The following is a 144,179-nucleotide window of genomic DNA, read 5'->3' as shown; positions in this document are numbered from 1 at the left end:
TTGGGTATTGTTATCATACTGTTAAATGACAGACAGTAGAAGTGTGCTGGCTATCCTGGAAATCAGTTGACGATGTACGGTGCACACAGGCTGCTACAGCAAACTCACAGGCCCGGAGACTAAAAAGAAACGTCTTATTACAAAAGCTACAGCTAATTCCCCTCGCAGTACGGTTTTCCTGTGTAGCATACCTGCTCTTAAATCTCCACTGACTTCTGCAGGCTGTGCTGCGGCATTATTGGGAGCGGAGGCGATAAGTCTCAAGGCATCCTGTCTGGTAGTAGATGAAAAGGCTCAGGGCCTGCTCTCCACTGTGGCCAACCTGCCCTCTTAATTAATTAGCGCTTGCAGGAAGCGCTGGCCCACGGGGGAGAGGAGGGACCTCCAGAGGACTGGACAAGGTGATAATGTCCTAAAGGGGAGACTAAGTCCCAAACGCTGGGGGAGCTCGCCGATGCTTTCCGGCTCTGAATGTACAGTAAGAATCACGGGTGATGTTTCCACTGGTGCAGGAGTCCTGCAGCTGGTTAGGCCTCAACCAATCCCAACACTCTGTGTGTGTGTGTGTGTGTGTGTGTGTGTGTAAAACGCTACCTTCAGAAAAACCCTGCATTACATTTGTAAGCGCATGGTTAAGCAACACTGTCTCCATCGACATGTCTCCCTGTGTGAGCCACAGAAACATTTTGGACTGGGTTTCCTTAGACCCACATGTGGTTAGGACAGCACTTCATGCGTGCACAAACAATACCAAAAAAAAGGTTCAACCATGTTTTAATCGCTACAAAAACAAATGAAATATGAAATCAAACTGATTTACTCACTGTCGGCATGTTGCAGCCTGACATACGCGTTAATTAACAAGTTTTCCTGATTATGTGCTAGAAAATGTAATCTGGCTGTGTTTCAAGTCCTGTCACTGTTGCAAGTATATAAATATACTCTCCAAGACACAGGGTTGGGTTAAGATAGTTGGCACATATTTCTGCACCAAACAAGACTGTTAAAACTTTACATTTGATGTATTTAAACTTAAATTTAAAATCATTAATCATATCTATCTCTTGGCTAGAAAATGCTCTGAAGGCTTGTTGAAAATCCCCTTTAATTGCCACAAAGGCAGCTGTAAAATGTGGGTTGTCTCAAACCGCCGTCTGTCGTTTGGCAGCAGTCGGATGGACGGTGTGCCCATGTCTCATTAAAAATATCTGGTTTTTGACTTGAAAATGTCCTTAAGTCTCATTTTAAAGTTTTCTGGCTTTTTTGCTGCAAAGATGGCTGCAAAAGGTCAGCTGTAGTCTCGAGCTGTGGTGTCTCACCATCGTCCCCTCCTCGTCCTAATGAGAAAGTAAGCTCATGTTCACGAATCGTGCAATGGCAGATTTTTATTCTTTTGACTCGGCTGTATAGACAAACCTGTAATTAATGCAGAACTCCTCACAGACATTAGCTCGCGTTAGCTTTGTGTCTCAGTTTACTCAGATTAGTTACTATAATTTTCATTTTAGTGTAACGTGACATCAGATTATGTTCTCGTGATTTGCATGTATGAAAGTCAAACATTCATGTTATTACTTGAAGTATTCCCACAGATCTTCACGACCCCTGTACCCTTAGCATATGTGTGGTGTTGCGATTTATCCTTGTTGTGTGTGTGTGTGTGTGTGTGTGTGTGTGTGCAAACTTCACTCTCTTTTTCTCTTTCTGTGTCTCCAATAATGAGCATGTGCACCTTTTCCGCCCGGGGCCTTCATACACAATTTAGCCAGAAAGCCATAGCTGATCATGATTTAGCTTTTGACACGGTTTGCCCCGAGGCGGGGTGGGGGGGTGGGGGGGGTGGCTAATACAGATATCTGACTCCCAGACTGCGATGGAGGGAAGGAGAGAGAGAAAGTGAGAGGCCTTTTATTGACTAAATGATAAAGAGGTTGGTAATGATAAATAACAGTCATTTTATTGTGGAATTCCCAGAAAAGACACATTCTACACAATATATAAAAAGAGAAATAATAGACGAGGAAGTTGCTCGCCGGGGCCTCGACGTGCTCGCTCCCTACAGAGCTGCCCATTGTTAAACTCCAATATTCCTCTGCTGGGGTGGAGGTCACAAATTGTGTTAGAAGGACCTGCTGCTATGAATACTACACAAGGCTGATGCAGAGTGGCAGCGTCATCCCCGTCTCTGGCACTATAGGAGGAGGGCCCAGTCTTGCCCATGGGCATCTCTCTCTCACTATCTGTGTTCTGTGATTCTCTTCTTCACTCGCTCCCTTTCTGTCTCTCAGCGTGGCCCTTGCACTGTTTTTCCCAGCACATCAGGGTGGCAGGGGAGCCTGTCTCTGCTGCTTTGGCTCTCTGCCCGCCTCCGAGTCTCCAGGCCTCAGCCATCGCTAGGACAAGATGGCTGACCCTCCGAGGACAGATAAAGTCCTCTGTGGCGCAGCGTGAATGACATTACGCACAGGACACAAGCTCGGTCAGATGGAGGAGCAATGAAAGGAGATGGCATTGCCTGCGTTAATGAAATTTATAAAGATCAATCGCTCTTTGTGTAAAATAGAGAAAAATACAGCTTGTGAAAACACATTATGTTCTTATTACCTCACACCAATGATGGATAACAGCCTGGGCTGACCGCCACCTAGAGTTAGAGATCTTACATTTTGTTTCACTTTTCACATCATCCACGCCGAACGCATAGTATCTGAAAGCGGCGATCCCGGCGTCCGCCGTCTGGATCCAGCCGTGTTGTCTGGTGGGAAGCTGCAGCTCTGTTGGTGTGAGGGACTGGTGGCAGCCAGCATGTGTGTGTGTTCGCCTCAGGATACCTCTGCAGCTCTGCAGTTCTTGAATACTGAGTGGAGAGTGGCCCAGAAATGAGCAGTCAAATCCAATTAAATTACTCAAATTAAATTGTACAATGGTTATGGAATACCTGATCGAATTACTCACATTCAGGGGATTTCGACAGCAACCAATTAGTTCAAAGTATAAAGTTCACACGCTCAAATTAACACCAGGAGAGGACAGGGCCTTTATTTGAGGGAAATGATACATCATAATTACATCACATTGGGAAAAAAAATCACAAATTATACAGCACGCATTTAATAAGAAAATAGAAATGGTTAATAGGTCTTGATAAGACAAATCTGGCCCTGTCAGCGGTGCAACATGGTTTGGTTGGCTAAATTAAAGAGGAGAAGTTATTATTGTTTCAGAGGAGCTTAAGGGATGATTGTTGCTCAGGCAAGGTGGTCTGCACCTGTCAAAAACAACAGTAAAAGTCGACATAAAAGAGAAAAGGTTGGGAAAAAAACTGTGCAGTCTGTAGTTAACTCTCCTCCTCTGGTAATTGAGATGTTGAAGAGGCTGGTCCGACAGTTAACACGATTTAATTTTGAAGTAGGTCTCTCTCGTCAGATTGGCCAAACCAGAAACTCTGTCATTCCCTCAATGGTGATGGAATTCTTCAGAAACTCCTGCATTAATTGTACAAGGGACTTCCTGACCTTTTTTACATTTTAAATTTAGCTTCTCAAGGTGCCTTTCCAAGGTGAAACACGTGAGTAATGAGATACAAAATCAGCCCGTTAATTGACTTTCAGCAAATTTAGATCTGCAAGACCAACGTATACATTTCTCTCTTTTAAAAGTGAACCATTTTAGCTAATAAAGTTATTAATCTTGCCCATACAGTAATTATCTCTGTAATTATGCTGTAATTGCACATATATCAAGGCCACCTCATATAGCCGCCTTGAGCTCACTCCTTGTGATTTCCTTCACATCATGTAACGGCATTACTCACAGCGAGTGAATGGGCAGAATTGGCGCTCGCTTTGTGAAGGGGTTTTGTTTAAAGCGGCACAGCGAAGACGCTGACATTTGGATGTTTCACGTGAGGATGAAACAACCCCAAATGTATTCCTTGAGAGGCTCTGTGGCAGCATTATCAGAGCAGACTTCAGACACACCCAGAGCTTCTTCACATTTAAATCACTTGATTTGAAGAACACACAAGCAGACGATCTCTCACTTGCATCCCTGCTTGCATGGACAGCATAGAGCCGCAGAAGAACCATAAACGGCGTTAACATGATAATGCTGCTTTAATTACCCCTTGGTCAGCCCACTTCCAAACCTATTGCCGCAGCAGTCAATATCCCCAAAGATCCATTCATGCCTCGGCTGATGGTTAACTTGGGAGCCTTTGCTGAGTGCTTTAGCCTAATTGATATCCTTATTTAGCAATGAGCCAGTGGGAGTCGGAGGGGAGTTAAATGGAGCAGTTTACCAGGCAGCGAGCATGCTAAACCAGATCCCCGACACCACCACCACCACCACCACAGTCTGCTGCAGTCTGGATAATGATTTATGCCAGCTTACTGTTTCAAATTGATTAACGCCACTTTTGTGTTGTTTTTACTAATGATTGCTCTCACCATTTGTTCTATTCTTTCTTTCTTTCTTTCTTTCTTCCTTTTTTGAATAATCCACAAGCCAGAGTGAGTTTAGCCACGTACGTACTGTTTTACAGGAAATTACACCTTCTTTATGACAGGTGACTGCTTCCAGGCCACAAACTAACACTAGGGTGAGGTCACAGGAGGGACTGACTTTAGCAACTTCCCTCAGTCACACATTCACACACGCAACAGATTACCATCCGTGATCAACAGCACCTTTCCCTTCGTATCGTCCCAAATTGTCTCTGGTTCATCTCCACATGGTGCAAAACTTGAGACATGTTTGCAAACACTGTCCTCAGCCCAGCAGGAGTTAACTCCATCCACCTTGGAGCGAAACAGCAGGTATAACCCAACCTAGAATCGGCCGCGAGAGAACAATGCACATCCAACAGGTCAAATAAAGCCATCGGGAGCAATGGGAAAATCAGATTCTTCTTTTAAACTGGGTTTGTAGGTCTCTCCCTCCTGCCTGTCTCCCCAGATATGTCTCCCTTAACAGCTCAAAGTAATTAGCAACGACCACATGCCAAAGGTAGGGTAGCTACCGTACACAGAGTAGGCAGACCTTATCTTTAATTTGAGACAATGAGATGCTCTGTGGGGGCTTGTGGAGAGCTGGGAGCTATAAGGTAGACAGGCAGGCTCCCCCCTCCCAAGGTCGCTTCAGTGAGACGAGCTAGTCTGGGGACAAAGGATACCCGCTGCATGTGAGTGCACATTATGACAGTTTAATTATCAATTTTGGAAGCAACCCGTTTCCCGGCAAAACCAAAAGCTGAGTCTGGTTTGCACGCAAAAAAAAAAAAAAAAAAAATCATATTTATTTGTTGCCAAAGTGCATCCGTAAACACAGCCCTCGTTCTCACAGTTTCAAACTTTGTTTTTGAGTGATACCTCTGGAAGTCCTCCAGGGCTTCCCATTAGTCACGATGTTGAGCACAGAGCTCAGCGACAAAATGGCCTCCAATCTTGGAAGAGCGCCGTCAGCCCATTCTTTATACTGTCAGGATGAAGAAGAGCATAAAAACTCTGAGTCAATAAAGTCATATGAAATGCTTGATATCGAAACACGGCGCGCCCCGGTGACTGATTAAATGTCTAGGTCCAGTTGCGATGCTCTCGCATCTCGAGGAGGCGGAGGAGGAGGAGGAGGAAGAAAGAGGAGGGAGAAAGGGAGAGAAACATAATACAGAAACCTATGAAAGTGTTGCACAGGATTTGCTTATGTTTCTCAGGCAGGTTGTTATTGTCTTATGTTTCGTTGTTCTATCCTGAAAGTCACTCAGCAGTGGTGTAAGGATTGTCTTTAAGCCTCACATTTTTTGGTGTGATACTTGATATTTGACTGGAACTTTATTATTTAGCTTTAGCTGGATGACAGCAATCATTGTAGTCAATCCTGGATGGTATCTTTATAATGACATCCAGTCAGAAGGCTGAAATGCATTGGGGGCAATTCCATTCGCTCTTGCCATGGTTAAAACATAACAATTACTTCAACTTTACTTCCTTTGTCTCAAAATGTCTGTCATTTGAGGGTTTTTTTCTCCGCCCATCCGTGAAGTCTGAGCAGACTCAGACAAAGACGGTGAGATGAGAAAAGGGAATGACAGAGATTAAAAATGGAAGAGAGTGCCACTTTTCTGTCCAGCCTGCAGCACCTGACTGCTCTTTTCAAACTGAGATGCAGCATTTGATCAAACTGAGACTTAAACATTCTTTATGTCACAGACAGATCACCGCAAGTTAAAAGATCCTCCAAATCATAATGCCTAAACTCGGGTAAAAGTTGGCAATGGTACTGAGAATATATTGGCTCCATGAGTACTGAAATACTCTGTTAACACTATAATTTCTGCTGGGTCCAAACCTGACAGGAATTTTACTGTTTTAATCAGTAAAATTCAATTTCCACCTCAGCTAAACCGCAACTAAAATGCATTTCAGCACTCCAATCTAATGCAATGATCTGATATCTGAGAACTTGCTATCACCTTTGCCACCCCACCCACCCCACGCAGTATTTGGACGGCATTAAGCTTCTCTGAGCATCGTCTACAAGCACACTCTGTCAGGCTGCAGCCCCGACTTGACATCAACACAGAAACATTCCTGACTTGAGTGAACCACCAACTTGACATGAATGTTTTTTTTTTTTTTGCACATGCAGGAGGAGAAAGAGGGAGGGAGGGAGAGCGGTGTGGTTTTGGACAGACCGTGTTAAGATCAGTGCTCGGGGCTAGGCAGGTTGCTATGCGCTGAAATGCTAATAAGCTTCCTGGCTCTCGGTGCAGGTCGGCTAGCCTGTGCCGACTCGTCTTGACACTTCACACACACGCTGTCTTCCACCCTTTTTAATCATTTTTGATAGGCCTCCCTGGGATGCCATCCATTTAATTTGAAAGGGTTGAGCCACCCAAACATTTGCACCATCTTTTAAACAGAGGTCTGCCTCGACATGCCTGCTGCATTGTGACCCGACAAGGTGAAAAGCAGCGGAGTAAACTGCTGTTTGGGTTTAGAAGGATAATATGAGGCCAGCGCTGGCAGTGGCTTGTAGGAGAGACGGGTGAGTGATGCTAGAGTGGGTAAATAGAAGAGACAGGGGAATTTTAACAATACACAAGCAGTCAACACAGGTGTGGATGTTTATCTCCCCACAAGAAAGAAACACAGCACGTTGTTTGAACCCTTATTTCTTTTAACACATCAGATTTTGTACAGATAGGATTTAATATCTTAATGAAATGTTAAAAACGTGAAGCAAAAACTATCAAGTCTGCCCTAAAGTGTTGCAACCCAAGAAGTCAAATATAATAAAGTCACCAGTGAAGCTTTCAGATTGGTTTGCAAAATCACTTTTGTTTTTGAGAACTCAGAGAGTGTAGTCCCTGACAGAGTTAAAGAACCACTGTCTTACTCTATATATTTTATAATTCTCGCTGAAAAATCTCAGAGCCTGCAGCCAACACGGTACGGTCAGAAATGAAGGCCGGCCACGTTGTATGATTCATAGGGAAGAAATAACATATTTTATTGGAGTCCGAGAGATTTATTTACTGGCGTTGCGGTGGATATGTAAGGGACACAATCACCAGGGATTTCACCATCCAATTTGCCAGTGTACTCTTCTATAAACATCTGTCAGAAGAAATGGGACAAATTCTACAGAAAATAATCATAAACAAACCATTACACCGCATTTTGGAAATTGTCAGGAGACGCTCTTGACGATGACTATCCGCTCAGAGTCAAAGGCAGAAAAGCCCAAAAGGCAAGTGGGGATGTCTGTGTGCTATATGATATTACCGTGACTCTCAAGATAAAGATATCAGACATTATTGGTTTAGACTGGCAATGAAAGAGAGAGGGAGAGACCAGCACAAACAGATAGCGGGGGCGAGAGACAGACACATATAGACAGAGAGGGAGAACGTTCTGATATATTGCCTCTTAGCAAAGGCACAGATAGCTCTGAGCCTCTTCTATGCGAAACAGCTGGAGCTCTCTGTGAAAAACCTCACTGAACTCCACAACAAGCCGGCTTGTTAGCTTCTAACAGCGGCTGATCCACTTTTATACCCTCTGTGCTCCACTTGCAGCCTGTGCAACGTGTACAGTAAATGATCATTTACTACAGCCTAATTTAGCTGTGTGCATTTTCATGCAGAGAGGCACGTTTGTAAGAAGAAGTGAACAGAACTGGGAGAAAGGAACACACACACACACACACACAGTGTTGCGATCATGGCCGCACACCAGCAAGTAACCAAAAGCTGAAAAGGAGGAACTGACATAATTATTAATTAGTCGATATTACTGAATGGAAAAAGTCTGTCTTTGGTTTCCTCCCTGGAGCTTAATCGAACGCAGCCAAGATGAAGCTAAGCTAAACAACACCAGGCAGTTAATCTCCACTACCATACAGTTCAGATGCTGATAATGTCCACGGGTCTTAAGTGAGCGAGCGGGCCCCATGTTTTTTAGATTTACTTGTTTGCTGTTGTTTGCCGTCTTTAAGTGGTCTTTTATTAAAGCCAGCCATCTTCCATAGAGCACTAATGCATTTCACTATTCCGATGCTAATGACAGCCCGAGAACGCATTATTCAGCATTAGTTTCATTTCCCTTTGAGCCCGAAATGGCGACAAACTGTCTTGTAACCATTAGGGTTTTAACTTGCATCAGGCACGCCACCCGCAACCCTTTTGAGAATGCGGCGTAAAACGGCATTGGAAGTATTTGGACTGACTTATCAGGAGCAGAGAACACATCAACTTTCAATGTAAAATAAAATATTTGTCCCGTTCATATTTGCAGACAGTCCAGTGAGAAAAAAACCAAACAAACAAATGAAATGAGTGAAAGTTGGAGGGAAAAGTCAGAGCGTGCAGCCTGTCGTCTTCTACCTGCTCATATTTGTGTGTTAACATGTTATCATGCAGCCGTGGGAGCTTTTGTCTGTTTGTATGTGCTTTTGTACTCGAGCGCATCCAAGTCTGTGCGAAATGTTTACGTCTGTGTGTGCATATACCTGTGTGTATATGAATATGTGTATATGACTGCTTCCCTTGTGTGTGTGTGTGTGTGTGTGTGTGTGTGTAGGCTGAGGACTCCCCACTGACCTGCTGTTTGGCTACAGACAGCCAGAGTGGAACTGGCCATATTACTGTTCTTACCCTGCCATCTGCTGGCTCACATTATTTCAGGCCCTGCATTCATCCCTCCGTCATAACTGCACCTCTCTCTCTCTCTTTCTCTCTCTCTCTCTCTCTCTCACACACACACACACACGCACGCACACACACATCTCTCCCTTGCTGTTTGTTTCTGTTTTCGTCTCTCTCTCTCTCTCTCTCTCTCTCTTACTAAGTTGGCCTTTGTCTCTTCATTTCTCCCTCATTTCATTCCTCTTTTACGCAGGAGCATCATCTGCCCTTCATGTCCCTTTTCACCCCCACCCTCCTTCTCCTCCCCCTCCTCCTCCTCCTCAGAGACAGAGAGAGAGAGAGAGAGGGAGATGGGGGAGAGAAAGCAGAGGTGGAGGGAACTAAAGGGGAGCAGCGGACGATTGTTATCGAAAAATAAGCATGGTGTTTGAAAGGGATTTTAATTGAGGCATTCGTTATATTTGAAAAGGTGAACTCCTGAGGGTATGGAGGGAGAGGAGCGGCGACCCTATTCATATCCTCAGACATTCATGAAGAATGGCATCTTTTGACTTTCCCTTTTAAAACCGTGCAACCTTAAATGGCCTAAATATAGAGGAGGGGAGGCAGACACGGTAAATCCCTGCACCTTGGGGGGCGCCACCAGAGAACGAGACGGTGGGATACAGCCGAGGACTCCAATTAACAACGAGGGAGGGTCCACACACCCAAAATAGAGGGAGAATGTCCTCTCTACAAGCCCCTGAAGGGGATGTCAATCCATCTCTTCTCTGTCTGAAAAATCCTTCTCTCTCTTTGCCTCATTTTTAGTCATTTTTCTGTTTCCTTTTATGTCCGCTCACTTCTTTCTGTCTTCTTTCCCTCTGTCTCTGTCTCTGTCTCTGTCTCGGTGCAATAATTACGCCATTAACAACGAGAGGGCCGGATTAGTGGGACACTAATACCAGTTGTCCGGTCTGTATTTCTACAGCTTAACTTGGGAGGAAGTCGACAGGGTGCTCATCTGTTGTTGTTTGGTGAAGCCCACTCTTTATGAGGCCTCCTGCCAGTGAGGCAGACGACCCCTCATGTTTTCTTTTGCTATGTTTTGACCGTCTGACCACTGAGTTAAACTTGTTGGTTTATTGTAAAGTTGTTGAGTGTGGACAACAGCTCGAGGCAACATACAGTAGGTGCGTAGGTATTTGTCTTTGCGCTGTCTCTCCAATTTCATCCTGCTTGCAGATGTGTGTCCTTTCTGAGGGAGATGTTGTCCACATGTGCAGTTCTGCATTGACAACAGGGATGACCGTTTAGCGTCAAACTTCCTCCTCCTGCCAACTGATGTCTTATGCAGTTTTGCTGTGACTAAGTGATGAAGTCTTCCCGTATTATTAGCAAAAAGTTTTATCCTCACGCTTTGGGAAATACCCGCAGGCACTGCTCGGCGTAAGTATCCTCGATGATTTATGCAATGTAACTATCACCAAGGCGGCATCCTTGATGATGAAGTTATAAAACTTCGTTGGAAGTGCCACAGAATCTATTTATCAACAGCCTTCATTTTTCATTGTCATGATATCTAGAGTATCATATGACATCTGTGAAAACTCATTAGTTAAGACGCTGAAATGCTGTAAAAGTTAGTGACAGCCACTTGTTGATAGACTCTTTAGTCTGTTCTCGATGGCTAAAACAGAGAGGAAGTGACGGCTGCTGTATGACAGAGACTGACTGCACATTAACTGTCATTAAACAGGTTTGATTTCAGCGTTTCCTGTTGGGGAGTCCAAGCTGCCACGCAGCGCATGTCGTTCACAGTGCGGGTTAACTTTTTCTGTTTATTCCCACTGCCCGTGTTGAAAGAGCTGCATGAATGGAGGAAGGTCTGATTCACGAAGCTGAAATGTTATCCTTTTTTTTAAAATACAGTTTCATTTTACTACAAGAACTTCAACAAGGTGGCAGCTGGCTGCAGGTCCGTCGCCCGGGAGATGAAGGTTTGTGGTATGGAAACACGCCGTGGCTAAAAACTACCTGCTGGCTGTTGGCTATGCTGTGAGTCATTTCCAACAAAGAGGAATCAAAATACAACAGCAGAAAACGGATTCTGTTGAAAAAGTGTAGCTGAAGGAAGATGGGCTACCTTATCGTGAGCTCCAGCTGATTACTACATGGTTTGTTCCATAATGTAGCAGAGCTGCATGTTAGCATCCGGTGCTGCAGGGTGTCAGTTAGGAGACGTTGTGAGGCTCCTCTGATCTCTGACTCCTGCCTGGGTGAAGCATATTGCTTCAATTAATAAGTGTGTCAATAATCTGCTGCCAAAACTGTTTAGCTTCTAACATGCTACCTGACATTCCACGCTGGATGGGATAAGGCCTGTTCAGCCTTGTGCCTGAGGTTTGACTGGCTAAGTGGTGCGGCCTCACAGGAGGGTGAATGAAATAATGAGAGTCAGATTACAAGACCAGCAGAGGATTCTACGAAAATGTGCTCATACAATCATACAATCACACACACACACACACACACACATATTTCTGCAGATATGCACAGACACATGTATGTGCACATGAACACGCACACACAAATATTTGCTCTGATCTCACAAAATCCTCGATAATAATCACAGCTCAGTGATAATCACTCATAAAAACCAGCATCAGTTATTCACTGAGCTCCTCGCCAAACAAAATCCATTCTTTGTTGCAATTACTTTTGACTTTTACAGTGAGTCGTAAAAACCTCCAGTCACAATCGGAGGCACGCCGGCCAAATCTGACATCCACTGGGGACGAACGGAGTGTTTGTCTTGAGCCTCGCGGGATGTGGTTTAAAACTGCATGTCTAAACAGGGTGCAGATTATTGGTTAAGATCTAAATGAATGTGATTAGAGTTTTATTAGACCACGATGTAGTTACATGTCGAGGAGGAACATTCTGCACAGTCCTGACCGACAGCCAAACGCGCTCAAGGAACAACAAACAGCCTTTTAGATGACACAGCGCACAGACATGTCATTAACATGCAGAAGCACAGATACGCAAAGATCTGACATGCAACGAGGTCAGAGGTGGAAGAAGTACTCACATCATCTACTGCAGTGAAAGCAGGAATACCACTCTGTAAAAATATGCTGACAAGTAAAAGTACTCATTATGCAGAATAATCCTAATCCAATAATGTACAAAGATTATTAGTGCATTCGTGTGTACATCACTTTAATACTGCAGCTGATAAATGCAGGAATTATATTAATTATATTTATTTACATGTATTTTAAATTTGTGTTGCTTTCCTCCTGGAGATCAATTACACTTTTACTGGTCAGAAATGATTTGCTGATCACAATTTTTATTGCATTAATCTAAATCTGGAAAGTAACTAAAGTTATCCAGTAAACATCGTTGGGTAAAAAAATATTTGCCAGTGAAGTGCAGCGGAGTGGAAATAAATTTGTCTCATAATTACACACACAGTGCAAACCTTTGACTCATTTATTTGCTGAAAGTTAAGTCGTTACACGATCTGTTGTGTGTGTGATAGCTTTAAAGCGGTTTCAGAGCGGAAACAAGCTGCCGCAGTGGATTGCACAGCCACACTCATTTGCAATAAAGGCACATTTCTAATATCAGAGAGCACGTTCTGAGCAAGTGACCAAGTTGAGGTGTGATCTGTTATTTAGACAGGTTGGATGCACTTCCTCACAGCCTGAAATTTCCCCCGGGGCTCTCCTCCATTTCTCACTGTCATGGATTTGAATCTTTTTACCACTGAACTCTTACAATTACTGAACATTCATCACCTGGCTGCCTTCTTAGCTACCCAGATACTGTATGGAGACCAGAGATATGGGCCACAGCGGTGCAGTCGGGAATACCAAGTAACACCGCTGCTAACACGGGAGGGAACATGCGCTGGGATGGCACCAGTGGTTTTTCTTGTCTTGTTTCGGTGACCTTGTGTGCATGTTGTTCCACACGTGTAAAGACTTCGAGAGGTTTGATCTCCTGTTTTTGTCTGATATTGTCACGTCAGCTGAAGATGTGAAGCATCAGTGGGCTGTTCTGACCCAATGTTAGCATTTTATTTAACTGTTTACTGTCATCTGGATGCAGCAAGCTCAAGTATTACTCAAAAATGGTCACCAATATATTGTTAGCTGCACAAAACAGACATGACATGATATTATTAACAATAAAAAACTAATGACACAGCAGTTTAAAATGAGCTACAGTGGTTATGAGTCATATTTTACTTTATTCAAATTACCAAATAGGAATATGAAACACAACAGTAACACAGGGTCAAAGCGGCTCAGGGGACAGTTAAGGGACAGTTTTGGAGACATCTCCATAGCCGACATCTCCAAAACTTTGCAACTCACACCAAAACTCTCAAATGGATTAATAGCACTACAGGTAAGGGGAAAAAAATCGGTATTTTTGATTTTCTGGTGAACTGTCCCTTTGTTGGGCTGATTCTGACCCTGTGATTCTTCAGTGTGAACACTTTGTCCATGTCCAGTCAGCAGTGACAACATGGATGTGTTTTCATGCACTGATTCATTTCCTTTCCCTGGAAAAAAAAATAAGGATCCCCTCAACTGTAAATCCTGTGAAATAACTCTGAATGATCTTTTGTATGGTGCACAGCCCACTGCAGCTACAGTGACTTATAACCCGACGCCGCTGCACACGTCTCTGCAGCTTTCCCCTCATGAATAAAAGGCCTTCTCTGTGAGGTGTGAGGATCTGCCCCCCCACGGCCCCCCCACTCGCACCCTCCAGTCCCTTGTGTTACTCACTTGTAGAAGTCCCTTAACGCTAACCCAGAAAGCATAAATATATTATAATCTCATCACCTGTCCATTTATACAGGTGTCACCCTGCCTCGCAACTTGATTTCCAGAAGGGCAGCAGTTTTTCCTGTGGCGGCGATTGAAGTCACAGCGTTATTATCAGGCAAAATGTATTCATGATAGCAGAGGTCCGAGTGCCCCGTGGGCTCTGTAATATAATACCAGACCTCTTTATCAAATTTAACAGTTTATTGGAAACAGCTTGTACACATGATTTAGGCACAGGACGGTACGGCAAGGCTCCGGGTATCCTCCCAACACACACACACACACACATTATGAAAACTCACAAACACATGCAGCACACCCGCTCGCACAGTGACACTCAAACGCACACACGCATTTAATCACACATCTCCCTCCTCCTCCTCCTCCTCCTCCTCCTCAGTGCCTCAGCTCTCCTCCTCTCACCATCACATTGAATGCAAACCTCTCATTGGATGAGGCAGCGGTTTTTCTTTTGTGCATATTGTTGTTTGTTTTCTCTGAAGAGCAGCGCGATAACAAAAGCGTGACGTGACAAATGGACTTTGTGCCCCGCAGCCAGATTTAAGTGATAGGTTACTGAATGGGAGCAACCCTCCTATCTCATTTATAAATACACACACACACACACACACAAACGGGTACACATGTGGATGAACACACTGACACTTGTACACAAGCAGGCCTGAGTGCAGACTTTCAAACATTTAACTTTTATTTAGTATTTGATTTCATCTCTCATTTTCCTCAGTATGCAATTTAAAAAAATCCTTCAGTCTTCCTTTGTAAGGAATGACTTGCACGGTCAAACAGCCAAAGAATGTGGAATTAACTTTTAGATTTAATTCTTTTATATACAAATGGGGCTAAAATCTACCAAAAAACAAATAAGAATATTGTGCCATTAAAAAAAGATGTGCTTTCTTCCTGGAATCAGGGTGTATTAAGTGCACTTTTTTAAAAGATTATTTTTATATATTTGACCCAAAAAACATAGAGATGAAAGGCAAAAGTTATTTATTATTATTATTACTAATGAAGAAGGTAGCTAATTTATCCTGTGTTTAATGTTAAAGCCAAAACATGAACTCCAGCATCGCAACATCCTCATAAGAACAAGTCTTCCTGTCCTCTCTGAGGTCTCCTATGGGGACGGCAAATAGAAACCATCAGTTGGCCGGCTAATGATTTAAAGGGACGGTCAGAGGTCGTACGCGGGCTATTAATGATCCTGTTTTAACAGAAAGCATGCGCAGGATCCGTCCAATCAGAGGGAGTCTGGAAGTCACCCGGGGCCCTGAGAAGAAGATCTGTCTGGTTAAGGTTAGACTGAGGAAGAGCAGAGGCTCAGCGATCTGCTCTCGTGTGTGTGTGTGTGTGTGTGCGTTTGCAGGCCAGTCAACTGCCTGTTAAAGTGTGTGAACGCATGCATGAACATGTACAAAGATTTTATGTTGTGCCTGTGTGAACCTCACACCGTTTTTACATTTAAATGAGCTACGTTTAGCTGTGAAAACACGGCCACACGCTTGTTTACGTTTATGTTGTTTTATCTGAATGAAAAACTAAATAAATCCTGTGCTGTGTGTTGTGGCGTCCGCAAAACTCACATGTTTTAAATCTATGAGAGAAGCCTGAAACACAATGAAAACATAGTGAAAAGGGGTGAACATTTGTTTACTTCATCTGACATTTTCAAATTTGGATAAAAAAAAAATCATCTTGAGGTTTTAAAAATAAGAGTGAAAATCAGTGGAGCTCCGGCTTTAGCCGACACTGCTGCCTCTGGATACAGCAGTTAACATTCCACCCTGCTCGCATTTGTTTGCAAAAATTTCCACATTCAAAATGCTGGCTTAAAATGTTGCTGGCGTGCCACAGCTTAACGGTGTTCAGTAGCGACTGCAGAGCTTTGAGTATAAACATTCATTAATCCTTTCAGCCATTTCTGCCCTGCACGGGAGCTTGATGTGGAATCAGCTTGAAGCACGACTGACCCGGGACCTCTGTCTGTCAAACTGAGTCTACGTCTGTGTTCTTTTGGCTTTTCTAGCTTGTCTTCAGCCATTTTCCCACCTATTCTCTTCTAATCTATTGTATTCTATTCCTGTTGCCTCTGACTAAGGCTCCCATCAGTCCTGTGGAAGTTAATTATGGGAGCCAAGCTGTTGAGGGGTTGAGGAGAAGCTTTTTTTTTTTTTTTTGGCCTAAACACTGGATATACACCAAGTCTGGCAACGCCAGCGAGCATTGTCTGCCGTGATAAAATATGGACGGAAGTGCTGCTAGGCAAATCGTTTATCAGCCAGGTTTAGCATGCACATGTTAAAATGAAAGACTGTGCTATCTGCATAGGTTGTGTGAGCTTAGTTTAGTGTAGCCAACACCGTTTGTTGTGTATAAATGGCATGCTGGCTGTCGCCCCCGTGGGACGTGATCAATCACACATTGCCTGCTTTGCTCTCTAACAGCTCTGGGCAAATCTATTCAAAATATTCAAACTAACATTTCAGTCCCACCTTAACTGCAAGCTTTGTACCTTCTGTGCTTTTGTTTAGGCAAGAATTTTAAAAACCTGATTTGCCTCTTGTTACATATTTCAAATTTTTAAAGCAATCAACTCGCCTCTAAACTCTTTTGGCACACTATGCAAGACCTCGGCACCACAGCACTAACAGTCTATTATGATAATTAAATTTAACATATTTCTTCAACCCCGGACAAGGCATTATATGGAGCATGAGCCGGCATGTTTGCTCTGTCACAAAGCAGGCCTCTAAAATAACTCTGCATGCTCAGTTGAGTCTCCTGTTGCCAATTTGCCTTAATGAGCCGGTTGAAGCTGTCAGCCACAGAGAGAAAGGAGCTCTGATGACTGTCAGTCTGTGGCGAGTAGACGGCAACGAACGGATAGATGGAAGGAGGGGAGGAACTGCGAGAGGTTTAAGGAGGTGGAGAAAGGTCAGGCACAGATTACACTGGCAGTCAGCAGAGCTTCAGGCAGAAAAGGAGGGAAAGGATGGGAACGAAGAGGAGAAATCCTGCTGGTGTTCACAAGGAAATCCGACCACCTCCGAAGATATCTTTTTAATAACATGAGAAAATGCACAGACACTCGAGATACAAACACTTCCAGACCTAAATACCCGAGAAAGACAAAGCCGCCAACCTGCAACAAATCTACATATCACTTTAATTTCACCTTAACATATCTTAATGGCTTGATCATTGACCGAAACGATGTCATTCTCATAAAAAGCCAAATTCCCAGTGTTTTTGTCAATGGGGGGGGGGCTTTACCACATGGCTATTAACAAGTAATCACAAGAGGTGCAATAATGAAGAATGCCCTTCATTTCAGCAGAGGGCAAGGTAGACATCGGTGTCCAGCCCTCGTCTTCAGAGGGAAATATGGAGGGAACTTAGGTGTTTGATGATGCGTTTAATTCACACAGGAATACATTAATATGATAGTCAGTGGAGCGGCAAAGCCCTCAAGTAAGGTTCTCTCATTAGTATGTTTCTCTATTTCTTTTTTTAATTATTCAACAAAAAAAAAGAAAGAAAAAACGAGGAGCCGCATGACAGATGTACTGGCTGTGTCAAGAAGGAATGATTTGAATTGTGCATAAAATCGTGCAATTATGAGGTCTCATTTGTGTGTGTGAACAAAATATTTGCCCCTAATGAGTGTTGACTCTGAGGCAGGAGTGTATTTTGATGATTCTCTTTTAAAGGATTGCTGCCGTGTGCTTGTGTGAATGTCATGAATATAAAATGTCCACCACTCAGTGTAAAGAAATGACAGCAGTGTGAGCATAAACAGCACAACACGGTGAGGTGGACCAGACGACGTCTGCCACGCCCTTCAGTTTGTCTGACTTCAAAAGCATACCATTTAGAGTGTGCAATGCCCCATGCAAGCTCGGTGCCTGTGCGAGTCATTCTCAGATCGTCTCAGTGGGCCATTATCTCACTTTGCCATTGTCACAACTGGGTGGCGAGGCTTTCATCACACTCACAAAGTAAACACCTGATGTGCAGACACTGAGCTATTGTCTTCTGGGCTCTGAAGGAGAAGAATTATTGATGACACTGCTGCTAAGAAGTTTGTGTATGAAAATATCAACAGCTTGTCTGCACTGCATTTAAGTGTTTGACAAGCTTGTCTGCAAAAGGTTTCATTAGGAAGTTATGAAAACAGTGCGTGGGTTCAAGAATGCAAAGCCAAGACGGTCGTTCATGTGTTTGTAACATGTTGTGCTGTGAAACTCTGACAAATATTAAAGTTTGTAGGAGCAGGAGGTTGTATTTAACATGTTCTTAAATACATCTGACCGCCTCCGTTGGAGGGGAAAAATGTGCATTTTTCTCCAGTAGTTTTTAGTTCTCATATTATTTTAAAAACAGGGTTTTTATCTGATTCTCATTACTGTCTCTTGTCAACTGTCCTTGACACAGTTAACCACACTGGGGCTGTGCTGCTTTGACTTGAGGTTAGCATCAACCTCCTGCAAAAGGTTAGGCAGGTAATTCACTGCTTGATTAGGCTCACCCTCCAATTAATCACGCTTAAATGCGTACCCTCGCAGAGTGATCATTTAGGAATGGTGATAAATGAAAGCGTCAAATATCTCTCACTCTCCACTTCTTGTCGGGCTGCTGTAATGTGGGTCACGGCTGTCGGGGTGTAGAAACCCTTCGGCCGCTACAGCCATCGAGCTTACACGCCCTGAAACGGAGGGAGAGGCTCTTCTGAAATACTTCCGTCTCTTTTCTTGCTCTTGTGTCTGCGCTCCTCTTTGAAAAGCCAGCTGCAGCGCAGCGGATGTGATTTCTGGGCACCTGCACACATCAAAATGCAGGTGCAAGGTCGAGAGGACGAGCGGCGGACCTCGTGGGCATGCGGGACGGCGTGTGAGATAGTTGTGTGCCAGTGATTGTTGAGTCAATTAATTATTGAACTTGGCAAGAGATCAATCGTTCCAGTAAGGTGATCCCATTTCCAACTGGCAGCATATTGAGACAGTAACCTATGACAATATTAATCACTAGCACAACAGCAGGCTAATTCCCACATGTAATTAGTCTACATTTTAATTCATTGAAAACTAGCACTTTTCTAAACTCCCTTAATTATGTACTTACACTTAATTATAGCCCCCCCCTCCCAGTCCCCCTTCCCGGTTTGTTTTCAGCACCACAGATGGAAAAACATATTTATTTTGGGGAAGAGGAGATAAAATAAAGACTCCACCTGGGAAAGGAGCGGCAGGTCTCTGCTGAGTTGCGCTGCGTCTGGTAGGAATTTACTGGATTAGCTCAGTCACAAAATGTGAGATGAACCACATTGTCAATCACCCTCAGGGCAGAGCAAGAGAGGAAGAGCTGTCAATCAAAGCGGGTCTTCAATCGTCCCATTCACATCGCCTCCTGGAATCAGTCTCTCCCGCTGACTGCTCTTTGACATTTAACGCACTGGGGCCACGAGGATGGAGAGGGGAAAAACATCCTCAGATCCTCCCTTTCTTTCTCTGTCTGTCCTCAGTGTCTGCTTCAGCAGAGGCAGATATGTATGTTTAAAGTAATGACACTGTTCATTTAGCGTGAGACTGTGCAATAGCTGTGAGAAATAACTGTAAAGCAGACGAAAAGTTGCGGTAACTCTTGACACGCGGCAACAACAGGCAGTGCTGCAGAGCCTGCAATAAAAACCGAATGGATTGGATATGTTATATTATGTACTCTTTTCATTCTGATAAATCGGGAATAACAGTCGGCTGCAAGGTTGAAAACATATGACGTCCCTGAACGGTATCTCTTTTGGGCTTCTACTTTTCTTGAGATGCATTGTGAACTTTGCTCCGAGCTCATCAATAAAACGCACTGCATTTGCTAAAGCTCAAACAATAAATGCACCCAATCCAGGAGATAGAAACAGCCGACATTTGAAAATGTGCTAATCTGCTGAACAGATAACACCTTCCTCCTCTGAAAGATGCTGGGGGATGAAAAATCCAACTGCAGTTTGTTGTCGTTTTTATGTGTTTTCTCCCTCCTTGTTTGTATTCCGGGGCGGCCGCCTGCTCCGGCTGAGGTATACAGAGTCATTGCTCTTTTGGCTCCAGCCCTGACACCTTGTGCCCCCGAGTGCGGACTCCTTAGCCGCGATCTGATCAGCATCTTTATAGTTTATCAGCCTTGGGGTTCAATTTTGGCTTGGATGCTTTTACAAATGAACGCAATCACTGGTGAGCCTTCGCATCCTGATTGCATTGAGAGAAGCGGGAGGAGGAAAGTTTAGTGGATTACCGTGCCACTTGAGGATGGAGCACAAACACAAGGAGGCAGCCGCAGAGGGGGCTGCCTCGGCTATTGGCACTCGCTGCTTGTACTCTGTCTTATTTGACTAAAATAATATAATTGTCTCCCATCTTATTGCTTGTAAAGCCATCTTCTGTCTGCAGGCGATGTGCGTGATCAATGCACTATCTAACAGAATCAATTCTTCCAGGAATACCTTGTGTTTGTGAAATGATTCCAGGCAGCTGCAGTGAAACGCGGGGCTGGAAGTGGGATCCTGTGGAACTAGGATTAGTTTAGCGACTTGGACCCTCCAGTTCCTGCTGAATAGCGTGGCTTTTTGCCCATTTCTCATGTTGTGCACTCGGTGTGTTTGTGCAAAACAGGCTTCCCCGGGAATTCACGTTCATATTGCCAGTTATGTGCATCATCCCTCGAACATCTTCTAAGCAGTTTATTCCACTTGTAACTGCTACAGTATTGGTCCCCTTGAGATGTTTTCAACTGCGCTGAAAATGGTAATAAATGTCATCAGTTTGGCAATGTAAAGCAGATTTTCTGAATTTTACTGGAGAGAAAGAATTTGTTCTTGTCATTCTGTCATTGCCGCATGAAAGAGCACATATATTCGAACTGAAAATTTAAAGTAACACTTTACACAACAAGGAAATAAGGAAGTAATAACAGTTTCATGTACTGGCAGCCAAATATTCTATGCAATCAATACAATATCAAGTAATGATATAATTTACCAGTACAGCAATTGCAGCCTCCCTCCATCCAAAACATGGCTGCAGTGAAGGGCCTGATCACACTAGAATGAATGAATTCATGTCTGCCTGCCAATCCCGACTGCCTGATCCCAGTGTGCACCCCTCCTCCATTTCTACAGCTAAACAATGATATCAAAAGTGAATTATGGGAGAACCTCTGGGGTGGATCGACCAGAGTAATATGCCAAAAAACTATTATGGAGGGAAACTATGGGAATAGACCCCCTCTGGAGGGGCAAAGGAAAAAAAGCAGTGAGAGAAGACAGAATTGAAGAGCAGGATGAAGCCAAAGGGAACCAGTTTCCATTTTGGCAGGTCAGGTTGTAATTGATTGTGGCAGTGCCAACAACTCCGTCCCAACGTATCTTCTGCTCATTTTATTTCGGACGCAGAAATAAAAAAACGTCCCGCAGAAGAGCTGAGAACCAGACTACGCTTGACGTCGTGAGCACGTTGTTGTAATACGGTGTAAACTACTGGCTTGGAGAGCCTTTAGCGAAAGCAGTATCTGGCTTAATAAGCGAGGAGAATTTCTTAGGAAGTACCGTGGCATATTGAGTTACTTCGACGTGCTGAGGGAGAAAAAAAGGGACACTTTATGCAAATTCAGGTATGCCTTAGCAATTGTCATTCAGTTGTTTAGTCCAGTGGTTTAATTCGATTTAGGGGAAAACAGCAATGCCAAATTGTGTCTTTCGATAAAATCGCTGCAATGATTGAGTTATGCGTTATTGCATTTGTGACTCGAGTTTGGTCTGCTGCTCTGCAGTTTCAGGCTTCACCTGAGAAAGGCTCAGGCAGCGAGAGAAGTCAGCTCCAAAATCCTTTCATTTCCTTTGTAAACCACATGTCATGTTGTATATTAGCTGGATAAAGGACGTATGTGCCTTCATGTCTGTGCACCTTAGATCTGGCCAGAGATTCCACCTCCCCCTTTTTTTTTGCTCTTATTTTTCTTCTCCTTCCTCTGCTCTGTTTACGTTCTTGCAGTCTCATCCTCATGTGTTTTCTCTCCCTCTCTCTCCCCCTCTTTTCTCTCCCCCTCCGTCTCCCTCCGTCCTGCCGGAGCTCTGCAGCGCCGGCCTCAGTCCATTCTTTGGGTAGCACAGGAAGTGAAACTGTAACACAGAGTTCACTTGTAATTGGCCACGGTCACGCTAACCAAACAGGAAGGAATCTGCAACTGATTAGAATTCTTCCTCCTGCAATAATAGTGCCCCGCCACCCCCTGAACCCCCCGCCCCCACAAAATTAATTACATTCTGGGGTCTATTCCCACTATTGGTTTTCCTGTTTTGAAGCTGCATTATAAAGGGGGGGGGGGTTGAGAAAAAAAATCCCAAGACAACACAGCCGAGCTAGTTTTTCAATTACAGAGAGACAAGGCAAGCCATAAAAGACGGAGGAACATCCATCTCTCCATCTGTTCATCCGGACGGGGGAGCTACTGGCTGCTCAGATCGGTTAGCAAAGTCACAAACTGCTGAATAATCTCATCGTGACTCACACACAATCACACACACACACACAGACATCATTATCTCCATAGATGCTCTTCAAAATAAACTTTCCAGACAATTTTAGCCCCAAACTTTAACACTAACTGTGTTTTCTGTTTGGTGATTTTTACCAAAATGTGAAAGCTTGAGACATACAACTAGATGTCAAGACTGGATCACTCTAAAAAGTGAACGTGGGAAGGCCGCGTTCACAGTCTTTTTAATGAAATGACTTTCAAAGTAAAGCTACGCTGTCCTAGTTTTTAAAGAGCTGCACTGCTAGCAGAAAATACTTGTAATTGTTCATAAGTGAGCACATACGGGCTGATGCATGAGCTTACACGTATGCATGTGAGTAAACAGATGTGTGTGTAAACGTGTGTAAATGTGTGTGTGCATATTGTATTCTTTTTCCTGTGCTGTCGCAGGATCCTCCCTGTTAAATTAAAGGATAAATTTAAAAAAAAATGTCAGTCCTGTGGCTTTTATATTTGTGGAATTTGTTTTCTTTTTCCCCTCAGATGATGAAAATTTAAAATTATGTATGTAAATTCTAAACATCACAGTTGCAGTTTTCTCCGATTTTACTCTGAAAGGTAAATTTGCAGTCAAAATATTTCCTGTTCTGTCTGCGGCGATTTATTAGCCTGAATATAAAAACATGCAAACATGAAACAAAACCTGTAATCTGAGTGATAACAGAAGCAAAAGCAAATTCTGCTTTCCTCCTGCACACCAAACTCCAAAAGCATGTCAGCTTGTCAACACACGTGTGCGACTACTTCCTGAACGTGCGGCGTCAGCTGGCGTCAATGCAGCAGGAGCCACAAGTCCACCGATTTATTTTCGTTTCTGTTCAAAGGTTCAAAAACGTCCAGCTTGTGTGAACGCTGCCCACCTGAAGTCGGCCTGATGCTGCGTTTTGAACAAGCGTGTTGCTCGATGCGACGCATTCACTTCACAAACGAGGTCAACACGCAAGGACAGCAGGAGGTCGAGACGCGCGCGCGAAATGCTGAAAATACTGCAGCATTCAGCACCTTTCAAAATAAAAATGAAAATAAAATGGAAGAGACGCATTTTCATCTTCACAGAGAAAGACACAGAAAGCCGAGGCAGCTTCAAAAATAAATGAATGCCTAACAATGTTTTTGATGTCCTATATTTAAATTTGTACGGTTACTTACATTACTCCTACTTCCCTGGTCTTGGAACTAATCCGATTGATATGGAAATGGGCTGCTCTGTTTCATGACAGAGTTGGGGAGAGAGAGAGAAAGTCCCAGGTTCACTCCTGCTCAAAATGTGTGGAAAACAGATTTTCACAATCCTTTGGCTTCGTGGTGTTGCTTATAGGGGATAAGACAAACCACCTAAAGCTCCGCGGTGAGCTGCGCCCTCATGCTGGACACATCCTCCACACTCGAGAGGTTAATCAGGAACAAATACTGTGATTGTGATGGGCGCCATCAATACACAGAGGGTTACAGATCATCTTTATATGGTTTTATAGAGTTTTAATTTACTACATTTATGGTAGAGACAAGTTGTTCTGTTTTTTTGACAGAAGATGTGGACTTTTTAATGCAGTTTAATGTCATAGATGGAAAATTAAGACCAAACTGTGGCAGCAATCAAAATTATATCTGCAACATTTAGTAAAACAAATGCTGTAATTTGACTTGGAAAAGTGAAGTAACTCCTGCTTGGCTTGCAGTCTCGTCTGAACTCTCGTCGTGTCCCATCGCTGACATTATGAGTCAGTTCGGCTGCTCCAGACAACAAAATCCTCTGCTTTATGATGTTTTTCACACTTTACAAAGTTGGGATTTATGTTCACAAAGCAAGAACATCTGATCATATCAATTTTGTTTTTGAGAAAGGTCAAAATCATTTTTTTTTATTTTACTTTATTTTATTTTATTGTTGCACAAACACTTTTATTTTTAAAGAAAGTGAATTTTGATAAAACTCATTAACTTTTCATTGAGTAAGAAAATTTATAAATACAAAATGAGATTTTTGTTAAACGTCAACAAAAAGAACAATCAAGAAGGAGGAAATAATTGTATTATATTTTGTATTAAAGCAACTAAACTTGCCCTGAGATAAAAACATCAGACTACGGCAGCGTTTCCTAAAACTCAGAAACAAACCTCCCGTTTGTGGAATGCAGCCGCTGCAGCAGCAGAGTCAAAGCAGCTTCCTGCTCACTACCCGGCGAGTCCTTATCTGCTGCAAACTCCTCTATTTTTATCTTAAACGGCATTTAAAATCATCACTTACCAATTCCCATCTTTAGCTGAACAGCCATTCAAGCGTGTGTTGTCTGTCATTGGGGTTGAAAATTGGGGAATGGGCTGGAAATTGGAACCACCGAGGATGCCGTCCTGGAAAAAGAGGAAATCAAAGTTAAATGAGATCATGCATGCCAAGAGAATGTTTAACCAAAGGGCAAAAAGGAAGCTGGAGATAACAGAGAAGAGAAAACCGCTTAATGTTGTGTTACTGCAGTCTGTTAGGAGTCGTGCAGGCTTGGTGTGTGTATGTGTGTGTGTGCGTGTGTGAGTGTGTGAGAGGAGAGGGAGTGTAGCACATTAAACCATCATGTTATACTTCTGTAAATGCATGTGACTGCATCTGTAAATGTGCATTGTTTTCTCAGCACATACATGACGACGTTTAAGAGATCAAAAATGCATCTGAGAGCGCGTGTGTGTGTGTGTGCAGGAATGTGAACAAAAGGAATTACCATTTGTCCTGAGAGTGTGTGTGTGTGTGTGTGTGTGCAGGTGTGCGCACAGGTGACGACAGGCGTCGTCGCATAACGCAGCGTCTAATGCACGTTTGAAGTGGTGCACCGCTAACAATTAATCTTGAGCCTGTGATTGTGCTGATCTGCAGTGATGCAGATTTGGCCTGACAAGTTCACTTCAAAAGAGCTGGAATCCTGCCCCACCCAGAGCGTCAACATCTGGTGACACACACACACACAGACGCTTTGTTTCAACGTGAGAGGACACCGGAGTGCAGGGAGCGTGTGTGTGTGTGTGTGTGTGTGTGTGTGTGCGCGCACAGGGAGGGTGTTACTCTTTACTTTTGGGTTTATGCAATTTTCAAACATTTATGAAACACTTGTGCAAGCTATCAACTGCCAAAAAAAGACAGTATTTATGGATCAACACAGCATTCCTAACCTGTGACTGCGTAAAAAGAAAACGTGCCTTAATTTAATATTTACCCTCCTCAGAACCAGGAAGCCGTACAGAGGAAACACTCGTGTGAACGTATGCGATGCATACTGTTATCTGTCATCAGCAGATAACAAAGGAAGTCATGAAGCCAGTTCAGTAAAATCACTGATTATCTGATGCTTGATTAAAATTCAGTTTATCACGAGAGCTGGGGATAATTCCCTATCTGACACCAGCCTTTCGCATCATCATCTTCGGGTCTGTTTGTGCGCCGTCTGCACCGGTGGGAACCAGAGATGCCTGCACGAGTTCCCTGTGACAGACAGGCTGGAATGGAGCATGTCTGCATTATGTTTATTCAATTTAACTGAGCATTTATCCTCCCAGGTATTTGTTGCCTGTGTGTGTGTGTGTGTGTGTGCGCGTGCAGCAAAGTTTCCAGTTCATGAGCTGAGGTGAGGGTGCACTGAGAGGGAAACATGCAGCCAGCCTGCACATGTCAAGGTCAGAGGACGCATTCCTCCGAGGAATGAAGGCGCAGGCAGATAGAGATCTCGCTCGCATGCACCTTGATGTGGCTCTGAAGTGGTTTACAAAAAAAGGACGTCAAAGATGTGAGTCACAAAAGCGCCGGCGAATCAATTAAAGCGTTCTGTCATCACAGAAATAAAGACTTTGTCACGTGAATACGGCACTTGTTGACTGTCCGTATCTGCCGCCTTTACGACACGTCGTTCCGAGATTTTCATAAACACACCTAGTTTAAAAAAAAAAAGGTTAAAAAAACCAACAGAAGTTGTCAATTTTGCACAGGGTGACGTCATGTGAGCAGGATACCTGTGGGTGTGTGCCGTCTTTTCACTGAATCATCTGGCGCTGCGCTTTATTCCTTAATTCTCATCGCCATGAAACACTTCAGAAAGAATATCAACCCAGAAGCGATATTTTCTGCAAGCAAAAACTAGTTCAAAGACATTTTTTCCCTCACTCCCCCTGCTCACACCAGTCCTCAACATATCGTCCTGGCATCGAGTCAATTTCCAATTTGCAATGACTTTTACAAGATTTCTTTCTTTTCTTTTTTTTTTTACGGACTTTGCTGCAACACTGAAGGCCCCGGGGCCGGTGGATCATATAATTATCATGTGCAGGAAATGATAAGCATGTCTTAAAAGTGAAAATTAGGTTTAATTGTGGTGTACGGTTGCAGTGTGAGCATGAAATCACAAAAGTCAAACTTATGAGACTTTTGCATTATTTAAACAATTTGTGCCGGCTGATTTACGTTTTCGGTTCGACCGTCAAGGACTCGCACTGTCTCAGTATTATGGGACGGTTGAGGTAATATTCTGGACATATTTTAGAATATGACTGCCTTAACTCCTGGACCATCCTTTTATTTTATCTTAGGAACATTCATAAAGTCTTCTGTAGCATTTCACATCATTACACGTCGGGTCGAGTGAAAATGAGAAGCACACTCTCCACAAATGACTGCCGCTTGATTCGCTTCATTCAGGCGTCATTTCTAGCAGGAACATAAAGGGTCTTTTCCCCCTCATGCAAAGTGCTGATCCTGAACCGAGCTGCCTTACAGTTCCTGCCACACATGAAGATCAGCCTCAGACTTCCATCAGCGCCTGACAAGGCTCCAGGTTTCGCACCATCAGCGCCAATCAGAAAACCAGCCCAGAGACAGGAAATAGAAACGAACATGCGAGGCGTCCATGGAGTAACCAGAAAACAACAGCGAGTACAATTTCCTCCTTTGTCAAGTTTTGTAGCTTTACCCTCAACCGGAGAGCGAGCTGAGAAAAGAGCGTGCTGTCGGCCTGACTAAAACATTCTCCTGCCCGTGTGTGACGCTGACGTCCAGTTTCCTGAGTGAAGTCATTTCCTCAGTAGACGTTTTGCACAAACACGCCTCTAATGTCCGAGGTGGGTGAGGTGGGGCGCGAGGGGCAACGCCTGACGGCAAACATTCACCTCTAAATTTAATTTTACCCTTTCATCGTGACGCACAGATAAGAGATTCAGTAGCCAGTAAAATATTATGATAAATGGGCCTTTATTAGTATTTTTCCACATTATTCATGACAATAACAATACGTTCCCCGATGGTAATGGTGCATGTGCGCGGATGCATCACCGAGCAAGGCAAGCGCACTTATTATGGAAACGGTGCTGTGATGAATGTGTTAGAACAACTCAAACTTAATCTAAACCGCATTACATGTTGTTTTGAATATACCTCCCCGATATGCCTGTCTTTAATGTACTATCAAGTGCAGGGAGCAGAATTGCTTTAGTCTCAAAATTCAGAGCAGTGGAGGGAGAGAGAGAGAGGCTTTAAAATACTGTCTGTGAGAAATGCAAAATTTATGAATACCCCCCTCACATCTCAGCTTGATTTATGTGAAATAATAATACACTATTTAATGCTTAAACATAGCTAGGAGCGATCCCTGGCTATCAAGATGTACAATGGAGTAATGGGGCTGGAAGACAAATCACCTTGTGGACTTGTGATGCTTATTTAAAGGTGCTCAGGCAGATATATTAAACTATATGTAATTGTACACTAACTCTGTGCTGTAGGCAGAGGCGGCAAACACAGGAGGAGGCCGGTCATGATGCAGATGGAGTGGTGTAATCAATTTGACTCGAGCATCAGCATCCACGGTAGAGCGGAGGGAGAGGGAGGGAGGTAAGACTCTTCCATCTGCTCTGTTGTCATCTTATTTGGGTTTTAGCCGCCGTTCAAACATCCCGTGCAGCCGCCCGCACTTTCAGAGTGTCAAAAGTGAAATGAGACAGGATTAAAAACACGATATATGTTCTGCATGTAGATAAAAGAATCCCACAGCTTCCTGTTTGAAAGGTGAATTGCGAGGCTCAGGAGTCCATTGTAAGATTTAACACAAGGTGTGCCTGCTTTAAAGCAAGAGGACCGGGTTCAAACAGAGCCAGTGGTCACACGGATTGTGATTTATGATTCACTGATTGCCTCGTTTAATTAAAGTAAATGGCAAAGCCAAAGCAAGGCCAGATTGTCCTGATCTGATGAATTGGCCCCCGTTTTCCCACCAAAAGCAGGTAGGGTAAATAAACAGGGTAATTACAATGGTAAATGAAGCCTCTGTGAGCGAGTCCTGTGGCCTGTGGGTGGCTCACCCAGGATGTACTGAGGGAGTGAACAACAGGCGTTCCCGTAACTTTCTTTTATCATCTTCCCTCTGTCTCTAAAAGCCGAGCATGCCAAGAAAAACACACTCGCACACGCACAGACACCTACCGAGCGCACACACTCTCGCTCACATATTCAGTGACACACAAACCACAGCTCTCCTCCCACCCCCTCCATCCCGGTGCGTTCGTGTACAATTATAGCTACGGTGATCCACAGGTGTTGAATTCTTCTGGCAAGCCATAAAACATGATATGCATGATTTGTGCAGTCAGCCAGGTCTGTAATTTCATTCTCCTTTTCTTTCATTTTCCCTTCCTGGGCCACACGATCCATTTTCCTGCTTTATGAGAGTGCAGACACCCAAAGAGACTTTCAGGATGATTACATGCCCCGTGCCATGGGGGGTCTGAGGAGCCAACACGCCAGCTAAGAGCCATGTCAAACCTGGATGAAAACATCTATTTGAATAAGGTTTTGAATATTTGAACCGCTCGAGGTGTGCTTCATTTATCCTCCCAGACATTTGCCGCTCCTCAAGTGAAACTACAGCTCCCGGACAAGCTCCACCAGGTGCCTCTAACGTATATATTTTGATCCGCTCGTGTATTCAAAATATAGGATTTTGAACATGAATGTGGCCTGCTGCCGTGCGAGCAGCACTGATTTAAGATCAGCACACATGCCCTCATGGTCCCGTGAGTGTCTGGCAAAATAAATCAAGCGTACCTCACACGGTTCAGGTATTTAAGGCGATATTCATGTACACACAGCCGGGCCTGATGTCACAGCACACGGGTTGGTCTGTTGGAAGAGAACTGCAATGTCCTCGAGGGGAAACCAAACAAACTCTGTCTGCCACTTTCACAGTGCTGCCTAAACGTGATCAGGACGAGAGGGAGGGAGGGAGGCCCTCTGCTGCACACACACACACACACACACACTCCTCCTGGGGTGTATTATCACACATGCACACCTACAGTATGAACGCCAAAGGAGGAAAACTATAAATTGAGTTTATACATATTAAAACTGAGTCATTACTATAATCTGATCCGAGATTCACACGGGCATATTTCTAATATTACTGTGAGATTTACCACAACTTGCCGTTTTCATAAATATAATGTTAATATCTATGTAAATAACTTAGATGAGCCCATGCTAAGTGGGTGCATAAGGATGAATGAATGTGAAGAGCTAAACAGGCCACAGAGCAGAACTTTGCACACTTCACAATTCTGTCGTTTTTCGCAAACTTGCCGACAAATAGGAACTCCTCCAGCTTCAGTCCATAAGTAAATAATATTCAGACACAAAGCAGAGTGTTAATCCCAGCGTGTGTGATTGACATTTCATATCTGTGACAACACTCCAAATAATTAAAAACAGAAATCTTGAAAGGTAATAGCTTCTCAAATCCATTAAGTAGTTAAAGGTTAGAGGAAAAAACAGGATTATTGCTCACAGCAAAACTTCTAATTAAATGACACTACGTAATTTGTTTCTCAATCCCTTTCTCTTTATAAGCACAGCGCAGGTTAAATGAATGGGCAATGAAACATGTGTGTCATTTACCGTCACTCTAAGGAGACAACAAACAATCTTTTTTTCGCCCCACTTTCTGTCTATATGTATTAGAGCAAAAGCGAGTATGGAAGATTGGATAAGCAGACACACAATTCCTGGTAAATTGTTTGTTTAATTACTTTTTTTTCCTCTCTCTCAGTCTTTTCTTGGGTGCACACATGCAAAGAGGGATGGTTCCCCCTCCTGGCTGCTCATAAGAAAGCCAAAGACATGCTGGTCTCCTGTGCCTGCCCCGAGTGCCACCCATCCACTCAGCTGGTGCGGCTTATGGTGTGTGTGTGTGTGTGTGTGTGTGAGCCAGTGTAAAATCACCAAAAGCCAGCAACTGCTATATTAACTTTTATCCTTCTGTAAAGTTTGTAGTTTAACTGATGCTTTTCATGATTTACGGTTTCACTTCTGGAGACGCTGTGTGTGTGTGTGTGTGTGTGTGTGTGTGTGTGTGTGTGTGTGTGTGTGTGTGTGTGTGTGTGTGTGTACATTTAGAGATTCTGAACAGGCTGCAGGCTCTACGCTGCCTCTTGATTTATTTTTAAAGACACATCCAAAAGAGTTCACTCTGATTGAAAAGTGAAAATTCATGATGAGAGCTGCAGAGCTTCGAAAGCATCCTGATGGCATTTTAGATACACACACACACACACACACACACACACACACACAATCTCTCTTCATTTACATCATATACATTCATTTTTCAATTTGCACCAAAGAGGAGCAGCTCATAAACTGTAGTTTAGTAGAAACACTCGGTGTTCACTTTTTTAGCACCTGAACAGTCTGACGCAATCAAATCCGACTGTAAAGTTCAGATGTATGTATACAGTGATAATAAAAGTACTTCTTTCAATAATAATCATAATTATCCTGAATATACATTTTATTTCTAAGTGCCTTTCAAGTCAACCAAGGACACTTTACAGCAGGTAAACCAGCCAGTGACAAACACAACAAAATGCCAAAGATAATAACAACCACAAAGACATCGAGCTTCAGGTTAGTGATGTGTTATAATGTAAATAAAAATATTTAAATAACATTCTGCACCCACATGTATGGAAACTGGGACAGAAATTAGAAACGCCTCTCAACAAGCAGCAACTCTAACATCCCCATCACACACACACAGAATATTCAGATACACTCAAAATGTCCCTTCCAGTATACTGACATAAAAATATAAATTAAAAATGCATCAAAAATACCACAAATCTGTTGCCATCATTATTATTACTACCATCTCTGTATTTCAAATCCATTAAAAAAGTGGAAAACCAGAATGTCACATGAGGCTAAGCAGGCGATATCACAGGAAATGAGTTTTCAATTTTATTTTATTTATTTATTTATTTTTCTGTTTGGTTGTGAACAGGCCTGCCGGTGGATCAGCTGTGGTCCCCCTCAGTGGCGACTCCATGTTCACGCCCTTGCCTCTCAGTATGATGTGGTCCTGTGCAACACAACCTTTAACTGTGGCCGCCAGAAACTCAAAAGTCCCTCACTGGAGTCATGGCGAAAACATGGCGGAACCTGTGGAGGAGGACTCGCTCGCCTCTGTACATATAAAAGCCTCATTCTAAGGTAACGAGAGCACGATTCTTAGTTTCATGTGATTACACTTGAAAAGAAAACATAATTATGAATATTATATTCCTTTTCAGCCCCTAAACTCCCTTAAATTCTTCTCACTGAATCTTTAAAGACTATTCAACTACCCAATCATTATTATCAACTAATTCCATCTCTAATAATAAAAATAAAAATAAAAAAAACATGAAACACGATCTGCAATGACTAGGTTAAAATTTATCTCCTTACCATGCATATAGCATTAAAAGTGCAGTCTGAGTTCCTGTTTCGAACTGAATGGACTGTTTACTGAATGTAAATTGAGCCTGAGCCCTGAAACGCAGCCTCCTCCGACGGTAAAGGCATATTAAATGGAGGATCTAAGAGGTCCGACCCGCCGTGCACCCCCTGCCCTCTGAGGACTGAGAACAGATGAGCTGAATTTCAAACGTCCACAGCCACCGTGAACGAGTCAGGCCGGCCTGTCTCTGCTCTCTGGTCACCGGCAGACGGGGGACAGACGATGGAGGGGAAAACGAGGAAGAGGGAGGAGGGGGGAGGAGGGGGGAGGAGGAGGGGGAGGGAGAAAAATGTAAGAGCAGCAAGCCTAGCAGATCAAAGAAAATAACATGGGAGAGGATATGAGTGCTTTGAGAAGTAATATAGGCGAGATAGCATCTGTTTTCCGTAGCATGCAGGAGGCTTGAGACAAGCCCAGGAAAAAGACAACGCAGAGCGAGTGCACTTTAGCCGCGGATAAGACCCAACACAAATGGGTTATTAAGAAGCCCTCAATGTAATATCTGGCTGACATTAAAGTGTCTCTTTTTGAAGTGATCCACTGCTGGGGATACGTGGCTTTTCATGACTCTGATGTTGAATAAATAATAAGAGGGATCATTATAAGGGAGTGGGTGTGTATAGGCCTGGATGTGTATCTTCTAAGAAAAGAGATTAAAGAAATAAAAACAGAAATGTTATCACCAGTGCCTTTCTGGCCAGTTTACTAAACCCCAAGAAGTCATGTTCTGAAGCACAGAGCTCCAAAACAAACATTTTAGATGCCTGTTAATGATTAGAATAAGCACTGTTAGTATGTCTACACTCTCACCTCTGCACTAACCAGTATGTAGTTTCTCTGCTCTCCCCCTCTCTGACTCGCAATAAAAACAAAACTAGTGTGGGATCACAACAACCAGCACTGCTGATGAAAATCTATCTGATGTGATTCAGGCACAAATGTTCACAGACAAGGCTGTGTTTTAAAGGTAAATAAAACACGGCGTTAGCTTGGATAAACTCACAGATTACTATCTGCTCAGCTGTTTAAGACATTTTAACACAGAAATGTTGCATATCAATTGTTTAAAACCTTTAATTATGGGCTTTAATGGGTTTTCAGCATGTACTTCTCAAAAGTAATGCTTGATGGTGCAAAGTGTTATCTGTAGACATTTATTAAGCCTGCATTAAAAAAAAAAAACTTCTTAAAAAGTATTTCGTCTTATATCGTGATGGATATTTTGGTTCAAGCAGGAGAATGGTTAAACAAACAAATGTTCCAATCTGAGACACAAACCCTGTGCAAGACACTCGCCTAGTTGTCTAATTTAATTTCTGTGGTCCATAAAGTATATCAAAACCATTCATAGGTTGTGCTCCCGCATGAGCCTCCTGAAGATTGAATAATGTCCTTCCTGATCCGCGCTGCAAGAGGCCATATTGGATCCAGATTTCACTGGTTCAAAAGTCATTTCATTCCCCCTCTCTCCCTCTCTCTGTCTGTCTCAAGCCTTCTCTCTGCTGGCTTTATTTATTGCAGGTCCAGTGGTGTGGTACAAAGCCATTACCCGCGCATATGTACCTTTTTGAATAATCAATAAATAATTATTTTATTATTTAATAGGATCGTATGGGGAGAGGAAATGGGTTTTATTACATAAATCCATCACATGTGATGAATGGGTACACTTGTAAAGTTGGACGGGGGAGAAGGCAAAGTGGTCGGACGGGCGCCGCGCCTGCGCTCAACTGCTGTGCCTCGCCGAGCACTTTCTCCATGCGAGGTTGTAAATATGACATTTTTTGTCTCTTTGGGACTGTCAATTGGAGTGCAAGGGGAATGGGGGGAAGGGGATTGTAAATTCACAGAGATTAATTAACCTTTTACATTTGCGATTCAGCCCTGCATCTTTTCCTGTATACTGTGACCCCTGTGAGCAGAGGGGTGAGAGACCTGGCCACAGACGGCCCAGGGAGTGCAGGCGTCTCATTCCAAATGAGTTATTAACAGAATTTTTTGAATAGATGGAAAAATTGTAGCCTGGCCATTTAGTGTCATAAAGGCCGGGTTGGCGAGGCGGCAGGGGCCTCCCAGGGACAGGAGGCAATACCATTACAATCAAATCTGAGATGGAAGAGGGATTGAGCTGTCCATTCTGAATTTTTATATTGTCAGAGGGCCGGGGAGGAAATAATGCCATCCTGGAGTGTATTAACCTCTGGCTGGGGAAGGAGGACAGGGAGCGAGCGAGAGAGAGAGAGAGAGAGAGAGAGAGAGAGAGAGAGAGAGAGAGAGAGAAGGCAGGCAGAGGGAGGGATCTGAGATTGGACAGCAGGGAGAAAGGAAGGCTAGAAGAGGGAGGGGAGGAGTGAAGAGGCAAAAAAAAGAAAGAGTCTCATGCTTCATGCTGTGGGAAGCCAAAGAGGGAGAGACAGAGATATGAGATGGCCGACAGACAGCCAGAACACAGGAAGGGAGAGCAGGGAATAATGCAATAAGGATTTAGAGAGAGAAAAGCATATATGGACACGAGTGCAAGGGGGAGGAGGAGGAGGAGGAGGAGGAGGAGGAGGGGGAGGAGGAGGAGGAGGAGGAGGGGGAGGAGGAGGAGGAGGAGAGCTGATGGCAACAGTGAGTTGGGCATTTTCAGGAGGAGAAAGAAGAGGAAGAAGACGACAAGTGAGAACTGGAGGGCAAAGTCATTGTGTCGCATGAATACAACATATAAGCTGTTCATTCTACAGCTACTGGGTCCTGAACTCACAACCTTTGTCACATCAAGATCGTGTGGAGAACTTCTCCGAGTTGGCAGGAATTATGAGGTGGCTTCACACGTGGTTATGACGATTACAGGGGGGTCCAACCACAGAACAGCCCGCAGGCCATAATTATTTAAAACCGCTTGAATTAAAAATTTCTATGAAATCACAGTGTGTCTCGGTCCGGGTCCTGGGGCTCCCTGCCCTGTGTGTTTTAGATGTTTGCCTGCTCCAGCCCACCTGGTTTTAAATGAATGCCGTGCAGATCATTTGAATCACGTGTGGCAGAGACGCCCGCTCACTTAAGACTGAGGAAGAGGCTGGAGGACGGCTTATAAGGACAGAGCTGCTCTGCTGCAGCCACAATACGACACTTCTCTTTTCATGTCATCATTAACAGACCAGCATTCATTTGATCAGGGTTGAGGTTTCACCAGAAACACAAAGTACTTCGATGCTTTACTGAAAAGTACACAGTGATACCACCAAAAAAGACAAAGTATGTGGAGAGAGAAAGAAGTACGTGGGAGGGGTAGAGAGGAAGCTAATATTGTTGGTTTAATGTAAAACAGTGTTTCTAAACACCTTCAAATCTCAGTCTGAGATGCACCACCACATTGTCCATGTGCCTTAAGCTCTGCAAGGATCACATGAAAAATGTGTTAGATGGTATGTGATCTGACTGTGGATATAAACTGAGGGAAGAAAAGCATCCTTAGAGAAACCTGTCACAGAGGCCACTGTGTTACCAACACGTGAAAACCAGCAAAACTCGAGTTTTGGAGGACACAGAGGCGACAGAAGGCAGCAAACACCGAGTCTCATCATGGACTCCCCAGCACAGGTAGGCTAAGACACGCGAGGTGTGGACTAAACAGGACTTTCGCCTGGACTAAAGCCATGCATTACATTTCTGAACGTCCCATCCCACTGTGCACGGCGCAGGTTGACTTCATTTTACACAGGTAACACTGAATTAAGGTGTAGTGTGGGTTAATATTAACCGGACTGAGGCGATTCACCTGCTCCAGCGCGTGGCCGTGTGGACCAATAGCATCACGGTTGAGAGGTCGCTGCGGAGCGGAAGTTGTTGGCCGTTTCTGCCACTGCAGCAAGTGCAGGCAGCTTTTAGCAGGCTAACACGCTTCTCGTCGCTCTTCGGCTGCGTGTCATTGTGAAGAGAAAATATGAAAACGTTGGAAATGTGCGAAAGATGAAGCCGACACGTCCAGGGAAATGATTTTCTCCGGAATCGCCTCTAGAGAAGAGGATAAGCTAACGTAAAGAAACCGGAAGTGTTGTTTAAGGTAACGAGCTCGCTACTGCTGCTCGCTTGTTTGGCTGAGAAATCAAAGTTAGAAGATGAAATAAGTCGTTAATGCTGATCATCTAGTAAGTTGACATCGGTTATTAGTAGTACGACTCGCTTTTAGGTGATTAATCTATGACAGCTAATTGAAGTACAGCTCCTAACGCTACTGAGTCTAAGTCGTTAGCAACCGGCTGCTTCATGCAGCTTAGCTAACGTAACTGGCTATCATGCTTTTCTCCCAAACAACACGTATCAGATTTTCATATCAGTAAGCTAACACAAATGTACATTTTGGTGGATGTTTAGCTGTAAGTGAAGTGCTTTGAGGTCTTGGACTAATCGCTCTCACTCTTACATTTGCTCTAATATCCAAAGCTGACACGTCATACTTGTTAAAGATAAGAAAGAACAACAAGAGACATATTTCGAAACAAATAACAACATGAGCTCTTAAATCCTTTCAATGTTTTTTCAAATGCTGTTCACGAATAGCTGACATTTGCTGTAATAGCTGTCATGATGCAGCAGCAGTCCAGTGTTTTCTGATGTTTCCAGTGCCACACAGGCCGACTGGCAGGTGTTTACACTACACTCACTCTTCATGTTTGGATTTCCTTGGTGCAACAGGGTGTTTTATTTATGTTATTGTCAGATGATGAAAGCTCAGCTCTGGCTTACGTTTGTCCCTCCCGTCTTGTATGTTCAGGGCTTTACTAGAGCTTCAATCATTAGTCAGTCAAAGGAAAATTTCTTGCCAGCTATTTTGTTAATCAATTTATTTAGCAAACATTTGCTGGTTACAGCCTCTTAAACGTCAGGACTTTCTGCTTTTCTTTGTCATTTATGGGAGTTTATGTTCTCACAGCCCCCAGCAGCCACAGACACAATGAGTGCCAAATATGGCCTGGTGGGCTACAACAGTTCACGGAAGCACATTTCAATCTCCATCCCGTCGTCCACGGAGGTGATGTCTCCCCACATAAAGTCTGTGGAGGAGCTGAGGGTCCTGGGAATCAACCTGAGCAGCTTCGGTGCCCCCACGCAGTTCTTCATCTGTGTGGCTGGAGTCTTTATCTTTTACCTCGTCTACGGATACCTGCAGGTAACACGGAAAGAAAGATGCAATCTGGGAGGTGCACTCAAGCAAACAAACATACATGGTCAAAGTAATCAGTTGAAGTTTGTCATAGTGAAAGCTCTGCGTGTTTGTTTGCGTGAACAAATATTAAATACCAGTAAATTTAGCCCCCAAAGCTTGTTTACATGCGTTTATTGGTGGTTTTGTTTTTAGCTCGTGTCTATGCAGTTGGTAAAAGATGCTGATGCAGATAGCATATAAGATGACATATAAAAGTTGTATTTTATGAAATGGGCCTCAGAAGACGACCCTTACCTCCATCATTACCTGCTTTGTGATTTTTATCTGTCCTTCTATCCAGGAGTTGATTTTTTCCGTCGATGGATTCAAGCCCTTTGGTTGGTACCTCACTCTGGTTCAGTTTGGCTTCTACTCCATGTTTGGACTCGTGGAACTTCAGCTCACACAGGACAAACGCAGGAGGTAAATGATCTCCCGCTCAGAGACGCCACACGTTATTCGTCTCATTCAGCTTCATCGCTGTCACTCTTATGTTACAGGTTTTTGATGTTTATAACCCGTCATTAGCAGGTGTTTTTGAAAGAATTAATGATCACTAAAGTTTGTTAAATCTTGAACACGGAAATCTGTTTCACGTTTCCCTGTCCTCCAGGATCCCAGGGAAGACGTACATGATCATAGCTTTTCTAACAGTGGGCACTATGGGCCTGTCCAATACCTCTCTGGGCTACTTGAACTACCCCACGCAGGTCATCTTCAAGTGCTGTAAACTCATCCCAGTCATGATTGGAGGAGTGTTTATACAAGGTGGGCTCATGCTGCTGTGCATGTAGTTATACACACACCTCACTGCTACATATGCCTTCTTTATCATCTTTTGACTCTTTATACTGCATGATTAATAATGCAGTTGATTAATTGACATCTGATCTGATATCTGACATCGGCAGTTGATCTGGAGATCTTCACTCTGAGTTTTAGAGTTGAATTTTAAAATCCAACTTTTCTGCTTTCTGGAATCCTCCACAGATTGAGATTTTTAATTGTGCTCGGTTGACAAACAAGCCAAAAGTATTTAGAATTTTTTGTTATTAAGACAAATTCTTTAAGTTCTAAATGTGAGTTAATCACAAATTCAGATGGTCTAAGAGATGAGAATTGGGCCTCATGTTAAAAAATATCAGATATTGCAGTCTTGTGTCAGAATCTGTAAAGTACGGCTGAACAGTTTGTGGAATGTGATCCAAACAGCGGTGTGACCAAGCACCATATCCAGATCCCAGGAGGTGAAAGTTTTCAAAGTTAAAATATGTCTCAGCAAACGGCTATAAATGAAGCGGTGTGGTGCTACAGAGACGCCTCAGCCCACAAGTCATATTCTCAAATCATATTATTATCAGTATTTTAAGTAAAAATAAAATGCAGATTACCTTTCCCCCTAAAATCAGGACTCCCGTTGCAATCACAATATGTGTTGCTCAGCTCTAAAGTCTAAACTAAATCATCTGCTTTTTACACAAGACAAAGCAATCAGGTTGTGCTTAAAGAAAAATTCCATCATTATCCTTATTGAACTAAGAGCACAGTCATTAGTCAGGACGGAGGGACTTGACAACATATTACACCTCATTTCAGCCATCTTACGTGTTTCTTTTGAAGCGATGACCACCTTTCAACACTCCGTACCTCCTTTTAATCTGTGGCTGTTGTTTTCGGCTGTCGGAGCCCAGTCGGCCGCGCTCGCTCTTCCTCCCTGCTCGTCGTTCTGTCTGTCCTTTCATCCTCACTCCGGCCTTCTCAAGGTTTTGTGTCCTCAACGTCAGGCAGGTTTTTGTGCAGTTTTTTGCCTCCCTCTCCCTCTCTCTCTCTCTGGATGGGTAGATGTGAGGACCACGGTCCCTCAAGGGGTTGGCTGGAAAACAGAATTTGTTCACTTAGAATGCAAAGAGGAAAGAAAGTTGGAGAGAAGGATGGATGGATGAAGGGAGGGAGGGGAGTGGGGTTGCATCTGATGTGAGGCCCTTCAAAGACGAGTTGGGGAATCAAAGCCGACCGAGGCCGACCTGATGCTGCGTCCCCTTGTCAACCTCAAGGCATCCATCCGTCAGCCTGCTTTTGGAAGACTCCTTCATCCTGTTGTCTTTTTTCCCACAGCCTTTTTTTGGTGCATTGTTACGTGCACAACCTCAGAAACTTTGAGTTGTGAAGAAGACTCATTGTAAAAACTTTCAGTAGCATTTTTACCTGAGTCCAATGTCAACTTCTTTTATTTAAAAGGAGGTGGGTCATCTTTTGAAGACTTCTTTGCAAACTGTGCTCGAGGGGAAGTACGCTCTGCCTGTGCCGGGCCTCACTTTGGTTTGTGTTTGTGATGTTGCAAAAGGTTTTGGAAGTTCTACCAGTTACATTCATTTCAGATCAGTTTTCACGCTGGTATGATATCCTCTAAAACTTATTGCTCGTCCTCCTTTGTGAAGTTTATGTTTCTGAATTCAGCATTGCAGATATTCAATTCAGTTTATTTATATGGCACCAAATCACAGCAAAAGTTGTTTCATGACACTTCCCAAATAAAGCAGGTCTAGATCATACACTTTAATTTCATCTTTAATACAGCATGCAAGTCTGTTGGCAGATGTTCAGAATGATTCAGCCCTTTGTGTTGGCGTTGCAGGTAAACGCTATAATGTGGCTGATGTGTCTGCTGCTCTCTGCATGAGTCTGGGACTCATCTGGTTCACGCTAGCTGACAGCAAAGTGGCCCCCAACTTCAATGTGACAGGTAATGTCTTCCTGATCCAACAGCAGACTGCAGCTGTCTCACAGAAACACTCAGATCTACATTCAGTAAAAAGCAGCCCAGTCGTATCCTCACTTTGCCTTTACTTAAAGCTACATGTGGCATCACATATGGACATGGCTGAAAATGACGACCTTTTCCACTGTCAGTTGATCTGTCAGCAATTTTCTTGATTCATCATCATTAGTTCATTAAAGATAGTCAGTTTACTGTCATTAAGGAGTAAAGAAACCAGAAAATATTCACATTTCAAAAGCTGGAATTTGACTAAATTATCACCCGATTATGGAGAGCCTTTTACTGTAAGTCCTGTCAGCCTCACCTAAAATAATGATTTAATCATGTGTTCAGAACTCTGTGTTTATGTGTGTGTGGCTTCCAGGTGTGCTGCTCATCTCCCTGGCTCTGTGTGCAGACGCCGCCATTGGAAACGTGCAGGAGAAAGCCATGAAACTCCACAACGGCTCCAACTCTGAAATGGTAGCTGAGAAAAGTTGAGAGAAAGAGCTGTGCACACAATGTCACGTGTGCGCTCTGACTCGACTTGTGATGAATGTTGTCATGCTGCGTGCGAGGCCGCTGAACGGTCACATGTGCTTCTTGTCCACAGGTTCTGTACTCGTACTCCATCGGCTTCGTCTACATACTGACGGGCCTGCTCTGTGTGGGCGGGCTGGGGCCAGCAGTGGCTTTCTGCTCAGAGGTGAGGACACTTTAAGATAGTAAGATGGGATGCCCCCAGCTGCCCGCAGACTGATGACATCACAGGATTTTTACTGTGTGGGTGTAATAGGGGCGGGTGTGAGTACTCGAGCTGGGTGGCAGTGTTTGCTCTGTGTGTATGTTTAAATGGAACTTGTTTAAATTTCTTGGACTGGAGGCAGTGATTGTAACTGCTGTCTATGAATATCTGCACAGAATCATTGAACCCAAAATGCCAAACGTGTGCGTCAGGAGGATACCGTTTTCAGCACTGAGTCAGATTTGAAATGATCTTTAATCCTCTCCTCCCTCCCAGCATCCTGTGAAGACATACGGATACGCATTCTTCTTCTCTCTCACGGGTTATTTTGGCATTTCCTTCGTGCTGGCCTTGATCAAGCTCTTTGGCGCCCTGGTTGCAGTGACAGGTCAGACCAACAGCCTCATCTTCTCTTCCTGCTGGGATTTTCTGACAGATAATCAATGTGTAATTTCAGTTGGGACAGAAAATTCAGTCTTATTCTCAGTGTATTTAAAACAAGACACTCGCACACAATGCCGGTGTTACCCAGCTGAAGACTAGAAATGTCCATTTAGAGCTGCTGCTGACAATTATTTTCATTATCAGATAATCATGCAGTCTATAAAATGTCAAAAACATTTATCAGAATTTCCCTCAGCCTGCAGTCATGTCTTCATGTCATTTCTTTTGTCCAGCCAGGGGGGTGGAGGGGGGGGGCGAAGAGAGACTAATCGAGGCAGCTCCAGTTGGAAACGTCACATCTGTCAAATTTTGGTTTCCTATTTGTAATGAAGTAAAACCTCGGATGTGTTTTGCTCCTTTGCAGTGACCACCGGGAGAAAGGCCATGACGATCGTACTTTCCTTCATGTTCTTCGCTAAACCGTTCACTTTTCAGTAAGTACCGTCACCTTTTGACTCGGGCTTTGATCGTTCTGTTCTCGTTTACAGTAAGCCTGCGCTGGTCTCTCGTTTGACTGGTGGAACCTGATTCCTCGGCCCGCTGGTTCTCGTGTCCCTTTTCAGACCTTGACTTCTCTTTCTCCTTGTCCTCCGGGCTCCAAATCCTCTGTACTGTCAGAAGGGTCTCGTTTTCTGCTGTACCTCTCCTGCTCTGTTTCTCCATCATGACTTTCGACATGCACACACACACACACACACTCACTCATACACACTCACACACGCACACACACTCCATACAAGATACTAAGAACTTTTTGCTTCTCCGTGGCCAGTTTCATTCCCCCTCCAGCTGGTGTGTGACCTCCACCGTTGCTGGACTTCCAGACCCTTGATGGCAGTTTACACTTTTTAAAACATTTTTATTATCAGTGTGTGTTCAGTCTTATCACTAAACAGCTGGTTTGACCAAAACATCAAATTTAGCTTTATTGGAAAACTGTTATTATCCGTCAAGTTAAGATGGGTGACAGATTAAAGGGAAAACGTCTCCAGGCCTTAGTGTGTGATGCATATCATTTGCATGCTCGTCAAACCATTCAGTGACCTCTCACTGAATAAACAGAAACATCCGCATGTGTTAAGTTGCTCGACTCGTTCAGTTTCTCTAACAAATCGAAAAGAGCTCTAACGTGCTGACTGCATTTCACTCCTCAGAATGAGCTCCTGCACAGCCGTTATTTGCTGTCAGTCCTCTAGCTGGTCCAATGGTGTCTAACCTTTCTGTCTCTTCCTCCTCAGGTACATCTGGGGCGGCCTTCTGGTGCTTTTCGGCATCTTCCTGAATGTTTACAGTAAAAACAGGGAGAAAATGAAACTTCCCTCCATCAAGGACCTGAGATGCTGGCTGCTGACAGGAAGGAAAGTGCGATTCCTTTCTCAGAACGTGTAGAAGGCACCCACAGGCGTAGTGAACGTCCTGTGCTGGCAGACCGTACGCCTGTTCACGTGTAGAGTTGGCCCACCTGTCTTTGGGAATATGCTGACACACCTGCCCTGAGCTACAAGCCTCATCACCGACCACATGGAGCCAAGGACACGTCTACAGAGTGCGACCACCGGTCAGCCTCCAACACAGCCGACACACCATTAAACTATGTTGGGCGACTGAGTCTTTATCTGCCAGTACAGCAGTGGTGCAGAACTGACTCAAGTTCACTCTCTGCAGCAAACTGAAGGAAATGTAATTATTTTTTTTACAAGGGGATCAATGCTGATGGGCTCTTGGAAAGCCACGCTTCAGAGCCCCCCACACACAGTCCCGACACGGAGGACCACGCAGAGGACTTTCCAGACTCCTTTAAAGGGAAGCCGGCGCCTTAGCTAACCAAACCGCACAGTTTTGCACTGGAAACGACTTGTACATTCAAACCCATCAGTGGGTGGGAAAAGCTGAAATGTTGGAAGACAAGAGCACAGAGCGACAGGTTGAACTGTCATGTCTGAAAATGAATGTTCATTCTCATCTCCTCCCGAAAGAAACATCTTGATTTAAAAGGCAGATTTGCCCCCCGCATGTGCCAGGAAGACACAACAGAACTTGGTTTTACTTAATCATCGTCTTGATGAAAGTGGCTTTTTTTCATAGTTTATTGGTAATTTATATCTGATTGTGCCCCGAAATACGTGTGTGTGTGAGTGTGTGTGTGTGTGTGTGCGCAGACGTTTGTGGGGAATATGGAGACACTTGCTCTTGTATACATCAACACATCAAAAATGTCAGCTGCCATAATTTGCTAACCATGTGTTTGGGTGAAAGGGTCCCACTGTTTTTACATTAAAACAAACTGAGACGTTTCTCTTCAAGTCCACTGTTGTTTTTTTGTTTGTTTCTGTGTGTGTGTGTGTGTATCATCAGCCAGCCCTTCCTCTCTCCTCTCACATCGCTTGAGAAAAGACTTGAAATGCTGCCAAACTCTGTGTGTGTGTGTGTGTGTGTGTGTGTGTTTATCCATCCAGTGGCCTTGGGCATGTTTGATTAGGAGCCCTAAAAAACAAAAAGGACAACTCTAGCAAATGGAAAATAAACAGCAGTCCGAGCTGTGTCCGAGCTGTCCTATTCATTTGGATCTGCTCAGTGTGTGAGTGTGTGTCAGTCTCCAGTGGCTCTGAATGATGATGTGATGAAGCTGAGTCTTTGGCCGAACACAACAGCGTATGCAGCAGAGCTCCACTGGTGCTGATGCAGTACACTGGTGACAGCCACTGACACGTTTACATGTATACAGTAAGACTGATTAGAAAGCTGTCCAAAAGAGTCCAAGCCTCCACAAAATATAAGTTAGGGACTGAACTTCTATTTCGGGGCTGCTGCTGATTGTTAGTCATCGAGGAGACTGATAATTGATATTTGGAAAATTTTGAATATTCAGTGATGGAGTGTAGTTAAGTACAGTTTTGAGTTAATCTCCTGCTACTTTATTCTTCCACTTCACTACATTTTAGAAGCACATTTTTTTTGTTTGTTTGTTTGTTTTTTATATCTGAAGCTACTTTGCAGATTAAGATCATTGACTGTTGATAGGCTGTTTATCCTGACATGTAACCAGTCAGGCAGAGCTGTGGGCGGGGCATTGAGTGACACCAGAGAGCACATTTTAACATTTATTTATTTTAAGGGTGGTTAAACACTTAGTGAGACAGTTTGTTTACTGAGATCAATAAAGTGTGACGTCAATACACACGTCCAGCTCTGAAAATCTGATACACTCTTTTTTAACTGAGCGGACCAAAATATTTAAGTAGCAATAATTACAAAACGTCTGAGAAGTGTTTTGTCCTTGGTGATTGCTTTATGTGTGTGTGTGTGTGTGTCATTGCCATAGCATGGTGTGAAATGACAGAAACTTGCCAGCTCAGCAGGAGGCAGCTGAGTGTGTGTGTCTCTCTGTGATCCTAATAGAGGCCCAGATATTACAGTCTCACTTCCAGGCGGGAAACCTAACGCTGGGCCAATTAGTAATTTGGTATTTCATGAAATTTGGCAGCTTGTGTCTGATGACAAACTGACATAGATCCTCTCCCCTCCAGGGAACCTTTGGCAGCACAGCAAACACACACACACACACACACACACACTGAGAAGTGCTAAGTTTTTCTTCCAGAAAGCAAAGTGGTGAGTGCTAAACATACTGAGAGCACCAAACTGAATTGAAAACAGAAAATGACTTTGGATGCGTTCTTGTTTTGGCTGCAGATTCAGCTTTCACACAAGCATAAATGATTTCCTTCCAGCGGCCTTTTTTATGACACGCTGCTCTGCTAAACTGCTGTTTTTATGTGATTAATGAAGAGTGAAACAGTCCATTTGAGGTTGAGAGGTCATGCCTCAGTGTTAAAACATTAGCCTGCCATCACATACCCCTCTGATGTGCAGCATACAGTACTGCTTCATCGCTGTGGGACCGGCTGCTCTCTTCCAGCTCCCTGAAAGGTCATTATGGGATGGGAAAGCCCAGTTGACCTAAGGCAAAGTACATCATTTGTCTTTTAGCACCAGGAGAACACACCTAACAAAGCAGGCTGACCCCTGTTAGAGCGCCGACGATTTGGGCCATTTTTCAAAGCCACATCCGGTGAAGTCGGCTATTTTTTAGTGTTTTAGACAAACATTTCTCTCTCGTTTTTCAGGGGACTTTGGATGTTGTGTGACGCTATGATGAATGAGAATGTGTGCGATTGTTTCTTGCATTGATTAAGGGAAGTCTGAACAAACTGTGTTGAAAGTTGAGGTCTGATGTGAAGGAAAATTTAGAGAATCAGTAAATTCACACAGTCAGACTTCATCTGTTTTAATGCTAGTTTGTCATTTTTCTCCCTTTTCCTTCTTCCTCTTCATCATCCACCCCCCTCATCACCCCCACCTCTCCCTCTCTCTCTCTCTCTCTCTCTCTCTCTCTCTCTCTCTCTCTCTCACACACACACACACACACACACACACACACACTCCTGATAACCCAGGCCATCCAACCTCTGCTCTCACATGGCTGCGGCCCTTCCTAATAAATAATGGGAGGTGTCCAGAGCTCATCATCCCAGCAAATAGGCTGCTATATAATATGCGGTCCACTTCAGATAGGTTGCCATATAATATGTGCTCCGACCTCGGATAGCCACAGCAAGGAGGGCTGGCAGCCCATTCATTACGGGGTGCAATCGGTTCAGTGGGGCCAGCAAGGTGGCAAGGTGAGGGATAGGGAGCCGCTCTCCCAGAGTCGTGTACACACACCTGCTCTCTCACACACACACACCTGCACACACACCACTAACACACATCCCTGTTGTCCTTGAATAAATAGAAGGTACCATCACACAAATACTGAGTTATAATGTAGACATTTAGTATTTATATACATTAGTGAGATTAGTGATTCCACAAAACAGGTGGAAGAACATTTGATTTGATTTGAGACTAAACGCTAAGAGAACTTATAGGACACTAAACTGGACAAATTCCCCAAAATGTCAAACTAGTAACGAGCTGCCTTCCTTCCTTCTTTAATTGCTTCCCTCTTTCACTGTCATCAGTGGATTCATCTTTTCTATCCCTCCATTTCTTCTCTTCATTTATTCCCCCTCTCCTCCTCGCCTTCTTTCCTTCCCTCTCCACCTCCTCGTCCTCCTCCTCCTCCTCCTCCTACCTCAGACTCATTACACCCCACCCACCCCAGCCTCAGCGAGAAGCTCTCCTCATATAATATGATGGCCATCTGCTAGGCTGAGCCACGCTTTCCAAAAGCCCCGGGGCTGGATGTTTATCTGTCGTCCCCCTCTCAAACTCCTTTAAGAATGCAAAACATATCAGCGATCATCGCCACTACAATTAGCACAGGTGCTGCCGAGCTGTAAAGTGATCAGGAGAAATGGGAGGAAACATAATTGAAGTGGATTAGAGCAGAGAGGTGGGAGGGGAGGAATGAAATAAAAATTCTGGAGGCTTGGACAGCAGCCCTTGTCTATACTGCTGTTTAAAATTCACTGTGCTGTGATTAAAACTGGTGCAGGGCGGTGGTGGAAGTCCTGGCAAAGATTTTTGGTTTTTAACAGCTGTCTGGTGTTTCTGTAGCCCGCTGTTTCCGTGAATGAGGTCCTGTCAGGTTGAAATACGGAGCTGGAGGGTGTGATTCTGCTTTGTACAACCAAAAATCATGGCTTTGTGTACATGTACTGCATGTATTTTTCAGCTCCACCTCAGGAGCTGATACAGCAGCTTATATATGTGTGTGTGTGTGTGTGTGTGCATGCGTGTGTTTGTGGTTTGTGGGAACCATAAAGAGTCTAACACATGACAAACCAAATCTTGTATTCAGCTTGTCAGCAGCAAATATTTGAGCACGCATATGCAAACACATATAGATACTGTACAGACACACACACACATGCACACACACACACACACAACCTTTTGGTAGCTCGAGCAGGGCCGAAATATTCTGCAGCAGTCACTCATGAAGAGAAATTCTTAATAATAAATATCCAGCCAATAATGAATGTGCTGCTGGCTGCAGTTGTCTTGGGGGCATAATATCTAATTTCCTCCCAATGTTTCATATCCCTACTCCTGCATGTCGACACAGTCCATCATTACACCCCAATGCAGGTTCCTATCACTTTTATTTATTTTTCAAATCAATATATAAATCAAAGCCTGGACAGATGAGATCCAATAAATTACAGAGTGCTGGACAAATGCAGAATGTTAACTGTGCACCAGGAGGGAAGATTCCCATGGGTGCCGCCTGGTCTGCGCTGTGTGCTGGAGGAAAATCTACTAAATGTCATATTAAATCACAGCTAACTTGAATATTACTCAGCACTGTTTTTAATACAAGTGGAAAAACTCATCCAAGGCCCTGTCTGAATAACTTTGTAGCTTTTGCGTATCTTCACTGACAGTCTTATATCACATATATGTTGTGCCTTATTTCATTAATATTTTGAAACCTTAAAAAAATCAAGAATGAGACCAGCAAGTTGATGATGTCTGCATTTGATAGAAGAAACTGAAAAGAAAAATGGAGCCGTGGTGCAGAATGTGCACTGAAACTGTCTGATAGATGATATAGACAAAACTATTGGGACACCTGACCGTCACACCAGCAGGACCTTTAATGACGTCTCATTGTAAACACACAGACAGCTTTGCAGCTCTAACAGCTTCCACTCTTCTGTGAAGGCTTTCCACAACATGTTGGAGTGTTTCTGTGGGAATTTGTGCCCATTCATGCAGTAGAGCATTTGTGAGGTCACACACTGATGTTGGACCAAAAGGCCTGGCTCACAATCTCCGTTCCAGTTCATCCCAAAGGTGTTGGATGGGGTTGAGGTCAGGGCTCTGTGTGGGCCAGTCAAGTTCTTCCACACCAAACTCATCCAACCATGTCTTTATGGAGCTTTGCTTTGTGCACTGGGGCACAGTCATGCTGGAATAGAAAAGGGCCTTCAACAAACTGTTGCCACAAAGTTGGAAGCATAGCATTGTCCAAAATGTCTTGGTATGCTGAAGCATTAAGATGTCCCTTCACTGGAAGTCAGGGGCCGAGAACAAACCCTGAGAAACAGGCCCTTAAAGAGGTATGTCTGTCTGAACACTTTTGTCTATATAGTGTAGATCCCATTTTGCATCCCTCCCCATCAGGCATCCATTTAATTTGAAGTGATGCAGGGAGATGCAAAATAGAGCAGCAGAGCTCTGATCCTCTGCATACCACGCACAGTGCGTGAGTCACCCCTTTCTATTCCAAGCTCAGCCACATGGAAAAATGGGAGGGTTAGTGGAAGAAAGAGAAGAAACAGGGGCAAGAGGATTGAGAACCAGGTGAAATAGAGCATAGAGAACAGGGGAAGGGGGTGTAGGGGGGGCAGCAGCCTCATAAACCTGCAGCTGCCATGTTGAATCCTCACTGCGAATTCATGTAGGTGCAGGGGGGGAGGCTCACCAGTCAGCTCGGGCATAGACCCATAACATGAAGGGCGGGCTCAGTGGACACGCACATACACACACACACTCAGCTATACCTGAGCACAGAAATCTTGGCTATCAGCAGGGAATATGCTGCCATCAGGCCCCATAACATCAGAGCACACCTTGGTGCTGACACCACATGACATACATATGTGTGGAGGCAGCGTGAGGCGATGCCAAGCCGGGCAGCAGCAGGGGTTTGAAGGAGATTCCCATTGACAGTGGTCCGGTGGGGAGAGAGGAGAGCTCCACCACAACGTGAAAGAGCAGACCACAAAGAGAGGGGCAAAGCCACATGGCAGCGAGGACGAGAGACCAGACTAAAGGAAAGAAGAGATGTCAGTTTACGTCAGCTGCTGTTAAAATGGCAGGCAGTGTGGTGCAAGTCAGCCTGGTCTCACCGAGCGACTTATGCTTTTCAAGAGTCATTTCACACTGTCCACATTAAGCTTTCCTCACAAATATCACAGAGAAATAAATACGCTGGGCGACGTAGTGTGAATGAAGTCCACACATGCAGGAGGATGTGGTGACGGATGGGACCTTCACCCAGGAGTGTGAAGTGTGAATCTCATGTGGAATCAAAACATGTTGATACTGATGCTGAAGCCTCGTCCAATGTCACCGGACTCTTACAAGGTCAAATCTTTCTGTTTTGATCAGGACTGTGGCTGCAGCATTTTGTGTGAGGACACTGCAGTCAAGTTCTACTGATGAAAATGGAAATTTAAAAATATGACAGCATCTTGAAACTGGTCCTCTTTTTTTTTCTTTCCAGTTCAAATTTGACGCCTTCAACCATTGGCTGCGGCAGGTGGTTTCTATGTTGCCCACTTTTCTTCCCGAACCTCATATGATCCTTTTTAAGCTGCATTCTGCCGTTCATCTCATATTGTAGGAGAATGAGAGCCAAGCTGCTCTGAGAATCGAATAGATAGGAGATACCTGAAAAATGAGATGAGAAAACAATGGCTACAGGTCGCCATGACCTGGACTGATCTCACATGTGGCAAAGAGCAAAAGTGCACCATATACACATACACAGAGACAAGTTTGTAAGGAACAGGCAACACACGCACACACACACTCATACAGCCTGTTGTGGTATACAAAGGGATGTCATATGAAACGTTGGAACACTCTGTGACTACGGCGTCAGTATGGCCGCTGTGAATAAAGAGATCTCCCCACCCAGAAAACCTGTGTCTCCGTCATCTGGTTTCTCTGATCCGTCTCTTCCTGCCACAACAGTATCTAAAACCCTGAGCCGCTTACAATCCACCACCAGAATCTTGGCTTTTATTTTGCATATTTATTTTATTTTTTAAATCAATACATTTTTATTCAAAGGGGTTATTCATAAAACTGAAGAAAGAAACTTCTTATCAAGCATCACGAGATGGAATACCAAACCTCCAACCATGTGACGGTTTGAAACAATTACATACAGTATCTTTTAACGCTACGCAGGGAAACAAGATCTCATTTAAAAACAATAGCAAAGCAGAAGGCAGTTGTTCCAATATGGAGAATATAAAGAATAAATAATCCAGTTGTCTGCAGCGCCCAACGCAAAGCAATTTAACGCATCAGTGGCAGCTGCCTATTAATTTCCTGTGGAAGGAGGGGGGCGGCGGGAGGGGGGAGGCCGCAAGCGCTGATTGGAGGGACAGCACAGCCGCATCATGTATCACTTCAGAGCCAAACAAGACACACACATGCAAATAAACACACACGCACACGAGTCCACACAAACACACGCACGTCTTAATCGTGCTGTTGTTTCCCACAGCGGCTGCATGGGCGCAAGGTGGCTCCATGTACACCTAATAATAGTGAATTTAAAAGGAAAGCCTACAGATAGAGAGGCCCATATGTGACTCTTGTCCTTAGGCTGCTGCATCCATAATGGCCCCCCCAGGCACCACCCTGCTCTTACTATGCATTCACTGGAAATCCCAGTCTGCTTTAATTAGGTACCCAGCCTCCGACCCTTCCTTTGCTTCCCAAATAACTAAAGAGGGCGTGGTAGCACCAATATCGCTGGCACTGATCCAAACAACAACACCTCTTTCACAGTGGGGGGGAGAGACAACGCGGTGCTATAAATCCAGAGGTATTTGGACAAGAGCCACCATCAGTCTCAGGTGGCCACTGTGGTGCCGATGAGCATGAAGGGAAACATCCGACTAATATGAACTGTAAGACATCATAGTACAGAAAAACACGTGGTCCCCATCCCACAAGCCACAACATCACTTCCTTCTGCGTGGCCAAGCAGTGCTCAAAGGAAGAATTATCTTCACTAAAAGCTTTAAATACAAACAAAGTCGGGGATCCATCAGTCAGTCATCCTTGGTGGAAAGCCACAACACCAGACCGTCTCTCTGCCAGTCTGCTGTTCATCTGACCTGTCTCGCAGAATCACTGTTTTGCTTGATGCATGCTTTTCATTATCACTATGGCCCATCATTACTTTCCTCTTATTATAGTCTGGGGGACATGCGAGACAGTTCAGAAGAGCTGTGGATGAGGGACAACACACACACACACACGCACACACACACACACACACAATCATTTCTTTCTTTTGGGGAGAAAAAATGTGCCCCACAGACATAATGTCTGTGTTTTCCTGCAATTAATTAATGGGTCCCCAGCTAGTTAGCAGTAGGCAGCACTTGTTTCACCGTGGCGACTGAGAGAGGGCGAAAGGGGTTGGAGCCAGACTCGCCTCGGTAGCTGCAGGCTTTGAGTTGTGAGCCACTGGATTTGGACTATTTTTAACGAAATCCTTTTATGGATAGATAAATCTGATTTTATGCAAGACGAGTCTCCTGGGTTTCAATTAACTGGGGGGTCACGCTGCAGATCTATCACAAAAAGAAAGAGGGAAGGGGAGAGAGAAGGAAGGGGAGAGAGGAAAAGATAGAAGAGAACGAGAAAAGGAAGAGGGAAGCCTTTAATTAATACGCTCTAATTAAACATTTGTGAAGTGCATTATCTGCACTGTTTTATTTTTTTTTCATCATGACGCACAGCAATTGTCTGCTTGCCCCCTAATAAAAGTTGTTTTGTGGTTACATCATGGTCGTTAATAATGCACAAGGCGCTTTGGAGAGCCTTTTAACTGCAGTTTGTCTTTCCACAATTGAGGATTCAGAGAAAACTTGTAATTGGGAATGTTTCTCGCCCTTCAACATGGAGTCCTCTGGGCTCCTCTTGAAAACATTTAACTGACTGCAAAGATTTGGTGACGGGGAGGGGCGGGATGGCACACTTCTACAGGAGACTCCGGAAACTAATTTGATTCCTAAAACATGCGAGATGACAGCTTCCCGCTGCACGGCGGAGGTAGATTTGACTTTGAATCATGACACACTGTTTAATCACGGGCCACGAGGCACGGCAAGTCGTTAGACCTGAGGAGAGTCACATAAAGAGTGTCAAGCATGCGGGGCGAGAGACAGGGAGAGGGCGAGAAAATCCATAACAGATTAAACAGTGTTTGGTCAAAACACACAGCATGATATGTGCGTCTATCACCTCACCGCTGCCTCTGTCTCATTGCGATGCATATTTCTTCCCAGCCAGCCCGCGCTCTCGTTGTTAAACTACCCACAGGGCACTTCTTAATGTGAAGTTGATCTCAGGTTGTAGTCGCTTACACATGCACACACACACACACACACACACACACACACACACACACTCCACCCCCGTTGCTGCCATGACATTTCTCTCCCCATTCAACTCCCGGTGTGTGCAGCAGTCACAAAGCGTGTTGCGTCCATCTTTTTCGTACTGTGAAGGGGTGATTCGGTTCATCAAAGTGAACACTGACTGGCTGAAAGGCTGATTAAGCAGGCGGGTTGAGGAGCATCAGTGACAGATTCCTCTTTCACTACCTTTAGTTATCTGAGGACACAATCGTGGCTGTCAGTCATGATGTTTCAGTCCCTTTTTACAACATCAAATAATGAAGAAAAAACATATAAATTTTATCAGAAGAACCACCTAAAATGATAGAAACCATCTTTGGGAAAAACGTATTTTACAAGTACTTTTTTGGTTTGGCTCATATCCTGTTTGCTAACATGAAAGGGGAGGGGCCTATGAGCCGTACTGCAGCCAGCCACTAGGGGGCATCCAGATGTTTTGGCCTCAGCTTCCATCTTGCGCTGATAGTGAAAGTTCTACAGTTCTCTGGTGGCAAGATAAGGTGCTGAAAATATTCAAAATATAACGTACACTTAAACACATATTGATATTTTTAGGCAGGCTTTATTTTAGACAGCAGGTTAAGGCTTTTCTTCTTCTCTGCCAGGTGACACACTATTTCACTCACAACCCCACTTCAGAAAAAGCTGAACTATCCCTTTTATCCCCCATTTAATCCTCCATTTCTCTGTGGTGGCCTTACCTCCCCTCCCCTCTTGCCTCACTCTCCTACGCTCAGCTTGTCATCTCTGGTTCCAAGGCGCTCTAATTGGTGGCAGTGCAGAGGTGCTAGCAGGGTGCTATCAGGGTCTGCACTGAGCATGCCCAAAGAGCCCACCTAACTAATTAGAGATACAACCTTGATGAGTGCTCCTTCTCTCTCTCATTCTTTCTCTCTCTCTCTCTCTCCCTCACACACACACACACACTCTCTCTCTCTCTCTCTCTCTCTCTCTCTCTTTCTCTCTCTCTCTTTAAGCATGTGTGTCTGGGCTCAGAAATTACTTAATATGATATATTAACATATTTCTGGCAGGAACGGCAGGAGGAGGCTGCTCGTTGGAGACAAATTATCCAAATTAATTTCTAATTTAAAATCCTATGCCTTTTATTATACGTAAGCTGTGGGCGCCCTTGGTACCAGGGACACAGCAGACAGAGAGCAGTGAGAGAGGAGTGAAGTCAAGGATGGAAGGATGGAAGGAGGATAAAGAGGATGCTTTAATAACATAGGCCGCTTTTTGCCCACAAACCAAATGAATAAACGGAGGGGGGATATGAAGACACAGGAAGGATTTAACTGTACATGGCCGGCTGAACTCAGCCCAGCTTAATTCAGCCATGAGAGAACATCCCCAGAGAGGAAGAAGAGAAGGAGGAAAATGAAAACGGGCCCAAAAGTTTGAGGCATACTTAAATCTTCTCTTTGCCCTAATTAGTGGCCTCACATTCCCACTAAGCCTGAGAGGGTGGAGAAGCCAGCAGCCATGACCGTGGGTCAGTCTTTGAGAAATTGTTATGAATATGGGCACAATAACCCCGGGTGCTCATGGGAAATGTACACCCTGAAGCATGTCCAAGTGGAATCGTACTGGAGGTCTTCAGAAGCTCAAAATGACCAATTAGGCCGTCTCATTTTGACCAGAGATAATTCAGAAATCGGTCAACAACTTCTGCGCACAATTTATGCCTATTACTGAGGATTAGCTGGAGCTTTTCAAGGGCTTAGCAGCTACACACAGTCAACGCATTCATTGAAATGTAGGCATGAATTGTAATTAGCGCACCAAAGGAATCCTTAGACATGAGACATGTTATACATGTAAAAACATCTGTGTGTTATTGTGTAACACGCAGGTCAACAGGCACATGTTATACTCAGATTTTCATAAAACAAACCTCATGCCTGGAAATCAAGTTAAAATGGAAAATGACTGAGCCGTCATGCCTCCACTGAGGGTATTATTAAGCACTGTGATATATTATTGTGAGTCTGCCTCCTTCACTGTTACATAAGTGCCAGTGTGCATTTGTTTTCCAGCATGACTCTCAAATTAGAGATGAAACAGGAGCTCTGGATGATGAGGTGCCGTCTCAAGCTCTGCCATTCGACATCAAAATGGTTTACCCACTTTAGTGCAGAGCACATTTTAACAGGGTAACATGACGGAGGAGGCCGTGTCGTGACTGACGAGACCCAATCAGGTAACAAATGTGAGTGCGTGGCTCATCCAGACTAAAACACAAGCCCAGAGCTTTGAGACCGAAACGGCGTCAAGTCCAAATGCTTTAAAACAAACGTATGCTCATGTGGACGTAGCCTGAGTGTTTCCTGCTCTGTGTGTCACACTTTCTGAAAGCCAACCGTGAACAAATTTTCCCCACCTTAAAGAAGAAGTTTCTTTGCTTTTTGCTTTGCTGTACAGTGAAACCAGCGCTGCTGTAGCGGTTCCATCTGAACGTAAACAGCGAGTGCATATTCATTATACTCCTTGTTAAGCTATTATCCACTGACGCACTGGACTTGTAGCTGCCTGTTTAATCACCAATCTACCCCTCAGCCTACAGCTTGTTTCAGTTAATATCAAATAATAGCACAACTCACCGTGTAATGAACAAACACCCTCCTCCCTACACACACACACACACACACACACACACACACACACACACAGCCTCACTGCTGCCCCCTCCAAAAATGGCGCTGCAGCATGGCCGACACGAACGTGTGTCTTCTATTTCGACTCTTTGGGGGACGAAGAGGTTTGTGGCGCTTGTGTTTCAGTGGGGTTTTTGTTGCTGCAACTGTGGGTGCTGCGTTGGCTCGGGGAGAGGCACAGCGCTGTAATTAAGGACAGAGGGAGGAGGATGTTCGTTAGATGTAGTGTCCTCATTAGTGTAACTTCCACCCGGAGGTGGTGCTGAGCAACGAACACCTAATGAGACGCATATTGTAATGAAAGCAGGGAACCCACGACCGCCCAGATACAGTCGAGGGCTCTCAAACTGGGGTGTGAGCAAAGACTCCGGATACATAATGCATAGATTTTCTGTTCTGTAGGGTATATAATTTGTATTGTATTGAAGGAGCTGGGAGAAGATGACGTCTTTCTGACAACATTTAAATATACTTCCAGATCAGGTCACATGACGATCTGAATGAGGTGAGAGGCTATTCTACTTCATCACTTTTTGCTTTTTTCACTCCACCGTGTTCATTTAGACCTCAGATGATAAGCACTGCATTCGTATGCCAGGCTACAAATCACTGTTACATACTGTAAGCAGCCAGCCAGCCATGCAGACACTGTAGGGGCTCACCTGCCCTGTGGCTAAAGACGACTGTAGCTACTGTATCCTGCACTGACACACACTCACACACATAGACGAAATGTCTCACAGCGTGCATCTTGCCACAAGTACCGAACAGGTAATCTCACTTAATCATCTCAGAGGTCACCGCAAAGCGAGGTGGGGCGATAATTGCTGTGCTGAGCAGCAAAAAGTGAAGGATTGCAGGGTGCAGGAATGAACAGAAGAAAGAGAGAGAGGATGAGAGACCAGAGCAGAGACGGAGAGAAAGGGGGAGGTGTGTGTTTGTGTGTGTGTGTGTGTGAGTGTGTGTGTGTGAGTGCTAGAGGGCAAAGAGTACAAGGACAGCTGTCAGCCCTGATGTTTAGACAGGAAATACACGCAGCTATTGAAAGTGGTTTTTGTTTATTATTTTGATTTTTTTTTTATTGAACATGTAAAGCAACATTTGATCATCCAACCAGCAGTCTGTTGTTTTATTTTTGTTTAAACTGCAAGTAAACCCCAGTTAAAAATGCATAAAGAGCTAATGTGTCACACCAGGTATGTGATTAAGATTGAAAGAAGATGCAACAAGAGGGCAGAGTGATGTGGCCCCTGGGGGCCTCAAAGGGGCCAGCCTCCCTCGGCCTGAGACAGCCGACCAGACAGGTACGCTGTGAGATGATTTAAGGTGATAATAACTTCCACTTTGGCGGATGCATGAAGCCTCTCCTGTGGCTGCTGATGCTTAATGAATGAAACATTAGTAAACACTACTAAAAACATGATTAGAGAGCCCCCCCGCCGACAGCAGGCAAGGGGAGGGGGGAGGCACCGCCACCACACACACACACACACACACACACACACACACACCAACACACCCACCACCCTCCCCTCCTTCTTGTCCAATTCTTTTATTCCCACTTATCACTTTTGAATAAAAGATGAAAGAGAGGAAAGGCTGTGTGTGTGTGTGTGTGTGTGTGTGTGTGTGTGTGTGTGTGTGTGTGATTCCATGTGTCATCTTAGCCACCAGGCCAAATGATATGATATGAATGATGTGTGCACAGCAAGGTGTGTCGCCTGGAGATACACACACACGCCATGCAAAGTGACTTTAAACAGGCATCGAGGTGAAGCTCCACGTGTTGGACGAAGAGACGAGGACTCACTGGAACAGATGTGTTACACACACAAGACTGGAGGAGTGTAACCTGCACTCAGGTCCATCAAAGACAGAAGAAGAGCGAAACGTAGTGGAGTCTGGAGGTGAAAGGCTGGGACGCTCTCCATGGAAACACGCTGACTGCTTCGAGTTGAAAATATTCGAGCTTTTCAGAAAGGTGTTGGGGCTTCATCGCTGCTGCTCTTCCTCACGCTTGAGATGTTTTGTGCAGGAGAATCTTGATTTGTAAAGATGTCAGATAAATGTTGTGAAGTAAAAAGTATTTCCCTCTGACATGCAGTGGAGTGAAAGTGGAAAACCGCATGAAAAGAAAACACTCAAGCAGGCTGCAAGTACTTGAACTTTACTGTGTCACAGCTCTGCGTACTCCAATACACAAACACACAGTCGCCTGAACGCCTCCTCTGCACAGACACACAAACACAGAGGGACACGTCCACAGAAGACCAAACTATAAACTGCAGCCCAGCTCAATGTGCAACAAGGTCGGCAGAAACAGCAGTTTACCGTCACCAAGGGGAAACGCCAGAGTGATATCGCTGGCTAACAACACTAAATAGGACAACAGCAAGTCAAAGGGGACACAACCAGAGGAAGTGCTCACTCACCTATTTCTAATCACGGACGTGTCTTTGGCAGAGATGGAGGGACACACAAGGACGCACAAACAGGCCAGGCCTATCTTTGACTCTGGGAGGGACGGTAAAAACAAACAAGGGCAGAGAGGAGAGAGGCTGTGCAAGAGTTTGGTCCGCGAGGAGTGGAAGCAGAAGCAAGAAACAACATTTGTTCTCGTCATGTGAGGGTTAGGGTGAGCAGAGGATCATGTTTTGTCTTAAAATACCCAAAATGTTCTCAGCTAAGCTTGTCAGAAACCAACACTCCAGACTCACAAGGTACCCTTTAGCATCTGTGTGCAACGTGCAAAGCCTTCCTGCCAAAAAGCCTTCTTAACACACGCGCTACGTGAAAGTGCACTTTTACTTAAGTTTAGGAACAAAAACTACTTGGTGGGGTTTAGGGAAAGATCCGCGATGTGTGTTTGGTTTCACGTGGGACACAAACTCCTCCGCCCCCCTTTAGGCCTCACCACATTGTTCAGATGCTCTCGTCGTCTGATGTTGTGATGTTTGTGCATGTGTTTGCATTGGAGACATCTCATCAAGACGCAGAAGGGGCTCGTGTCACGGTCATGTGACGAAACAGAGGGATCTGACGCCCTGGGGATGGGATCTGGTTCAAGTATCTGATCTTGTTGCCAGACAAGAGCGCTGGAAAATGTCTCATTTGGTTTTAATGCCACCACTGTCCTCTGCTCCTCCTGATGAGAAATCAGCTCATGTAATCTGAGCTGATCACACATAAAAATGTTGACATGATTTATATAAAACATAAAAACGTCATGCGTCTGTGCTGTGCAGAAAAGCACAACGCCAGCTTTTTAATCTGGCGACCGGGCGCCCGAGTGTCTGTGCGCTAATATGATGCCGACGTGTGCCTAATACGAGATTATTTATGTGTTTAACTTCTCACAGAAAATGTCAAGGAGACTTTTTTGGTTATGCAGACGTAAGATTGATGAGGAAGTCTCAAGTTAAGCTGAATTAGCATCAAATCCATTAATAACATCAAAGATGAAGGATAAATTTCCACTGAACGTTGATGGTTAGCATAATGTTCGTATGTATAACACAGTGTGACTTCAGAGGCAAATTAAGTTCACTGGGCTAAATTATGCCAGGCTGAATTTACCCATTTATATGACTCTTTTTATGGCTGATTCAAAGCCGCCTGGCTAATCAACGCTCTATTACAAAGCTTCTCCATGGTGGCAGTTTGATTGGCTTCAATTTACATAATGGTGGAACGCTGAGAAAGTGAGGCCTCAACTGCTTTCCATTTCTCTGCCGAGCCGATTAGATAGGTTTATGGATTTGAAACATGTGCGAGGCATTGATTTTATTTATTTCATTATTCATTCACTGGTCTATTGCACCCGGGAACGAGCGGGTTGTAGGCCTGTGACAATCATGAGGGGAACATTTCTCCCGTCCTGGACTGCGCTTAGTGCCGGAATCCAATTTGTGTTTGGAATGAGAAAAGCGTTTCATCCGCAGGTGTGGACCTCTGAAAGTGACAGACACACACATGCACGCACACATTCACACACGCACACGCATCTACGTGGGCAACTTGTTACACCTGTGTTATTTGTGCATTTAAATGACTAATCCTGCACCAAAACCGACGAGGACTACCATTTCAGAAGGGCTGTTTGTTTCTCACATTTCACCTGTTGTCTCTTATTTTTATTCATATGCTGGGTTTGCTTTAATTTATCTGCATTGAAGGTGATTGATTATAATCTGCCGTAAGCCGCTGAGATGCAGCTGGAGTCAAAGCAACCAGAGCCACCAGAGCCTCAGCAGTCTATTGACTTAAAGTCCTGCTGCTATCATGACAATAAAACAATATTGTTCCCAGTGCACCTACGCTAACAACAACAACAACAACAAAAAATCACATTAAGGGTTTAAATTATATCTAGTATTGACTTTACACAATTATTTGTGTAAAGTCAAATAAGAAATCAAATGATAGAGAGTTCTGAAGAGTTCTTAGCGGTGAGAGAGCACACGGAGCTGTCTCACAGGTGGAGCCACACCTGCACACTGTAACAGCTTTTCAGGTGCACAGTGAGGGAAGATGTGGAGCTTCTACACCAGCTGCTGCTGCTGCTGCTGCTGCTGTGTGTACTGTGAAGCAGCAAAGAAAAGTGGGTTAGAAGGATAATATTTCAACAACACAGTGGTTTGAACATAAAGTAAAGTGTGTGTGTGTGTGTGTGTGTGTGTGTGTGTGTGTGTGTGTAGCTGCCAGAGGCACCCCAGCAGGACTCTCTGCAGTCAAATGATTTCACATTCCCTTTTCTCCTTGGCTGCCTGTGCTGCCATTTACAAAGAGCACCAACAGAGGACGGTCACACGTTCCTTTAACACACACACGCACACACACACACACACAGAGTCAAACACAGGAAATACACACAGACACAGTAGTCTTTGATTGTATTGTTAGAAGCCTTGTGGCAATCAGTCCAGTTTCATGAATAAACAAATGTCAATAAGCCACGTCCAGACACAAAGTAACAGCAGAAATGCTAACTTTTATCATAATTACAAATCACCTGTCAAAAGTCGTGGTCGTTGGCTCCCTTATCCAACTCGGGCACAAAGAGTGTGAGCCTTTAAAACGTGGTAACACCTTCAGCTGTTTGTTTAAAGTGTTTAATCTCTTTCATTAGGATCTCTGCGTTTCAGCAGCGCTCACACACACACACACACACACACACACACACACATAACACAGCGCCTCTCCTTTGGTGTCTGTCTCATGAACAGGCCCGAAAGTCAAGTGGTGGAGGATATTAGCCCAGGAGAAGAAGAAGAAGAAGAAGAAGAAGAAGAAGAAGAAGAAGAAGAAGAAGAAGAGCAAGAAGATCAAAATCATCAGAGCAGCAGCAAAGCTGGGGGCACAGAGCCCCGACGTGCCTCCCCCTTTCTCCCTCTCACTCTTCCTCCTCTCATCTGACGCCACATGAAGCCTGGCGCAGGTAACTGCACTTTTTAATGATGCCATTTGCCTAATGCCTTCTTGTGGTTGTCAATCCATCTCACATTATCCCTCTTCTTGCCTGTCTTGCTGCATCACCCGCACCCCTCGACTCCGGCACACCAAAGAGCCTCGCCTGAAACGTTGCTGCAGCGGCCCATTAGGAGCATCCTCCAGACTAATTGGTGGGAGACGCCATGTAGACGGGGAGGAAACAACAACAAGCAACAACAAAAAACAGGGGAGAAGAGGACAGTGATGGGCATATCTTTTATCCTGCCTCTTCCCAAACTTCCCCTTTCTGCTGATCCGGGAGGTTCCACCAGGGTACAAATTGGGATGAGGGAGGGAGTCGAAGCAGAAAACCTGTTAAGCCTTAAGTTGACAGCTCAGGTTCAAGCTCTCTTTCTCTGTGGTTCTCGCCTTCTCTCAGTCTATCTGTCCTTGTCAATCTCAGTGCCGTCACACATTTCATCTTAACCTAACTAACTACCTGTTTTGGACTCTACCTCCATTTCTTCCTCATCACATCCCTCCAAGGTGTCTGCTCTCCAACATATCGTCTTTCGCCTCATATCTCTTTTACCTGACGCAGCGTTTAAACAAGTCGGCTCGCAGCAGGGTCGATAATCATCATGGCAGACGTGGATCTTTCATTCCTGGACTACCTGGCAATGCGTGTAGTTATGACACATGTATCCAAATATTACCACGCAAGCATGTTTTGTGCAACGTTAGCATTGTTTTCATCTGTCAAAACGCAGGAACACAACCACCTGCCTGAAAGTCAAAGAGGAAGCAGGTGCATGGAGAGAGCGTACGAGTCTGATCTCACACCTGAATGAGCACGTTTGCAAACTTACAGCCATGAAAAACCAACTTATCTGATTTCTCCTATTCTCAAACCCCAAACCTGCACATGTACACACAGAACCTTTGTTTCTGCCATACACAGACTCACAACGGGTGTGTGCAGTCGTACATACGCACCCACAAACACACACACACATCTCCAGCACACATATCCTAACAGAGGCTTTTATGACAGGGCAGGGTGACATGAAGTCCGCTGGATGAATAGTTTGATAGCCCCAGGCGGCGAGGGGAAAGGATAGGCCGTAAATAGGATTGAAGTTTAAATGGAATAATGCGGCCTGGAAAAGAGCCGGGGCCCGGAGTGGGGCCAAACCCAGAGGTAACATAGAGGTGACGAGTTCGCCTGGAGAGCGACTGAAGCAATAATAAGACTTTTTTTTTTTTTTTTGGATTGCTGGAAGTGAGAAGAAGGAGGTGTTTTAGACAAAGTTAGAGTGCGGCTCAGTGGCACAGTCAGGAGTGCAGATGAGGAATGTTGCTTTCATGACAGCAAACAACTACATTTAACTGCTTCATTCACAACCCCCACATTTTCATGCCTTCACACCAGCGATGGCTGGAGGCCCTTATGTCTTCAAGTTGTCCATGTGTCCGTCCCGTTCTCGTGAACGTGAAATCTCAGATGCACAAACGTCCATCTGGACTCAGATGAAGCGATTAGATTTTGGTGGTCAAAGGTCAATCGAGAATTCCCGCACTAATTATGACAAAATTTCCCCACAGTGTCTAGCAGGATAAAATGATGAAGTGATGACATTTGTCCAACAGGTCAAAGGTCAGCTTCACTGTGACATCATATTGTTTTCTGTCCATTATTCTGCAGCAGAACTCAGGGACAGAAGGGCAGATTATGATCTCTTTTCACATTTGCTCAGATGCTAAACTGGTTACCTGAATCCTTTGTGTCCACCTTGAAAGCTCTTTATCAGTCACTTCATGCATTATATGAGCCTGCACAGAGGTGGATGGCAACTGCGAATCGACTGACATGCAACCAGCAGGCAGTAATTCTTATATCTTACTGTATAGGGATGACTTTACTGTAGCTGACATAGATGGGAAGAGAAGCAGACAAAGAAAAATAATTATAGCATGTTTTGAAAGAGGAAGGAAAGGTTGTCCTTTGGAACTGATGAGTGGACAGCCTGGTGTGATCCCAGTATGGGGGTGATCCCAGTAGGCCCACATTAAGAACAGAGCACTGCCTTCGTTACGAGTCATTACACAGCCTTAAAGCTGATGGCATGAGCAGAGAGAAGATTAATAAGTACCCAACAAGAAGGCCATTTGCAGGATGTTTGTGCAACGTTTGCGTGCACTGTGCTGCATACTTGACCAAACAATCAGCCGAATATCACCTAACTGCACTGATTGTGCTATGGGCTTCTTTTTGCATCGTATGGATGGATGGATATTTGAAAAGCATAAGAAAAGTATGAATCATGGGTGTAGTGAAGCCATATGTTTGCTATAAACTACAAACATGGACATTTGTATGTAAACCCACTAATCCTCTTCCCTCTGCTCTCTCTCTCCTCCTTACGTCGATAAATAGCAAGCATAAAAAAACACATTATGGCTGCTCCCCCAACAACTGCAGCTTGGGATAAGCTTCACAGTAAATTAGCTACAATTAGCGCTGCAGCAGACATTGACAAGACCGGCCCCCGAATGCTATTAAATGCCCACCCAATCATATCTGAGTTAGTGCAGTCCACTGGATCATTTCTCAAATCAATGATCTCAGTAAGTGCTTGGTAAAAAGGCCTCCCATGCCTGATCAGCTGGATGTGGACAATTAGATTGGAGTTAGGGGACAGCCTTGATTAGCACTTCGCTCCAGGCCGATGCAAGTCATTTATTATGCAAGGCTGCACCGCACCACCTTAGAATACAGTGACAGCAGCAACTTAAACTTCACATGCGGGTTAAACGTGTTTTATTAAGTCATTCATTCACAGAGGAACTTCCACTGTTTCATACCATTTTCTCCCCTTCAGACATTCGTTTACAGTTTATTTTGTCAACTTGTACTGTAGCTATTGTTCTTGAGTGTTTATGGTGGAGGTGCCAGAAAAATATTTCCAAAAATGTGAAAACGTGGTCGTATAACTCATGTTTTTCAGTGTAGCGCCGTGCATTCAGGTTCAAGCCTGCGCTGTGCTCACTCACCCAGTGCCACCCACTGCTACCAGGTAATAGTTCTGGTGCCCAAGCAGCATCAGCCAGTCCTCACCTCCATGAAATTAAGCACAAAACATTAATAGAGGCAGATTAGGTCTTAAAACCAGACTAATGTAGCATGAAATGTTGTGGCTATGCTCTAGTGATCAGAAGCTCAGAGGAGTGACCTATTTTATAGCGACTGCATCCGAAGTCTCTTGGCTCCTGATGCCACACACACACACACACACACACACACACACACACACACACACAGAGGAATGAACAGTACACACACACACAAACACAGACACGTATTCACATGTTTCCCTACTTTTTTCTTTGGTGAGTGGCCACAGTATGAGTGTGTTAACAGCCTTCAAAGTGTCCATATTCAGGACAGTTCAGGCTTCCTCATTGTTCATGTCATTGTGCCAAAGTTTTCAAACATTTCACATGGCCACGGTCACATCACGCTGTGCCTGTGCTGTGCCGTGCTGCTTGCTGTGTTACTAAACGACTGGAAAAGACGGCGTTAAGGTAAATCGACTCAGGGAATAGACTGTCTGCTTCATATGTAAGAACTGATGGTGAACTCAATTGGAAAAGACTCTGAATGCTCTAAAGGGAAACAGTTAGACTGGAAAAGGTCAGGGGTTATTGATTTAGATATTTTTATTTGTCAAGTGGATGTTTACTGTGTTTCACTTGTCTGCCCCGCAAAGGCAAACCAAACAAAGACAGATAGGCAGCGAAGCAGCCAACAACAGTGTCGGATGCTGCTGTTTATGCTCCCCTTCACGCACACACCAAACACACACACACACACACACCCTTAGCTGTAGACAGCAGGGCCCTGTCTCCAATCGCGGCGGAGCATGGATCTGCAGCGTGGTGAGAGCAAACGATTTGAGGCATATGTCAAGTCCTTGTGGATTCAAAACAAAGCACTGTCAAGAACGCTCTGCCTTGGCCGGGCAGCCTGCTCCCCGCTCCGCTGTGCTCCACATGCGGCGGGCGATACAATCCTCCAAGTCCAAGACGAAAGCCATCATCGTCCTTTCACATCGTTCTGTGCTTTGCCCCTGCAGACTCCGTGTGTGCTGCCCCCATCTGAGCGGCTGCCGCGGATTTGCCTGCGAGGCTCGAGAGGGGGCCACGACACCCAGGAGACTGAGTCCATTCACATTACCCACTGTGGGAGAAGCTGCAGGGACGGGAGGGAGGGGAGGGGAGGACAGGGAGGACAGGGAGGACAAGGAGGAACAAAATAAAGTGTGTGTGTTTGTGTGTGAAGGAAGGGCTTAAAGGGCTCACCGAGGAACAGAGACTGTGAAAGGTGACACGCTTCTCTTTGCTGAGGTGTAGATGATTGAATGACTACAGTCTCATGTCAGGATCCCAAATATTAATCTGCAGCACCTCTAAAATCACTGTTTTACTAACTGTTTTATTAAATGTTTTATGTCTTGTTTGTTCAGCCCTTACCTGAAGTGTTAAAATAACCACACAGAGTTGTGTTGGGTTGTGTTTCTTTTCTAAGCTAAGCTAGTTGGCTGCTTCATGTTCACCACATAGTCTAGAGAATAAACTGCACTCTCTAAATCTGCACACTACGGCTTCTAGCTTCAACTTTACACACATTATAATATACGTCGGGTTAAAAAGTGCCGCTTGTTCTGTTTCACACCTCATCTGTTTAAATAGTTTTAAAATAAGATGAAGTATTCATTATCATAATCATATAATGTGGAAAACATAACATAGAGGGAATAAAAAATGCAATTTATGGTGCAATTAGTGGCTACCAAAAATATTATGGATTTAGAGATGTGGGCCCCACTAATGGCATTTTCCCTGTTTGGATCATAATGACAGTGGGCTGCTTAAATTAAAGAACCCTCTGATAAAAGGGAATTAAACAATCTTTAATTGCAGTATCATAATAGTCTTAAACGTCTAATTCAATTATCAACACAAGTGGTGAAAAAAAAGAAAAAAAAAGGGGTGTGCAGACGGGAAAGAAATCTTATTGAACGTGCAGTGCCATGTCAAATGAGTCTCTCCATTAGCCAGAGTCGGGAAACATTTCCAGGCCTGCCCCTGCTGGAAAACAAACAAACAAACAAAATGGTAAAAAGAGCCTCTTTTTGTCCTGTCCTGCTTCAGGGCAGTGTTAGACTCTACAGTTTGCCTTGTATGTAATTTGCTAACCTCAATAATCATAATCCAACATACGCAAGTGAGCAGTTTTTCTTTGAGAAGCCGAAAATATCAGCCCAAAATTATTTCCCTTATGAATACAGATTCATCCATGTGTATTTTATCTGTCACTCCATTTCCACAGAAATTTTCCTATTCTATTATCAAAACTATGACAGACAGCATGCATTAGGAGGGAGGCGCGAAGGACACGTGACATGTAAATATGAAGAATTTCAAGGAAACAAAAAGACGCAATAAATCCCATTCGTCCTTACTTCTACTCCTCCCTTTAAAGTATTTACATCATAACAAGTGGCTAAATGTAAGAAAAAAAGCCTGAAAGAAGAAAAAAAATATTCAAGGATACTGATACGGCCATTCCTCATTTCCCTCTTTCCCCCAAAACATGATGGATGGTTTTTCTTCACACCCCACAGGGAGACGTATAATGGAGTTAAAACAGGGGCTGTTGAGAGCCATATAGAGCTCTTCTCAAGACCCTAGAAAATGACTCTCATAATCCTTCACAGCAGGCAGGAAGGATCCACTCGGTATGGACGTGTCGCTCCCTGAACCCCAATATGGCCGCCCAGACTTTCCCTGTTTATTTATCAGTCTGCAGTTTCCAGCAGACTAATAAATGAGCTTCAGATAGTCATGATGTCGGGCACATGCCTGCACACAGAAGCAGGCGTTTCGTCCGCCGTCCACACCCACTTCACACACACACACACACACACGCACACACACACACACACACACACACACACAGCCTAACCACGCTGCTAATGGAATTCTTCTTCCTTGGTCTTTAGTATGTAAAACTGATATGATTTATGACCACAGACGCGGTGCAGGCTCACACATGGTGGTGGTGATGGTGGCAATGCGCTACGCCCGGTTCACAGCAGAGTCAAGCCAAGGCCCCGGCTAACGACTCCTCGCCGAGCAAATGATGATAAACACCAGCTCTACTTCCACCAGTGAGTGTGCATTACCTAATGATGTTCAATGGCAGTGGTGAGCGGTAAAGACAACAAATATATTATAACAATGCATCCTAAATGGGCATCCCTAAGGAAACCCATCTGAATTGTAAATTCAGGCGCAGGCCTCATTTTTCATATGCGGCAAGGGTAAAATTCCAAACAACTGTGTACTTAATGTGCAGTGTTTTTGCATTTTTACATCTTTATAAGCACTTACTGGGGCGTGTATGTATTTATTTATATGAAATGTGCTGCACTTACCCGTTGTCAGGAATGGACTAGGTTTAGATTGATGTTTTTATGCAGCAGCACGCCACGGGTCAAACTTCTAACAGTGTGCAGCCACAATGTGTGAGAGAGGCAGAAGAATTAGAATGTGATGAACAAATCTTACTCAGGCTGTACAACTGTCTTCCATTTAGGAATTCACTCATTCAAGGCCTCAGATTGGAGCAATAGCTTCTTCTGTTCTTATTTTCAGCGTTTAGCTTAAGTTTTGTCAAGGCTTTCCAATTCAGCAGTCGACGGTTTTTGGTATGAATCCACCTTCTTAGAATGAAAAGTTTAGTCTGGATCCATTACAGATTATTTTGGGGATTTTAAGACAATTGTGCACTCAGGTGGCCACAAAGAGCCTTTATATACAGTAGTTAGCCGGAACCAGAGAGGATCTTTAGCCTCAGTATGAAAGAATAGCTGGCATCAGGTCCATTACTTAGAAATCAAGCTGCCTCTGAGAGACACAAATTGCAGGGGACAGCAGGCAAAGCAGCGAATGAATGTTGGCCAGACTTAAAATGATTGTGAGATGGATACCTGGCAGCTGCTTTGGTGCCGAGACAGGTAGAGTCTGTTGGACGGAAAGGGGTGGGAAGGTGGGGAGACGAAAAACAAGCGTCCAGAAAGTGGAACATGATCTGATAAGCCTGGAAAAGACTCGGGCCTGGTGACATCTGTGCCAAGGGCCTTTCAGCGGCTCCAATTTAAAGTGCCTGGACCAGCAGGTCTCCTGGGACAGCTGGAATGGAGCACATAAGCACACACGTGGACCACACACACACACACACACACACACACACACACACACTGCACGTCTACGTAACAAGTGCACCTGTATGCACATGAGTACATGCCAGAGAGAAGATAAACACCAAAGCTCCCCTGACAAGTTGATGTCAAATTAAAAACTTTTTATTTGTGAGTTTGTGTGTAAATAAGTGTGAGATGAAAATTTAAAAACTAGACATTCAAAGGTTCACATGATTTTTATCAGTAAAACACCAAACTGAAATAATTTCCCCTGAGCATCTTCATACTGTTGTAAGTACATTCAGACAGACTCCCGAGACTTGGCTGAACTCTGATCATTCACAAGCCGATACAGATCACAGTCACTTCCCTCACATCGAGGAAAAAGAGAGGAAACGCACAAAGAGAAAGTGTTTGATTCCCTCTGGGCCCGCCCATGCTGATGTAAGGACTGTGGATAAAAGCGTCCAACAAAGGGCGAGTACATCTGCTCCGTGAGTCAAGTTTGAGAGAGGTTGAGCCTTTTCTATTTTTGAAATTGTGAACTGTGGGTTAGTCTGGGTGGGCGTAGCACTGAGAGCCTCTAATGGGGAGGTTTGAGCGCAACTTGCACACACACACACACACACACATATTGCCTCATGGCTTAGCAGTCAAACACTGAAAACTGTGGCTTAGTAAATAAAAGAGAGCCGCCAGGGCCGCACAAGGAAGAGGAAACTGATGAAACGGAAATCAGCAGCTTTTCTGCACAACTGCCACCATCTTTCAAGACTCGTCGTGCTGATGTTTATATTGTAAAAAAAATGTATGGAGATCAATGGCTGTGACAATTTGAGGAAAAAAATGAAAATATTTATGTCTCAAAATAAACCAGATTGTCAGATTTAACACGCACACATTCATCTGTTCATCTCTTCTTTGGTCCATCGTGTTGAATGTGTGTCTCGGGGCATCAACCAGGCGGAGTCGGTTTGTCTTCTTAGATCCGAGGGTCACCGCAGAACCGCTGAGGCTTTCGGCCACCTTGAAAGTGCTGAGCATCACACATCCGACACATGAAATAACACGTCAGCACTCAAAGACGTGCACCACCTGTGTACTTCCTCCAGCCGCCGCAACTGAAGGCATGTCACAGCACGACTGAGGGGCTCGCTGCTAGCATGTCACCAGGGTGGACATTAGCTGTCGCACACACACACACACACTTACTTTATGACAGACAAAGATCTCTACACAGAGGAACAGGCTCGACTCGTTCTGTCGCTGAGATCTTCATAGCTTGTAAGGAATCTGCTGAGGTGCAGACATTGTCATCTGGAGTGTGTGTGTGTGTGTGTGTGTGTGTGTGTGTTTGACCATGTGCGATGGCTTGTTTATCATGTCTGCATTTCCCATCTTGCAAAAGTATGAAGATCTCCCAGCATTAGGATCAGATATTACAGTCGGATTTGGGGTCACCTTTCTAAACAAGCTCTGCACATCATCAGATTATGAAAATGTAATTCTCCAGTGAGTCATGTAATTACCCATGTCAACATGTAACATGATATGAAAGGCTTCCAAAGTCAGAGGTCTCTGTACTGAGAGATGCCTCAGGTAAAACTAGTAAACAACACCATGTTAGGGGTAAACAAAGGGTTAATGAGAAGACCCCCCCCCCCATGGACACCAGTTTCCATGCCAACACTTACCCCCTCCACATCCCCAGATGATGTCACGTTGCTCTGTTTGATGTTTCCATCAATCTTTCTATAACTTCCTTCTTATTTGCATCTCAGTATCTCCTCTTCGTCTTGTTTGGATGGCACCAGACCTCGGTTGTCTCGACCCCTTTTACCCAGCCCTCGTGGCCCCTGGGTCTCCTCTACAGCCCTGCATGGCCCCTTCACACCAGTCAGCCAGCAGCCATCTGTCTCCTCATCCGTCTCCGTGCCCGGCTCATTTGGCCGCTCAGTAGGACTGTGTCGATTCTCCGTCGCTGGTGAGCTCTTCTTATCAGACCCATGCGGAGGACCTAATTAGTCGGTGGGCTTTTGGACGTGCCTGGCGGGTCCTGGAGCAGCCTGACATACGCCGTAGCTGGGGTTAAGAGGTGGCCAGCAGGGCCTAAGAGGTGGTCCGTTCAGTCCCCTCCAGCAAAACGGAATGGGAGTTGAGTAGATTGATATGAGGAGCATGAATATTCCAGTGTTTGATAATGAAAGTCGATGGTGTCAAATGAGTTTCCTCTTGTTGGTTCTACTTCTTTTTGTTCGCTCTCTGCAGCACAACGAATGTGCCTCGCGCAGCATATTGGAAATTTGTTGTCAAATGCTGGAAATATGACAAAACATCAGGGGACATCAGTTCGGACAGTTGCTTTTAACACCAACATGTTTAATGTCTTGTTAAATTCCTTTTCCTTTCCGCAAGTCAAGAATCCTGCGTGAGTGGTTTAAGTCAGTGGGAAACTTGATGTCGCCTATATGTAGAGCCAGACTTGGGTCTGACGATGGAGGAAAGAATATAGTTTATAATACATGTTTCACAGTGGTTTGAATCTGTTTAGAAAGTAAGACGTCAAATTGGATTTTGAGTTCACAGACTGGAGATGCAATATCTATTGACGAGAAAAATATCACTGCAGACAGTTTTGACGCCAAGATAACATTTGTCAGCATCAAAACGGGTGCATAAATTCAGCGCTCTAAAGTCAAGGGTCATGAGTTTGGATGGCTGGACACGAGGATAATCAGGTTGTACACAAATACACACTCTCAAACACACACACACACACACTTTTACCCTGCTGCCTTCACTGCAGCAGACTGAACAATGAACTCTGCGAAAGGTGACAACAGAAGAGAGGAAGTCAGCGGGAGAAGGTAAAAGGGGAGGAGACGAGGGGTTGGGTTGGGAATCGAGCAAAGGAGCAATTATAGAGAGGCAGAGGAAGAGGGGAGGAGGAATTAGGGGTAATAGAAGAAGAAAAGAGGAGAGGAAAGGAGGAGGAGGAGGCAGGGAATGAAGACTTCACTCAAACAATTAGGTCACTTTATTGAAGAGTTGGGGGGGGTTCAGGGTCACGTTGTTGTGCATGTTCATACTTCTTCACGAGTGTGAATGAAGAATTGACATTACAAGGAGTGGGAGGATATTCAACCCCCCCTCGTCCCCCGCGTTTCTGTCCATTCCTCTCTCGTCATTACAGCCTCAGAATGATGAGACGCATCCAAACAACCAACCACACCTCTAATGTGACGTGGGCCCAGCCAATCACAGACCGCAGCACTACTTTACCTGCCTTTCCAAAAGGCCTTTTTTTGACAAAGAATGTGCAGGTTTGTATCCACTCCCCCCTCAGCCCGGCTCACATCGTTTTGTAAACATGCTTTGACACAAATCCAACAGTATCATCATTAGCCTTCAAAACCGATGCCTCGTCTAGACAGGATTCTGACAGGCCGTGTCAGTGGACTTGATGGAAAATGATTACCGTGTTAAAAAACTACACAAACTGGGTTACTGTATTCACTGTAAATAGATAGATTAAATCAATAATAAAAAAGGTTAACATTTCATCAAAGTCCTTTGATCCTTTTGATCCTTCGCACAGTACATGTGAAGACACAGCACAGCTAAACAAACCTGACATCCAAAGAAAATAAAAACACAAAACTGTTTAATTGTAGATATCTGATGATGGCGGTAATCCATTCAGCTCTGTATTGTGCTGCAGACAAAGCAGACCTGCTCCTTAGGCAAGATGGAGTAGGAGCATCAACGTGTGGATTTGTCATACATGAGAAGGCCTCTGAGCTCGCACAGGTAAACACACTTACTCCTCCCTCGTCTCGGTTGGTCAGAACTGTAAACGAGGTAAATTAAAGAGATGAATGCTCGCTCAGTGACTTCGCCGTCTCGCCGCCACCATCCATGTGGCTTAAGGTGTGTTTGTTCATGCAACAAGGTCGTCCAATTAGCCCTCCCTTGCTCTCCATCTCTGTATCTGCTTCCATCTCTCTTCCTGTCTTCTCTCGACGCCCCTGGGCAGGTGATTATCAGAGACCAACTCTTCCTCCAATTCCAGCGATCCGAAATGAAAGATGACTGTCTAACTATCGAGTTATAAGCGTTTCCTTCATCTTGGGAACAAGGGGTGGCTGTGTTACAGGGACTTTACAGGGGCCACTGGAGTCACTGTGGGCTGAAGGTGCCCGTTGGCCTCTCCGAGCTTATAGCGCGGCACTCCAAGCAATCAGAGTAAATTGCCATAGTTTTATTTTTTTGGCTGAGGCTTTGTTATTGTGTTGCCAAATCAGCACATACCTGCGCCTGCGCTCAGGGCCGTTTTCCTAGACTTTGCTCATCCTCGACACCCTCTTCTCCTCAAATCTTTTCCTTTGCACTGTGTAAAAGTTTTGGTCCTTTAGATGTTTAACGATAAAAGGGGCAGGGCGATGGAGAGCTTTAAAGAGACTTGGTAGATTTTACCTGAGGAATGAAAAGAGTTCTCACACCTCAACTTTGGAAGCTGCAGCTAAAAGAAGGACACATGGGCACCATGCCGGCGAGGTGGGGATTGATTCGAAGGGAACATCTCCCTTTCAAGCTCTCTTCCACAAACACATGCACATGCAAACACACACACACACACACACACTTGCAGTAATCATTCAGCAGAGACATGTGCAGGTGGCTCAGGAGAGGAGGCAGAGGAGAGGAGAGAGTCAAAAGCCTGACTTAAATGAGAGAGAATGACCGCTGGCGCTGCTGTATGGTGTCGGGGTTTGACAGCAGCCTGAACAGAGGCCACTCTGACTAATTGGGCTAATTTGGCAGCAAGGGAAGAAAAGGAGTCTCAAAGGACCAAGTGGCTACTCTTTTCATCATCTCTCTCGCCTCATCTGAACCAGCTCACACACTCACCAGCTCTTTTCGCGCTCGCTCGCTCGCTCGCTCGATCCACATTTCGCTTTCCCTTTATCTCGCTTTAATAACCGCCCCTCATCGTCCAATCAAGGGGTAGTCGAGCCATCTGAAGTTACCTGGCTGTCAAAGCCGTCCCTATCCATCTCGCAGATGTACTACACATGAGAGTGGGCCTGCAGTTTGGATGTGCTGCTTGCAGTACATAACACGCGTCGCTTTGCGCTTATTTATCCTCCTCTGTTTTTATTTTTTCTCTGCAGAACAAAGCTGCCAGCTTGCCCTGCGAGCTTGGTGTCGAGTGAAAGATTAGCATGGCCATCTAGTGAAACATGATACAATACAAAAAACACACACAGAGATACAAACACACACCCTCCTGGAAAGCAGCAGCAAGTCAGAGTACATGCCAAGGAAAAGATAATCTGCTTTGTGAAGGTTCCTCAAGGCAGCGCGAAGACTGTTCTCCTCCAGTATCAATAAAACATACAGGCAATACGTTACAGAGCCATGTTTGGTGCTGCTGCTGCTGCTGCTGCTCTGAATTTAATGCATTACGGCTCCTCTTCTGGGTTTTGATAGGGAGGATTCATATTATTTTGCTCTTCACTCTGGAGATGAATGATAGTCTATGTGACATGTTTCCAGAACACTCTCCTCTTCCTCCTGCCGTCCCTCTTCATCCTCAGCCCTTGGCACTGGCAGACTCACTGGTCATCTGCACCAGTGGGATAAGGAGAAGAAGGGTGAGTCTGAGACACAACATATGTTATTCGCTTTTCCAATAGTGTGATGCCTCGCAGGGAAATTTGTGCTATCGCATTATGACACAGAAAATGAAAGAGGCTCCATTGTGCCCCAAGATGGAGTACGGACAGCCAGAAATAATATCTAGATTGTAGACATTGGGGGCTGGTGACAGCTGGACTGCATGGAGACATCACAAACAATATATCTGACTTTAACTTCAGAAACAATCATACCAAAGATAGAGAACGATGAAAAAAAAACAAAAAAACAGCACTTAAAGAAATATGTGTGCGTCTGTTTGCAGTCAAGGAGAGAAAAATTACAAATTGAGTTCTTTTGTTCTTCTTTGCTCTTCTTCTGCGTCTGTCGTCTTGAATTTGTACATGGATAAAAGAAAAAAAATTACATATCAATATGAGCAGGAGAATAATAGATGATGTAAGGTTTCGAGATAGGGCTGGAAAACCGCCTGGAGCATGATATTCGCAGCCCCAGCCAGTCACAGTTTCTGGCAGATTGTCACTGTTTGCTATTCTTAGTGGTCGCTTCTCTAAAAGGCTAAGGGAGATTAGCCCACTTAACAAACAGACATGTATCTGCAGAGGAACAAATTACTGCATTTAAAGCTTTAATTAAAAGTCCGTGTATCAAACGAGCATACAGAAATAAATATGTAACTAAACACATCAAGCAGATATTGTCATGCGCTATTCTTTTCTCTTTCAAGCCTCGGTCATGCAAACAAGAGAAAGTTCAGAGTTGAACAACATGGCTGTGTGCCCGTGCACTTAACATTGCAAAGGCCCACTACAGCACACATGTAATCCTTGTTTTTATGCACATATGTAATCACATAGATACGACATACATGCACTACACGCAGGGATTTTTGAGGATAATCACTCATAATCACTCCTTTTACAAAACATGGGGTGCAATACATATATATATAACCCTGAAATTTTTCATGCTTGTGTGTCAGAAAGCTCCACACCCGCGTCCTGGTGTATGCTCACAGTAAAACTGTAGCACCCACGAATTTACAATGACTTAAAACACGCCACAGTGTGAGGATTTCACGTCAAATTGTTGTAAGAGCAGCACGGGAGCATTCACTGTACAAAGGGGGAGGTCAGGAAGTGCTGACACACACACACGCATTTAAACTGCTTGCAGAGATGCATTTTAAAGATGCTAAACATGTATACAACATAACTGTGCAGATGTCAAACAAACATGGCTTTTCCTGACATGATTATTTAAACATGCAATATCTGAACACTGCTATTCTGTCATCTTCCACGTGAAATATTACGCTCAAAAGAATCATGTCATCATCACGTCATGTGCATAAGCAGTAAAGATTGTTTGGACATAATTACAAGCACTTTCCTTGTTTGCTCTGCTGTAACTCAGGTATCTCGATGGATCTAAGAGGAATAAATAGCAAGAGAAGCGGAGCAGGATGGACCTCGGAGACGCTTTCTAACCCAACGCTGAAATAACATGTTTGTACACTTGCAGCAGAGAAGGTCAGGCAGGACTGAGAGACACACAGGCACAACAACACAGCAGCGTGTGCGTAAATACACAAACACAAGAGGCTCCGGCAACAACGCAGGTCATCTGCAGAGATCTCGGAGCTGTGTGGCCAGGGTTCTCGCAGCAGGGGATCTACGGGGCCAGTCGGTCCTCAGTAACGGTGCTGCGCTGCCAAAAGCCTTCGTTTAGTGTCACAGCTCTGAATTTAGCAGAGTCAAACAGGCAGCGAGTGAGGAGGAGAACCAAAGAGAGAACAAACAGAGTGAAAGAAACCGAGAGCAAGCGCAGACTGGTTATAGTCTGGGAGACAGCTGAATGGTCATAATGTAAGTGATCACATATATATGTATATAGATGATTTCAGCATAATATTCTCTCCAGTAGGTCGTGATTCTTGTTTCAGTTGTGGAACATACATTAACATTAGCATAAGAATTATGTTTTTTTTTTTTTTTAGAGATAAGCTCTCTGAACAAACGTGAGGTTTCTCTTTTCCACTTGGCTCCTGCAAGACAAAAGTGAGTGTGCTGAAAAGATAAAAAGAATTGGGAAGATCAGGAGGAAAACAATTTGGCTGCAGCTTCTGCAAAGGAGGCGAGAAGGCAGGAGAGAAAACGGGAGCACAATGCACACACTCACTGCTCCTTAATCTTACATTAGTGATGCATTAAGGTTCAGGTTCGACAACGCTGCTGGGGCAGTCCAGCAGTAACCCTCACATGCACAGACTGTGCTATAAAATAATACGAGTAAATGTCTCGTGGGCAGATTTTCACATGTCGACACACCTTGTCTCCACCCCAGCTAACCACCCACCCAATCGCTGGCAACACCACTCCCACCTCTGCGCTGCCAACCATTAGTAGGAAGATAATAACGACCTGGAGTGTGTCGAGGCACGGCAGGCCTGCGTAACCTAATATCACAAACACACACGATGTCAGTAAGGGCGGACGATGCAGGCAGGTCTGGGTCACCCCCTCGCCTGTCTCTGCAGAGACGAAGGGGACAGATGTGATTGGTTATGACAGGTCCTTGACGTGTAATTGCTCTAATCACTTGACACCCCCTCCTCCTCCTCCATCCTGGACTTCCCCACTGCCCCTGTTCGTTTGCTCGTCGGCGTGGTAACAACACCGGGGTGTGGGCGGACCGAGCGATGCAGGGATGCGTCTTCCGCGATTATCAAGGCTTCAGAGTTGACACTTCAACGTCTACAGTAAATGCAGTCTCTTGGGGTATGGCACTGAGAGCACTCCCCATTTCGTTCACCCTCCGCCTTCGCCTGTCACTCTCTTTTCTCCTCCGTCCATCTTCTTTTTACTTGTTACATCTTTTATCCTCTCCTCTGTCAGTCTACACGTCAATTCTTGCTTTGTTCTCTCTGGTGATCTCTGGTGTCTCTCCTTCTCTGCAACCAGGAGGAGCTAATCGAGATTCCGGAAAGCACATTACACAACCACTAAGTTAGCCTTCTTCTGAGGCTCTATATTGAGATACAGCACATTCACACTGCTGTTTCCACTAGAGCAGCAATACGAGGTCTCCGAATCTGTCCTCTAGCCCTTTAAGAGACAAGAAGGGAGAGACATACTCTGTGGTAAGTGTGCCAGACTTTGTGGAGAGGCAGGACAGAAAAAGAGAGCTGGAGATGCAGTGGGGGGGTGGGGTGATGGTTACAGGAAAAAGGGGGACGTCTAGATATCTAACCACCCCCCAATACAGGAGCAGCCACCCCCACACGTCCTCACCCCACCCAGGCCCACCCACTCTGGAATAAGATTCCATCAATTAGGGCCAGTGGGTCTGCGACCGTCCCTCAGCCTCCCCACCGCCCCACTGAGCTGCTGCTCAGCCGGTGCAGAGGACATGGAAGACTAGAAGGAGGAGGAGACCTATAGGTAGGCCTCTTGCTGTCATCTCCACTCATAGGTAGCGCTGCATTCATGGCCCTTAATTATATGTGGGTTGTCAGCACTGGTAGAAAAGCCTGGCCAGTGAGTGAGTGAGAGAGGGAGAGAGAGAGAGAGAGAGAGAGAGAGAGCCTGGGCAAGTGGGAGAGTATAGTTAGTGAGATTGGCGAGCGTGGACGAGACAGGGATGACAGGCAGGCTACCAGTGTTGCAACAGCGACGAGTTCTCCATCCTATCCCACCCACCCCCACCCCCCAACTCCAGTGCCATTGTATCTGGCCCCACTGGGCCGTTTGACTGGAAAGGTGAGGTGGAGGCTGCCTGCTCCGTCTCGCTGGGTAATGACAGGGCTGTCCGTCTCGGTCAGTTGGCGCTCCCCTTCAACATAGAAGAGCCCCAAACAGGAAATTGATATAATGCATCCCCATTTTATATTTTTCCCTCCGATGATTTGTGCGCACTTAGTCACGGCCACCGCACACACAGTCGAGTCGTCTTCGGACAGGTCGCGTCGGGTAATATGTTGGATTTTTCTGGTCTGTTATTGCTTTATTGGCTCTAAAACACTGAGGTTATCATTATTACTGTCTGTTACGCTCTGCCTCGTTATATTCACTGCAGCTCTGGAGAGCACATGCACAGCCGTTAGCCTGACACTAACATGGTGGCCGATCTGATGAACACGGAACAGCAGGAGAGTTTGGAAAAATATGAGCCTGAATTACAAAGGAAATATTAATAATCCTGTGTTTATCCAGTCAGATGATTTAAAATCAGGCAGGAAAACATTGCATTATTCTTAAAACCAGTAAGCTTTGTATTTCTACATAGCTAAATAGCTTTTTATTTTGTTTGTTCGTTCATTTTTGCTCCTGAGAAATCACAGCGAGTGAATGGTTTAATACTCAAAGAGGCGCTTCCTGTCCAACTCCCACCGTACAGTCGACAGGATTACCTTTACAGAGGGAGAGCAATAAGAAGTACAGTCCACTGTGTCTGACATTAATTTGATGAGTGAGAAGACTAATAAACAGGACATCCTGGTTAAGTGATTCCAGGAAGTGAATTTATATCTGGGATGATACACATCTGAGCCCCTCTCCTGTCTATAAGTGGATAATGCAGATAGGAAATTAACACAGGCAGAGCACCCTAAATGCATATGTGTTTGTGTTTTCAGTGTTCCTCTGTCTGGACCCCTCAGGGCTCCACCAAAATAGTCACAAATAGTCTGCAAAGCTTATGTTAAGTCAGTGTTGTACCATATACAATATATCTCACATTCTCTCTTATCCGAGTAAGAGTCAGAACACAAGATTAGCTTAGCACAGAGCCTGGAAGCAGGGTGAAGCAGAAAAAAAACTACCCAGCAACACTTTAAAAGCACAATTAAGATGTTATATCACATTTGTTTAAAAAGTGCAGAAACTTCACTTGCAGGCTTAGCAGGTGGATTTTGTTGTCTTACAAAGCAGGCTAGCTGTTTCCCCCCATTTGGGTGTCTTTATGCTATGCTAAGCTAAGCTGGTGGACGGTGGTGTCTCATCTATCTCTCAGCAATAAGAATATTTCACAAAATGTCAAAATATTGCTTTGAAAATTTTTGGAGCCTGGAATGCAAAACTAAGTTTGAAAACAGTTTGCCATGTTTTGCCTCAGGTGTGCTCGGTAAACACCACCAGATCCTATTGAGAGTGACGAGTTTAGTGATTCCACCTCAGAATAAATCTCAGTGCTCAGCCCTTGAGCCCAAACAACGAGCCCCCATCATGGCCTTCAGGGGCTTGGTCCAAAAACAAGAAGGGGAGCACCTGGGACCGCACTCGGTACCCTGACAGCTTATAGCATCTGCACACACACAGACCAACACACACAATGCTAACCAGGGTCAGCACTAACACTCGCAGGTGAGTTGAAAATGCTGGTTTGGTGTGGAATAAACAGCATTTTTTTGCCAGAATAATGAAACTAAGTGCCCCCTTTGTTCTGTTAATCATGGTGCACCTGTCTGTGTGGCCGTTTGTGGCCAGTGATTCACAATACAGTGGCTGACATTGACCCTGATAGAGTCAAATGAAAGTTGTTATTGCCGGGTCATTACACTGCTAAACTGGGGTGTCACAGCGAGGGCTGCGAGGGCCGATGAAAAGGGTGGACGTCTCCCTTTCACAGTCACTGGACGGCCATATTTATTATCTATCTGTCTATCTATCTATCTATTTGTCTATCTATCTATCACCTTACCTGATTGCAAAGTCATTGCACTCTTTGCCATTAGGTAGCAAATAACACCACCACCCACCCTCTGAGTGCTACCCTTTAAGAAAACATCCATGAAAACAGGGTAGCAACGTTCTAAGAAGAATAAGAGAGAGAAGAGAAGAAGAAGAAGAAGTTCCCCTCATTCCCATCTCGCTGGGTCCCTCCCTCTTTCAGTCCCCTTCATTGCTGTTGTTAGTCTCCTCAGTGTGGTATCTGTCCCTGTAAAGCCCTCAGAGTGTTGGAGCTTCAAAGGCATCCCAGAGTACATCAAGACGGCTCAAGATTAACGGTGGCGAATTATTCATGAAGCCAAGACCTCCTGGCCCGGGAATAGCACAGAGCGGCCTGGGCGACGGGTCGCAAAGCATCCTGGGTTAAACAAAATCTGCACACACTCGAGCACAGCTGGCACCTAAATCGAGTGTTTTGGTTATTCAGTACATGTACACACATTTCGTTCCTAACAGCCAGAGGTGGAAGGCAGGAGGGAGTGAGTGACACCAGAGGTCAACAATACTGAACGCGGGTTATACTCACATTTTTACAAGCATTACATCTGCTCACTGATAACCGCTCTCTGTTTACGTAATCAATAAACCGACGCAATTTCCAACGGAGTGGGATTTCAGCAACACGATTACCTGGCCGCCTGACTGGCTGACTTGAGCGGATGAGGGAACAGCAGCCCCAATAACGCAGTCAGGGCGGGTGGGGGTGGGGGGGCGGGGTGGCGTGGGCTCGGAGGGAGTATCCATTTAGCAGTGACCAGCTTCGGCCTGCGCTGATTCCCCCGTAATAGGCTTTGGGCCCGGCTCCCACCGGAGAGTTTGGTTGACAATCTGACAAAGTTATCTCAAGATAAATGGGTTACGGGTCGGAGGCGGCAGGAGGGGAGAGAGGGAGAGCGACTTGACTTCTCCGTCAGTGATGTTTTGATGGAGGATGTGTATCGCCGCGAGCGCCGGCGCTAGCAGGTATCCCCAGGTAGATGGGGAGATTGTCTTTGGCTGTATCTGCAAACAGAACACTGCTGTGTGTGCGTGAGTGTGTGTGTGTGTGTGTGTGTGTGTGTGTGTGTTTCTCTGACTGCTGGGGAAATCTGATAGCTTTATTAAGAGGGAGATTTGCAAAGACAGAACACAGTGCATGTGAAGCGCCACCAGCAACCTCAGAGGAACCCGAGGCAAAGGTCACAAGTTCGACATTTTAAATGGACAATTTTTAGATGGACAACGCTGATAGGCCTAAACAAGCGGACGCTCCATATCAGCCTACATCATGAGCCATTTAAGTAATAACTGGGCCTGTCTCTCACTTACTGTCACTCACACACGCACAAAAGTTCTCTCCTCACACACACACACACACACACACACACACACACACACACAGTACAGGAGAGTACCTATCACCAAGCCAGGCCTCTTTTTTACCCTTAATTCACCAGATAAACAGACTTTTCTCTGATCCTGTCAGTCCGCGTTATCTGCAACGCTGGTCAGCCAGTCCGCAACTGTGGAGCAAATTAGGCCCCTAAATGTCAAAATTGCTACACTTTATTAAGTTAATTAGATGCTGAGTGTACACGGAGGCCGGGACAGGACGACAAACACAGACAGACAGAATGACAAACACGGAGGCGCGCTGACAGCCACAACACGACGCACAGCAGCCAAGCAAACACACACACGGTTATATATAGACGTATGGTTGCATGCATTGACTTGTACTGTGCACACACTTATATGTTTGTGCAGTGAATCAGACACTCAGGAACTCACCCACAGGTAATTATGTTGTGTAATGTAGCTTGTTAGCTTAATGCATCCCACTGGAACACTACGAGTCTGTGCACCTGCATGTCCGTCATTACAAAATAAGACGCAGGTATAACATATATAACTAATATGTTTACAGTACGGCACTCAGTCAAGTTTTTACAAGTATCGTTTTGAAACAGCGAGGGCACGTTTGTTTCAGCTGGTAGATCAACTTCTTATTTGGTCAGCTTCAACTTTGTTACAAACTGGCCTGCACAACATAGAGGAAGGATCAAAAAGTGTTATCGATACACCATGTCTGGGGACAATTCGATGTCAGCGAGGTCTGACTGTCTGTTGCACCTCTGTTGTAAAACTCCAACAACAGAAATTCAATCAGACCCTTCAGGATGTGACTTATGTGTTTGTCCGTTGCCATCTTGTATGTTTTGAGCAAGACGTGACCGCGCTTGGACGAGACGAGAAGGTGGCGCAGAGGAGTGCAGGCATTGCTATGCCCTGACTGGACCTGACCACAGACCCTGTATAAAGACAGGCTACACGACGGCTCCCCAAAAGTGAAGCCAAAAACATTTTGATCGCCCCCTTGTGGCTGGCTGCAGTACAGGTCATAGCGGATGACTTAGCGGATGGGATGTGGGTTAAAGTATAATGTTATTCAAACCACAATCCTAGTTTTCATTCTTCTCAAAATCTTAAGGCTTGATACCCTCTTTAGTGTTTCTGCTTTACTTTTTCGTTAGCTTCTTCCAAACTCCGTTCAGCGCTCCTAAATCTGTAGCATCCCGACACTTGAAAACAAACCGCTGATCGATGCTTTGCAGACTGTACTAATCGATTCAGAGTGAACAGAGAGAGAGACGGGTCTAATGGCGGGTCCTGACTGAACAGGCCTCCTCATATGAGAGCACTTGTTCATTACAGGGCTATTTCATGGTGTTCGTCACTTTGCAAGCTTCTGTCTTTCCCTCAGCAGCGGGTTGGATGGAGGAATGGCCCCGGGATATATCGTCTGCTCAGAGCTCCAATGTTGTCATGCTAGTTCCCAGTGATTTGCCTCGTGCGGTTCAAGACTTTGAAAAACGGGGAAATGTGTTTCGCAGACTTGGGAGAGGAAGGCTGGATGTGATATGAGTGTTACTCGGCGCAGGATGTTAAGAAAAGTCTGTGGGAGAATGGAGTTATGTTTCAGTTCAGTCAGAATCCTCAAGCAATGTTTTACTACTTATGGTGGCTTTAATGTTTTATTACAATCAGCGTTGCATCCAGGTTTTAGAAGACCTTTTAATGTTTCTCAGCGCTCAGACACAGCAATCTTCCACTCACACAGCACAGAGAGAGTTTATATGGTTCACATGCAGTGCAGTATGTGCTTTGTTATGAGATACGCACATTCGACAGCCGTGTTACTCAGAGGAAGCCAAAAGCAATAAGTCACGGACAGATTCTTGACTGTTGCGCCGAGTTGAATTATTTACCCTACACTCCAACAATATGTAAAGTATCCAAACATTCTCAATCCAAATCTGCCTGTGACACAGCTCGGCGGTTCTCTCCATACTAAACGGAGACCTCTGGGCACGACAGCAGACATACATTATTTCTACCACACACACACTACACATAGCTCCACATATAACCTCTGATGCATTATTTCTCTCGCCTTCAGTGCGAGAGTCACAGGTGAGTCCTGGGCGCTTTCATCATCGTCTGGCTGTCCGGCTGGCTGGCTGCAGTCTCATCTGTCCCTGGGTTGAAATTGCCAATAAAGAGGGTCTCATATAGATCACGCCCGACGGGGGCTGGCGACCTGTCATGCAGACCATGATTCCTAGCTCTCAGTGAGGAGAAGAGGGACAAATAACCCTCTGAATCTCCCTATATCTATCTATCCACCCCCTCCCCGACTCTCTGTCTTCTTCCTCAGCTGCACAAGCACACACACACACACACACACATGTCCCTTCCACTCCTCTCCAGCAGGCCATAAAGTGCCACGCGAAAGGGATATAGTGGACACAGTCATAGGAGAGACAAGTGCCGGCCTGAGCTTTCACTTTGCTGCTCCAGAGGTAGTGAATCAAACTAATGGGTTAAAGACATGAAGACGGATGGAAGGGAGGATAAGGACCTCGGCAGAGGTTTCCCAAAAGTGCTCCCGTACGCCTGTGATTCTTAAACATTTCAAACTTAGTGATCAAAACAACGCAGTTTCATTTTAACCTCCTGAAACCCACCAAAGAAAAGCCTTAATGTGCCCCGGAGCAGAACACTTCAACAAAGAGGCCACTGCAAGGTGCTTATCGCCACACCTGAACCTGTTCCTCATCTCACACTGTGAAAGGTGGTGTCACCAGACTGCACCCTGCCTCGATGTAAAACCAGGGGGGAACATGCACACTCCTGTCAACACACAGATTGGAGCCTTTAAAACAATATAATTAAATCATTCTAATGTGGAATGACAAAGAACAATAAAAGTGCTCCATTGACTTGTTTTCATTATTTTTCTGGATGCAGGTACAATAGTTCCTCTTAGTTCCACATCTTTTTAATAGTCGTCTTTTTATTTCAGATTTAAAAAAAAAAAAAAAAAGTTGATTTTCACAAGGCAGAGTCCTGGTTTGGATGCAGCTGGACTGTGAAGAGAGCTGGCCCTTGTGATTTTTGAAAGACCCACAGTGCTCCCTGCTGGTGAGGCAGCAAACTTCACACAGGATGCAGCTTCCAGCCAGGCCACAGCACGTGTGTGTGTGTGTGTGTGTGTGTGCGTGTGTTTGTGCGCTTTAACCTCACGTGAGTTGCGTGAGTTCAAACCTCCAATAACATGGGAGTCTCCCTCATCAACCTCCCGGCCACAGTAAGGGCTCCGGCGTAACGGTTTCCTCTGAGATTTTGTCTGAATCATGGACAAGAGACACCGAGCGAGCATGAGACACAAGGAGAGAGAGAGAGAGAGAGAGAGAGAGAGAGAGGGAGAGGGAGAGATGGAGAGAAACCTGCATGGCCAGTGGGCAACTTCAATAAAAGACAATCTGACTTTTCAGAAGCTATAATAATCAAGTTCCTCCCACCGAGGTTGTTTGTCTGAGGGGGACACGGATGGCTACGGGTAAGGAGGAGGAAATTCAGAGCGGTAATTAATAGTCCTAAGTGACTGCTGCTGGATGGGAGGCAGGGACAGGGTTTGTTGTTACTGTGAGCTGGTACTGTGTCCCCCAGCATGTCCCACAGTCGTGTGGGCTGGCATGTAAGCAGAGGAGGAGGAAATGGAGAAAGTGCCTTTATTACTTGTTCGTTTGTCTGCAGGGCCTCTCCTGATCAGACTCAACCGCCCTCCTTCTGCACACACACACACTCACACACTCACACACACACTTATGAACATGCCTTCCAATGCTAATCTAGTGTCACAAATGTTAAGGGAAAGACATGAAATGCCACAAAAATGTCATCACTCCAGTCCTGTCACTGGCTCACCCCCCCTCCACCCCCCTCTTGGAAACATATTCGTACACACACTCATTTGCATGTGTGTGTTTGTGTGTGATGAAGTGGTGGTGGGGGGGGGGGACCAGCTTGTCGTTTTTAGCCTTTAGGTGCCTGTTTCTGCATGGAGCAGCAGGGTGGTTCATATAATCCCATCACTGTTGTCGTCATGAAGGCCCGCAGGCCCCCCTGGAGGTGCGACATTTCTGGCTTCCTCTGACTCCCCTCCACTACAAGAGCCAGCAGCTCCGGCGCCAAAAGACGCACACTGCGGACTAACTGCAGTCACATGCTCCACTGGCTGCAAGTGACTTAGTGTGCGGCTTGGAAATGACTGAGAAACATGTCACAGAGATGAGGTTTATAAAGCTGAAATAATTTACAGGCAAGTTGATTGAAGGGAAATTCTATTTTTGACAATGGAATAACTGGATTTTTGTCAAGTGAAATTGTTCAGTTTGGTTCCTGCTTCTCTAATGTGATGATTTTCTGCTTTCCTCTGCTGGACTAATCTTAGCGAGAGAAAATAAGACACTGAAAGGGCTTTTGGGAGTAAATTTTAGAGATGAAACAATTAATTGACGATGATAATTAATTAAAAAGTGCTTGTGGTGTGGTTGATGATCTGGTTGACTTTTTTTCTGCGGTGGTTTTTGATTTAAAATTAGCATCATGTGCTAAAAATGAATCCCTCAAGAATCTGTATTCTTCAGCTGTTACACAAAGTAGTTCTGCCAAAATGCTCATCACGATTTTATACCTTCAATCCTTCTAACTGTACCATACACACTGATAACCATATACCAAAATCTATTTTTGTGTTGCATACTTGCATGCATCAAAGTCCAAAAATCATAAATAAAACCTGACAGGAGCGGAAGGTGCATGCAGCACTCCGACCCCCATACATCTGTCTGTCTTCATCTCACAACTCGCAGCCTTCTCACAAAGTGTCACCCCGCCGCCTGGCGCCCGTCCCCATCTTCACTCCACGCTGGGGATCCGACCGAACACCAATACGCAATTTCACCAATCTGTGCTGACAGCGTTCATGTCGACTACTCACAGCCAATCCCTCCCCTCTGCTGAGCATCTGTGTGGTTAAAATACAGTGTTCAGTCAGGGAGCCTTCGCAGGTCATGAAAGGTAACAGAGGAGACAGGCGGGGCTGTGGCCCTGCATCCCAGGCCAGACAAATCAGTGTAACAGCATATTGTAAGATACACACTGGACAGAGGGGGATAGATCTACCAGGACTGAGGCTGTGTTTATGGCTATGCCCGCCATAGGAAGCCCCACGGCACAATCCGTGACCCCCACTGTAGATTTCCTTACTAATGTGACCCCAGATTATGTCTCTCAATCGGCATGAGAAAACTCCCACAGGCTACAGTTAGTCCTGGGCACTGGGGATCGTTGTCCTCAGCCCGCCTGAGTACAGACAGGATGTGGCAGCTTGGAGGCATTTAGTTAAAGGAGACGCACTTTAACGCTGCAGGCATGCATTTATGGGAGCCCTACTAGGGTAAAAGTGTATGACGTGCTGCAGCCTATAAACAAACAGCAAAAATGGAAGGTTAGATGAGAAAAAAAAAATAAAAAAAGAAATACATTATACAAGAATACAATTAGCCTTACCTTGTTCCACGGCCTCTAATCATTTGTGATAGTCTGTGTTCTCATTCTTATAATTAATTTGTTTTCTCGGACAGCTATTTCTCAACAAATTGGGTTTAAAAATATCATCTGTTCTTTTATATTAGAGGAAGGGCTGTGGATACATGCAGGGGATGTGCAAGGCAATAAACATCAATGAAAGCAGTTCACATGAAGCACAACTGCTGCCTGTGTTAGAATCGAGATGTCCTGAATACTCAACATTAAACTGCTGTGTGAGACCTGAGTACGAGCCAGGTATTCATAGTTATGTTATTATGTTTTCATTTACAGCACGGTGGACTTCATAACAACCATGACAGGCCTCTGTGTAATCTGGACACCATAAGACTGTTGGATACAGAGAGCTGCATTAATTATCATGTAGGGAATCAGGTGGAAGAATGAGATACTCCCATAATTACAAGCTGAACATCAAGTGTAGTTGGCCTAAAATGTTCAGTTCAATTCTGTGATGTGGAAAATCGACTCATCATAATTTTCCTCCTTGTAGGTCAAATACGTACAAATAAAACAAAACAACAAAACACACTATGAACACATTGTTAATAGACTTTGCTGCTGGCCCTCAGAGGTCGTTTTCATGGGGGACGTTTTGACATGTCACAGTATAAAAATAAGAGGGGTTCACATGACTCACAACTGCTGCAAAAGCTCCTGCCCTCAACGTCTGAGTGCTGTGCAGGAACAGCATATGACCCAGGTACTCACAGCTGTCTTATACTTATCCTATCGTCATAATCTTCTTAATGTAGCCTGTCCTCTTCCAGGACAAGACTTCGTATGGCAGATGACAGCTCAAGCTCCTCAGTTGTCCTCCTGGATTCTCATTCATCACTTATATGTTATGATCTGCATGCATCAGAAATTTTTGTCATTGTAGTCTGCACAGATAAGGGTCTGAGGACAAAGGATTTGTGACTTTGGGCTGCATAAATAAAACTGACCTGACTTTAAGCAGCTGGCGACCGTAAAGCAGATTTGCAGTTCGTTTTTGCTCTCACTTTGTCACATGCAGCTGGTGATTCCCTTGTTTACTGCACTGAAGGGTTTACTGCTGTACCCCTGGTGCAGTGTAACTTAACTCTGTCTCTCTTACTCTGAATATGCAGCCTGAATATGGTCAATAAAAATCCAAAATATGAATTTGATGCAGATTGCAGAGGACATCACCTCAAGTCTTGACATCCAGGTGAGCTGCTGCAAAGTGGGACCCGTGGGGATGGAAAGGAAGCTTGTAATGTGACACCTCAGCCCAGCTGTCACACACACTTTGACAATATGTAGTTAATAAGCCCAGCTTTGACTGACAGGTGACATTTCATTATGGAGAAATCGTACAGGCACAGTGCAAATCCAAACAGACACACACAGCGTCACAGCCAGGACAGACAGGACAGGGAGACTTTGCTGCAGGACTTCAGACTGAAACTCCAAACCTCCTACTGTCATTCTGATTCCATTTAAGCACAAATGCTCATGGAGAAGTTCTGTGAAAACAGGCTTGTTGCTGTGAACTAGCAGGACTGGATAACATTCATTTTTGGTCAGTTCACCCTGCTGGGGGTCCCTTAGCCCACCTAATTAATGCTGGGACACACTCATGGCAGCATATTGTCGTGTGTGTGCTTTTGGTGTGCATTCAGATTAAATAAGTAACAAGTGTCATCAAATATAAAATTACTCCAGTCGAGGACATTAAATGACAAAATTTAAAAAATTATTTGTTTTATTTTTTAATACTCATATATATCATTCATATCATTTATCTGCCAACCATTTCTACCTTTGAAATGAAACCGTTTGTAATATTGTAGCATACACATGTGAAATTGATTTCCAGTGTGGCCTAGAAATAAATAAATTGCATAATCTGTTTCCATTTGACTTCAAATTTTACTTTAAATTAAGCCTACAATAAAACTTAGAACTTCTACTTTGAAGAAATGGATACTAACATAAAGACTTGTCCACCCCGTTATAAAACTCCAGCATAACTGATACTGTGTTCAGCAAATGTAAAAGAGAATCTATTTGCAAGAGTGAAAAGTAATATCATCATATACAATTTGAATTGCAGTTTCACTTCAAGTCTAGTTTACCCAATGCAGAATATTTTATTTTATTTTATTTTAGTTTATTTTGTTTTATTTTATTTTATTTTGTTTTATTTTATTTTATTTTATTTTAGTTTAGTGTATTTCATCGGATCTGATGACGGCTCATCTACTGATGCAATACAATGTATACTGTGTTATTATTGGTTAGCTCTACAGCCAGTCGGGCTGTAGTAGGCGGGATCTGAGACCTTTCAGCCAATCAGCTCACACAGACACTTGCACGGTCCTCCGGCAGTCGGAAACATGGCGTTAAGGGAGCTGTCGTCGCTGGAGAAATTTTTAGGGTTGAAAAAGCCGAACAAGTACAGTACACAGGGAAATAAAAAGGTGACATGAACATACATCCTTTTCGCGTCCACTGTTAGCTTTAAGTCGCCGTTTCCTTTCATACGAAGCATGTAAGCTGTTGTGGTTGACACACCGTAGCTAACAAGCAAATGCTAACACGCTAGTCATGTGTGTTGAAATGTGGTTCGGTGTCTTATGTACTTTATTTTATCATTTGATGTTGATGTTTTTATTAGTTCGGCTGATATGATTTGTATCAAACACCGGCTGTATTTGACGCCATCTCTCTTAATTTCCACACCTCGGTACAATGGAACTAGCCCATGCTTTGCGCATGCTCGGTCACAGAAGAAGAGAGGGAGAGGTGGACTGTCGCTGCGTGCTGTACAGTTTTACTGTAGTGCCGTTACTGAAAAGTGATTTGTATCTGAAGTACATTCTTGCGTTCCCATACTGAACACTTTCACGTCCTACATACTCGTTTGATCTGTATGTTAAGCGAATCTTGATTTTCCCTCGGGATCAGTAAAGTATCTATCTGGCGAAATGTTGACATCGCGGTGCATCATTGGACACTCACCCGTAGCCAGCAGTTTTATTCATGGATGTGTTGTAACGCAAAACAAAAAGCAAGTATTTCTGAACTTGAATCAAATAAAAGGAAATTCATTGTTGCTCTCCATGCAGGTGCCTGTGCTACAGAATAATAATGGTCCTCCACTGGTGGGGCTGGTGACCATCGCCTGTCACCTGGTGAAAGAGGCCAAGCGGGCCGAGCTGCTGGGGGACTCAGCGGAGAGCAGGGCTGTGGTGCATCAGTGGCTGGAGCACAGAGTCACCAAGCTGGACGGCTGCAAGAAGGAAGACATCAAGACCATCCTCAAGGTAGAGATGCAGGAAAATCGTTAAATCATCTTCTTCCAGATTGCTGTTACGTAGGTTCTGTACACTTAGTGTTTGAGTCTCCCGGATTTTATTGCAGCTGATTCCCAGCGTGGTCGTAATCGAACTTTTGTCAGTGTTAATTCAGGCTTTTTAATTTTTTGTTTGTTTGTTTGTTCTTTTGTTTTCATTCCCTACCTTCGAGAGGCGCCACAGCATTTCAGTTTCTCTCACATTCTCTTTCTCCACCCACCTGCTAGGCAACTGCCTGCGTGTGTGTGTGTGTGTGCGTGTGTGTGGCACAAGCGACAGGAATACAGACTGATGTATGGCCCTACAGTGACATGGCCCCTCACAACAAAAAAAGGCTTTAATGTGCTGGACGCCAGTCAGCGTGAAATGGATCACCAGCCACTGGTCTTCTGGATGCTCGGCGCCTCTTGGCACTGTTGTGTCAGCGTGAAGTGTTTCTGTCTGTGTGTGTGTGTGCACTTCTCAGTGTGACACACTGTTGTGGCACGGCTGAGGAGTCACGCTGTGTGGCAGCATGTTATCTGGACAGGCCTCTTAAATATTTTAATGGTGCCACTTACAGACGGAAGTCGCCCTGAGCGGCTCGGGCTGTGGTCCCCGGTGGGCCCCTGTCCTGTCCTGCTGCTTCGTCTCTGTCCTTAACACGCCGCTTTCAAGCACACCAGTCATCCCACATTAAATTATGCAGACAAAAAACTGTCAACTGCAAGACTTCCTAAACTTCCTCACCCCAGGATGCAATTAGGAAATTCTGAGTTTTTCATTCTGAGACTTGTTTCTGAAATGAACATCTCGCCACTCACGTAATGTGATGCTAAACAAGAAAGGTCAGTTTGGGCCTGAACCCAAAGTTAGCTAAATGTAGAGAATCAGACCAGCACTCGGTGACTTCCTGCTGCCACAGAAGTTGACTGCTGTCATTTGTTTTACGAAGCAAATGTTTCAGCATACAGCCAGTCACATCTGGGTCAGAGCACAAGCATCTCGAACTCCATGGACTGCATTACAGGCTTTATGACAGAAAGTTATGCATGTAAAATGAACATTGTTTTTGGACTTGTTTTACAAGTTCTGAGCTCCACAAGTAGCCTGAAGGCTCAGCACCAGCAGACACTTATGTTGGGACAGTAAACGCTGCAGCAGACGTGTAGAAAAGCAGCAGTCGTAGGAAACGGTCTCAGGAGTATCCTGTCAGGAGTCAACAGTAGCTTATCAGTACATCAGAAAGAAATGGGCATAAAGATGTGAAATGAATTGCAGTACTAATTTAAATCTGTCTTGTGTGGTGTTCTAGGCTATTTGTTCCAGTCTAATGTAAAAATGAACAGCCTGTACATGACCTACCCTGAGGACAAAAAATGAAACTTCTGCGTGGTTTTTCACATTTATTTGAATTTCTGCAAATATTCAGAAACAGTATTCTTTACCATCGTTATTCTTACTAGCATCTGAATGTACTAAGATGCAGCGCACAGTTAAGGTGGGGGCAGGTAGAGAAGAACGCTGGTTTGGAGGTCCATGTGCTTGGTTGGGGGGCTGCAGTAGAGCTTCCTCACCCCTGATGCTTGACTGAGCTTGAGCCTGGCTGTAGGCTAAGAAAAGCAAGGATCTTATTGTGAAAGGGGAGGAAGTCTGCAGTCTTCATGCCTTGTTTGGCATCACCCACTCTTGCCGCACAATAACTCCATTTGCCCCCAAGATGCTCTGTGTGCGTGGAGTGTTCGCTTCGCACAATGTACAAGTGCTAAAGATGGTCCCTTCCCCTGGGACCAGCACTCCCATGCACGACTTTGCACACACACACAGACGTGGGCTGAGAAACACACATCGCGATGCCCAAGTTTAGGACAGCTTCATTAGATTTGCAGACGAGAGCTGCAGTCATTTGGTAGCAGAGTAAACAAATAGCCTGTTTTGTACAGCATCTGTGCTAAGTCGCCAGTCATTGGGAGAGATGCTTTACCCCCTCAGGTTACGCATTATTCCTATCCACATAGCACAGCACAGCACAGCACAGACACACACGCGAGCTCGGATCGGCTCGTGTACCTCACGCACCCACAGATATCTAGGTTAACGAACCTGCTGTCATGCCCACTTATAGGTCTGTCGTATCCATCTGGTAAGATAAATAATAAAACATTATTTTCACTTTCTCTTTTGTTTCAGTTTGTTTTTCAACTTGGCATAAAAGAGTCTTTATTAAAAGTCCACAACAGTCAGAATAAGTCATGACAAGATGAACTGCAACACCACTTCCTCTCTTAAAGCAGGCTTCATTAGTGATTCATATGAATAGAATTTCCTTCACTCTTGTTTAATGTATTCATTTGTCATGTGAAGACAAGTGTGTTATATAAAACACACACACAACAATGTAAAAATGACCTCATTTGCGTGGATTTTTATTCTGTGAAAATCTTTCTTGCAGGACCTCGACCTCTACCTGCAAGACAAGGTCTACCTGGCTGGCAACCAGTTCACCTTAGCTGATGCCTTCATGTGCTTTGGAATCCATCCACTCATAGTGAGTCACGTCTTCTCTCACTTTTGCACTGTAAGATGTTATGATGATACATGAACTTTAGAGGGATTTAATGGTTAGATTTGTGCTCATTTCTGTCTAGGTGACGTGATTTTTGAACCATTTAGTTGCTTCTCTGAGACATTTTTAAAGATTTTTTTTCCTTGTGGCTAATGAAAATAAATATGAAGACAGTGAAGTTTTAGGAATAGATTTTCTTTTATGTTCCAGAGATATGTGAAGTGGCATGTCCAGGCATAAATGTGTTTGATTTGTTGTGCCTCGGTGTGTTTTCACCAGACTTTACCAAGGACTCACTCATCCATCAGTCCATCCTTTCATCCATCCCTTTCCCTCCCTATCAGAGCTCACTTCAGTCAAACCACAACTTTAATAAGCAATTTGTCACAGTGCATAGCACACAATTAAACCAGTCATTTGGCCAAAGGGCATCAAGAACAAGTTGGCAACAGACACACGGGTTATAAACACATTCTCACTTCTCTTCAGAGAAGTAAAATGATGTGGCACAAAGCGATGTCTTTAGCCTCAGACCAGGGACAAGTAAGTTTGTTATGCCTTCCAGGACTCCATAAAAGTGTGTTCAGAAATGGGAAAGACGGGATGAGATGGAGGGAGGGAGGGAGGGATCACATGTTGAGAGATGTCAGCGACTGTGGCGGAGATGGAAGGTTGCCCCCCGCCACCAGGCAGAGTAGCGTCACTTTGGTTTGCAGTCAGTGTGGTTTTTAACCTCGGGGACCAGAGGGTCAGCCAGCCCAACCCTTAACCACAGCCTGTCCTGATGTTCAATTCATGGAGAACAGCATTACACAAACATTAAACCTGACTGATGCTAGAATGGTTTTGGGCTGCATTGTTGTCTGTGTGGGGAATTTCCACAGTCCAGTTAATTAGATCATGAAAAAGCACCCGCTTAATAGGATTTTTTTTTTCTTCCAGTGAGGTCCTGATGCATTCTGGTTATTCTGCTTTGCCACCTGCATTGTGCAATAATGTGAGATTGTAAAAAGTATTTTTGAAAGCACTTTTTCAGTATCTGCGTTTGATTGTATGGAAAGTACCGAAACTCAGTGTCTGAACTAAATCAACGGTTTGATGACCTGCATCTTGGATACATGGATATGGTCACTTATATTTCACTTCACACACTTTCATTACATACAGCACACATTCACACACTTTGCATGAATGTATATCTGGTCACTGACCCCGTTTCCTGAGGCTTAGCTGTTTGTCGTTACGACAGCTGAAGTGCGTCACCACACACTCAGGAGTTCCAGACCTCGACCACAGTGTGCTTTAACTTCTCTGCAAATTCACTCTTATCTTCAGCCAATCGCTTTGTCCAGCAGCCACGATATGGCCATCACAATTTTAATATTTTTTGTTTAGTGAAAATAAAAATTAATGCAAAAATGATTATTCCCACTCATCGCAGTCGCACTTGTTATGTTGTGATTGACATCCTTTCATTATGTTAAATATCAAAGCATGATGTCTTGCACAGCCAACAGCATGTAATAATATATATGATATAAATTAGCTTCGCCCATGTCAGCCTCACCTCCTCCTCCTCCTCCTCCCAGGTGGACTTGGCCATCCAGGAGAAGGAGCAGTATGTGAATGTGACGCGATGGTTCGACCACATCCAGCACTACCCCGGCTTCCGACACCACCTCCCTCCCGTAACTGTGCTCAGGAACAGAATTTACACGGGCAGACACCACTGAGACCTGACCCCACCCAACCCAGCCTGAAGTTCGTCATGAGTTCATGTGGCTTTCACACCAGACCTGGGCAGCCTTCAACAGGACGTCATCATCATCGCTGTCTGTTTTATGTGTCATCCTGGTCACGTACCTGAGCTCTACCTGTTTAACCAGGGAAGTCAGAAGAAAAACAGCTAAAACGTTTTAGTTTACAAGGTACTAATAAAAACCTAGTCAAGTTCATTGAGAATAAGTCAGTAAGTGTTTTTAATAATTGTATTGCCCATTAACATTAGCTGATGACTTTAAGAAGGGTTGGGGGCAGAAGCCAGAATCTCTCGGTTATTCAATTCTGCTAACATTATTTAAGTTTGGCGTTTTTTCCCCCGAAGGAGGAAGCACAGATGTGCACAGTTAAGTTGATATTTTATGTTTTTTGTTTGGGAATTTTTGTGTGACTTCCTGAAGTCTGCGTTTGAATGGTCGTTTTTAAAGGGACTGCTGTACGGGTCGCGGTAAAGAGAAGTGCTGCTAGCTTGTTGAAAAGGTTTTTCTATTTGTAAGTTGTGATTCTTTGTTTAATCTGAGCCTTGAACATGCTTTGACAAGCGCTACAAGACTTACTAAGATGTTACTTAACCGGCAGTGCATTTTGTCCTTAGGAGAAGCAGCCTCCTTCATGTCGTATCAATGCATTGTCAGCAACAGTTTGTCCAAATAAATGTTGGATTCAGCGTCATAACCCCATAAAGACCACAGTCACTGCCGAGTCCACATCGTTCTGCCGTCTCTCTGCCCTGATGAATCCACTCCCTGTCGGGACTGTGGCGTTTTATGTTTTCCACATGCGACTCTCAGCCATTTTACTGAGCGGTTTAGTTTCTGTGTGTGTTCCTGATTACGTCCCCCGCTCCCTGTCCCACTTCCTCACCACCAGTCGTGTGGGCAGCAGTGAGCAGTTGAGCGTCAGCCCCAGAGTCAGAGATCAGAGCGAGGCTCCAATCAGTCCCACTACCACCACTGTTGATGCTGCAGGCCAGAGAGAGGGCAGCGGGCTCACCAGCTGCCACACAGATCCAGCCAGCCAGGGCCAGAACCCAGGCCCCCGGAGCGACAGTCAGCCACTGTGTGTCATTTCAACCCTCACGCTCCCACGGGGCTGCTGGAGAGGGGAGGGGGACGAGGGGAGGGGAGGGGGGGAGGAAAAGAGCACCCAGAGGCCGAGGGATCTTTTTGTGACATGTGAACAATGATCCGTGTGTCTGAAAGCCTTACTGCTGCTGGCTGGATGTTTAGCATTAGCACCGTTAACAGGTCAAGTCCTGAACGTGGCAGCAGAAACTGGAAATTAACAGTAAGAAGTTAATGAATGAAAAACAGCGGCAGGATTAGAGAAATATCTGTCCCGTCTGCTCTTCTGCTGGTGAATCGGCTCTGTTCTCTGTTATTCTTACTGTCTTCTTCTGTTAAAACGCTCCCGCACGTTTAATTTCCTCCATCCTAACAGACTCTACATATCTGTGTGTGTGCTGCTCGAAGCTTCAGTCCTTTTGTCATCTGATGTAACCGTGATGTTCACCCTGTGCCAATAAATCAAAGGGATACGCAGCTCATGACCCCTGAATTCTCTGCAGATTTCTCACTGTGTGCACTTCGTATCCTCCAAGAAGTCGTTTTGCGTAAATTGGCCAGAAGACAGAAGTTGTTGTTCAGTGACTGCTCGCTGTGTGTTCGTGGCTCGTGAAGTGTTATGAAGGAGATGTGAAAAATAAAAACAGCTCGCAGTCATTTGAGCGAGCCTTGTGACTCGTCTGCGAGGTTTGTGATGTGGTCTAACATTAAAGGAGCCCTTGTCCTCTCGGTTTTGCAGACGTTTGGTTGGATCGTTTCGAATGTGCAGCATCAGGCATTCGTACTTATTTCTGAGGTGTGAATAATGAAGCTTTGCACATGAAAGCTGTAACATTGTCATGGTTACAGACTGGGCAAAGTTAAAAATACCTTTACTGTTATGGATAGCAGTGAGGAAATACTTGTGCTATAAAGACACATCGGCTGAAAAGATGCTGTTAAAACTTACAGAAGGTAAACAAAAGAATACCACAAACCACAGCTGGAGCAGGTTAGATTGTACGTGTGAAATTATTTGCCAGGCAAGGTGGACAGAAACCTACACTACACGACACACTACAGAAATTAATTAACTACAGCTTACAATAAGATACAGAAGCTTTAAATGCTGCTGTTGAATTTGCTCTTTGGTGCGTAGCCTGTTTATAGCCAGTCAAAGTGTTCTTCCTCAACTGCAGAATGTTTTAAAAAAAATTAGACAAGCATCTAATCTGTGTTTTGGGGGGATTTACTTCTGGAATAAACTTTTAAAATGTTAAATGTATTCCAACAAACCTTCAAGAATGATTCCAGCTCTGAAAGATAAAGTGGTGATCGGTCAGTGGCTTTCAGACTCCTCCGTCCTTGTGTGGATTTGTGCTGACTGTTAGCAGAATCTCAAAACGCGAGTGTGGCCTGGTCTCACAGTCAGGTTCCTCCCTGATGAGGCCTGAGTGAAGTCAAAGCCCAGACGCAGCATTGAGGCCACAGCAGGTAACCGGGATGCAGGCACCAATTAGCGGTGACCTTCCCACCAACTTCAGAAGGCGAGGGGTGAGCAGCTCTCCTCCCACCTGAAGACTCAAGACCCACCCATCCACTGTACCAGCCCCCGGGCCCCCGGCAGCCTCGCTGACCACTGACCTTACCCCCCACGCCTCCTGGTGAGGGAGCAGTCAAAGGCTTAATAAGGTGGGGTTGTCATCGACATGTACTGATGACTTCATCTGTCACCGTGGAGCTGAGGCAGGCAGTCGTGCCTCAGCTCCACCAGACGGCCAGAGCTGGAACAAGCAGTGAAAAGTTAATGAATAATACTAAACTTTGGTGGTTTTGCTAGCAAACAGTACTGCGAGTTAATACTTCATGTGTCAGTACAGTCGTCTTTGTCTACACTATGTAGACAAAAGTATTGAGACACATGATGTGACAGCTTTGCAGCTTCCACTCTTCTGTGAAGGCTTTCCACAACATGTTGGAGTGTTTCTGTGGGAATTTGTGCCCATTCATGCAGTAGAGCATTTGTGAGGTCACACACTGATGTTGGACCAAAAGGCCTGGCTCACAATCTCCGTTCCAGTTCATCCCAAAGGTGTTGGATGGGGTTGAGGTCAGGACTCTGTGTGGGCCAGTCAAGTTCTTCCACACCAAACTCATCCAACCATGTCTTTATGGAGCTTTGCTTTGTGCACTGGGGCACAGTCATGCTGGAATAGAAAAGGGCCTTCAACAAACTGTTGCCACAAAGTTGGAAGCATAGCATTGTCCAAAATGTCTTGGTGTGCTGAAGCATTAAGATTTGCCTTCACTGAAAGTCAGGGGCCGAGAACAAACCCTGAAAAGCAGCTCCATACCACACCTGAATTCAACAATAAAAAAAAATGTGTCCACATACTTTTGTCCATATATAGTGCATGTCTGCAGAATTCTTTGGTGTTTGTGCCCCTCAATATTGTTTAACATAATGTGTAACATAAACAGTAAGATTTCAGAGTTTTTAATTTTAACGAGCTGTTGATGATTCCAGCTTCCAGGGTTTGAAGTAGGAAACTCCCAGATTTTGTGGGTGAGATGAAGTCACAGATTGGGATCGTCAGGATAACAAGACCTGAGTTTCACCAAAAGGCATCAGCAGTCACTGATCTGCAGTGAGCAGGTGTCACTGTTTTCTCTTCGTGATGAAGGTCTTACTGATGTCACCTCCTCATCCTCTCCCAACACCTTTGTCACCTTTCATTTACTAACCAGATGAGATAGACGCCCCCCTCGACTCCACCCACGCACCAACAAACAGCCAAGCAGCCACCACCACCCTTCATTACTTCTTATTAACAACCTGAGGGAGAGCGAAGCGCACTTGGCTCGACATCTGCTGAGAGCAGGACTGACTGACTCGGTGGTGGTGAAGGGAGCGTTCGCATGTCGTAAGCTCTTTTGACAGGACTTATCGACCACGTTTTATCGTGGCCTCACGCGTTGTGACAGTTGTACCATGCGCCTATAAGGATGGCATCTGATTGTCTACTGCAATTACATGAGTGCATGAGCAGGGACGAAGCTGTGATGTGTTGTTCGCAGCAGGTTACTCCTGCAGACGCGAAGGAGATGAGGAGCAACTCGCTGTCTCCAGTGTGTAAAGTAAAGACACGCCGTTTCAGGTTACATTAAATCTGTTTGTCTCATGCAGTTTGCAGAAGTTTAACATGGCGGTTAGTGAAGCTCATGGAGAACAAACGGTTATTTATTTACTTTTAAAGGTGATCATTTTCAACAAGGTTTGTTTCTGGCCTTTCCAGACATTTAGTGCCTGAACTTAACCAGACCTTAAGAAGGAAAGTCTCACCAAAACCCAGGTTTGCTGGTGCCAACCTCTGGCTTAACCAGCTCAACCAAACTTATTTGGAGGAGACAACAAAGACGACCTGCGTCAGCTTCGTTTATACCTGGGTGTTAAGGGGTGACTCGTACCTGCACGTGTGGCGGCTAAATGACACGCCAACGAGTCGATAGCAACACTTTGAGGACGTTCGCTGACCATCTCACTGCAGTGTAGAGTTTGTCTGGTGATGTCAGCTCGTTTACATCTTGTCTAACGCTTGTCGTGTTCGCAGCTCTCAGCAGTTAACTGCATTAATTGTTATCACAGTCAATGGAAATGATGACCACAGCTCAGAAGATGGGTTGCAATAAACTATAATTATCCTTTTAACGTTTGGATTATGTGTGATCTTTCCTCCCGTCCCCATCTGTGGAACAGTACATCATTATTTTAACATCAGACATCTGTTTGACTGCTTACCTCAGACTGCAGCTCGGAGGGTTTTAAATCACGATCATGAATCTACAAATACCACTTTACCATATGTATGTATTTATGCCAGCAGAACTTCATAAGCAGTTTTTAATTCTCTCTTATCTCCTGCAAGACGCAGCCTCACCTTGGATTGCATAAGGATCCCAGGTGTGCGGCGAGGCCGGAGTTTCACGAGATGCAACCGCTCAGCTCATCAATCAGAGAGATGGGTGGCTGATTCGGCACGTTGGTGCTAAGGTACATATGTGTGACCCGGGGCAAGGAGATTGCACAAGATTGCAGCTCTCTGTCTCCCTCACACACTCAGATATCTGTTGTTGAATTAGCCGCCTCGATAGCTCCTCACCGCTTCTGCTGATCTACCTCAGCTGCAGCTTCTTCACATTTTTCTGTTTGTGTGTGTGTGTGTGTGCGCGTCAGGCACCCATTCATGGGCTGATGGTGCTGGCCTGAGGGTGGGAGGTGAATTAAGGGTGAAGGAGGCAAAAAAAAACTGCATGAGTTCAGGAAACGGGCCTGTAGCTTCAGTTAAAAACACAAAATCTCACGCATTCTGACGATCGTTTTTAAAGCAGTTGCTTAGTGAGCTCCGGTTGATTCAAGGACTTCACGTTGGCCGCGCCGCCACGCTGTGTGGCCCCGTCACAATCCTCATCCCTTTATTCAAATGTTCCACAAATTAGCCATACATTTACCTCCCCCTCCTGCTCCATCCAACCCACAGGTCATGCCACTTAACTTCAGCCTGCCCCCCTGCTGTAATCGGTTCTGATAGGAAGCCTCCAGGGAAGTCGACTTCTCACTGAGAAGTGATACTAAAAGTAATTGCAGCTGAAACCCTGTGACAGGATGGGCGGTGAAAAAAAGGAGAGTGCAGCACAGGGAGGCAGACGTTTGAAATAAGCATCGGGGATATTCGGGGGGCCAAGGGGTGAGGGGGGTGAGGAGCTAATAGACAGACTCCTGGGTGGGCAGAGAGCACTGCCCACAGCCATTTACTGTAATTTGACCTCCATGGGAAAAAAACGGCAACAGTCTCCTGATTTGCATATTTCTCATCTGCATACGTCACCGGGATGCTGGTTTGTTTTTTTATTTCCCGTCTTTTTTTATTATCTGAGTTTGGTTTTAATTTGAGCTGACTAATTTATTTAAACCTGCAGTTAAATGCGGAGCTCTTTCTCTTCGTAATGCGTCTCATTTCCCTAATGATTAAAAAAAAGGGCGCCGATGACAACATAGCAGAACATAAACAAGGTTTCATATCATTAACTTTGAATATGAGTTGTTAACTTAATGACCCGCTCGCTTTATTATTCTTGTGTGAAACCCGGCTGGTTATTTTTAATGAGGACGTGGCTGTGGTGCCTGGTGGTTACGGCTGACACGGAGGAAGGCTGTGAGAGCACTTTTCACCGTGAAAACCGAAAGATTTTGTTCAAAAGACGAGAGTCCATCTGCAGACGATTTCAGACAAAGAGCTTCCACTGATTTAAGTGTAAACTGGCCTTCAACAATGTGTGGAGCTGCCATGATGAAATATTTCTTCAGTGTGTAATAATCCTCACTTTCAGACGGTCTTTCCTGAAAGGCGGCTCATATCATTCAAAGAGTTGCAGCAATGATTGTGTGAAGGGTTTCGAAGGAGAAAGACCAGAAAGCTTGAGAAAGAAGTTCGAACTTACACTCTCGCTTCTCACCTTAAGCCAGTTGCTGCACAAAGTGTGTGTGAACGTTGCATTGTTGCTTTTGGAAACATTTTTGAAAGCAAAGCCGCCCACTCATAAGATCATAAACGCATCATCTTACTGTCTTCCACTCTACAAATCACTACCATCTTTTTACACACAACATTCGCAACCAGAGCTTAATTAAAACAGATGCAAATGAAACAGTAGATGATGTTGACTGTTTGGGGTGGAGGGTGGAGGTTATGGCACAGGAATCTTGGCTCTGACCGAATCCTCGTCTGTCTGCGGCTGTTTCGCCATCCAGTCGAACATGTTTCAGCCAAAACACACCTGATGAAGCTACACAGCCTGCCAAACCCAAACCTTAAACCTCAGTGCTTTCTGTTTCAAGGCCTCAGCTGAAAAAACTCGACTTGAGGATCCTGAGGAGGAGGAGGAGGATGTGGGCTGACGAAGCATCTTTCTCACTCTTGTTTTTGTCTCATTCGCTCGGTGATCATTTCTCTCACACTTCCCGATATTGATTTAAACATTCCTCTGTGACTGGTCTGCTGCTGCGTCTGTTCCTGTGTCTCTGCTGTAGTTTAGCTTTGATAAAGCTAATCAGTGAGGGAGACAGTAGGAGGATGATCAGGTCAGTGTGACGACGGAGGTCATGTGATGATGCGAACATGAACGCTGGCTGCACAGAGTGAGCGACGGGAGAGCCCAGCCAGTCAGCTAATCTTAAAGGGACGGGAGAGGGTGAGTGTGTGTGTGTGTGTGTGTGTGTGTGTGTTAGAAGGGTGGCTTCACTGCTGACTGGTTATCGACTGGACTGAGGGCATGAAGCTACAATCTGGCACAGGCAGTCCCCTACCAACACACACACACACACACACACACACACACACACACACATCCCAGTGGTGCTGATGACCAACAGTCTGCTCAAACGGCTGCTGCTTTGCTCTCTTTTGGCCTCACACAGACAAACAGAGAGGACAGAGAAACATTTTCGACAAAATCTAAGTTTGAACCCCAAGCAGACTCCCTGGAAGTCTGCAGAAAGTCCTGCTGAGGCTCCTTGTGGACTGGATGAAATGTGCGTTTGGACAGTCCTCAGTGCTCGCATGCTTCCTGCAAACGCAAAGTCCTGCAAAGTCCACGAGTCTGCAAAGTCCACGAGTCTGCAAGAGCACAGTCCAACCACTGGGATTCGGCCTTAAAGTCCAGTCCAAAATGAAATGAGTGAAAGCTTTCCAGAGAGGCAAACAGCTCCTCATTAAGAGCCTTAGCAGGCGCAGAAACAGAAGCAGGCCAACCAAAAACATTCAAGTCAAACACTGCATGTCAGAAACCTTCAGCTTGAAGGGATACCAAGCGTGCAGATGTGTGTGTTTGTGTGTGTGTGTGTGTTTAACAGTGACAGGCATGGATAAGCTGAAGACAAACAGATCGCTAAAAGGTTAAAGGCAAGCAAATTCTCCAATTTCCAGGGTGTTGAGGGCCGCTTTTATTTCCACGGTGCCATGAAATGAATTACAGCCTCTCCATACAATAGCCAGTGGGCCTCGATTCACATCCTCCGACTGGCACCGCAGTGCCAGTCACGACTCGGAGGAAGACATTCAGTGAACGGCAGTGATAGACGGACTTAAACAGTAAAGTACAGTAACATGCGCTAAAACACTGTTGAGCTCCTGCCTGAAGTCACTGACCCTGAGGGACAGTAGCTGATTTGTGTGTGTCTGTGCACAGCGTGTTTTAGTAACAGCAGTGATAACATTTGATCTCGAGGGATGACCAAAAAAAACCCATCTGGGCTAAATTTACCAGCACATGACACACAGCTGATCGCCGGCCTTTTTGAAAAGCAACCGCGGATGAACGGAGCTGTGAAATCGACATTTGGACAGGAAAACACCAAGTCATCACTGCATCTCCTGATCCTCTAATGTTGTGCTGCTGAGGTTAGCGTGCACACACACGCACACACACGCACACACACGCACACACACACACACACACACAATGAACTATCTATCCATCTCAAAGAAGCCGCAGCCTTTCACAAACTTTGACCCATCCAAAACCACAGCTTTTTGAAGTCAGTTCCTGAGGATACAAATGCACGGTCACACACACACACACTTTGGCTGCCTCAAGGGGCGAAGGTGGGAGGACGAGTCGGCAATGAAAGATGCTGTTGATGCGGTGGAGGGGCGGGTGGAGGATGAGGATGTGGGGCCCTGATAGAGTGCTGATAGGCTCTACAATAGACTCCAGTGTGCAGCCTTTAGCGTCAGGATCAGCTTCATACATGCAAACAAGACAGAGAAACACACTCAAACGCATACAGTCTGGCCTCTCCAGAACACACATACACTCTCACTGTTATGATACAGAGACATACATGTCCACACACACACACACACACACACACACACTCAGGTCACAGCCAGAGGGAGGGAAACTTTGCCTCGTTCACTGTGCTGGCGGACTCCCCTTGTGACTTTCACAGCTGTCATGCTCCTCTTTACAGCCTTCATCCATCCACTGACCTCAGGGGCAGGAGCATGTGACGATGCCTCACACACTCGCTTGCACACACGCACACACACACACACAGAAACAAACAGATAATGTACACAGATGCATAGATACAAGGGAAAAGTTAAGACGTTCGCCAAGTGCCGACGTGGTGTTAATGTGGTGTGTTATTCGTCATTTCACACTGTGTCCTGCCATTTCAGTGCTATTGATATGCACTGTTATCAAGTAGTGCTCTGTGTTAGGAGGAATTATATCATGACTTTAATGACATTGTAGTCATGGGAGGAAGCATTTTGAGAAGGGAAGGAATATCTTCTTACGTGACAAATGTGGGAAACTGCTTCCCTGCTCGCTGATCTGACAGCATCAGTCACAGTTTGATCTGAACTAAATCAATCATGTGTGACCGAGAGGTTTTAGTCACCGCACAAAAAGGCTCTGCGTTCATCAGAGGACGGGATTTCATACAATTAAAAGATCTTTTCTGAGCTCATACGTTTGTCATTGTGTTTCAAAAGTGAGATGATGTCACAGTTTCCAAAAGACGTCCCCTCTGCAGCTAATGTGACACCACAGCCTTCATTCACTGCTGCGGTGGTGAGTGTGACACAGCAGGAAGACAAACATGAAAATGTCCCCCCTCTCTTCAGTATCTCTGCAGAGCAGCTGAGTGGCTTTTTTTTTAAATATCTGCACCCAGGAGTGTTATGCCCCCCACCACTTGGCTCTTGTGCTTTTTATAGGTGACACAGTGTGATAGACCTGCCCCCAAAGCCTCCATTACGATCATATTGGACTCCTCTCAACTGCGCTCCTATGGGGCACCGTCACTGCCAAGACTGGCTCAAGTTTAGTCAAAGACATTAAAGAGAGCACCTCCAGGGACAAACATCAGCAGAGAGAGGAAGAGAAGGAGAAGGAGGAGGAGGAGGAGGAGGAGGAGGAAGAGGAGGAGTTGAATGATGAAGGCCATGCAGACGTGCCTCAGAGCTGCAATCGCTAACTTTCAGCCCGTTCAGAGATGATGAAGATGAGTGTGTAGTGTGGCGTTTGTGAAGCTTCGACATGTTGGTAGAAGTCGAGTTTGAATCCACCGTTTGACATTATGGCCATCGCCATCCTGTTTTTTCTGGGGCCAGAGGTGATTATGTTTGGACCAGAGGGTGGAGCTGCTGGAGCTGCTGGAGCTGCTACACCTCCATGCTGTGTTAGCAACTTGTCAATCACGCTGCTATACAGTCTAATTTTCCCATAAACTCACATACGATCAGCCAGTGGAGTCGCCCCCTGCTGGCCATTAGTAAGAATTCAGGTTGACAGCACTTCTGCATGTTTATCAATCATTATCTTCAGCGGAGGCTGTGACTGTGCTCCTCTTGTTGTCTTAACACTTCATTTATTTGTTGATTGCATTTTGTATTAATCTGAATTTGTTAAGTAGCTAAAAATTAAATAACAGAGGAGTAAAAAGATTTCTTCAGTGAAGTGAAGCGGAAATGGAAGAGAATGGAAATACGCAATTTAAAAGTAATTCAAAACTGCACTAAAGACTACAGACAAATGGCATGTGTTGTAAATCATCTCAAATGACTCTGCTCCACCAATCAGATCTGCGTATTCCAGCAAGAATCGGGACTCGAGTTAGACACACTCAGCAAGGAAGAGAACGTAGACAGCAAAAACTGGGCTTTTAATCCAGAACGGACAGACAGGAGGGCTCTGGTTTCTTTTGTTAAAAATCAACAAATCATCATGTCATATCATGTTCCCTTCGTGTTGTGTCCAGTTTGACATCTCATGTGAAACTTTCATATGAGTTCTTCTACGTGTTAATGAGCTGAACGTCCACCATATTCCTTCATGATTTGTTCTCCCGGGTGATCGTATGCTGAACAATCACTCAGGAGAAGCAGGAGGAGCAGCAGCAGGAGGAGCAGGAGGAGGAGGAACAGGAGGAGGAACAGGAGGAGGAGGAGGAGCAGGAGGAGGAGGAGGAGGAGCAGCAGCAGGAGGAGCAGGAGGAGGAGGAGGAGGAGCAGGAGGAGCAGGAGGAGGAGGAGGAGGAGCAGGAAGAGCAGGAGGAGGAGGAGGAGGAGGAGGAGGAGGAGGAGGAACAGGACTGCCATCTCTTGCCAAGGTGGTCATCAGCACTAAACTCCTGTCAGGTTCCATCTTACACCCACACACACACACACACACACACACACACACACACACACACACGCACACACACAGGCTCTCCAGCGGGAGTCAACGTGTTGTCACACACACCAGGGAGCAGTGATGTTGTTGTTGTTGTTGTTGTTACTCGTACGTCCTCGCTGCTGTCCATGTCCCCTCACACACAGAGACAACCTGCTGTGGACATTAGCAGGCTGACGTGGCAGCAGGGACACTTTGGCTTGAGCTTTAAAGTGCAACTCAAAAGGCTTTACTTATTAAATAATTAGCTTTGTGGTGAAGCTTCACTTTCTTTACGTTTTGGGTCTGCGGTTTTAATTTTCCAGGAAACAATGATGTGATTCGTTAATAATTGCAATGAAAAGGGGCGTCACTTTTCTCTCTGAAATGCTCCATTTTAAATGAAGTTAAACGCTAATTCATTATTTATTTATGCTGAAACTTTTAGTTTCCGTGTAGGTTTGACATTCTGAGCGTTCAGCTTTGAAAAGAAGGAACAGAACAGTAAGGGCCTGTGCAAAAGCCGCTGATGGTGGAAGTGGATCCAGTCCAGACTGCAAAGTAAAACACGCTGATGCTGTGAACACTTGGCGTTAGCTTTTGTGCAGCCCCTCGCTGTCAGATATTTTTACGTTGACGTCTCGGCAGAGACAGCTCTTACTTGGAAGAGACGTTTCTGTCTTTCATGTGCTGATGGAGTGCGTGACGCCTCACGTCTTCACGTTGCTTCACCGTTAAACGTTTTCACATCTGGTTCTGACCGAACGGACGACTTGAGGCTTTCAGTCCTGCACCTTTTCTTGTACATTCAACAGTTGTTTCAGACAGGTTTTCCTCGATAATTTCCTGTGATGTAAATGTTCGCTGAGGAAACATTTGATGTTTTGTTTAATGTCATTTTTGATCACGCGCCTGACGTTCACAGCTGTCTTCCAACTGGGACAAGAAGGGGGGAGGGGGGCTTGGTGGAAATGCCTTTCCACTCAAACATGGTGCATCTCTCCCAGGTGACTGCTTAGCACTGGCAGTAATTGAAATCCTGCCCCTGGCACTGTGTGTGTGAGTGTGTGTGTTCATTGGTGTTGAAACGCAGAGCCTGTACACACATCTTCATAACCCCCGCACACACGCACACACACACACACAGGTTCACACTAATAAGTCCACCTTTCCTGATTTTTATGTTGTTGGGAGTTTAACCATTTTTTCCCAACAGCAGGATGAATTAATAACATTTCTTTAATACCTCCCCCCTCCCCCATGTTCTTTGCTCTTCCACGACGAAGGGCCAAATCTCCTCAGCATTTCCAGCCCTGTGAGCTAATTTGACAGCTCACGGGGGTGACGCTGATTCCACTTCGCAGAGACAGGTACCCTAGGGCTAGCCAGCTGGATCGCAGCGGATGCTTACAGATTTGGCTTTAGCTTCATGCTGGGTGTCATCTGTCTCTTTGGTCTGGCGCGGGATAATTTTTGTGTGTGTGTGTGTGTGTGTGTGTCCGCCCTGACATCGTGTGCCTGAGCAGTTTGTGCCTGGCAGGCCTTGTCTGTCCAGGTTGGCCATCAAACACAGCCAGCATGGCCCTAATCTGACGAGGCACTGCTCCAAACATGCCACAGCAGCCCGAAAAGTGTGTGTGTGTGTGTGTGTGTGTGTGTGTGACCCCAGGGCAGACCCCCTTTTTCCTATTCCTTCCCTTTCTCCTCTGCTCTGTCCCACGTCCAATATCACCGAACACACACACACACACAAACTGAAGAAAAACTTCAAAAAGCATCAAGTTGAGCTCAGTCGACGCTTCCCCTCCACCTCACAGTCTCGGCTCCTCCCCTGCTCAAGTCGTGCTGCGTGTGCATGCATGTGTATGTGTTATTTAAATGCATGTGTGTGTGTGTGTGTGTGTTTGAAATGCTACAGCCAGGAGAAGCGATGATTTCGCCCGCCACAGAGATATCGTCGTTCAGCACTCCCTCCGTCCCGGCATCTGTCACTCTGATTGTGGACACTTTGCAGGATGCTGTGCCTCAACAGGTCTGGAGCCTCCCCCAGCCTGTTGCCCTCAGTCGACTTCCACACTGCCTCTCGGAGAAAGAGGCGATCCTTCCCCTCGCCGGGACGGGAGAGGACAGGGGGACAGCCCCCCATGGGAGAAATGACAGTGCAGTTCCCGTTAATCTCTGGGACGAGTCCCAAAATGGCAGCATGGGCTCGCCTGTGAACATTAATTGTGACAGACACACTGGTCTCCCCCCTACACACACACACACACACACACACACACACACACACACACACACACACACACACACACTTCCAGTCCAGTGCCGATCTCAGGCTCTGAGGAAAAGGGGCAGTTCACCGTCATGGCAAGATGAGCCTGACAAGGTTTCATTCTGTTTTGCTGTGAAAAGAGGAAAAAATCCTTCCGTTCCCTGAAAAGTGCAGGATGATGAGTACATATGTTGATTTTCAGACTGTGAGCCATGTACTGCCTCTGTGTCTTCCCATCAGGCCTCGGGACAGAGTGACAGCGGGACAGTGTCACGCTACACAGTGACTTCTAAAGTGCCACTACATAAAGGCCCTAAGTGTGTTTATTTGGGTCTTAACCTCGCACTCCATCCTCCTTCTCTTTTTTCTTTTTTTTTTTACTGTCTAGCTTTTATTCTATTTTCTGCTTCCAACCACCACCACCTCCACCACCTCGTCTCCGTGGTGGACAGCTCTGAAGCATCTCGCCTCCAGCAAGCACAGGGACAAGAAAGTGGTGGCACCGGGACGAACAACCTGCTTGCAGCCCAGGGACTGACAGAAAATGAGATAAGAAACTGGATATGGAGGGAGGGCAGGGGCGGGTAGGTGGCTTACTGGGCAGCAGGTTCTCCACCGCCGCCTCCCCTCCAGCCCAGAGGCTTTGGTATCCAGTGAGTAACATCCCCCCCTCCCCTTCTTTGGCATCACCACCCCCACCTGTTCAGGGCCACGGTGCGGTGAGTGGCGTTCAGCGCCTCGTGAACACAAAGCAGCGGCCCCGCGGCCCTCCGCCCGGGCCTCGGTGTCATGACCCAGCCGATCTGTGGGGGGCGGGGGGGTGAGAGAGGGAGAACGGAGAGCAGCGAAATGCAGAATAATTATACCCAGTGGGCGATGCGAGCACCGTCATTACAGGGGCGGTGTGGTCGGGCTGGGCAGGAGAGGTGACGTGGAGGCAGGCGCGTCACCGCGACGAGCTCGCAGGGCCGGTAGGCATGTTTGGTAAAGCGCACCCACAGACCTCCCACCGGACCACTGAAGCACCGTGTGCAGAAGTGCTGCAGGAGATCATGTGGATGCTGGCGAGCAGGTCCTGCATCCCGCGTCCACAACACTTCATTTATGGAAGCTTAACAAAACGAAAGATCGTATCTCACATGACACGAGGACAAACAGGCCTTCGTGTGGTTGTGGTCTTTCTCCTGAACCCTGTCCTGAGTGGACTGGCTTTAGTGGGCTGCAGCCGCGGGTTTCAAACCGATAACTCAAAGAGACTCTGAGACAGGAAATTTCATGTAGCCCGATCGGCAGAGTAAATGTTGGCTCTGGACGTTTCTGCAAAGGGATTATGTTGAAACTTTACGCTTGACTGTTATGTTGTGACAGCTCGGCGCTTAAAGTGTGTTTGGCCACTAAAAGCACTTGGTTAACGTCCAAATGAGATCACGTTTCGCCTTACAACACCTGCTTTTGTCACCTCAAACCCAGCTGGGTTCAAAATATCCACTTTGGCTGCCACAAAATGAGCTGGTCGGTCGGTCGGTCGGTCGAAGTCGTCCCGCCCGGGTGTCACACCTCCACCTCCTGATGGGAAAACCAGCTCACCTGCATGTAATCAGAAACATGATATGTAATGTAGTCATGATATCTGAAACATATCAAACATAACATGTTACTGTGGTGACTGGGCTTCTGTTAACAGCATGTGATTAAACATGTAAACATGACATAAATCTTATCTGAAACATTTTTAAAAGTTTCATTTCAGGGGTGAAATAATTCTTAACTTGTTATCAGTTTGTTTCATTCGTATTGTCCAACCAACCAGTGAAATGAAAACCTGAAGCCTCATGACAGCATTTATAAAAGTGTAAACAGTAGCTATTTGACAGAAATGTGATGAAGTAAATCATTCTCTGTAGCAAACCAACAAACTGATGCTGAAACTCTAACTGATGAGGACAGAATTCAGGTGATCTTATCAAACGTGGACGGCTCCTGACAAACTGAGGTAAGAGATGTTTATTCGGAGTGAGTCTCGGTTCTCTGTTATCACTTTGAACACTTCCTTTCTTTTCCGGTGACGGTTCTGGCGAGCGTCCCGGAAAGGCTTCGTGCTCGGCGCAGGGGTGTCAAACGAAAGGCAGAATTCACTTAATGGACCTGCGGGACAGAAGCGCAGAGACACACGTGATCTGCTCTCGTGCGACGAGCTCTCGCGTGCAAAGTGCAGCCCGACGTCAGGAGGCTCGCGGACGCTGATGCAGGAGGACAGGTATTTCCTCGTTATGTTGATGTTGGCTTGGCCCTCCGAATTCCGCGGTGCTGTGGAAATCCAAACTTTGGTTTCAGAGTCGTCCAGGAAGTTTGAACTCCTTTGTCTTCCGCTTTAAAATCCGTCCACGTAAAGTCTTTAAAATGCGTTTCCAACCCGAAAGTTACGTGAGCCAAGTCCACTTTGAACTGCATTTAAATGCTTAGCAACTTCCAAAATAATATTTGATGTAAGTTTAAGAGACACTCAGAACATTTCAGAGCTGGAAATGCTAATAATGGAACATCAGTTTATCCCTTCGATTGTTTTTAGTCTGTTCATATTGTCTACAGACCACATTTATTCTTTTTTCTTATTATTTAGCTATTAATGACGTACGTTTTTATTGTACAAAATGAAAAATGTAATGCACAATTAGTATAAGATAATTCACGGGATGATTTTAATTTATTTAAAGTTAGACTTGTATGTTGCTCTGCTGTGCTTTGACCAGCCCCTCAGAGGGGCCCAGTCTCAGAGCTGATCTTCACCCTGCAGAGTCATAAATAAACAAAGCAGCAGGATGCACTGGATGCCACACGTCCTGCAGTCAGAGATCTTCTCGTGAATCCACGGACAAGCACGAGGCTGCAGCTCGTCTTTGTCCCTCAGCTGTTGATCAATCATTTAATGTCTTTAATAGGCCCACAACTAATGGTGCATGTAATAAGTCTTTAACTAAACAGTGTGGACAGCGGGGGACTTGAGTGTCCCTTAATGATTTTCTCTTAACTGAGCATGATGGTCTGAATGAATTTAGGGCTCACAAACAAACTTTTGACAACTAATGTGCCCCAAGCGAAGCCTCTTCTCACTGACTGAATATCTGCATGTGCTTTGCTCTTGCTGCAAGTGCTGTGTTTATTAATACGTTTATGCATTTGCATTTCATAAAGTGTAATAAAAGCATTTGCTAAACCCTGATAACTCGGGCACACGGGGGCTTTGCCAGCCTTGGATTTCATATAAATTAGAGTGAGAGATTTGGTGCCATCTTGTGGTGACTGTGGAGAAGGCGATTTTTCAAAGACGCGCGTTATAAATTTACTTGTATTTAATTCTCGCTAATTTCATTTTGATGGCATCTTGGAAAACGCAAATGTTGTAAAGCTAAGAAACTAAAAATGACTTAAGCTTTCCTGATGTAGAAACTGAGAGGCCAACAAACAGAAGCTTTATAAAACTCAACCAGAGATTAAAATGTGTTTGCAATTTTTTCGTATACCTTATGTTTGCCTCCTGTAGTATCCCTACAGACAAGAATGTCTTTATTATTTTCGAAGGGACCAATAGGTGTGATGGGATAATTATACTATTTTACCACCACTATGTATTATAGTGTATTATATGTATTATTGTACGATATGATAATTTAAAAATGATCACAAACGTCATGCACTACGACTCTAGTCCCTTCAGAAAGATTAAACCAATAAGTCATTATTGTAGGACTATAAAGCATTACCCTACTGAGCGTTTTTAGGTTGCAACAAATGCATATTTATTAATAAATCTGTAGTTATTAACTTATAAGACATTGATAATAACTACTTTTGATTACCAGATTGTGAATAATCCCTCTCGTTGGTGTCTATCCTTTCTATGTGGTAATATTACAGTTATAAATGTGGGAAATTCCTGTAGAAATACATGTAGTTTTCACACTGTATTATTAGATTTCAGTTTCTTTCTCACTTTAGTACTAATACCATGCAATTACGTCAAAAAATTAGAAAAAATAAAAATATAGCAGTATAAAAATAAATAACACTGTAGGGGAATATAAAAATAGGCATCAAGTCTAGAGTTTAAATACTAACTAACTAATTTATGTTAACTGAATGGATTTTGTTTAAGATGCTCTGCAGGTTTTTTTCAGAGAGTAAGTAAGTAAGTATTAATTAAAATAAAATAAAATAAAATAAAAAAGACCCTAAAAGTCAGCTCAGCTGCAGGGATTCTTCCTCTTCTGGGTCAGCTGAGTGTATTTTGAACAAAGACGTGATGAGTTGAGTTTAAAAAGCGATTTTGGTGTTGGTTAGTTCCATCGCGGAGCAACACTGACATCTGCTGTCTGCACTCACATAAAACCTCAGACCACAGCATGAACGTCGGTGGTCTGTACCACTATCTCTGGTCCTGTCTCACTCACAAGCTCACAGACATTTAAACGAGTTAGCAGCCCGTCAGTGTAGCCTACCCCAAAGTAAGACTAGAGAACCGCGTATTTTTATGAGGACCAGAAAAAACATCAGAAAACAACTTGAATGGGAAAAGAATGGGACACCCCTCTCTATCTGCCGCTTGGTTCAGTCCGCGGTCTCGTACCCGGAAGTCAAATTAAATCTTTAAATTACAGTCAGCTGACTTCTGTTCTCCTGATTTCAGCTAGCATAGCATCGCTGGATTTATTTCACGTTTTTTAGCTGACATTTGGTACTGTATTGTTGAAGTACAGGCTGCGTTAAATCACTGATGGTTTAGTTCTGCTAAGTAGCTTTGCAGTTGGCTTCCGACTAGCTTAGCATTCGGATCATTTAGCAAGTGATTAGCAGGTAGTAGCTGATTTTGAGAGCGCTGCTTCACAGGAGACATAGCAAAAAATGGATAAAATTTCTCAAGGTGAGAGAAATCCACGACAGTGTCCGCATGTACGCTATGTGAGAGCTACAGAGAGATAAGAGACTTTTCTAAATGTCACTCCGTGTGCTAAACGTTAGGATTTATTAGCTTTTCTTTAAAATGCTAACGCTGGTTCAGTTTCATCCATGTCCATGTAAGGCATGAATGAAAAACTTCACAGCAGTTGGGTTAATAATAAAATTGTGGGCTGCCTTTTATAGCTTACAGGCCGTCTAAAACAAAATTAAACTCATGCTGACGTGCTAAGCTTTAGTGTTTTAAACCACGATGCTAGCTTGTCACAGCAATGTTGTAGACGTCTTCTGTCATTTGTGTTCTTCTTGTTTGCATCACATCTGCAGATGTGGGTGACATCCAGTCCAGACTGCTGGACCACAGACCAATCATCAGTGCAGAGATCCGATACTTTGTCCGGGAGTTTGAGGTAACCGACATAAAACCGTGAAGTGACACTGTGGCATAAACACTGATAGTGACCACGGCCCTACAAACATGTACACAACACACACACGCACACACAGGGACACAGACACACACAGACACAGACAGTGCTTTGTCTGATCCAAACATCGGGCAGAGTGTTTTGTTGTTGTTTCTTGGACTTATGTTATGAACACAGCAGATATCTGTTATTTAGGAGACTTCAGGCCGTTTTAAAACCCCAGAATTACTTCCAGCTGAGATGATGATGTGACACTCTGTCACAAGGTTTGACTTGGGGTTCAGTACTGCTGACAGCAGCTGTTTGGACTCTTTGCCATCGATTAGACATTTTGTCCCTCAGTCCTGCTGCCCCTCTCAAAGCTGTACAGCAGACACCAAGAGTCTATACGTCAGGAAAATTCACACCAATTTCAAGTTCTAACATGAAGTAATTCTGCATTAAAATGTCTAAAAATGACTCATCTTTGTTGTTTTTGTTGTGTACATATATGATCCCAAACGTTTCCTTTGGAGAAATCTATAATTAATCTTGTAATAATTCAAGTAATTCTTAATAAAGACAATTTCGCCTCGTGTGTTGTATATTTCATTTATTTTGACAAAAGCAACATGTTCCAAACCATTGGACTTGCGAAGCATTTGTTTTTGTCTGATCTCCTCTGCTGTTCTTCAGGAGAAACGTGGACACAGGGAGAGCAGACTGCTGGAGAACCTCAATAAAATGGTGCTGGAGACGAATGAGGAGATGCTGCCCATAAATTTGGAGGCTCTGACCCAGCAGCTGTCTGATGTTTCCAAACGGTGTAAGTCTTCCCTCTCGGATTTGCACTTTGTTGTTAGTGTTGGTCCTTTTGCAAACACTATAAACACTGCATTTAAAAAAAAAATGACACAAGAAGCCGACTTATGTGGTCGATTGTTTTTGGTATCAAAGTTCTGTAAGAGAAAAACTTTAACGTAAAGACTAAAGATTTATTTCTTTGCTTTTGTCCTGTCCTCCAGTGGAGGCTGCTAATCACATGGCAGAGAGAATCCAGCAGAGGGAGCTAGAGGCACAGCAGGTAAAAACACCTTCGCAGAGCAGCTGGAGACACACAGCTTTGAAAAAGCAGATTGGACTGCAGATTGTACAGGCGTTTATTGTATTGTGTCCTGAGTGTATGTGCAGCAGGCTGGATAACAGTGAGCCCCCATGCACTGCCTCACACCATCAGCACCTTCAGTGTCGTATAGAACATGAAAACAACAGTCTCCAGCTGCCTCTTCTAACTGTCCTCTAAAACCTCTCGTCAAGCTGTGCAGTCGAAACAAAATGTCTGTCTTTGTTGTGAGACCTTTCTGCCACCTTTGTTGTGTTCTTATTTTCCAGAGCACCCAGCTGCAGGCCAGCATGGAGCACTTGAAAGATGAGTGGGCAGAGTTTCTGAAGGAGCAGCAGAGACTGAAGGAGCAGGTGGACGAGGAGCACGCCAAGACCGTCGGAGAGCTCAGCACAAAGTACTGTGAGATGCAGAAGAACCTGACCAAGTGCCCGCCCTCCTAATCAGCTGATGTTTGTGAGGGTACGAGTTTTTGTTACGGACATGAACGTACGGTCTGCTCGTGAAGCTCCGGGCTTCAGTGGATGTACTATGTGGTCAGCGTGAAAAGGTCTTGCTCCTGCACAGGACTCAACATTTTCCAAATCATAAATATGAAAGTGTGATTAACAGTGTGGCGTTTTCACAGGCCATCCAAGCTCAGACGTTTGTGTCTTTAGCACATGGAATTTTCACAGCAGCTGAGAGGCCTGGAACATGTCGGTTTTGAACAAGCGATCATTTGATTGTTCCTTGGCCGTGAAGTTTTCAACATTTCAAGATTTTTAATGGATGCCTGCCTGAAGGGTCCTGATGATGAATCTGCACTGGCCACCAGCTGAAGCCCTTCTGAGCAGGTGTGTTTAAAGCACAGGTGAAGTGTTGTAGAAACGAGCTCAGACAGAACTGTTTTCCAGAGCGAATCATCGCTCATCACCAAATATTTGGAACATTTGACCTCTGACATTAACTTTGAGTAAACCAACTGTCTGTGAAGGAACTTTCATAATAAAAGGCCTCTGCTGACTCCAGTTTGAGTGATCAGCTGCAGCTGCTTTTTGTTTGCTTTGCCACCTCAAATCTGATTTTAATGACTCACAAATCCAATATTTTCATTGCTGTTTAAACAGACGAAACATGAATCAGAATTTGCTTCAGGTTTGACTTTCTCTCTGGATCCTTCTGGTTCTCAGTGGTTGTCATCCTTTGTTCACCCCATAATTAAAATCCCCTTACATGTATTGATGTTTGCCCAGAATGACGAGCAACAAAAAGCGTTTGTTTCTCTTTAGCCTTGAGCCATTTTACAAACAATGATGTGTAAAAGTTGTGAAATTAAGTACAAAAGAAATGAAATGATGTGTGGGTCTTGACCCTGAGAACCTCTGAGGCTGATTTTAAACTCACAGCTCTTGTGCATGCAGTGTTTTGTCTGTGCTCCAGACAATGGTGGGTTGTTGGACAGGTTAATGGATGGGTGGGCACGCTGGGCACATTCCTCGCATGGCTGAGAACAGAGTTCACCTCAGGGAACGCAATAGAACAAATATTTAAGATACCCCCCCACCCCCCTTCACGTGTCCCGTCCGAAGAAACAAGCGTGGACTTCACCTCATCCATCAGCTGAAGTAAAATACAGTTTCAGTAAGAAAAATATGAAAAAGACAAAACAAGGCTGCGCTGGTGTGACAACACGGCTCAAGTGAACTCACTCCTGTATCGCCTTTCACGGAAGATTTTTTCCACGTTGGCGAGCGATGAGCTGCCCCCTCTGCTCTCATGCAAAACCGCTCTGGCTGCTGTCTGTGCATACTGTACATGTGAGCGAGTCAGTGATGGCTTGCGTCAGAGCAGGACGCGGTGGTTGGCGTGTCATCAGAGAGGGCACAGACGAACCAGCAGATGAACAGACGTGTGTGTGTGTGTGTGTGTGTGTGTGTGTGTGTGTGTGTGTGTGTGTATACGTACTTCCTCTCTCCACCTTGGTGCCTGCAGATGGAGACGGCTCATCACTGGCTAACGAGAAGCGACAATACGGAAGCGTGGCCCAGCTCTGCCAAGCGAGGCACTTTTTCATCTGCCCTTGTTTATTTTGGTTTTTAGTTTTCATTGGAAAGAAAGAGTACACGAAGGTCACCGTTAAAATCATATGAGTGTTAGCTGAGAGCCTGAAGCCTGCAGTTCACACTTGTTGGGCCTCACAACTACAGGATTTCTCCAAAGAATATTGACATTGCCATGTTGTGTTAGAGAAAATTAAAGTGAGCCAAATCTTATTTAATTTTGTGAACTGATTTGTAAGTGAGCCCAGATTTGACAGCAAGTAAGAGCTCTCGCTGAGTAAACGGATCAGATTCATGGTTCTTCACTTCCTTTCTGCACTCGACTATGCAGGTGCACACGTTGATGTCGGGACGTGAGCTTGACCATGTTTCTGGTTGCTGCCTGGCCGCCTCTTCTGGTTCGACTCCTCAAAGCCATAAAATACCTGCCTAATGACAGGGCTGAGGCGGTGCGGGAAAGCCCTCGGGTCGTCACAGTCACCTCCCACCATCCACAACTGCATGGCGAGACCAGCGCTGTCAATAACATCCTCTTCGCCAAACTAAATTAACATTAAGCAGTCTGGGATTTAGATCAACGTCTGTTCTCGAACGAGGGACTGCAACAACAGGTTTCAACATTTTGGTTCTAAGTTAGACTGCAGGCTGAGAAGTAAGAAAAGCCACAAATCTCAGCATCTGCTCAAGTGATTGTCGAGCGGCTGGTGTTGATCAACAGCCTTATCGATGTCGTATTATTGACGGGAAAAATCATAACATTTAGGGCTAAAACTTTCTTACATTCTTAAGATGGACCCTCAATAGACAAATCTGTCGAACATTAACAGGAAACCGTCGAGCATCCCATGCACAGGAACGTTCCCCCCTGCACAGACCAGTAAAACGACTCCAGGTCCAGGACAGGGTTGGGCACCGGCTGACATCTCCTGTTATCATCCTCCTCAGCCCGCTGCCTCCTGCCTCTGTACCCTGGTTGGTTTGTTTTTTGTCTCCAGTGTGCATCAGAGATCAGTGCGTTCTTCCTGTTTTGAAGGGAGAGCAGCACACTCGAGCCATCGAGCTGCCGTTCCCCGTGCCAACATAAATGTTAAAGGAAGCAGAGGCACCCAGCTGGAGCCCCACTGGGCAGCCAGAGCCGGCGATAAGGAGTGTGTTGCTTAATGCAATCTGATGCTCTGTCTGAAAAAGAGCCGTCCACTGGAAAACAGTGGAATATATCACAGCGCACATGAAGACATATAAAAAACAGGATCTGATCTCAGTACTTCATGTTGGATTATTTTTGACGTAAAGACAAATTCAGGCCAGTCCCTGGTTGGATTTTAATGCAACTTTAATTTTTGTGTCGTGAGTAAAAAATCAAATAACTCTCATTTCTTTTTTTTCAGCATCTGTTTCTGAGAAGAAAATTGAATGACCAAAAGCCACAGGTGCAAACAGGTAATTGTCCTTGCAGGATACTGCTTTAATGCTCATGATAAAGAGTCATGTGTTTCTGTGCACTTACTCATTTCCATCTGAGTTTCTATCCGGTGAGCTTTGTCCACAGTGAACTCTTGTATACCTCCTAAACCGAGTGGAGATTCTTATCTTCGGCTTCTTTATCAGGAGAAAAGGCACAATGTGCACTTTTATGAGTGTGGGACAGGTCAGATGCAGCTCAGCTTATGTCTTCATGTTTAAACATCTTTTCAAAACTAATGAAATACCAGCTGCACTTGAACAAAAGCAAATAAAATACACGTGACCTGAGAGGACTGCACAGCTGACAGCAAACCTGGCAAACATTTTCCTTTTGGCCTGATGGGCTTTCATTTCAACCAGCTGATGTATGTGTGTGTGTGTGTGTGTGTGTAACAGAAACACAATTTCAATGTTTTGTATCAGAACAAAGAGGAGAAAGCGAGCAGGCGTTCGTTCACATTCGCTTTCCCGACAGCTTATGAGAATTTTCAGCCTCTGCATGCTCACTCCCTTTCTTTTGTGCTCCGTGATGGGCCCCTAATACTCAATTACTACAGGGTCCGAAATGAAAATGCCAATGAACAAAAGCACTGTGCTTCCAAGTTAATAATCCTGCATAAAACCACCCCAGGGAGTCGGCGATGGGTCCCGGGCAGGCTGAAATGCAGGTGGTAATATGAATTCTTTGGCAATAGCAAACGTTCACCCAGTGGATCTCTAAATAAGAGAGGGAGAGCTCTTAAAGCTGCAGTAAAACAAATTAAGAAATTGATATTTCTCTGAGGGAAAGGTGTGCTGGATTGTCTCAGTCCCTGAGAAAATGAGCGCTGGGTGGCATATGAAAGCAGTCACTGGAGGGAAAACAGATGGAAATTAAACATCCCACCTTTCACCATAAACGCCAGCACTCCCTTATTAGCGAGCACTGCGAATGCTCCTGACACTGCAGCATGTCAGGCCTCATTCTGCACAGTGGTCACTTTCTTAACCTGTGTCCTCATTTCATTGCCATCTTCTGTTGCAACATGAAGCCTAATGAGCTGGATTGAATATGATGTTTTGCGTCTGTTCAGTTTCACCAGACAGCCTCACTAACACAGCACCTTGGCCTTCCTGCTAGGTCCAAGAAACACAGATAAGAGTCCTGCAACAACAAACACCTTCCTCAGTCAATCACTGGGCAAACAATAGCCAGAGAGGACGCAGAGAACGGCCTGTCATCAGCCGGTGGCCACCACCAGCCGCAACACGGCTTGTTGTCGTCTGGATTCCTGAACTGTAGAGGAAAATCTGGCTTCACTGCCAACCAGACACCTTCTCACTGGATTCGATTCTGCCTGTTTTCTGTACCAGGTGGGTTTTTTTCCTGACGTTATCGCTCTTTCACTGACTTGATTTTTCACAGGATCCAAAAAGAAGTAAACTCAAAATGTAGATGACAGGCCACATGCAGGCAGTAGAAACAAGCTGTGAAGCTGATGCTAGCGTGTCACCTTTTTGGTGTAGGTAATCGCTTGGGCTTTACTTCAGCCAGCAGATATGAAGCAACACTGCAGTTCATGGACACACCAGAAAAATCACAGAAAGCCAAAGTCGTCTAGCTGCATTTAGCAAACCTACAGAGACAAAGTCCAGTCTTAACTCTTTTAGTTCTGCCTTTGAACCGTTTGGCTCTTTAGCAGGTATGGGTTCCACTTTGATCACAAGCTAGTGGCTAACTGAGCTGCTGGACAGGAAGTGTGCAGTGAACCTGCAGTCTGATGAAAATGGCTGCCTGTCGAGGCTGGAAATGTCACAAAGATGGGCAGAATGATAGTCACATGGTTCACTGGTCACAGCTCGCTGGAGTTAGAACACCCTCAAGAGATTTTACTGTAGTCAGCTTAGGATACATGACATATCTGAACTTTCTGCCAACTTATTGCACTCAAGGCTTACTTCCCTTCAAATGTTCCTGTTTTGACACTGTGAAATAAAGGTTATGATTTAAATCTTATCCACTGCTCACGAGAAAACCATCTGTTCTGAGCCTTCATGTTATTTATAACTCATTGTCTGGGTATTGATTTAAGAAAATAAGTCTTGGAACTGAGAGGAGGAAGGTAAGCAATATCCAGGATGATTCAAGGCCTTGGTGACTGGAAGAACAGAGATGTTGAAGAATACAGAATGTAAGGAAAGTATTTGAGTATGTAGCTCGTTGTTCAGTGTACGTTTCTGAATTTGATATCAGAATCAGAAATGCTTTATTGATCCCAGGGGGAAATTGGGTTGTTACTGTTGCTTTTGTGAGAACAAATCCACAGAGCCTCTCCAAAGGTCTATTTTTAGCGTCCACATTGTTAGGAATACTATAAAATAAAACTCATATGACTGTTAAAGTTTAAATAGTCAATAAAATCAGACACCATTCTCAGTGAAAATACACAACAGGTGGTTTCCAGATTTGAACAAGATGAAAATCAATTCCAGGAAATAATGTTTCAAATATATTTTCCAACGCAAAGTTTTTCATTTTCTTTGTTATTTTAGGTTTGCTGTTATCAAGACTGTAAGAAAATATCAGCAGTATCTAATTACACACGTCATATATTGTAAAATCATTGAGGGTCGTATAAATTACATATAAATTGGGCCAAGAAAATGTGAATTGGCTGTAAATAACGCTGACTTCAGGTTGGTCCTTTCTGCCAGAAGCTTTTTGGATGCCTCTCAGCTCCTGATAAATGATAGGCATCTTAACAACAGGATTATCCCTGAACATTTTTGGTGAGGCTAAACCAAAGTGTAGTGAAAGAAAAAGATCCAAGTGGTGAACATTTCACAAAGCTAACAAACCGTGACGCTTCTTGTCAGTTGGACCCAAGAAAGTGGAATGTCTCCCCTGTTGTTCCCAGAGCAAGCCCTTTGCACTCACTGAATGATTTCACGATGAGATCTCCAAGGAGCATCCAGTATCCCACCTACCTCAGGGCCTGAAACCCAATAAATCAATCAGTTGTGCTTTACAAGCCTGCGTGTGTTACCCGTTCAGGAAACGGAGAATCCCTGCTGTGTTTCACAGCTAAAAAACCATCCTGACTGACAGAACAATGAGGCAGACGGGAGATGGAGGAACAAGGTGCATGCATGTGTGTGTGTGTGTGTGTGTGAATGCATACGTGTTTGTGCCTCTGTGTAGATGTGATTTGCATGTGTGTGTTTGCAGCAGCTCCAGCCCATGAAAGTGAGTCAGCCTCTCATCCCGGCTTTCTCCAGGGAGGCCTGGGCTCTTGGCAGAGGAATGCATGGGAGTGGGCTGCTTCAATAAAGGCAACTCTCTTTCAGGGCCCCGGGACGGCCCTGGGCTTTATTTTTCCCTCTCTGAACCCAAGTGGGCTGCTGCTTTTGCTACTGCTGCTGCTTCGTTTCAAGCGTAATGACTTTACCTTGAGGCTGAAAAAGAAAGACGTGGAGGAAGGGAGGGGTCCAGACCTAAAATTATGACTCACCTTCTGCATGCCCATGTTAAGCACAGGCTGCCATGGCATCTTGTTAGAGCTCAGTGTGGTTTTGTTTGCCATTCAGCAGATAATGCCAACAAGTCCTAGACAATATCTTAAAAGGGATTTTATATTTTGCCCTCTTGCCATGGACTTAGCTTAGTTGGTAGGTGGATTGTGTTGCTGACAGACAGAGGCAAGCTAACTGTTTACCCCAGTTTACTGTCTTCATGCTAAGCTAAGCTTGTGAGGGTGGTATTGATCTGCTCATCAAGCCAAAGATCCAAATTCCTTTTCCTGCGAGGAAAGCAGATTTACACCTACTATCCATCGGTTCGGTCTGGAGGAACTGCACGCGTAATGAATCATTAAACTTTCTTTCTTAGCAACTTCCAAACCTTTGCTACCTCTCTTTTAATGATCCATTGAACGTAAATTTAAACTTGAACTAGCAGATGTGTGGCTGAAGGACGACTAAGCTATAATATGGGAGAGAAGAAAGTGTGTGTGTGTGAGAGAGAGAGAGACAACAGAGGAAAAAAGACATCTGAAGACCTGAAAAACTGGAAAAACGAAAAAACAATGAAAAACCAAGATTTGAAGCAAATTGAGGCAGTAAAACAAAGTAGGAAAAATTGAGAGAGTAGAGGGAGGAAGAGAGGAAGACAAAGACTGGAGGGAAAGACACAGAGAAGGAAGACTTGTCTCTGGCCTGCGGATCAAAGCAGGCGGCGAGCATCAGCTCCAGGCCGGTCCTCCCAGCACCTGCTGCTGCCCCACAGCCAAGTCAAACACATTATTCCAACAGACGCACTGCTTAATGGCTTCTGTGGAGAGACCTTTACCGGGCCCATAACTGCCTCTGCAGACGCTCAGGGGTTACAGGCTGACACACACACATGCAAGGCTTCCTAAAACTCGTCTTTCCTCACTGCTTAACCGGTGTGACACATCCAGGAGAGCACACACACGCACACACAGTGTTCCTATGTGTGAGCCATCAGATCATTTTATTGCACATCTGCTTGACGATTGTGACACCTGTAGGGATCGTGAGCTCTCTTAAAGTGCCCACGGATTGGTGAAGCATGCATACAGTAAAACATAAACACCAGGTACAAGCATTGTGCCCATGTCTGCCCACTCTTACGCAGTTCTCTCTTAAAGGGATTTGGGTTATGGTTGGACTCGAGTCAATATTGAGCTGAGAACAAATCTTCCTTAGAAAAACAGTAAACATCTGTTTTGTGACTTGGCCACCTCTCACTGGCAATGTCAGCCTGACCTCAGCGAGGCTGGGCCCCTTTTACATTTTCCATGAGAGCAAGCTGGAGGACCAGTAAGTGGGTGACAGCATCTGTAATTTCTTTTTTTTTTTTTTTTTTTTCAAAAAGCAGAGAAAAATAAAAACAAACCTTGACGCACTGAAGGCAGGCACTGGGGCACTTTTAACGTGTCTGGCAGCGTGTCGGAGAAGAATGAAACCACGGACATGTCTTTATGTACACGACTTCTGCTCAGGCAAAGTGAAGGCTCATTGGTTATTGTTGACATTTATGGCTCGCTTTATATGAAATAGTGTCTGCTGAAACATCACTTTAGAGCCCTACTCTCCTTGTAGCTTCAAGCCTTCAAGGCAGCCGCTTGATTTGTAGGTTGTCAATGATATTTGGATGCACCGCTCCTGTAAGATCAACCGAGTTGCTTGTTCTTTTCTTGGACTGCAGTATGTCATCCTCTATTGATCTTTGCAGGGAAATTCTGTTTCCTGTTTCAGAGACTGGGCCCGGCTACAAAGCAGCAGCAGCCATGGAGCTGGTAGCATTTCATTTCATGACTTGCTCAAGGACACGTAAGCCGGGTGGATGCCTTCCAGTGTGTGGGCTGTTATTATTTATACCATGATCTTAATTTGTGTAGCATATACCATTCAGTAATGCTAAATGGGATTTATTTAAAGTTTACTAAACCCCTTAAAAAACGGGATTAATAGACTTAAAACATCACAACTTAATTCCCTTTAATGATTATTATTTGGAACATTAAAAATATCAAAACTATAACAAGCTGAGTTAAGGCCCTAAACTGGTAAGTCTCATTCACAAGGTCTATTGCATAACATTTGCACCAATGGTCACAGCAGGATATCCATCCTCCTTTTCCCTCATACTTCATATTTTCTACCTTCTTCTTCTTCTTCTCTCTCTCTCTCTCCACTCTACCTCGACTTCCACACAATCTGGCCAGTAAGTCCTGATGGCTTTACCAGCAGGAAGTGAGGCTTTTACAGTGAAGGCTCTGGACCAGGAAGTGTCTATGAAAGGCAGAGTCCAAGTCGAGGTGGGTCCTGTCACCACCTGTGATGGCTCACCTCAGGCGACAAATTGTACCAACTGTTGCATCTCATAGTCAAAGAACACAGTCAAACGGGTGAATTTCAAGGACTCTGCGTCAAATAGCGCCAAAGGGCTATTTGACGTCCAGGATCCTCAGACATCCTGAAGCTTTTTGAATCCATCCTGATCCATCGATCCATGCTTTGCCTGTCTTGTTGAAAGGTCGTTATCAAACAGTCCTGTCATCATTGCTGCTGTTGTCAGAATTATACCTGGTTCATGTGGCCATTTGTGTTGATTCAGTTTCAAAGGTTATCTCTTGTAGGAACATGTTTTTCCTCAAACAGCAGTGAATATTCAACCTGTTTACAGCTGCTGTGTGGAGTCTCCAGCTGTGGGAAAACAGCAGGACCCTGTGAGTACACGAGCCTTGTGGAAAACGACGGTAATTCCAATACTGCAGATATCTCAGGAGACTTGTCACAGCTTTAGTCATTCGTTTGGATCTCGCTGAGAGCACTGGAACATAAAAACACTTGGGATGCAGCTGGAGTTGTCATAGTCATCCACAACTACCTTAACCATGTCTCATATGCCTCCTCCCTCATTTATCTGATTTCTGTCTTCTTTTTCCACCATTCTCTTTCTCCTTTCACCCCCCTCTCATGATCCCTTGCTTCCTCCCTCCCTCCTTCTTTTAACCACCCAGATGAAAAGACGGGGTTCTTTCCGATTTCCATCCCTTGACGTTTGCTTCTGGAGTCGTTCCAATCATGTGGGAGAGCCCCCTCTGTCTTTTCCCGGCACAGGTGCCTGCTGCAGTGGCTCTAGTAAGCTGTCTGCAAATGACATTGGTTCCCCTCCGTTGGTCACATCCTGTGTCCCGGATATGATACTGCCGTGAGTCTCTGTGTTCCTAATGGAAACGCGCTTTGGGATTGCACAATGAGGAAGACTTTGCTGAAAGCATTTCTACAGAAAGACTGAGTGTCCCAACAAGGTGATTCCCATATGTTTACATGACAGAATTAGATTTGGTCAGAAATAGCCTCTGAAGTATTCCAAACAGTTTTCTTTTGTCAGTGTTAGAAGGAGAGATGGTATCATTTTTAGATGTTGTGAGGATCAAGTTTGAACTATTTAATGAAAATATTTATATTCACTAGTGACAGCACACGATAAGATAAGATAATCTTTATTAATTTCCTAAAAAGGAAATACTTGTAAAGCAAGTATCAAAGCAGGAATGTGACATTTTGGAAAATATGTGAAGAAGTCTGTCACATAACTTCTTGCAGCACCGCAGTGTTTCTGTGTCTGTATGTCTGTTTTTATATAGACTGAACAAACAAGATATGACATGTTAATAATGGGGTTTCGAGGTGTAAAATAGGTGCTGGTAAGTGGATTACTTTTACTTTGGGACAGAGCCAAGCTAGCTGTTTTCCTGGCTGTCTTTATGCTAAGCTAAGCTACACAGCTGCTGGCTGTATATTTAAGCAGCAGATATGAAAGTGGGATCACTCTTCTCAGCTGACTCACGGTCAGAAAAGAAAAGTGAGTAAGTGCATTTCCCAAAATTTAGAACTGCTTTAACAATGTTATTATTAAACATGTGGGGGTTTTTCCAAAAAAAAAAATCATATTGTTTGTTTTAACCAGCAAGTCCAAGAGAGCTTGGATGTTCACAGGAAAAGTATTTTACTGTTTTTCTTCATCATTTACCAGCCTGAAAAACAAGGTATTTTCCTCAGATTGGAGCACTTTTTCATTCAGGAAATACTTGTAGATCACAGAGACACATCATGCAGAAAGTCTTGGCGCCCTGCCCTGAGTTATTGCTCACTTTGTGAATTTAGTGGCCTAGAACAATACCTAACTATAGCATAGACTGTTAAATTCACACACACTCCTCTCCTCTCTGCTATTCACTGTCTTTCACCCGGTTTGCCACCTGCCGACTCTTGCGCTCTTCAGGCAATTAAGAAAATAAACAGAATGTCCTCGGGTCCCCAGGGTCCATTAATCTTTCTTTTTCCTATTACACCATGCTGTAGCTAGCCTGGCAAGGTGCCTGACCGTCAACAATGGGTAACCAATAGACACCCACAACTATGCAGCCTCCTCCACTTCACCAGGCAAAATGTAAAATGTGTCAGCAGCAATTTGGTCATATTTACCACAATTGTATGACATGTTGAGATTAAATAGTGATGTGTAGCTATTGGCTTGCCCTGGTAACAATAGAGCCGCTTTGGGAGAGTCGGGCCTGTGTGTCGAGGTTATTTATAGTGTGCAAAATTCAAGGAAAATAATCTCATATATCATTTTTCACCCCCAATTAACTATAAAGGCATTTTTCACCGAGTGAGCAGCTGCTGGAATGTGAGAGAGTTAGCGAGAGCCGTGGGTCACAAGTGAATGTCAAGGTCATTTTCTGGCATAATAGCTCAAATAAACTTTAGTGGGTGGGAATTCTCGCACAGCCGACACCTTCATGTCAGCACAGTGGACTAAATCAGAGCAGGAATATGATCATAGCAGTCATAACAGCTGAGACAAAAATACCTTTGATGTGAAATGGAAAGTTCAAGCAGCCAACACTTTCTTCAGTGTGTGTTCTTTCACTCAGCGGCACATACACCTGTGGAACTTTTGAGAAATATGCCCATTCACACTAACAGTACACTGAAAATATATCAATCTGTCAGGGTAAAATATGAAACAATATTGTGACATTTTGGGAAATACGCTTATTTGCTCTCTTGCTGAGAGTGAAGAAAAGATTGATAGCTCACCATCATGTCTGTTAAAAATAAGGCTACAGCCAGCAGCCTGTTAGCTTAGCTGTCAAAACAAACATATAACAAAATGTGAATATATATATATATATATATATAGAGAGAGAGAGAGAGAGAGAGCGAGAGAGAGAGAGAGTCTTGACCACCTTCTGACATTTTAACTTTGATTTTCTTGCGAATTGAACAAATAACATAAAACATATTAATTAATGACCTTTAAACCTGCTGGTAGACAGATTTTATACCATTGGACGGGCCAGCTGCTTTCCCCTGTCTCAAGGTTAAGCTAATAACCAATCATTAGCTTGCTTCATATTTAGCATATGGACAATAACACAGGAATATGAAGCTGAAGCCAGCAGCTCTTTAGCTTGACCTAGCTGGGCTCAGTGTAAAGCGTGCAAACAGGGAGGCAGCGTGGCCTAGTGGTTGGAAAAGTGGCTTGTGATCGGAAGGTTGCTGGTTTGATTCCCCCACTGGACGGGCAGGAAATTTTTGAGTTTGGTGGAGTGATAATGTCCCCATCCCCCATTAGCCGGCTGATGTGCCCTTGAGCAAGGCACTTAGCCCCCAATATGCTCCCCAGGTGCTTGATGCAGCCCACTGCTCCTGTGTGTTTCACTGCATGTTGCGTGTTGCATGTATGTGTGTTTCAATCAGTGATGAGTTAAATGCAGAGAAGTAATTTCCCAGTTTGGGATTAATAAAGTAACTTAACTTAAACTAAAAATTTAAAATTAAGTTAAGTCAACCAAGCAGCACCTCTAAACCTAATTACAGTTAAGCTAACTCGCTGCTAGCAGTAGGTTCATTTTTAGCTTGTAGACACGAGAGTGGTATCTTATCGCACTCTCAGCACAAAAGCAAATATTTCACAAAATGTCAAACATTTAATCCTATCAGTGTGTCTTCAGGTCCAGACACAAGGAAACAAACTGCTGTATGTCTTATGGGCATATCTGCAGCCGGGAGGCCAAAAATATTAGTTTCTCTTCCATCACACTATTCAAAAAGCATTCAGGAAATCTGCAAATCCTTTAGATTGTTTTTCTTAGTTCACTCTCTGCAAGTGAGGTCACAGTCAAAGTGTAAGACATTTAAAATTCTTCAAAGAGAAAGTTTCAGTTTTTACATGCAAAGGTCAAAGGTTGCCTCTTATTATCTTTGAGGTCAAGGCAGCATCACTTATCTCTGTGAGGGAGTCTCTTATTGCTTTTATGCTAAGTTTTTATACTCCCTGAGGACATAATATTATGTGTGTGTGTGTGTGTGTGTGTGTGTGTGTGTGTGTGTGTGTGTGTGTCTAACAGGGGGATTTCAATAGTTGTTAATCGAACAGCAAGACAATCTCCTGACACACACGCAAGGCTTCATAAACACCTCAGCCTGTAACACAGGGTATATATCTAACTTCAGACACTGACTGCGCGTGGTAGGATCATTTTCACCCACTTTTATCATATCGACATTCAAGAAGGCCTGGTTCTGTGAGAGAGCTACGACAATCTGGAATAGTGGTATATACAGCACAGTATAGTGCTGCGCTGGGCGCCACCTCTGTCTGTTTCCATGCTGTAACCTCCTTTCCTCTTCCCACTCTTCCTGTTGTCCAGATGAAAGGGAAAAATGGGGGATGATCAGAGACAAATACTGTCGCCGTCTCCACTTGGTTTCATGAAATCACGACTATATTAAAAGTGAAGAGGAGAGGAGGAGGGAGGACTTGCCAAAGAGCTGTCAATCCACAAGGCCAGCAGGTACTTACTTCTCTGGGAACAGACACACGCGCACACACACACACACACACACTCCATCGTGGGAATAGATGCATGATTTATACACTGTCTCCATTACGTGAGGCTACAGCCCCCACAGGAGGACCTATTTATCCAGTGTAATAAATTGGATTAATTATATTTGCCTCAAATGTTCTCACTCTCAAGCATCATTTCCATCACTGAGGGGGCAACTCTGACTCATATCTGACCATCAGTGTAGAAGACCAACATCTGCCATCTGAACCAGTGCTGATGTGACACCTGAGCTGTCGCTGCTGTGTTTTTTACTGTGTGAGCATAACGCCAGCTTTGTGTTCTCTTAATCCTGAGTCCATTTTCATAATATTTCATCTTTTCTTGTATGTCTTAATAGATTTCAACCATTAGGCATTCTAAGAGTGCTCACTTTGTTCTAGGAAGACGGCCTCAGGTGTGAAGGAAACTGAGACAACTTGCCAAAGCAGTGCCAGTCAACCAGAACTTACTGGACCATTTATATTCGACCAAAGTGGCTTTTCCTTACTCCACCAGAGGTGAACAAACAAATGTCACTGAGGTTCCTGGTATGACTTCATTGGGTTTCCTTTAACACTGGAAGTTACATTTCACTTTTGAATTTGTGTTAACCGCATATTCATCATCTTAAACATGGTGCTAAACTGTTGACCTTGTGTAAGTCTGCTTGTCTATAATGTAAATGGGATGTGGTACAGCTATGACACAAAATTTTAAAATGTTATGATGATTCACTTTAAAACAGTCGTCGACGCCTTTTTTAGAATAAACTACAGACTTTTACTTTTTCTTAACTTCCAAAGAATGTATCCACTCAGAACGTTTTAAAGTTTTATGTATGTAGCACAAAACTCTGAATCACCAATTACAAAAAGGTAAGTATATGCACTGTTTTTGGATGTTGGTCCAATCTTTGATACTGTATCCTCAGACAACCACCGTCTAACTGAATGTCTGCTGTAAAACAGCTTAGATTTAGCTGACACGTTCACATCATTGACATGGCTCCATCATATTCATAATGGGCTCCAACATGCAGCAGCAAGGATGCTGACATACTGATGATTTTGATGATCAGCATCAGTTAAACACGTATTGGTATATTTTGTGCTGTGAAAGCTTTGACCTCTTGACCCTGACCCTCTCTGGATACACTCCCAGAGGGGCGACTGACAATGGGCTGCACATAACCATATGCTGTCAATGGAGACCACTGAATAAATACATTATGATGACTATTTGAGACAGTCATGCAGGAATAAAAACCAGGGGATCATCAGTGTAATCCTTCTTAGAGTCAGACATTTATTCATGCATTGCCTAACTTCCAGTACAGTCACTTTTACCCAACAGGCACCACACTGCCTGGGCCTGTTGGGTAAGGCTAGAGCTGCAAAGCGCTTGAGGGCTACCGCAGATCTGCACAACATCTCCGTTGGCCTGCTCGGCTGCATTAACAACAATCCCCATTTGCATGCGTCCCATCCACAGTCCACATTCCTTTAAACCGTGTGTGCCGGAGGGGCGTACACGTTCAGAGTCGGTCTTTTTCCACACCAGCAGGGACGGTGTTCACCCACCGAGAGACATTCACCATGGCCTCAGCACTGAACTGCACAACGATTGTGTTGTGTTTTATTTATTTTTCGTTACTGTTTGCAAGTGTGTTTTGCGACGCTGAAACAGAAGAAGATGAGCATGCCAAGCACACGTACACGGTGGAGATGTTCGACGAGGCGGTGCCCACTGCACCCCACTTTGTCATGTTTTACGCTCCCTGGTAAGTGGACAGTTAGATGCCAAGTTTTACTCCTGGCCGTGTTGGATTAAATGAACGGAGAGCGGCACTTGTCTGTCTCTAACATCCCCCCATATACACCGAAACAGTGGGATCAGAGGCAGCCGGCAATTTAGCAAACAAGCTAGTTAGCTGGCAAGCTAGTTAGCCACCTAGCACCTTCCATTTGAACAACCGATGAGGCTAGCTTAGCGGCTAACTAGCATAGCCAAACAGTTAGCTCACCGTAGTTTAGCCGACTGGAAGACACTGAACACTTTTTATCTCGGTGCAGACAACGCGAGTACTTCGTTTGCCTTTTGGAATTTGGGCAAAAGTGTTCTTGCGGACGTTTAACGGTGAACTTAAAACAGTTTACGTCCGTGCTTATTCACGGTTAGTGCAGCTGTATGTGAATTAGAGTTTAAAGTTGTAGTTTCGGGAGCTGTGCTTACGTGGCACGCACTGATTGACTGATGTTACGTCATCCGGCCAAAAATGGGGTTCACGGACCCCTCGGAGGTCCTCGCCGAGGTCTCAGTGATTCTCAGTGAGTTTCAGGTCCATCGGTTTATAGATCAGTTTATAGATGAGGATGAGGAGGCAGCCCGTGGAGCTAAGATCAGAGGTTCAGCTCTTTCTTTCCTACCACTAAGCTGTCACTTATCTCCTCTTGGTGTCTCCATCCAGCCCGTCTAATGCCCAGAGTGCTGTGTTTCACATGGTTTGACCCGAATGTCCCATTACTGCAGCAGAGCAGTATCACTGACAGGTTTCAGCTCAAGTTTCTCACTGTTCTTTGCTTTTTATGGGATGATGTGCACAATAGTAAGATCCACATTTATTTATTTTTTAATCAAGTGATTGTATTACTGTAAAGCCCCATGCGGTTGTCACTTCTGTAAATAACCACCGGCCTTTTTGTTTCTATTTTTGTTGATCGTTCAGAGGAGAGTCGAGAAGTCAGATGCTTCAGTAGGCCCTAATCTGCGTCGTGATGTTTCCAAGAATACTCTGATATGCTGCTTTAAACCTTCGTGTCATCTTTGTCACGTGGGCCGTAATGCATGCAGTTCCACATTTCCTTTTGAAAGTGATAAAGGCTTTGAGAATACCTTACGTTGCACTCTGATGGTATTTACGTGTCCAGGTGCGGCCACTGCAAGAGGTTACAGCCGACGTGGAACGAACTGGCAGACAAATACAACAGCATGGACAAGCCCCCAGTATATGTGGTAAAAGTGGACTGCGTCAAGGACACCAAGTTCTGCTCCAACGTCCACGGGGTCAGGGGCTACCCCACGTGAGTACTCATCACACCCGTCCTTGAATGCGTCACATCGATTCACTGGCACGCATTCAGTCAGCTGAGATGTTTTGCACCATTTTAGATGAACGACTGAAAAAATGAATGAATGAATGAAAAAAAGATGCACTGGCTGTAAAATGTCAGATTAAAACAGCTCATATGACATAGAAGTCCTTTTCATTACAGATTGACAGAGAAGTGACACATTGGCCTGCGTTTAGTTAAATATTCTGCCATTATCTTCATGACATCCTCTTAAATCTCGGACGTTGCTGACTGAATGCTGGGCCTGCAGTCACGGGTTAATGTTTCACAGAACTTTTCAAACAGTAATATAATAAATTCCAGGCTGCTGGATCTTGTAATGATGATTAAATAGACTAGTTAGGAAATTATGTGTGAATGCATGGGCCAGGTATTCCTTTATGTACTTTTCTTGTGTAAGTCTTAGACTTGAATCATCACGTTGCCATTTTCATTCCCTCATAAAAACTGTTATGTCTAGGCTGAAGTTGTTTAAGCCAGAGCAGGAGGCAGTTAAGTACCAGGGGCCCAGAGATCTGCAGTCCCTGGAGACCTGGATGCTGAAGACACTCCAGGAGGAGCCGTCTGTGAGTCCTGATCACTCAGTTAACACCTCGAGTCTGGAAACCAGTGACAGTGCATGAATGTTGACGTTCATCACTGGTTGTTCTTGTGTCTGATCTTCAGGAACCAGAATCTGAACTGGAGCCTCCGAAGGCCCCGGAGCCCAAACAGGGCATGTATGAGCTCACTGCTCTCAACTTTAAGACCCACATAGCCAAAGGTAAAGACTGACAAGAACCTTCAAAGTGTTTCAGGAAAGTAATATCCTGTGTTTACATATTTTTTGTGTCTAAATGATTCATACTCGGCAGATGTTTTGGAATCGGTCCAGTCGATCTCCTCAGCTGCTGCAGTGGCTGCAAGGTGATCCTCCGAGGCAACGGCCGTCAAAGTTACATCCACTGAAGTGCTTCTTTAGCCGCCCACAGGCTGAGATTGTTACTGTGAGTGTCTGACAACATTACAGACCCCCACACAGATTTTTAGCTGATGTCGACAAGCCAGATGAGGCGACGACTGCAACAACTCAACCTCCAACCAGATTTCACAGTGAAAAGCACTTTGAGTGGATGTAACTGTGGCGGTCAGAGTTGCCCCAGAGGGTGGTGTTGATCTACTGGGTCGATTCCAAAGCTTTTGCTAAGTGTGAATCATTTACACACAAATGGTGTAAGCACAGCGCTCAGGTTTTGCAAATACCGGAATTCCCCTTTAACTTAAGCAAATGAATGGTTTATTTCATCTTGAGTATTTGTGCAGCTGCATCCCATCTGAAACAGATAAACTGTTTCTGTCACTTTCAGTTGTACTTTCAGTTTTCAGCCACACTCAGTCGTGTTTCTAGACCTCTCGTTGGAGGATGGAAACGGCTCGCTGCCTTGATGAACATAACCGAGTGCCCGTCAGTCACTGCGCAGCTCTTGTCTGCTGTCACCTCACGTTTCTGGATTTTCGTCTGCAAAAATAAACAGCGCTTACGATAATTGTCTCGTTGAAGTCGGGGCTCTTAACGCCGCGCTGAAGTTGAAGTGTTTTGGTTTTGAAGAAAAATAAATGATTTCTTGTTTGCAGACGAAAAAGGCAGGATATGACGTAGGCATTTCTGAAACGGTGTTTATAGATCCCACCTTCACATCTTGGCAACCGAGCTGCAATAAACGTTGTGTAATTGGCTGCGTGTAACCTCTGTGTGAGAGGTGTGTGCGTTCTCATTTACTGCAGGCTGTGCTGAGCTTTTACTCGGCTCCATCAAAAATCTGAACACATAAACTTGCTCTTGTCTTATTTTATGTTCTTTTTCATTTGTCTTTGATTGTCTTGTTAATTATCAGCAGCTTCTTGGTCTGATCTGGCCTTTCTGCTGTTCCTTCAGGCGCCCATTTTGTGAAGTTCTTTGCTCCGTGGTGCGGTCACTGCAAAGCCATGGCCCCCACCTGGGAGCAGCTGGCCTCCACCTTTGAGCACTCTGATGACGTCAAGATAGGAAAGGTGGGCCCCTCAACAACTGCACATAAATCACTAATTGGATATTAAAACAGTAAAACAGGGCAGCCACAAAGGTGCACTTCTGTGATGGCATGCGGCGTCACAGCCGCTTCGCCGCTCCACCATCGTGGTCGTCCCGTCACCTGTTTGACGGAGCGAGATGCTGCTCCTATGAGAAGCTTACTGTGTGAACGCCTGCAGCGTCAGTGTTTGCATTCCTGTTTCACTCACATGCTCACATGTTTACGTACAGGTGGACTGTACGCAGCACTACGAGGTGTGCTCTGAAAACGGCGTGCGGGGATATCCCACGCTGCTCTTCTTCTACAACGGACAGAAGGTATGGAAGAAGTTTTGGACTTGGCTGCCACTGTGCTGTGATTTGATGCTTATGCTCATTTCCCTGAAGATTTCACTTAAAAGAAAAGATTGTTTCTCAGCTTAAAGTGCTTTTGTTGGATTTGGTTTTGATATGTGGTGAAATCGTAGTGTGGCCCCGGTCATGTTGTGGCCCTAAAGGGGGTCCATGTTAGTTCCAGAAGTCCAAAGAAAAAAAAATCACTCATACTCATTGATGGCAGCAGCATATTATTGTGTCTTTTTCTAGACAGACCAGTTCAAAGGAAAAAGAGACCTGGACTCTTTCAAAGACTTTGTGGACAACCAGCTGAAGGCTGCCATCACAGAGGAGCAGGAGCAGGAACCGAGTGAGGAAGAAAAAGCCAACGAGATCCCCACCGATGAGCCGGCCGAAGAGGAGGTGAAGGTGGGAGTGAACAACAACAACAAAACGTGTGAAAAACAGTTCTACAGTTCCTCTAGTTGAAATGATTCTGCCAGACTCTTGAAAGATTTTATGCTACAGTAAAACCACTGATGTTTCATTATGGTGGGCCAACATATGGCTGCAATCTTTACCTGCATATAAGTAAAGATCTCTGAGCTTAGCACCCACTCAACTGTGCGCCTCTCAGCTAGCAATTATGGTTAGGCTGCCTATTTCCTGCACATCCATGTTGCATTTTTGTGTGACGTGCGAATGTCTTTGAACAAGATGATGTGGGCATGAAGAGGAATGGGAGAAATTCCAGGCAAATGTTATCTGTGTTTTAAAAAGCAGCAGCTCCGTCCCTTCACTCTGATTGGTCGACCTCACAAACACGCAACATGTGTGACGCTCAGGCTGAAACTTTGCTAAAAAAGGGAATTCATTTCTCTGCAGAGATTTGAATGAGTTGGACGTGAACAGATTTTTCTGGTTAAGAAAAGAAACAGTAAATATCAGCTAGCAGAAACTCTGATGTTCAGCGCAGTCGGATTTCAGGAGTCTTTTCCCTCTCTGCAGTCCAGTGTGTTGACCCTGACGGAGAACAACTTTGACGTGACGGTGGCCAAGGGCTTGACCTTCATCAAATTCTACGCTCCATGGTGAGATCAGCACTTTGGAAAAGAATCTCCATAGCTGTTAGATGTTATTCACATCTTTCCCAGTTAGCTTATCCTCCTTAGCTTTACGTACACAAATTTACTCTCATTAGTTTTGTACAGTTCTTGAGATGCCCACAAATGAGACTCAACCTTGCTTTTGTAAACGGCTTAAGTCAGACATTGCAGCCAGCCGCTGTAGGTGATGTGACTGCTGTCTCCTGTAGGTGTGGCCACTGTAAGAACCTCGCTCCAACATGGGAGGATCTCTCCAAGAAGGAGTTTCCCGGCCTCACCGACGTCAAGATAGCCAAAGTGGACTGCACTGTTGAGCGGACGCTCTGCAACAAGTACTCTGTGAGTGTCCGCCGTGTCGCGCTCTGCGCCTCGTCGCCTCACTTTCAGCTTCTTCATTTCTTCATGGTTAAGTGTGTGTGGTACAGGATGTAGTAAAACAAAGATGGCGGATTTTATCACAGAGCCATAAAACGATACGACTGCCTCACACTTTAGTTACAGACTGTAGTCCTGAGGCAGATTTTCTACAACCGGTCCGGCTTTTGACCGGAGTCTGAAAGGGGATCATGTTGATAAGGTTTTAGAATGAAATGGTGTGAAGATTAAACACGCTGACCTCTTGATTCAAACTAGTGTACAGCTCATCTGCAATGAAGTGATTAAAAAGCTCAGTCACATCAGTTATCTTCTTAAAAATGGATAATCGGTGTGTCCTTTGGACACTGTATACAATGTGTTGTGCGTGTTGTGCTGCTTGCAGAGTTCAAGATCCGCAGTTCAGTTATCTTCTGAAGTGATGATTCACTGATAAAAGATGTGCTGTGGCCACTGATCTGAAGTGATCAGACCATGACACAGCACATGGGCTAAACCCCTGTTGTTCTCCCCCTTCAGGTGCGAGGTTACCCCACCCTGATCATCTTCAGGGCGGGCGTGCAGGGTGACGAGCACCACGGCGGGCGGGACCTGGAGAGCCTGCACGGCTTCGTGATGAGGCAGGCGAGAGACGAGCTGTAGAGTCAGAGCTCGACCGGTCGCCCACATCGCACAGCTGGCCAGTAGGACACCACTCACCCTCTCGCTCTCTCTCACCCTCTCCCCCTCAGTAGCCATACCTCTCTCTCTCTCTCTGTCTCTGTCTGTCCCCACTCGGGTTCTCTTCAGGAAGACGTCGACCAGCCACAGACTGGCGCACTCTGTTCTCTCTCTGGTGTGCAAGGACAGAATGATTCAGTCGAGTGTTTTTTGGATGTGAATGTATTTCGCGTTGCTGTTGCCTAACCTTAAATCTCCTCATCTGGAGACGACCATCATTGTGGTGAAGTGATGCGTCTGACGACCACTTTGAAAGCACTGCTCAATCAATCAGAAATCCTCTCACGAAGAAAAGGGCAGCAGCTCGAGTTTCTGCCCGTTTGAAATTGTCTCTGATGAACTTCTGTAGCCATTTGACTTCTTTTTTTTTTAGTTTTATACACAGGATCTTTTTTGATTGATGATAAGCCCTTGAAATTGTGGCACCATAATTCACAGGTTTGTAAAGGTTGTGTTGCCCAAATGTGAATTTGAGTGTTAAGTTGAAGGTACTTTGTGTCCGTGCCAGCGATGGCCTGTCTGACTTAACTCTCAGGGAAACGCCCACACGGACTAGAAGGAGTTGTGGTGGAGGTTTGTGGTCTTCACAGGAGTCCAACAGTGAGGATCTTTATCAACCAGAATAACAACCAGATGAGTCAGGTGTGCTTTGGAAACTACTCTTAGCCACTTTCTGACTCCTGTGCTTTCCATCAGCCATCGCTCTCTGCTCCTTCTAGTCTTCAGGGTCTCAGGCCTGGACCACATTGCCCCATATCTCCAATCAATCAAGGTATTTGAACTTTTATTGGCAAAACTGCAAATGCAAAGTCTCACAAACCAGAAAAATGATTTGGAAAAATCTGCACAATTGACCATAAACTAAACCATAATTTGGCTGGTTTTGATTGACCACTCTGACTATAGTCAAACCTTCTTTAGTCTGCTGTACTGTAACCATCAACCCAATCAAAATCTGACAGTCAAAGGCTAAGAAAATCAGCTGACTCTAATAGCATTTGCAGTTGTTGGCCACTAAAAGTTTTAAAAACCTTCCTGTGACTTCACCCACCTGTTAGGTCACGTCCATTACGCTGCGAATGCTCTCTGACCTCAGGTTATGTGAAAGGTATGTGCTGCGTGATTCAGGGCGCCGTTTATTATCCAACCCAGGTCCACAAACGGAGACGCAGCAGCTTTCTTTGTCAGTAAAACTTTTTATGGATAGCACATGGTCTAAGGAACTCCAGTGACAGAAGTACTTTTTTTTTTCCTTGCGAGTCGCAGATTTTGTACAAAAAAAGAGTGAATAATGGCAAGTTGTAACATGAGATTTCATAATAAAATCTTCAAAAATAAGTTTGTATTTTGTTCTTGCATCTGTCTTAGTTAATAAGGTATGTGATTTTTAATAAAAGGTGCAATAAATAAGCTGAGAATGTACAAGTATTTACAAAAAAAAACAGTCTAAACATAATCACAAATGTAAACAGCAGCTTACCAGAGGTATATTTTGTAATTTATGATTGGTTAGGCACATAAGGTATTTTGATTCTTGTTGGTATTAGTTTTTCATTAAAATACGCTCAAAATATGTCCTTGAAAGCTCACAGTAAAGAAACTGGACACAAATCTCAACGTGAATTTGACCCTCGGTGTTGAAAAAGCAAAGGGCTAATTTCAGAAAGCTGGCACAGCGGCCGCCGCGCCGGCTGTTTGCGACTCGCTAAATGTTTTTCCACAGTCTCTTGATGGGCTGTCGGGTGGAAGCGCTTGTTAACTTTGCGAGTGCAGCGACATGGAAATGGCCGTTTGCGGCATGTCGGAGGGATAAGGCCGTATTCTTCGGTTCTTTGGAGAAAAACATCAGCTTAGCCGCAACATGCATCATCTGTTGAGCCAGCCTGGTGAATCGCAGCTCAGCGTGAGCCTGGCAAATATTGACACGGAGGGGATATTTGGAGCAGCGCACTGCTAAAATAGCCTGCGGTCACTTTGGTTCAGTGCGGATTATATTTTAGGAGGGCAAATATGGCTTGAGAAGAAAATACATCAGGAGAGAGGAAGGGAAACATGAATCTACTGACTCACTTAAGTGCAGATTCAGTTAAAATTTGCACTGAAAAGGAAACTAAGTTTTTCCATTTTCCCAACTCACTCAACCCATTGGTCCACATTTTCTGTCGTTTGACCAGGTGCTGTCACGGACTGCTGTTTGAGCCGACTCGCCTTCTTGTGTTTTAGTCGGACAGGAGAAGGGAGGGAAAGCGGCGCTCGGACTGGTCCCGCAACAGTTCAGTTTAGCCCTCGTCCTCTCTACCAGGGACAGCTTGCAGTAGCCTCCTCGGCATTCATACGCACACACATAATATACAAACTTACACACACCTTCCTCCCCACACACACGCGGTCGTTCAGTCAGCTGCAGATCCACGACGGCCACAGCTGACAGCTTGGTGGCTCAACACGGGGGCAGGCTGAAGTTGCCTGTAGACGACAGCCATGTTGGCGTCTTAGTTTGAAGCAGGCGAATGTTCACGTCATTGGATGGATGTTTTGGTAATAGTCTTTCAGAGTGGACATTCCTTGCAGGCTGAAGACTTGGGCAGGAAGTCTGGTGTCTAGTTGAGGTCAACATCACCCGGAAGTCTCTGTTGCAGCAGCCCAACTTTTAATCGGGCATCATCAGCCCTCTGAGCGGGTGTCAGTGGCAGCCGCAGGCCCGGACCACCATGTTCTTGTATTTCTTCAGTATGACGTTGGAGTTGTCGTCGAAGTAGAGCACTGAGATGGCGTGGAGCTTGGTGGGGGCGCAACACGGCTTCGGGACGTTCTCGGGGTTCATCAGGTGCACCTGAAAATCAACGGAAGAGCGAATGGCATACATCCCATCAAACCACACAGTCTGTTAAAACCATACTGTTTATGGGCTGGGCGGTAACACTGGAACACTTCACCAGATTAAAATATAAAGATTTTCTTAGAGGGGTCCTCAGCATAATATTCGCTTTCAGCTGACCAGCTCAGACAGATTTGAAATCATTATGATCAACAGCAGACAAAATATCCCGACGTTTAATTCCTGGCACAGATCAGACACAAAACACTACACTTCCCATGATCCTCCAAGTGTTTGACAACATTACGGAAAGGATCCCTACAGATATGCAACTTTCAGTTAAAGACTAAACTGTTTTTGTTTAACCAGAAACAGCTGTTACTGTGCTCTCGTCAAAGCCACCAGACTGCATCGAGAAAAACAGTAATTTTGCCAAGCGATAAAGTCTTGTTTCACCAGTGCTGCAGTGTTCCTAAATCCCTGAGATGACCTGAATGAGCACTATCACAGAAACCTGGCAGGGAGGAGTGAATCCTCCTACACTGTGTCAGGAATACACCGAGCTTGGTAAACCTCTGTGGCTTGGTCTTACCAGTGTCTGTACAATGGCGTGGTTGGTGGCGTTCATGTGGGCGTTGAGGGGGAAGGAGCACTCTCCGTCACAGTAGTTGGCTGCGTAGCCTTCAGGAGCGATGATCCAGTCCTGAGAGAAACACAGGCCAGTTAAAAGGTTTGTCTTCCAGCACACTCCAACCAACTTTGTGGCAACAGTTTGTTGAAGGCCCTTTTCTATTCCAGCATGACTGTGCCCCAGTGCACAAAGCAAAGCTCCATAAAGACATGGTTGGATGAGTTTGGTGTGGAAGAACTTGACTGGCCCACACAGAGCCCTGACCTCAACCCCATCCAACACCTTTGGGATGAACTGGAACGGAGATTGTGAGCCAGGCCTTTTGGTCCAACATCAGTGTCTGACCTCACAAATGCTCTACTGCATGAATGGGCACAAATTCCCACAGAAACACTCCAACATGTTGTGGAAAGCCTTCACAGAAGAGTGGAAGCTGTTAGAGCTGCAAAGCTGTCTGTGTGATTACAATGAGACGTCATTAAAGTCCCTGTTGGTCAGGTGACCCAATACTTTTGTCTACATAGTGTAGCTCATGTGCCTTCTGGTCTGTGTCCATAATCTCTCTGTCTTATTCCTCTACCTTCTCTCTCTGTGTGTGTGTGTGTGTGTGAGTGTGTGACAGAGTGTGTTTGCAGTCTCCCTGTAGATGTCAGCGCCGTGTGAACAGCTCACAGCTTGTTTGGAAGGATGTACGTAACTTTCAATGTGTTTCCCAGTCTGTCTCCTTGTAAACACACACACACACACACACACACACACACACACAGCAACTTAACTACTTTAACTGACTTTCTGTGAGCTCTCTTGTATGGCAGTACAGGTTTCAGCCTGACACTCGGGGTTGTTTGTAATGGGATGGGACAATCAATTTTATAGTTTTTCACCACTGGGCAGTAAACTGCACAGATGTTTCAGTATTCATTCAGTTGCTTTTGTTTAATTCATGTACTTTTCATATTAAACTTAAAGGTTGCCTTTGGAGCAGTTTTTCTATGACTGATGGACTGACACACAGTTGATATTCTGCTGTTCAACAGGTGGCGCTGACACGCAACAACCGGCTGCAGGTGAGACAGGAAAGAAGCAGCAGCCAGTGAAAGTGTAAACAGTGAAGATGATGCTAATTTTACCGCCAAAATGTAAACAGTCAAAACGTGTCACATTCGTCCTACGATTCACCGACAAAACCGCTCAGGACATTTGTGACTGCACTGTTTCTGCTTGTAAGATATTCTGTACTCGTTTATGAAGCAAGTTTTGTACTCACATCCAGTGTTGTTCACCAAATATGAAAGCACCCAGCTGTCACTGACTGGAATATTAAAGCAGACCTAAAGACTGAGAGGATTCACCTGCACCTCACCTGTGTGTATTAGTACCTTTAGTAAGAAAAGGTTCAGTACCTGCCAGCCCAGCTCTCTGAAGCTGACGTAGAGCTCGTGTCTCCTGCACGCCGTCTTCTGATCGCTGCTGTTATAATCTGCAACAGAAAAACAGGCGGTCAGCAAAATCTCTTGTCAACATCCCCAGTCAAAGCTCGTCAAAGTGACTCATTACACTCAGAAACCGAGAGAGCAGAAGAATAACACGATCCGCCTCGTGTAATGCGCTGGGTGGAGACACATGTGAGGGCGTAGGGCCGAGCGTTCGTGCTTCACATGAGCGCAGGCCTAATTGAATTCATCAGCATTCAAATATGGCTTGGCCAGAGCACAAGTGGTGACACAGGGACAACTGTGTGCCTGCAGTTTGTCCTTAATTATCTGTGCTGTGCCGGGCCGCGCTGGGCCGCGGCGGGGCGGATGTCTGCCGATGGCCCCAGGTACAGGTTTGCTTTTCACAGTGGAGGAGGTCATTGCTGGCGTCGGTCACCAGGCTGAAGTCAAGGCGGTGACACCGACTTTCCAGTGACGCATCGAGGGCCCTCGCACGCTCTCTTTCTCCGTGTTGCCTCATTGATTTTATTGTTGTGATTATTTTTCTTCTTCACAAGCCTGTGGCACTTGTTCGAGTCCTGCGTCCTCTGCAGAGCTTCGCCCAGGCTGAGCCATGACGTGTCGGAAACATAAGCGACTCAAGCGTCTTGGTGGCCTCACGATTCCTTCAGCTGGACACTTCAGCCTTAAGTGATTTTAATTGTAGTTGGTTGCTGTCCTGCACGTTCTAACATTGCAGATTATAAGTGTTGAGCTGCGTTGGCAGAAGATCTTCTGGTGGTTGCCTGTTGTTTTGTGTCATTTGTCATTGGGTTTCTGAGTCCAGCTTTAGCCCAGCAAGATCTAAACTATTTACATCTCTGAGTTTACATGCAACAGGATCCAGAACTGTCACTTTTCATATTTGCTTGCAACATCTTCTGTTTACTGAACCTGTCATGCTGCATAGACTAAAAACTGCAACAATGAATTGATTAGTCGATGGGAAGAAAATTAGCTGCCAACAAACGAATCGTTTTTCAAGCAAAAATGTCAAACATCCTGCTTCTTAAACGTCAGGATTCGCTGCTTTTCTTTGTCATTTCTGACAGGAACTGAAGAGTCTTTGGGTTTTGGACTGTTGGTGAAGTGACCTGAACACGTCACTTCGGGCTCTGGGAAACCGATGAGTGAATGATTTATCGTGAAAATACTGATCGGATTATTTGATAAATGACAATAATCATTAGCTGCAGTAAACTGAGAGGATCTGAAGAAATGGACATTACTGCAGCTGCGACAAAATAAATGTGTGGATTTATGTCCCTGCATGGAAATCACATTATCTGATTTTTTTTTATTTTTAGCGGGATATGTGTGTGTGTGTGTGTGTGTGTGTGTGTGTGTCTCTCAGGGTAAAAGATGGTGAGTCAGACTGCAGACGGGGATTTGTCACTCAGTCACAGCCACCACCCAACCACTCACCTCGCTAACTCGCCAGCAGCAGCCGTGGTTAGTCAGCTGGAGTCAGACACACACGCACACACACACACACGCACACAGTATACACAAACAATTATGTAAGGGTCATTGATGTCCTTACATCTCTGTGTCTATCATTCATGACCGCTGGCACTCACACTACATAAACAAATCAGCTGGAGTCAGTCACACACACACACACACAAACACACACACAGATGACCTGATGTTTATCTGTTTAACAGCCAAGGCCACTTAGCCACTCATTAAAAGGGAGAGCTGTAACTCTAAATTCACAGGCGCTAGTTGCATTAAGATTTCATCATCAAATCAAATTTCATTTTGAACAGACGCTCTGGCCACACTGCCCAGACCCGAGTGTTTTAGCTGGACTCTTCTCAAACATAAGAAACAGAGAGAGACAGACGGACGGACGGACGGACGGACGGACGGACGGACGGAGGGAGGGATGGAGGAAAAGTCGGATTTGTCACATGGATTCAACTGAGCTTGAAGTAAACGAGGAGGGAGGGAAAGAGAAAGGCCAAGCACAGCGCGTTTGGGCTGCAGTCACCTGAGCTTAAAATGTGCAATGACAATAAGACACTTTGAAAAGTATCTGTCTATCTATCTGCATGAAATCAGCACGTATACTAACAAAAGAAATGTCTACAGTGAGTCACACAGACTCATAAGGATCAACAGCCTCTTCTTATCGCAGCAGAACACGACTGTGCCATCTGATTGGACGGGTTCATTCTGCTAGAGACAGGAACTGAAAGGTGAGACCGGTCACGCCGTGCGGCCACGGGGTGAGGTCAAATCACCATCTGTAGCCATCAAATAGAGTCAGGTGTTTCCCCAGTTTACGGCTCCTTCCTCTCCAACAGGAAGGAACCAGTTCGCCCACTTCGCTGGCTGGAAATACACAGTTTGTGTGTGTGTGTGTGTGTGTGTGTGTGTGTGGCGTGCATGCATCACATGTGCTCGTCCTGTCTCCCGGTAAATGGACTGACCTGTCATTGTCCACAACAGATTTACTGGGAGACGTTCACGTATGAGAAAACAAACTGGTCCCAGACCAGCTGCTGCAGGATTCTGCTCATCTCTCCCATAATAAATACAGTAATTTGCAGTGTGCAAAGTGTTTACATACAGCAAACATCCAAGGACAGAGGAGGTGAAGTGCCACCGAAAGAGCTGAGCTGATTGGCTGACCTGCTATGCTCTTGAGGTGATGTTTACAGAAAGAGGAACTGACATGTTGGAGTATTTTTAGACCGACGGGGCTTTCACACAGTTCATGTGTGGAGATTTATGAGGCCGTATTGGGCTTGTTATGTGTGTGCCAGTCAACATATCTCATGTAAGTAATACACACACACACACACACAGACCCCCTGCTCCTTCATCCAGGTCTAGTTTATGGTGCATGACATTCAGCTTCGGGTCAAATCACAGCCCAGGGTGGAGGGTGGATGAAGCTGCCTGCACACTAAGACTTCCACAGTAAGGCCCCACCAGCAGCCATTAAAGGGCGGGGCTGTTATTTTTTAGTGTTCTGGGTTTTTTTAATATCATTCAGTGGCTTCTCTGTAGTACACCTTATGTATTCAAATATAAACATGAACAATATTTGTCTAAGTACGCATGTTTTCCTGAGCCCATCTAAAGCCACTCGAGCATTGCTGCTGTCGGCCTCTTTGTTCCCACTTTGGAGCTGAACAGTCATTTTAAACTGTGTTTAAAGAGCAACGACAAATCCCAAATAGAAAATTTAATAATAATAAAATCATCATTAGTTACACTCTGCCTTTACACATCTCATTTTATTTGTTGTGCTGAGCCAGAAAAACTAAATGCAACACTTTTCCAAGTGCACCGAGTGTGCATGCAACAGCGAAACACTGGGATGGTTAACAATGAATTATCACAATCTTCTTAATCTCATGATTTTCAATAAAATGTGACTACCAGCACACATTAAACGTCTTGTTGTGCAGCAGAAGAGTTCGTACTGAGCAACATGTTCCCTCTTCCTTTCTCTCTCACACACACACACACACACACTTTTTCCTTGCACCTCTTGGCCTTCAGAGCCGTCATCATTTACAGTTCGTGCGTCTCTTCAAGAGGAATAAAGCCGATATTTACTGTGGG

At 44.8% G+C, this 144,179-nt stretch overlaps 5 protein-coding genes across 5 annotated transcripts in view; 4 read left to right on the top strand and 1 right to left on the bottom strand.

Moving 5' to 3' along the window:
* Window positions 1-36,153: 36,153 nt before the first annotated feature.
* slc35b3 (solute carrier family 35 member B3) lies at window positions 36,154-43,831 on the top strand. Its single transcript, XM_046371788.1, has 10 exons — window positions 36,154-36,438; window positions 37,309-37,545; window positions 37,883-38,004; window positions 38,195-38,349; window positions 40,217-40,324; window positions 40,725-40,822; window positions 40,953-41,045; window positions 41,361-41,472; window positions 41,893-41,962; window positions 42,767-43,831. The coding sequence occupies exons 2-10, from the start codon at window positions 37,330-37,332 to the stop codon at window positions 42,915-42,917; spliced, it is 1,125 nt and encodes a 374-aa protein (XP_046227744.1). The 5' UTR covers window positions 36,154-36,438; window positions 37,309-37,329; the 3' UTR covers window positions 42,918-43,831.
* Window positions 43,832-88,683: 44,852 nt separating this feature from the next.
* Window positions 88,684-95,588, top strand: eef1e1 (eukaryotic translation elongation factor 1 epsilon 1). Its single transcript, XM_046371738.1, has 4 exons — window positions 88,684-88,839; window positions 89,488-89,685; window positions 92,147-92,242; window positions 93,850-95,588. Exons 1-4 carry the CDS (start codon window positions 88,756-88,758, stop codon window positions 93,991-93,993), a joined length of 522 nt encoding a protein of 173 aa, XP_046227694.1. The 5' UTR covers window positions 88,684-88,755; the 3' UTR covers window positions 93,994-95,588.
* A 16,615-nt stretch (window positions 95,589-112,203) lies between these two features.
* Window positions 112,204-115,068, top strand: bloc1s5 (biogenesis of lysosomal organelles complex-1, subunit 5, muted). Its single transcript, XM_046371478.1, has 5 exons — window positions 112,204-112,493; window positions 112,856-112,938; window positions 113,632-113,761; window positions 113,961-114,019; window positions 114,328-115,068. Exons 1-5 carry the CDS (start codon window positions 112,475-112,477, stop codon window positions 114,499-114,501), a joined length of 465 nt encoding a protein of 154 aa, XP_046227434.1. The 5' UTR covers window positions 112,204-112,474; the 3' UTR covers window positions 114,502-115,068.
* A 14,300-nt stretch (window positions 115,069-129,368) lies between these two features.
* On the top strand, window positions 129,369-137,011 carry txndc5 (thioredoxin domain containing 5). The gene is made up of 10 exons (XM_046371472.1): window positions 129,369-129,756; window positions 130,904-131,056; window positions 131,568-131,673; window positions 131,774-131,870; window positions 133,023-133,138; window positions 133,389-133,475; window positions 133,743-133,901; window positions 134,481-134,563; window positions 134,788-134,917; window positions 135,473-137,011. Exons 1-10 carry the CDS (start codon window positions 129,572-129,574, stop codon window positions 135,593-135,595), a joined length of 1,239 nt encoding a protein of 412 aa, XP_046227428.1. The 5' UTR covers window positions 129,369-129,571; the 3' UTR covers window positions 135,596-137,011.
* bmp6 (bone morphogenetic protein 6) overlaps window positions 136,854-144,179 on the bottom strand; it is a 39,028-nt gene continuing 31,702 nt past the window's right edge. The window contains exons 5-7 of the mRNA XM_046371471.1: window positions 140,526-140,602; window positions 139,084-139,194; window positions 136,854-138,506 (exon numbers count right to left, since the gene is read on the bottom strand). Of these exons, the coding sequence (XP_046227427.1) occupies window positions 138,357-138,506; window positions 139,084-139,194; window positions 140,526-140,602 (338 nt within the window). The 3' untranslated portion in view covers window positions 136,854-138,356. The remainder of the gene's footprint in view (window positions 138,507-139,083; window positions 139,195-140,525; window positions 140,603-144,179) is intronic.

The sequence above is a fragment of the Scatophagus argus genome, chromosome 18 (genome assembly GCF_020382885.2).
Source record: "Scatophagus argus isolate fScaArg1 chromosome 18, fScaArg1.pri, whole genome shotgun sequence".
NCBI classification, from domain to species: Eukaryota; Metazoa; Chordata; class Actinopteri; family Scatophagidae; genus Scatophagus; species Scatophagus argus.
Note: the sequence above shows the minus strand (reverse complement) of the source record. Positions and strands in the feature narration are given on the sequence as shown.

What these genes read in the sequence shown, in the direction of transcription:
- slc35b3 (XM_046371788.1), top strand. Translation starts at nt 37,330, where the DNA reads ATGAGTGCCAAATATGGCCTGGTGGGCTACAACAGTTCACGGAAGCAC. An exon ending in TCGTCTACGGATACCTGCAG is followed by an intron (nt 37,546 to 37,882) that starts GTAACACGGAAA and finishes CCTTCTATCCAG; the next exon opens with GAGTTGATTTTTTCCGTCGA. An exon ending in ACGGCTCCAACTCTGAAATG is followed by an intron (nt 40,823 to 40,952) that starts GTAGCTGAGAAA and finishes TCTTGTCCACAG; the next exon opens with GTTCTGTACTCGTACTCCAT.
- bloc1s5 (XM_046371478.1), top strand. An exon ending in GTCTGATGTTTCCAAACGGT is followed by an intron (nt 113,762 to 113,960) that starts GTAAGTCTTCCC and finishes CCTGTCCTCCAG; the next exon opens with TGGAGGCTGCTAATCACATG. An exon ending in GGGAGCTAGAGGCACAGCAG is followed by an intron (nt 114,020 to 114,327) that starts GTAAAAACACCT and finishes CTTATTTTCCAG; the next exon opens with AGCACCCAGCTGCAGGCCAG.
- eef1e1 (XM_046371738.1), top strand. Translation starts at nt 88,756, where the DNA reads ATGGCGTTAAGGGAGCTGTCGTCGCTGGAGAAATTTTTAGGGTTGAAA. An exon ending in GTACACAGGGAAATAAAAAG is followed by an intron (nt 88,840 to 89,487) that starts GTGACATGAACA and finishes CTCTCCATGCAG; the next exon opens with GTGCCTGTGCTACAGAATAA. An exon ending in TTGGAATCCATCCACTCATA is followed by an intron (nt 92,243 to 93,849) that starts GTGAGTCACGTC and finishes TCCTCCTCCCAG; the next exon opens with GTGGACTTGGCCATCCAGGA.
- txndc5 (XM_046371472.1), top strand. Translation starts at nt 129,572, where the DNA reads ATGGCCTCAGCACTGAACTGCACAACGATTGTGTTGTGTTTTATTTAT. An exon ending in GTCATGTTTTACGCTCCCTG is followed by an intron (nt 129,757 to 130,903) that starts GTAAGTGGACAG and finishes TTACGTGTCCAG; the next exon opens with GTGCGGCCACTGCAAGAGGT. An exon ending in TAAGACCCACATAGCCAAAG is followed by an intron (nt 131,871 to 133,022) that starts GTAAAGACTGAC and finishes CTGTTCCTTCAG; the next exon opens with GCGCCCATTTTGTGAAGTTC.